At 40.1% G+C, this 134,359-nt stretch overlaps 10 protein-coding genes across 22 annotated transcripts in view; 3 read left to right on the top strand and 7 right to left on the bottom strand.

Annotated features, from left to right (window-relative positions):
• Positions 1–21,036: 21,036 nt before the first annotated feature.
• hat1 (histone acetyltransferase 1) lies at positions 21,037–34,595 on the bottom strand. The gene is made up of 11 exons (XM_029530737.1): positions 34,513–34,595; positions 32,484–32,555; positions 32,278–32,353; positions 31,010–31,130; positions 26,860–27,036; positions 26,582–26,703; positions 25,894–25,998; positions 25,400–25,506; positions 24,750–24,901; positions 23,894–24,010; positions 21,037–21,960 (listed from the first exon to the last, which is right to left on the bottom strand). The coding sequence occupies exons 1-11, from the start codon at positions 34,517–34,519 to the stop codon at positions 21,790–21,792; spliced, it is 1,227 nt and encodes a 408-aa protein (XP_029386597.1). The 5' UTR covers positions 34,520–34,595; the 3' UTR covers positions 21,037–21,789.
• Positions 34,596–36,741: 2,146 nt separating this feature from the next.
• On the top strand, positions 36,742–55,018 carry LOC115061446 (calcium-binding mitochondrial carrier protein Aralar1). 3 transcript variants are annotated; one of them, XM_029529761.1, is made up of 18 exons: positions 36,742–36,826; positions 37,318–37,371; positions 39,265–39,407; positions 40,750–40,865; positions 41,661–41,800; positions 43,342–43,488; positions 43,697–43,835; positions 44,674–44,767; positions 45,723–45,807; positions 47,020–47,101; positions 47,754–47,912; positions 48,869–48,921; positions 49,126–49,206; positions 51,331–51,471; positions 53,490–53,628; positions 53,960–54,118; positions 54,255–54,345; positions 54,437–55,018. In XM_029529761.1, the coding sequence occupies exons 1-18, from the start codon at positions 36,815–36,817 to the stop codon at positions 54,633–54,635; spliced, it is 2,034 nt and encodes a 677-aa protein (XP_029385621.1). In that variant the 5' UTR covers positions 36,742–36,814; the 3' UTR covers positions 54,636–55,018. The 3 variants fall into 3 exon arrangements, with proteins under 3 accessions (XP_029385621.1, XP_029385622.1, XP_029385620.1); XM_029529762.1 differs by having other exon boundaries at positions 45,723–45,810; XM_029529760.1 differs by lacking the exon at positions 36,742–36,826 and adding an exon at positions 36,962–37,102.
• Positions 54,919–72,937, bottom strand: dync1i2a (dynein, cytoplasmic 1, intermediate chain 2a). Of its 2 annotated transcripts, XM_029529763.1 has the most exons (17): positions 72,866–72,937; positions 71,750–71,867; positions 69,935–70,049; positions 68,454–68,541; positions 67,266–67,325; positions 66,741–66,856; positions 62,383–62,469; positions 62,005–62,167; positions 61,818–61,917; positions 60,893–61,018; positions 59,030–59,176; positions 58,834–58,947; positions 58,172–58,305; positions 56,994–57,138; positions 56,328–56,468; positions 56,069–56,194; positions 54,919–55,880 (listed from the first exon to the last, which is right to left on the bottom strand). In XM_029529763.1, the coding sequence occupies exons 2-17, from the start codon at positions 71,855–71,857 to the stop codon at positions 55,767–55,769; spliced, it is 1,884 nt and encodes a 627-aa protein (XP_029385623.1). In that variant the 5' UTR covers positions 71,858–71,867; positions 72,866–72,937; the 3' UTR covers positions 54,919–55,766. The 2 variants fall into 2 exon arrangements, with proteins under 2 accessions (XP_029385623.1, XP_029385624.1); XM_029529764.1 differs by lacking the exon at positions 67,266–67,325 and having other exon boundaries at positions 54,920–55,880.
• Positions 72,938–73,289: 352 nt separating this feature from the next.
• cybrd1 (cytochrome b reductase 1) lies at positions 73,290–75,734 on the bottom strand. The gene is made up of 4 exons (XM_029530593.1): positions 75,256–75,734; positions 74,382–74,590; positions 74,048–74,202; positions 73,290–73,932 (listed from the first exon to the last, which is right to left on the bottom strand). Exons 1-4 carry the CDS (start codon positions 75,446–75,448, stop codon positions 73,662–73,664), a joined length of 828 nt encoding a protein of 275 aa, XP_029386453.1. The 5' UTR covers positions 75,449–75,734; the 3' UTR covers positions 73,290–73,661.
• A 1,731-nt stretch (positions 75,735–77,465) lies between these two features.
• dcaf17 (ddb1 and cul4 associated factor 17) lies at positions 77,466–84,229 on the bottom strand. Of its 2 annotated transcripts, XM_029530304.1 has the most exons (15): positions 84,117–84,207; positions 83,699–83,955; positions 83,512–83,615; positions 82,712–82,802; positions 82,454–82,590; positions 82,263–82,341; positions 81,681–81,770; positions 81,486–81,593; positions 81,207–81,309; positions 80,975–81,117; positions 79,691–79,800; positions 79,457–79,544; positions 79,202–79,285; positions 77,980–78,135; positions 77,466–77,902 (listed from the first exon to the last, which is right to left on the bottom strand). In XM_029530304.1, the coding sequence occupies exons 2-15, from the start codon at positions 83,825–83,827 to the stop codon at positions 77,795–77,797; spliced, it is 1,530 nt and encodes a 509-aa protein (XP_029386164.1). In that variant the 5' UTR covers positions 83,828–83,955; positions 84,117–84,207; the 3' UTR covers positions 77,466–77,794. The 2 variants fall into 2 exon arrangements, with proteins under 2 accessions (XP_029386164.1, XP_029386163.1); XM_029530303.1 differs by having other exon boundaries at positions 83,699–84,229.
• On the top strand, positions 83,728–89,352 carry mettl8 (methyltransferase 8, methylcytidine). Of its 3 annotated transcripts, none has more exons than XM_029530306.1 (10): positions 83,728–83,926; positions 85,267–85,432; positions 85,739–85,830; positions 85,929–86,260; positions 86,410–86,421; positions 87,221–87,229; positions 88,102–88,241; positions 88,657–88,763; positions 88,860–88,925; positions 89,063–89,352. In XM_029530306.1, the coding sequence occupies exons 2-10, from the start codon at positions 85,281–85,283 to the stop codon at positions 89,209–89,211; spliced, it is 1,059 nt and encodes a 352-aa protein (XP_029386166.1). In that variant the 5' UTR covers positions 83,728–83,926; positions 85,267–85,280; the 3' UTR covers positions 89,212–89,352. The 3 variants fall into 3 exon arrangements, with proteins under 3 accessions (XP_029386166.1, XP_029386165.1, XP_029386167.1); XM_029530305.1 differs by having other exon boundaries at positions 83,730–83,926; positions 86,410–86,459; positions 87,169–87,229; XM_029530307.1 differs by having other exon boundaries at positions 83,731–83,926; positions 85,296–85,432; positions 86,410–86,459; positions 87,169–87,229.
• Positions 89,353–90,118: 766 nt separating this feature from the next.
• tlk1a (tousled-like kinase 1a) lies at positions 90,119–102,534 on the top strand. Its single transcript, XM_029530098.1, is given in 24 exon segments — positions 90,119–90,308; positions 90,310–90,348; positions 90,350–90,386; positions 93,442–93,563; positions 93,684–93,755; positions 94,976–95,014; positions 95,385–95,460; positions 95,565–95,608; positions 95,808–95,903; positions 95,994–96,080; positions 96,195–96,287; positions 96,514–96,624; positions 96,721–96,857; positions 97,314–97,502; positions 97,675–97,741; positions 98,228–98,325; positions 98,571–98,652; positions 98,755–98,846; positions 99,012–99,101; positions 99,196–99,365; positions 99,449–99,584; positions 99,826–99,937; positions 100,022–100,129; positions 100,242–102,534. Coding segments are annotated over 24 exon segments (2,325 nt in total). The 5' UTR covers positions 90,119–90,251; the 3' UTR covers positions 100,413–102,534.
• On the bottom strand, positions 100,255–106,836 carry LOC115061661 (Golgi reassembly-stacking protein 2). 3 transcript variants are annotated; one of them, XM_029530101.1, is made up of 11 exons: positions 106,810–106,836; positions 105,778–105,936; positions 105,110–105,190; positions 104,821–105,024; positions 104,641–104,727; positions 104,426–104,556; positions 103,440–103,572; positions 103,196–103,328; positions 102,881–102,964; positions 102,630–102,728; positions 100,255–102,230 (listed from the first exon to the last, which is right to left on the bottom strand). In XM_029530101.1, the coding sequence occupies exons 2-11, from the start codon at positions 105,838–105,840 to the stop codon at positions 102,010–102,012; spliced, it is 1,236 nt and encodes a 411-aa protein (XP_029385961.1). In that variant the 5' UTR covers positions 105,841–105,936; positions 106,810–106,836; the 3' UTR covers positions 100,255–102,009. The 3 variants fall into 3 exon arrangements, with proteins under 3 accessions (XP_029385961.1, XP_029385960.1, XP_029385959.1); XM_029530100.1 differs by lacking the exon at positions 106,810–106,836 and adding an exon at positions 106,681–106,722; XM_029530099.1 differs by lacking the exon at positions 106,810–106,836 and having other exon boundaries at positions 105,778–106,346.
• Positions 106,837–111,952: 5,116 nt separating this feature from the next.
• On the bottom strand, positions 111,953–124,520 carry LOC115061679 (glutamate decarboxylase 1). 4 transcript variants are annotated; one of them, XM_029530127.1, is made up of 17 exons: positions 124,506–124,520; positions 123,591–123,754; positions 121,992–122,054; positions 120,749–120,904; positions 120,134–120,376; positions 119,965–120,055; positions 117,603–117,715; positions 116,927–117,042; positions 116,739–116,818; positions 116,601–116,655; positions 116,037–116,153; positions 115,813–115,877; positions 114,682–114,760; positions 114,395–114,544; positions 114,202–114,309; positions 113,774–113,863; positions 111,953–113,681 (listed from the first exon to the last, which is right to left on the bottom strand). In XM_029530127.1, the coding sequence occupies exons 2-17, from the start codon at positions 123,664–123,666 to the stop codon at positions 113,508–113,510; spliced, it is 1,776 nt and encodes a 591-aa protein (XP_029385987.1). In that variant the 5' UTR covers positions 123,667–123,754; positions 124,506–124,520; the 3' UTR covers positions 111,953–113,507. The 4 variants fall into 4 exon arrangements, with proteins under 4 accessions (XP_029385987.1, XP_029385988.1, XP_029385990.1 ...); XM_029530128.1 differs by lacking the exons at positions 123,591–123,754; positions 124,506–124,520 and adding an exon at positions 122,218–122,354; XM_029530130.1 differs by lacking the exons at positions 119,965–120,055; positions 120,134–120,376; positions 120,749–120,904; ... (1 more) ...; positions 123,591–123,754; positions 124,506–124,520 and adding exons at positions 117,971–118,051; positions 119,203–119,266; positions 119,462–119,884.
• A 9,711-nt stretch (positions 124,521–134,231) lies between these two features.
• Positions 134,232–134,359, bottom strand: part of sp5a (Sp5 transcription factor a) — a 2,453-nt gene continuing 2,325 nt past the window's right edge. For both annotated transcript variants that reach the window (XM_029530590.1, XM_029530591.1), the window contains one exon: positions 134,232–134,359. This exon is cut by the window's right edge. The gene's annotated coding sequence lies outside the window, so the exon portion shown is untranslated.

Below are 134,359 nucleotides of genomic sequence, written 5' to 3'. Positions count from 1 at the left end.
CTTTTTGTTGAAGTGAACATGATTTAGGGCCGAAGAGTCTTCACACACACAAAAAATGAATAAAAAAGTGGCGCTGCATATATTATACTCATTTCATTGATATCTCTGGTAAAACTGTGATTTGTTTGCACCCTCGAGGATTAACTCTTTATTTGAGGGATTTTCTCCAGTGTCATAAGGATGAGACGGAGCGATAATGTCAGCACTTTAATCTCTAATTTGACTCCTCCGCCGGCCACAGCCGTCCTTCTCCCGGCAGGCAGCAGGCTCTAACCAGCCTCAGTAAAAATGAAGTCCTCCATGCATGGATGGAGCGCGGAGGCAGGACTCATTAGGAGCGAGTCGCTGTGCGGCTGGGGTGTTTTAACACCTGCTGCTCTTCACCTGAGGGTTAGTGTGTGTGGGGGGGTAAACGGGCCAAGATGTCACAGACTTCATTTCAGCCCTCCTCAGCTATCATGCCACCCCACATTTTAACAGCCACCAAATATTATCCCGACCACGGTGCATTGGTAAACTGTGTCCATGCTGTGTGCAGGCTCAGGCTCAGCTCCCTGTGCTCCTGCACTCTGCATGTGAGCAGGGATTAATTATCATTGGATGTGCAGGTGAAGGAGGTTTTTTTTTTTTTTTTTTTTCTAATTTCCCCTTTTTGTCAAGGCGATATTACTCGTCTTTAAAGAATACACTCATTTGTACCTTAATCGTCCTCTTCCTACAATCATTTATTTTTGAAATCAGCATTTTGGTCAATTTTCACATCTTTCATTTGTTGTTCATTTGTTTCATAGATAAAAGCCCTCAGCATCACACTGCATAAAGGCCAAAGTCAAATGTTTCTGATTTATAATTTATTCTCCCACGGCCGTTTTTCAAATATTAACAGAGTGGCTCATCCTTTCTGGACATCGTTTCTACATCACCTCACCTACCAATGCAAATATAATTTGGTGACTGTCAGCAGAAATGTCACACTATATGAAGGCTGCATTTCACATTTTAAAGGCAGTGGATCAAACAAGTAAAATTGCCTTTTGTTCTGCTTCCTGTCTGGTTTTGCTGTTTGCTGCCATCCTGTAATTTGCGGCATCAATGAACGCAAACTAGATGCACTACAATTAACTTGATTCAGTGTCTATTTTCATGTTCAGTGTGGCAACAAAATGTGAATTGATTTTGTTTACTGACTTATATGTAAACAAAAATGAATCATAATATCTCAGAAACAAGATTATTATAGCGGTTAATTGACTGAATTTTCACGAGGGCCAGGAGTGTTACGTTTTTTATTGGTTTTAAAAGATACCAAACAACCTAAACTAAATGTATCATCTACCAATAATTTAATGCATCAAAAAAATATTGGCCAATTTATTTTTATTTAAGAATCAGATTTTATAGCTTGATTTTATTACCTGCAAGCAAAGCAATCTGGTTTATGAAGTGAAATTATTGTAAGAAACAATTACTTTATTTATTTCTTAAGGGGATAATCACGATGGTTATTCTTTCAATAAAAATTTCTATGTTTGCAAATTATGGCAGCTTCAAATCAATTTTTAAGTTCTGTGTTGGGGCAAATCTTGTGATGAAATTATAACCACGGTTTATGAATATTGTACATTTTAGCAGATAAAGTTCTGGTTTTACCAGCCAATATATTTCAGTACTTTTTATGGCTATTTAATTATGATAAAATGAAATGTTGTTTATCAGTATGAGGAGGTGATGTATGCTTTGTTTTGCTTTTTTTTTTTTTCTTCTTCCAGACACTGATGACTCTACAAGGAAAGTGCATCACAACTGATCGAACACTCCAGGGACTCCAGCAACTAGACTTGTTCCTGAGAAGACTTTTATCGTTGTTTTTTTTTTGTTGTGTTTGTTTTGTTTTTGTTTAGTTTTTTCATGCAGAAGCAGGACTTATGAAAAAATTCTGTCCAAGTAACTCTGCCATTTCCAACTGCCAAAGTGTCTGCAGAAGAAAAGAAAGAATTTGTAATTAACATGTGTATAATAGTACTTAAAGCACTGCAGAGTTGAGAAGTCATATTCAAACTCCATTCCCCCTCCCTGTCTCCGGAGCAGCTCTCTCAGAGAGCTGGGGTCACAGTGTGGAAAAGCCCCCAGCAAACTGGTAGAAATGCTGTCCCTATTACAGCAGCAGCAGGGGTCAGGCCATGGCAGCAAGCATCCAACCTGCCCGAAATTGGCTGCAAAATGACCAATTACCTGAGTGAAGGCTGGGGAGAAAGGACTTGGAAAAATATGGCTTTTACTTAATTCAGCCTAACTGTAAAAGAAACTAGTGTCATATTGACACGCCAAACTTGCCACACGTTACAGAGTGAAATTGTCAACTTATGAGAAGATCAATTTTAAAGAAAATCCAAATTGAATGAACCACATTGCTGCATTACATAGATAGAATCGATAGGACCTGGGGAATTATTTTACCAACGCTAAAACAATGATTGATTAAACTTCTTCACACGTACGTCTAATTGAATTTATTTCCCTGCAAATGGAAAACATGCAAATTTGGAGAGCAGGGCTGCTTGACGTTCAGCTGCCACTGCGCCTTTGGTCTGAAACCCCTTTTTAGTTTTTGTTAAGAGTTAAGTCTCCAACAAAGACAGGAAGGAGGTCAGCACTCAGCCAACACCTGAATGCGCCTCTTTTTTGTGCTCCCCTTGATCCCCACAGTCTGTGCCTGTCATTAGTCTTAATGATGGAAAATTGTCATGTTGATACAAGTCTTGCTCTCCCCCTCTCTTCTTTGTATAAGTAGAAGGTGGAAGCTCCATTTGTAACAAAGTTCTTTGTGACTAAAAGCCGTGGACATTGCATTTGTGCCGTGGGAGAAAAAAGGCTGTAGATGCTCTTTCCATAGCTGGGATAATTATTCCTACTGTGACCTTAATGATTCGCTCTGTTCATCCTGCATCTCATCCACGCGCCGGGCCCTCAGCAGAGCCCTGTGTCAGGGAATATGAAAAAAACCCATATAATGAAACCATTTTGGCTGATGGAAAAAAAGGACTACTGAAGCTGCACTTGCTACAAAGACGGCTCAATTATATGAGTAATTGTGATAATTTTCCCTCCATTCACTGCTTTCTCTGAAAGGTAAAAAACACAGATGCTGAAAAGGAAATTACTTGGACAATATATAATCTGTGAAATGGTCACAACAGAAAAAAAGGTGACTGTAAGAAAGTGTAGGACTATAAATAGGTATGTTAATGCAGGGCACATAAATACACCCTCAGAAAGCTCAGCGACATAAACAAACAGCGCTACCCTGTGCAAGCTCATGTGAAAAGAAAGAAAACATGGAACAAATGACCACAGGGAAAAAAACATGATAAAAGTAGATATGCAGCTGCCAGAAAATTAAACCTCCTTCTCCTTCCTATTGACAAATTTCAGCTCCTGAAAATGCACCCCCATAGTTGGCTATCATTTGTTGTTCTCTGACAGGAAAAGGATAATTACCTCTCTCAGAGGCAGGAGGACTGACATGCCCTTTAGACTTTGCCATGAATGCAGAAGCTTGATAGAAAGCTTGAGGAATAATTTTGTTCTTCGCTTTCCCTTTATGTTCAAGAGCGTGTTTTGTTCCAAAGAACTTGGAGATGGCAGTATTGTAGAGTGCATTAAACCATGGGTCTTCATACTGTAAATATGACATCCCTGTGTCTATCAGTTTCTCCATTCGAGGGAAAAACTCTAAAATGCATTAAAATTTCAATTTCATCTCACTGGGAGACAGAAAAGATAGTGAGATATGCATTACTTTTTTCCTCTCACAGTGGGAGTTGGATTTAACATTTCTTCTTCCTTGCAGAAAAACTGAGCCTCTTCTCTGTTAGGCAGGGCCAAGGCCATAAATTCAAGTTTGGTGAAAACAAGAAACATGGAAATTTTAGAAAGTGTCCAACATTGGCACATCTGCATGCAAGTAAAAACCCAATTAACTTTTCACCGTGGCCTGTAAGGGAGCAATAGGCTGGATTTTCCTGTGATTTTGCCAAAAATATCAATAAAATTCAGTAGAGAAATTGAGAGATTTAGCATTTTCTGTCATGTTCTTTCATTACGTCCGCGACATCTTCACCTCAACAGTGCATTAATGCACAAACCTCCCACAGGCACAGCCGCTGGCCCCTCAGGTGCTTCAATCTGGAATAAATCTTTCCAGACAAGCCGAGCAACATTACAGCCTTGCAGCTCAAATACTTGTATCGCACTCAAATGATGAGTCTCTGTCACACACCATGTCATCAGTTTCACCCCAACCCTCCAATAACGTCCATCCCATTGAGCAGCTTGGTGTGTTACTGGGGCCAAGACAGCCGGAGACCCCCTGGTCCTACCAGATTGTGCCTCCTGTAACATGGAGGAGCAGCTTGGTCCCGCGACCAGCCTATACTCAGCTTTGCCTTTGTGTGGTGCACAAAAACACACACACACACACATACAGTGACAAGCAAGACCACAAACCACCAATCTCAGTTCAGTGCACCCCACTGCGCACTTCCTGACAGCCTCAGAAATGTTTTCAAGTTGTCAAGACCCCACAGTAATAGTCCAGGAGCAGAAAATACCACAAAACAATAATCATGTGATCACAAATTTACGTTATGTAAGGACTGTAAGAACAAAAACTGTTTGGGTTGCTTCATACCGGCTCTTTCATTTACTGTTTTTATTTTGTTTCACATTGAAATCTGGCACAATATTTAAGCTGTTTGCTTCCTCTGACACAGAAGCAAAAGGGCTTTTCAAATCTGCCTCTTTGACATTGCAGCTGTTTTGATAGTTGAGCGCAAATTCATTTTTCTAAATAGGTTAATTTGGCTTTACCTAGATGTGGGCGATAGAAAATTATTATATCGCATTTATTCTTGTGTGTGTCAAGCAACAACGTAGTCTGATGTAACTTTCAGTGGCGGTGATCACTTTGGAGCTTTTGGGTTGAAAGAAGCTGAAATGTTAAAGTAACAGGTGACGCATTATTACTATATTTGCCATAAATATGGCACCAACCACAGCTGCTTCAAACATGTTATCTGGTGGCACTGAAAAAGTTATCCCTCTACTAACCTCATGGTTCATAGTGACAAATAAGTATTTATTATTTTTGCCCTTTTAGTGACTAACAGTCAAACGAATAACAAATAAATAAAGTTTTAGTTTAAAATATTAGAGGGAAAATGAAATAAAAATAAAGCCTCCTTTGCAATTTTCCCAATTTTCAAGAAAATCAATTTAGCTAGTTTGAGAAATTCTGTCAACTTTGGCCTGATTACGACCTTTTCCACTCTTTGGTTAAAGCCAAAATGGATGGTTGTCCCAATGAAAATTAAAACTGAAGTTTTCTAAAGGACATCATAAAAAGATCTTAAAAAATATGACAGCATTACAACTCACCTTGCCAATTATAACTAAAATTGAAGACTATTTTGAGATGGTGCTTTTTTAATTTATACCTAATAATTTTCACATAGTACCCAAGTCTACCTCACTATAAGCAGTATTGGCATTTTCCAAAATGTTCACAAACAAATGACGAAAAAATTACATGGCCCTGTTCATCGGACGGTTTATTTCTGAACCAAAAGCTGTCGATGTGACTTTGTATGACAGTGTTAACAGTTTTTTTTTTTTGTTTTGTTTTTTTTTAAATGAACTTTGCTGTTGTTTTGGCCAGGATGCAGATTAAAGTGAAGGTTGAGTCACTAATAACAAAATTTCCACTTTTCCATGTTTCTCAAAACTGATATCCATCACAGCTATCCAATCCTCCCCCAGTCGAATTTGATGTGAGATTAAAAACTATTTATTTCATGTAAAAATGTAGTTTTGTTTTGTTTTTTTTTAACAGAATGAAATCTAATTCTGCAGTGGGCTCTTCCCTGTTCTTCAGAAATCTACCTTCTCAAGATGAAATATAATGCCATACCTTCCCTCACATTTTGGAAAGATTACTTTTTTCTCCTGATCATACATATGTGCTTCACAGAAGCAGGTATAATGTAGGAGCTTTACTGTTGCCTGTGGGAACACACGCTACACTGACCCTCAGATAGAGGTGGTCTGACTTTGTTCTTCATAGCTAGCAGTCTGAAATAAACCAGTCTGACCTACAGCTGTACCTCACAGATATTACTAGCCAGGGACGGAGAGCCTCATGTTCCAATTACATTGCTGCACCGCTGCCTGAAGCGCAGCCATCTATGGAGAAAGCTAAGACAAGGCTGTCACAGATTTTAATAAATGTAGGGAACGCTGCATAGGAAAAGTGTTGCTGTCTCAATAGAGTGACACAGACAGGCCAAGGCTGTCAATGGAGCCCCTAATGACAGAGTAAGATAATGACAGACCCCAGTTAGAATCAGCAGGAAGAGGAAGATCAATCTGCAGCCAGAGAGGGAGGGATGAAAGGAGGGGGACAAAACTGTGGGCTCTTTCTTTTCTATTTTCTCAGTTTTAGCTCATCTCATACATATATCTCTCTGCTGCAGCTGCCTCGCATTGTGGTGGGGCAGCTCTGCATTAAGCGCACAGTGGATCAATAGCCATTACAACTCCCTCACAGCCTGACACATTGCAGGGCCACAGTTGACATTTCACTCAGGGCCGCATTGATCCCCAGTGCACTATATTCCAGCCCAGTTAGTAGCCGGGCCTGGGGTCTGGCTGGAATTGAAAAGCAAGGGAGGGGGGTGTAAAATGGCAGAGGGGCGGCTAACCAGCTGCCTGTGCTACAAGTAAACAGCACACCCCTTGACGCATTCCTCATTTTCAATCTTCTGGTTTTCCTGCCACTACGGCAATCCAAGAGACTCTGGGATCAAAGGCCTGACCTATGTGAATTATTTATACATGCACCAGATCATTGTATACGGGTCTGTAAGAGGCAGAAATGGCCACTGTGAAATGACTGAAGATAGCATCTGCAGGATTTAGCAGGCCAGTGGAAAGGCAGGCTTGTATAACCAAAAAAAAAAAAAAAGCATAACCCCCCCCCCCCCCCCCCCCCCTAAAATAAGCATTTGGTGCAATTAAAAGTGGGAGTTTCCAAAAAACCTCACTCAAAATAAACACGGAAAAATAGTAGACAACACAGAATTAGCCACAATTTGAGTTAATTTCTTTTTAATTGCCCTGTTAGACCTGAGATCTCATCTCTGTGGTCAGTTCAGCTTTGCAGCGTGACCACTGAAACTGGTACAATGTGGCGAATTCATCCTCAAACAGTAGCTGCAACATGTGCATACAGAAAATACCAATAAATAGAAGTTCAAAAATACGGCAACTCTGTCGCCCCATTGGAGACGTAGAAACTAACAAAAATACTGCCAACATTTTCATACATTAGTGTTGGATAAAAATGCCTTCTTGTTTTTATAGGACACTTTTTATTTATTACAAATTTGGGTGTAAACTGTTTTGTTGTTTTTTTTCGTAAGCAGGCTAAATGTCTTCTTACCTTTTTAGAAGAAAACATTTTCTATTTTTGTGGAAATGTTCCAGGACTAATCTTGTTGTGCACAGTAAGCTGTGCGTTCGCTGTGTGAATTCTCGAAGCATTTTAGTTAAATGGAAAGGGGGTGGGGGGGGGGATCTTCTCATAACTCCTCTGCCAGCGATCAGTGCTGTTGGGTTTGATTTCTAAATTGCACTTCATATTTGTAAAAAAAAAAAAATAATAATAGGGGGATTCCCAGATAAAATGACTACAAGAGATTAAATACCTGCCAGGTGTCATGTGACCACATTGTTTCCTCCAAAAGACTGATGGAGGGGAAATTCTGTGGCCTGAAAAGGAGAAAAACATTAAGGTGGAATTTTCCTTTACAGCTACAAGCGAAATTGTTTAATTTTGAAATAGAGGATGCAGACTGTGCTCTGCTCACTGTTCTTGTGTGTATTTAATGCATATGTGAGTGGGCAGCTGGTGAGGAAAGTAATATTCAAACAATGACGTTATTACGCACCAGATTCTATGAAAAGCTTTCACATGCAGGATGTGTATGTGCATCACCCCCTAATGTGTCTGACATGATATAGATGAGAATGATGTGAAATTACAGGTATTCGTAAAGTGGATATGCCATAATGACAATTTGCACAGTTCCTTTGAACAAAGGAACACATCAGTTTACAGGTCTAATGTCATAATTGAATTCTTGCTCTGGGCAGAAATTTGATTTAATCAATTTAATCTATTGTTACCACTTGGTTCAACACGGAGGGAGGATGTGAGGATGCCTATGTACACAAAAGTTTACCCCCGCACCTTAAATATCTGTAGATCCTGTGGCACCACCTGCAGCTGCCTCTGAATCAGATCTTCCTTAATTTCTCTGTGGTGACCTGCTCGGATACAATGCCTGTCGTCACGTAGTCTGGGGTCATTATGTGCTGCAAAAAGGTGGAAAAAAAAGAAAGTGTACATGAAGATGAGAGCAGTTTTGTAGTCACAATGCTCCCATTTAACATCTTGGAACTGGGGGGAGAGGGGGGGGTTGTGGTGCAGCGTCCTGTCCTCACCCCTGTCCAATTGTGCGACCCAGGACGGCCCAGCGCAGAGAACTCTTCACATCAACGTTCATATTGAGCTGCTTTGGCAAAGACTCCCAAGTAAGACAAAACTTTAGTCCAAGACCTCCTGGCCTGTGTCCAAGTGGCTTATGGATATCTGCCAGGGCACGGGGGCCATCGAATACTTCTGCTGCAGATACTGTCTGCACTGCTCACTGTCCCAAATATAAACCATGATATTTACTATAAAGTGAATAAACTGTAGCTGTATGGACAATATGTGTAATTTATGCATTAAATGCAGATTTGATAAGCTCGTTTCAATGTAAATAACCATCCACTGTAAGCTACATTTCAATTCCTCTTTCTTATCATTATAATTTTCTTATTCTGCAAAACTTTGAGGCTTGTCCTGATTCGTATTCCCATCTCCTTCACAATCTACTTCTCGCCTGCTCCAAAGTCATTTGTTCAACTGGTCAATCACTATGTTTTTCTCGCTCACAGCCAAACAAAGTTAAATAGATGTTTTGGGTATTCCATCTTGTGACAACATTTGTGTAAATTATTTCAAATAACAATATTTTGGAATTTCCAAATGGAGAAATAGGAAATTGTTAAAAATGTTCGACTCACTTTCCAGGGTTAGTTTGTCTCGTAGAAGGTGAGTCAATCCATCAAACCCAGAGGATCGTCCAGCATGATTATTCCTGATGGCTTTGTGATGGAAACACACAATGCTTCGACATACAGTCGTTATTGAGATATTATAGGTGCATTTTATATATTATAAGAGTGCAAGAGTTTCACATTGTGAGACTTAAGAGAGTGGCCCTTCTGACAGAGAAGGCAGAAGTCTGTCTTTAGCTCGGAGGAAACACCTGCAGAGAGCAGCACGTGCTGGATGGCAGAAATCTCTGCTGTCCATTTTGCACTGATGAACTTTTTCAAAGTTCTGCTGAACATTTGTAGCTCTGGACATTGTTTTTTTTTTTGCAGTGAGTGGCAGTGGCTGATGAAGGGTCCTGCAGAGTGCAACAAGCTCAGGCCTGGGAGAAACTTTGCTGTGCAACAGCTCGGTTTCTCTGGGTCTGTGTGAATATGTTTTCTCCCTCCATTCAGCCTGGTTAAATTAGCCCCAGAGCCACAGTGTGGACAGCAGCTGGAGTGCAAGAGTCAGCTCTGGCAGTGGTGATAATCAGCAGGGAGGATGTGGAGAGAGAAACCCTCAGGGAGGAGGGGGTTGGCAGAGCTAGGGGAGGGGGTGGCTGTGATCTTACAGACCCAATCAGAATCCAAGTGGAGCCGAGGCCTCATGCAGTGTAACAGCACACCATCATGCTGCAGTACTCAACATCCTGGACACAGAGCAGGTCTCCTCCCTAACCGGCAGCTTAACCCTTTCAGAGTGTGTGTTCGTGGCTCCCCCGGCCCTCATTCGCTCATCACCACACTAATCAGCCTCAGAGACAGCAGCTGCAGGGAGCCCCACTCCTAACCTGGGCTGGAGAGGCTGTTATCCTCAGTGAGAGGAGCGCAAATACAGAGCTCAGTGTTCTCAACAGGGGCCGCCGAGCATCCACACGTCTGACACTGGCTCCTTCTTCTGTGGTGCCACATTCAGCTCAAACCGTCAAATAAACAACGCCAGCAGATAATGTGGTTCTTCCCCAGAGGCGGCGGTGGAGGAAGAACTCGGGTGTGTTCCTGTAAAGAAAAAGTTCAAATATTTCAATATGGAAATACTTTATTACAGTTAAAGGTTATGCACTAATGACCTTATGCTGGTAAAAAAATCTGAAGACAATCCTTGTACATAATGGATTCCTTTTGTCATTATTGTCATAAAATTACTGTAACTATATCAAATATCAAAAATTCAAACCCCAAAAACATATTGAAATGATAATGCTGCCTTCTACAAATGTAACAACATTTACTTTATTTAAGAGCAATAAAAATAGAAGAAAGTCACTGTAAAACTGCAGATACTGTGTGTGTAGAGCTTTGTTCTTTTCATTTCTTGTTTTCAAAGTAACTTAAATGCTGAACATTGAAACTAGATATCCCTATAAAGCAAAGACCCAGCAACAACGTAACTGGTAAAAAAAGTAGGACCAGAAAACGCCATTTTGGCGTCTGCTTCACTGTGAAAAAACAAGAAAAGGCAAAGATCTCCAATCATCATTTCCAGCAATCAAAGTTCGCCGGTTGGTGAGTAAGCCAGCTGATGTTAGCTACAGTTAAAACTAAACGCACTTTTCTCCTCTTTTATTTCCACACATTACAACTGTTTTCAACCCAATGTTGAAATTTTAAACCCCGTTGTAGAACTGGATTGCAATCATCACGACAGCCATTTTAGCTGGATAATAACTTCATTTCATTTGAATTTAATAATGGGTCAAAGTAAAGCAAATGTAATGTAATGTACAATAATAATGATTTACACATCTATAACTATGCGTGTTGTTGTTGATCATGTTTTTTGTCAACTGATTATATTTAAGTTTGCATCACTTACAGTAACCATTAGTAAGGTAAAGGTAGATTTATATTATGGATGTAAGTAGAACTTGGTAAAAAAAATGGAAAGCTGGAGAGGATTTAGGCAAAGACTGCATTTATGTTAATATCTGTCAGTGTATTAAAGAACTTGAGGGGTCACAGGTCCAGAGTAAATCACTCAGCGTTTACATGAAAACATAATTAACGTTGGGAGAACATGAAGAATAATGTGCTGTATTACCCTGGTGGACTCTTCAGAGCCGACTGTTGGAAAATGTCCTCACTAAATCAGACAGCAAGTCAGACCGGCTGAGCGGCTGCACGCGACCAGCAGTTCATCAGGGTGCTTTGGGACACACGAACGTGATGAGATGTGGAAGAACATCCGGACAGGTGAGGTCAGAATCAGGTCTGATTACACAGCTGCCGATCCTCCGCCTCAAAACTCCAGAGACAAACCAGTCCCCTAGTCCTGCTCCAGCACTTGATCCATTCATCCACTGTCTGACTGACAAAACAGACCCGGGCCTCAGATACTGAACAACACAGCATTCAGTCCGAGGCACAAAGTTTAGGCACAAAACTAATTAGAGGTTGACTTTCTGTGCTGCAGATTTTGGACGTTTCACTGTGTAAAGGCAACAAGCACGTCCCGAGCTCACACAAATGAATTACTCACAGTCAACATCTCCTCCCAATGTCTTGTCCAAGAAACGTTTCTGCCAAAGAATTGAGTGATACTGGAGGAGCTCAGGCGATCTCCTGGGCCCAGCTTGACATGACATGAAGCAACGATTTTTATGTTGTCTGTCAAATACATGGGGGGAAAAAAAAAAAATAAATAAAAAAAAAAAATCAATGCAACATGACAGCATTACATAAAGAGCCTTTGTGCCTTGATATTTCTTTTCTGTCTGTTTACTTTTGTCTGATGTCTGCAGAGACTTGTTCTCAAGGTCCAGGGGGAGCAGAGCTGGCGAGAACAATGTGGGAATCCAACAAGGAAACCACGCATGTTGTCTTTTCTCTACAGTTTCTGCACTGACTCTGAAAGAGACCGCATCTTTACAGCCCATTTCATAGAGCTACATCATCCATCACAGCAGGCAGGTTAGATTTCTGCCTCTGCACTAATCCCCAACCTGACCTCTGAATCCCACTGAGATCAAGACAATTGAAAATAAACATGTATGTATGTGAACCCGACAAAGCACAAAATTAATGTGCAGTATTAAGATTAAATCAATTTATTTTTGGCCAAATGTGAATACTTACAAAAATATATATTTTTTTTAATCGTACTCTCAGTTGATTGTTTTCAGAGCTGCCAGGATCATTTTGTGGCTTCATCATGCTCATTTTTGAAAATGAGCCGTGATACATTGTACAAATTGATAAATTGACATTAAGATACATTATTGCATCAAAGCCCATTCAATGTAACTAATGTAAGTGCATCCATCTGCATTACATTATTTCCTCGTTTAAGACTCAAGAGCCCACATTTACAGATTCATGTGAATATGTGACAAAAAACAAAAAAGGTAAAAGTTTAGTGCTGTTGCTCTCTCAGAGGTGAAAAAAGCTACAAGTGCTGCTGCCGGCCCAGGTGCAACCAGGCAGCCTGGACTAAGTGTGTCTGTGTGGGCCTAAAGCACTCCAGGCTTCACCCTGCAGAGCCTCAGCCACGGCTGAATGCGACAGCCTCCCACTCTCCTTCTCGTCTAGAAGAAGATCAGCCGCTTAGGGCTGCCCAGGCTGTGAGGTGAACAAGTGGGGCTTTCAGGAGCCCTCTGCCAGTCGAAGCAAGAGCTTCAGGCCTGCAGCCCTCAGGGGTTAACCTCTCAGACTGCCAAGCAAAATACTGCAAGAGGTTCGCAATTACACAGACAGTCAAAGGCCACACACAATTTCCAGAGCTATTTACAGAGTTAGAAGGCCCCCCCTCCAGAACTGCCAAGAATAGGCAGAATTAAGATGGTAGAGAGAGCTAAGGTGGGTTTTTAAATACCCTTTGGCCTCCTGTGACTAATAATCATTCACAAAGCAAGTGAAGTATGCAGCATGTGAGTTAAACAGGTTATACGGAGGATCGGGATGAATTCACAAATACATAAAATAAATAAATAAATAAAAAAACGACTGTTCACACATTCACAGGAGCACCTGTTACAGGAGCACCGATAGATTATTATCTATTATCTATTATCTTATCTTGCAAATCAGTGAGCTGCAGCATAACAAGCTAATCCCTTTTAGCAACACAAAATTAATTTTGTCTTGAATGCAAATTAAGGTCATGACTTTTGAACGCAGGACCAAATCCATGATGACGACCACGGACTGTGTACAGTCTATATTTTGCTCTGTGGATAATCTTTGTGGTGTTTTTTACGTGTTGAATATTATTTCAGGCCTCCCGTTACTGTGCCTGCTCTGTGTACATTAGGCAGTGTATCCAGTAACATGCCTGGATCCTGCTGTGCTGCAGTGTACGATAAGGCTGTATAAAAAACAGCTGTACCTCCTGGCGGGCCGGTGCAGCGGTGCTCTCAGGGGACTGTGGGGGCCCCAGCAGCCTCTAACCCACACAGCTGTTCTCCAGGTCCAGAGCCTCTCCAGAGCCCGGCACTTCCTCCTGCTTGTGGGACTGCCCGCCCGGGGGGCATAGAGCACTAATAATAACAAAATCTAACATGCAGGCCTGGGGTCAGACACAAACTGTGACCTTCCCATCACAGCACCAGAACCTGGACAGGAGCCAGGACACAGAGCCACATTGCAGCCTGGGAGAGCAAGGTGAAGAGGGGTGAGGTGGGGTAGAGGGAGCATGGGGGGGGGGGGTCTGTGGGTGGCTGCAGCTTAGTACGCCAACACTGCCTCCATTTTGGGAGTATTCAGAGTGGGAGTGGCGGTTCTTCTGACATGAGGAGATCATATTTGGAGGATTGCTGGTGGCATGGCAGCTTAGATTTGAAAAATGATAAAAGATGAATGTCTCGCTGAAATGGATAATGTGTCAGGTAAACTGCGCCCTGGGGAAAACAACAACAAGGCGAAAGCATTTGGCTTCTCAGCACCTGTGCTTTTCTGCCGCTCACCTGCATTAACAGAACTGAACTGTATGGAAGCATGTTAAATAACAGAGTCAGGAGGCAGAGCAGTACCTGTCCATCAGGGCTGTCACGATTCACAAAATCCTCATTCAGTTTTCCATTTTAAAGTCACATTTTGATTTTCAGCCTTTTTTGTTGGTCCGTTTAGCACAGACCTGGTTGGCCCTTCAGAGCAGGTTCAGGTACATTCATTAAAAGCTCTAATCGAATCTCCTGCTTCTGAATGAGGTCAAATAGAAACTCCTGTAGTGAATCATTCCTTTAGCTGAAGTTGAATTTAGTGGTAGTTTGGCTTTGAATGAGGATGAAAGCTGCAGTTTTCATGGTTAAGTCTATTTGTACCAGGGGAAATATGTATTTGGTCATATTGGTCAGTATGATGAATATGAACGTAGCTCACTGCATTATTTATGTATTTTTTTCTGACAATGTGAACGTAATGTTTGACATAATTCAGAGAGATTCAAGTTAGAGGTAATGTTTACTCACTTCAGTGTGTGTGTTTTTTTTTTTCCCACTGGTGGTGGGACACATTGGGGGCGTGGCTACATCATCGAGTCAACCTTTGATATTTGAAGATCGACAACCATTCCCTTCATGCATTTAGTAGTAGCTACAAGGAGACGGCAGGCTTTCCTGTCTTTGGCATGCTAGATAAATAAAATGTAAATTAGTGAACAAAGTCAAAGAGTCAAAAATTTGCACAAAAGAAAACACAAATTCATGTGCGTCTCTTATTATGAAAACTGAAACAACAAATTGTGTGCCTAGGAAAAACACAGAACTCCACCCCATTCAGGTCCTGCAGGTCGGCCAGCGGTGCACTTACGGTTTCTCACACACTGAGTACTAGGGGGAATACTTGGCCCTAATTAGCACCGAGCATCTGGCAAATGTCAGTGTGTGTCTGCATGCAGCATTCCTATTTACTTAGTAAGCCCGGGTTGAGCTGGAAAAAAATCCTGTGAGGGCTTTGCAGCGTTTCAGACGGGGGTCCGGGGAGTGTTTGGCTATCTGATTGTGAGTGACATAAGTGTAACGCTATAGCGCTCTTCTCACTATCCCCTGATGTTTGTGTACAGTTAAGGTTTGCTGGGCATTTTTCATTCTGTTGTACATCGCGGGCACACACAATCCTCACCAACATATCCATTACTGCTCGTGTAGAAAAATATATTTCATATGGATTTGTTTAAATCAGCTGAGAGGCCTTTTGCTACTGATTGTGAGTTTGTCATCAGTGGAATCGAGAACAAAATTGCTCTGCCTTTGAGGTCTTCATGCCACTGATGTCTACATCCATTACTTCAGTCATTCAGTATTAAAGGATCATGTTCCCTCTTTGTTTGCCCTCCAGTCAAATAATAGTTTAATCATTTCTTGTGATTCTGGTTTGGAGTTGACATGAGCTTAAAACTGCACATAATCTGACTGGAATTTGTTCCCACAAACTCCAGAGAGAAACGACTTGTCTTTACATGTTTAGCTTCTACAAAGCCACATTCCTCTTGCTGCCTTAAGTCGTGTCATGACCAAGCCACTGATCCTTTCTGTTTGTCAATACACACACTGATCACAACACTGTGCTAACTTTATGTGATCCAACATGTAAACAACTGAGTGAGATCCAGGCTCCTGTGCGAACAACAAACAGAAAAACAGTTAACTCCCTGTCAAAGTACAGTCCAGCAGCAGACAAGCTGAGTTCAGTTCAGTTGGCTTGATTGCAGCTCCGATCTCTAACCTGACAAGATTACACACAGTCTTCCTGTCTCCTCAGCCATGATACCATCTCGGTCTGACTTCTGGCCCCCTTCCCCACGCAGCTCCATCCCAGCCTCAGATAGCACCAATTACAGTCTAATGGGATGGTTTTAATAAGAAAACGACATCTAGGAAAGCACATGTTCATCCAACTCCGCACGGCATGGCTCATTTAAGAGATTAATACACAGGCAGGCCCTGTAGTACAAGAAACGTCAGTCTGGAGAAATAACAGCTTAGTCAAGGAGGTCATTCATGTGCAGATCAAAACGTAAAGCCTGCTGTCAGTGTTTTCTGTTGATTTCCTTTACAGAAATAACTTCACAATTAAATCCTCCGTGCAGTGCAGAATATTGACATATGAATGTTTCCCTTTCTTCCACCCAGCAATTACTCAGAACTCATTTTTATTTAAAGCACACACAGAAATTTAGTCCTGCACAGGGTTACAACAAACAGCCGAACTCCCCGGTAGATGTTTTGTCATATTTTTTCTGCACATGGAATAAGTGAAAATCAACTGCCACAGCAGGTTCCTGTCATTGATGATTATTTTCAGGATGATGACTCAAAAGGCTTAAGGTCATTTGCATTTGTTGAGCTTAATTAAAAGAAACTAAAAGAAAGAAAAAGGAGGGTTGGAAAAAGGGAAAAATTGTTCAATAAGCTACATAAACTTTATCAGGTTGCAGTGAAGGGAAGGTGTTTCTGCAAACGTGCATTCCTTCCTTCCTTCACTCGTGTGGCTGTTCATCTGTCAGTCATATAAACAGAATCCAATGCTTTACGTGCACTAACTGGTTTTCTTGCCATCTGAATAGAAATACGGCCCAATGCACGGCTGACTGGGAGTGCGCCATGATCTTGAATGATTTAGCTGACAGATTTAATCATAACCACGAGCTCTGGTCGAATGCGGGAAATCTATTACCATGAATCTTGCACAAAACAGAAAAAGAAAATGCAGTTATTCATTACATGCATATCGGCCACTTGTTCTAAATCAGATCAATGACTGGTGTCTTTGTGCGTTTACGGAAAGATATTAAAGATTTCCTGTTTGAAAATAATTCTCAGTTTAAAGTAAAAACTTTTTGAGTTTTTGCTGTTGTTTTTATTTTTGTTAATCACTACAGGTGATTGACCCAAACAAACAGCGTTTAAGTCTGCACTTCTTGGAAAATAAAGTCACGTTTAAGGAGAGAGGGGAACCAGCGTAGACCGGACTCCAGGGACTTAAACTGCTAAACTATCAGCACATACCACTTTCATCACGTCCCTCACTTGAGCAAATTACCATATCAGCAGCATGATCTGAAAGCAGTCCAAGAAACCACAATTTCTGCTTTCTGATGCACAATTAAAAGATGTCAAACTTGGTTTCTTTTACACTGTTTTGGCTCTGGCTGTCAGCGCATCAAACATTATCTTAAAGAGGACTCATTTAGTGGAGAAAAGGAACTGGCCTGCTTCGCTGATGGTGAAGAGGGGGCTCGGTAAAGCTCAGCCTAAGGCTATGTGGGTAACTAAGGTGCACAAAAGAAACGGGAACACGATAAGAAAAGTAGTGATGGTGGGAGGGTGTGGTGTGGACGGGAGGGGGGGGACTCATACTTTCCTGCCCCGCTCTCTCCTGGGAACCTGGGGGCTAAGATCCTGGAGCTCCTCCACACAGGTATCATATTTAGCAGATCCTTCAGCCCAACTGGGCTCCGGTCCAAAGCTCCCTGACTGTCTGCCTCGGCGCAGAGGGGTGGAGGCGCCATAAGGTAACAGTAGCAGAAATGCCAACAGGTGAAACCAAATATTCCAGCTTGATACTGTTGTTGTCATTTGACAGGGTAAAGGCATTAAGCCCTTCTGCCTGCCTAAATGTAAGTGCAATTATTTGCATGATTTAACATGTTAAGACATGAAGGGAAAAGTGAGCAAAAACCTTAATGGATGGCTCTCCATTTTTTCTCCTTCTGAAATATGAAAAGAAGGAAGAAAGGGGAGACTGAAACCCATGAGAGTTTCAGACATAAATCAACCTCCCACATCTCCACTCTGACACAATATAATGGACAGACTGTATCCCTCCGTACAAAAGCACAGTGACTGAGGCCCCACTGCTGGATCCACTGTAATAGCATGACTCTGGGAGAAAGTGCCCTGCCTTCTTAAGATTTCAATTCTTTAAACCTCAAAGTCTGATCAACTGCAGAAGGGGAACAAGCTGAAATGTTGAATATTGCACCTCTGAGTCTGGATGTGGTTTTGTTTTCTACATATACACCTGATACGCTAAATAGCTCAAAATCTATATATATGTCATTTTGTGACGTCTAAAATACCAAAGAGCCAATTTTACAAGAAGCGTACTTCAAGATCAAGGACCATGATGCACCAGTTTTGTCATCTGGGACGAATTTGAGTTTGACTGACAGTGACACATGGAAAACCTAAAACATATTTAAGAGTGAACTGCTGATAATTGCTTCCTAAAATAGTTATTCCCAAAAGGATAACATAATTTAGCTCTTGACAAACAGTCTCAAAAAGAAGAGCAGTTTTATTTGGTCTAACAAGTTGTGATGGACATCATATTAAAAATAATCCTACGTTTTCTTCTGCTAACTATTTACTCATTTATATTACCTGAATAATAGTTTTATCTTGATGGTAAGATTGATTTTCCTGTCTGTCTGTACAACTTCCAGCTGCCAATTGGCTTAGCTTAGTTTAGCACAAATCCAGGAAACAGGGGGAAAGAGTTAGCCTGACTGTCCGAAAGGAACAAATTATATGTATCAGCTCATCTGCAGCACACAAATTAACATGTGGTATCTTGTTTTTTTAAGCTGAACTGCCTTTCCTGCAAATGGTTTGCTCCGCGGCAAGAAGGTGAATAAGCATTTTCCCTTAAAATGTTCAAGTTTCCCTTCAAATAAAACAATCTCTCTGTACTTTGAGCATTTACAGGCAGGTGCAATGGGACGAGGACTCAGGACAGACTCTGTTGAACTGTTGGGGGAGGGTAATTAAACTTCTGTAAACTCAACTGTGTGGTCTGAAGGAGGAAAAGGGCTTTCACAACCTTCTGACAACCACACAGAGGCCTGCAGATCGTCCAAACAACCCACTGCACAGCGCCGTGTGCTCCTCATCCACCAGATATTTGATGGCTTGAGTAGCTGCGTGAAAACCCAGCGATTTCTCCATTAAACAGTAATGTAGCGATGGTAGAATTAATGAGGTGGCGTATAAACCCGTGAGCCTACCAAACAATAATGCCACTTCCCACTTGCACGTTAGTCGGCAGAGTCTGTGCAGCGCAACGCGAAATGTGCACTCACGGCGGAATAGGCAGAGAAAACTACAGTGAGATGAGGCCCCTTGTGGGCACGAGTGGATTCAATCAATCTGAATTAGAGATGTGAAGGGCTCCAAGGTTTTGTCTTGTTTCAAGTGGAGAGGGGAAAAATTGAAAATTGACCTGGTAGCCTTCATTTAGTGACAATGCGCAAAAGTATCATAAAGTATGATGGGTATTCATCACAGTGATCTGCACAAGCGGGGGCAATACAGTGGCACAAAGGTTTTCAATTGAAAACTGTAATACTCATTAGCGCAACACTCAACATAAGCGGCAATCAGAAGTTGCATTAGCTGTGAGAGCAGCCTGGACAATATTACATCCTTATAATGGCTCAAATACATACAGCACATCCGGGGAAACGCATTAATCAGGTCAGCAAGGGCATTTTAAAAACATTTCCAATTCCATATGAATATGACATATCAGTTATATACAGTACAGGTCCCATGTAGATCTGCTCAGTTTCTACAGTTTCTGATCAGTCAGTTTAAGAGCTATGATCTGGAAGGTAATCAAAATAAGTCTTGTCTTTGCACTTGTAAGCAAAATTCTCAGAATATGTTCAAGAAGGCATGTAAAATGTAGAACAACACATCATAAAGTATTAGTTATTGATATCATGTACTAAAAATTAATCACCAGAAATATCTAATAAATATCTGATAAAATAAATGTAATCTATATAAAGTATAGCTATAAATCAAGCAGCTAAAGTAAAAGTAATAAAAAAAAAAAAAAAAAAAGGGAATCTGTTACTTACCATGAGTCTGGTTTGCTTGAAGCAGGTGAACATGTGGCAGTCGATTTGCATTGTGGGTAACGTAGGAGACAGCTTTTTTGAAAAAGAACATGTTAAATAAAAAAAACAAAGATATGTGTCTTTCCTTTTTTGCAGCCTTAGAACTTTTAATTTGGAATTTGAAGAGCTCTCTATATAAGTCTGTTATAATCACCATTACTACAAATGCACAGAAGCTGAGGTGAGGATGTAAAGGCTGCAAAAAACAGGAATTTTCATTATCATTAATACATTTCTAATTAATTTCTTTTGCATGGTCAGACAGCGCAACACCAGAACAGAGAAAATTTTAGCCATTGTTACTCCTTGGTGCTGAAATAAATATATTTTCTGATCAACTGTTAAAAGCCTAAATGATGACAACAGTATCAGGAACTTTCCAACCAACCACGAGAAGAGGAAGAGCAAAATGTTGGTCCCCTGGTGCATTAATCCAGCTGCGGGTCCAATCCATTGATATGATAACTGATTTTATCAGTATGGCAACCAGATGACTTTCTGTTAATCAGTCCATTTAAATACGTCAGAGATAATTCAGCGTACAAACATGCTAACATAAGGTAGGAAATAAAATGGCAGGGTTGTCATTAGTTACCACAAACCTCACTCTGTTTTTTAGTTGAGAAAACACTTTTGTGATTGGTTGGTTTCCACTGGATGAGGTGATACAAATAAAGCAACAACATTCAAATCAATAGTGATGACAGACTTCAGGCAGTCTGCCTCACAGTTGGACTCGATTGTTTGGGGGATGATAGTGCAGGTTCTTTGACTTCAATTTGAAACACATTCAAGTTGAAGTATTAATATTAAAACCTCAACTATTTCAATTTCTAAATCTCACATGAGAAAGAATGGGGAACTGCAAGCTAATGTGAATGTTTAAATGTGCCAAAAAAAAAAAAAAACAAAAAACAAAAAACAAAAACCCTGCCCACATGTCTGTAAAATTTTTTATCAAAGTTTATAACTGACAACTGTGAAACTCTTGTGCTTGCAAATGTGTCATTTCTGTGTACAGTATTGTTGACTGTTATTTCACATTTGTTGTCTTTTTCTGCTTTGATTTCTTTTTCAGAGACTAAAAAATTATTATATCCAATCAATGTGTCCAAATGAAAAATGTATGAGCCCAATATCTAAAAATGATGGAAACCTAAATGTCAAAAAATACAAATTGCTCAGTTTTATTTTCTCTTCTACAGTATCATTCAATTTGAGCAATATACAAAACCAGTTTTTAATTTTCAGTATGAAGTGCTTCAAAACACATCGGTAGATGTTTCGACAAAAGACTTAAAAAACGTCTATGATGGAGAAGCTGGGTTTCTCTGCAGGGTTGTGGACCTCTATTCACCTGTGAAATGTTACATATCATTTCATCTCACAAAAAGTGATTAAACACATTGAACACAAACTGGAAGTCTCAAAGTCCAGCAAATTTTTCTCCTTCTCCACTGTATCAACATTAGCTGGGAAACAGACTTTTTGCGTTGCAACCTATCACTGCAACATCACTCGCTATACATTTGTAACACTCTTGAATTAAAACAGTGATATTGTGAAATCAGGAGATTCCTTTTGGCTGCACAGCTAAGGTCTGTGATGATGTGGGCTTTGCACAGAAGGGAAAGACCACCTGTATGTTGAGAGGGTGGCCTAAAGGCCAGCAGTATCTCACAGTCTGATCAGGCCTGTGTCGCAAGTCTCTCAATGATTCTCCTGTAGTCCTCCACAACAACCTGATAACTCTTCTCCAGCTCCTCATGCTGCGTCTGAGTGTCCATCTGACCCATGTGGGACACCAGCTCCTCTGGCCGCAGGCACTTCCTCATCTTTGTCAGCTCCCTCTGATTTTTCTGCAAAACATTAACAGTGAGGTTCAGTTTGGTGATTTCTTGACAGTACAAGAACCTGCTCATCAACATGAGCAGCTGAGAAATGTGAGCTTTTTCCACATTCACATTTTTTTTTATTAGAAAGATTGTGTTGTCATCACTACAGAAACACAAAATTTGAGGGGTATTGTATAAGCCAACAATCATCACTCTTAATCACATGAGGTCTAATCATTAAAACTCAAGAAAATTAATTGGATAAAATTTTTTCTACACTCAGTCTCATAGACCACCTCACAGTTTTAACATGTGCTTATTGGTTATTGTTTTTAAAACATGTAATATTTTACGTTAATTATATGGTTATGTTTGTCAATCAAAATTTCAAAAGCATTTACTAATACTTAGATAGGTAATGAGTCAATTAAACATTTTAGTGAGAACAAAGCTGAATGTGTTGCAAATATGAAATAAAATTATGGTAGTAATTGAAGTAAAGCTTTAATTTCTTTAGTGTTTTTTTAAAATAGCGTTTTGCCAATGCGTGAATCAATACGTTTTGGTCAAGTGTATGTATACACTTTTGATTAATTAATCCATCTTGAGTAAAAGAATCACTTATAAAAACAAATGATATTGCGCAGAAGGATGAGGATATAGACCAGTCAGTGTTCCTTGCACAGAAACAGACTAGATTATATATGTTATATCTTATGTTATTGATCTTTGAATGTATTTGTTGATAATGAATGGAAATATATTTTCATGTAAACTAAATATTTCTTTTGTTGTCATTTGTCATGGAAACAGGAATCTTAAAGGTTCTAGACACAGGCAGACAAATAGACATTCATTCATTCAGTGCGATGTGCTGCTTGCATGCATATGCATGCAGGCATGGTCGGTGGGGAATTGGGGGAAAGAGCTGAAATGTATAATCTCCCTCACATTCAGAGTGGAGACCTCTGCCATTCAACTAACTATGCACTAAATCTCCTCAGGGAAGGAAAAACAGTCTGCATCTGGCCACCAGATCTTTCCTTGCCACTCTCCTCAAGAATTCCCACTTACCTCTTCCCCACACAGGTCTTTTCTATGTCAGATTCTGCCTTTTCTGAGACATGTGGTTACACTGCTGACAGCAAAGTCTCTAGTCACTGGCATGCAAAGTGTCAGTGAGTAGTGAGAAAAATATAAAATGTCACAAGCAAATAGGATGTAAAGTCTTATTCTGGTGCACAAGGATCAAGCTAGTACTTCTAACAGTCAAGCTTGTTCCAACACCACAGAAGCTGATATCTGTTCATCAGGCTCAAGTCACTCTATATCTCTGAAACTCAAACAAAAGCTGCCCAGAAAAACATGAGATAATACCACAAAGTGATTTGATGAAATTGCACAGTTTTCCTGATAAAGTTCAGAATGTAATGGCAGTAGTAATACCACAGAACTCTCAATACTAGCCGCTTTTTGAAAAACTGCTCAACACTTTCATGAAAATTATTTCTCCCAAAGAAATGCAAATCCTAACTAATGACTTGTGTCTGAATAGAAAAAAGCTCCAGCAGCAGCAAAACCACAGATTCCTGGTGCGCCCTATTGTGGCTGTGACAATATGGCACTAATAATCTATCAGTTTTCATCGGACTAGAGATCAATTTTTCCGCCGTTTTACAAAGGTTTTATAATAAAAATGACATTATGGAGCTGTAAGCCAATCACATTCATTCTGTACTGGAGCTATTTTGCTTCCTAACTTGAACAGTTGTAATTTTATGCAAATAAAAAGGTCGATGACTGCACACAAGAAACTTGTTTGACAGCAACACAGACAGGTTGACATTCAGATTTATTTGAAAAGATCGTGAAACTCAGTCTGCATACAGACCCTCTATCCTCTCCACATTGACGTGCAACATATACCACACTGAAGCTGTGACAAATAAAATCTCACCCTGTATGGTCCAAACAGCCTCTTCTTCACCTCCAGACGGTACTCTCTAGCTTTTTCTTTATCACTCATGTCTGTGGCTCTCAGACGCAGAATTTCATACACTCTCCTTGCGTGTTTCTGTAAAAGAAGGTGGAAAAACCAAATAATTTTTTGTGCAATTCTACTCTTTGTATTATGTAATGTTTAAGCCTCAACAGAGCATAACTGGCTTCTCAGCACAGTGCTTACAAGAAGTCAAACTATTCTGGGCCTGTGGTAAACCAAACATCAATGAATCTATGCCAAGAAGAACACAGATTTATGAAAAAACAATATTCTGTCCATTTACGTCAGATATTCTGGACTAAATGAGCTAAAACAGAATCAAAGAGTATTTGGGGCAGAGCAATAAACAGCAGTTGCTAAACAACTCAGTTTTACCAAATGACAAGGTGTGAATTCATCTCAGCATATATATAAACCGGAAAAATTACGCAACATGATTACTGCAATAAATAAAAATACTGCATTATATACTACAGTGAGTCAAAGAGCTAATCACAACTGCTCCTACAAATCTACAGTCTCTCTGAAGCTTTAAAGGTTCTTGGTATTGCACCTTCAACTTAATCAACAATCACTGAGTAACTATTCAAATCATTAATGGCAAAATTTCCCAGTTCCAAATTTTTTAATTTGAGGATTAAAAAAAAATAATAAAATAAAATAGGTCGCCGTTTTTTAGTTTTTTAAATTATGGTTTTTGAAAATTTGGGCAGACTTGACTCGCAATTGCAATTTGAGCTCTGGAAATAATGACAAGTTTTTTTCCACCATTTTATGATTTATTTATAGACAGAACTATAACAAACAGCACCTTGTTGATTTTCAACTTGTCTTGTGCCTCTTTGATCATGTCAGCTGAGAAGCCGAGGGGCAGTTTGTCCACAGCAAAAGATGGCAGGCCTTGACAGAGTTTTACCAACACATAGTCCCTCAGTTTCACGTAGTTCTCAGAAGGATCTTCCGCTGGAAACATATCAGAATACAATTAAAATGACTCAACAGCTGGACTTTCTGAAAAGACACATATGATTCTTAAATGTTATTGTGCGCAGTTTGCATACTTGTGTGTTGGGTCGCAAAGAATTTTGTGCCTACCAAAAAATGTGCTTCAATTATTTAAAACATTTTCAAGAAGTTAGTTGAGAAGTTGTTTGACGACAATGAAAAGGAAGCAGGTATGCCTCTTTAGTATTCATCCTCTGTCTCTATGAAAAGCAACTATTTCGATCCAACTAGTTTCAATAGAGCCTCAGCACATTCTGGCATACATGCCAGGCCACCAAATTAACTCACCCCCTGGATCCACCAACTGCTGAGAAAAATAATTTAAACTGCTCGTAGGTGACACAAGGATTTTAGATTGAAAGTTTACCCACGCCTACTTCAACAAAGTAAATGGCAAGCCCCTCCACAAAAAAGCAAGCAAACAAACAAACAAAAAGCCCAAAAACTGACACTCACCTGTGATGTCTTGTACCTTGGGCAGGCTGCAATAAAATCTGTGCACTGCCTCCAGAAGCTGAGCTCCATGACCCTCTCCTTGGAACGGAGGCAGGATCAACATTTGGCTGTTTAGTTAAAGGGCAGAGGAGATGCAAACATAAACCAAATGAGGAAACAGGTTTGTTCAAGACCACTCAGATAACCAAATTTAAGAGAACCAAGAAGTAATCTGAGTGTTAGCAGAAAGCCTGATTTTCTGCCTGAAGGCAGAAAATAATAGAATGTTACACTGATCCATCAATGAATCAAATCAAATCACATCAAAAGCTTATCTATAAAGTTGTTTTCACATACAAATCACTCTGGTTTAGCAATGAAACAAAATCTGGTTGAATAGTTGGCTATATAAGCCAGTAATTTGGGCTCTTTGGGAAGAGGATAAAGAAATGTATAATTTTCCACTCCTTTTTCATACAAAAGAATAGGAAGGCACGTGCTGCCCCAGCAATTACCTTACACGTGGTCGGGTTTTGTCTGGGTACACGTAGTAATTATAAACTGTCATGTAACCAACAGTTGCGTAGAGAGTCTCCCCATCTTTATTGTACTTTTCAAATCTGCAGATAAAACACAAAGGCAAACAGGTCAATTACAGGCACACTCCCATCCAGTGACCATTTTAGCCTCTCTGTTCCCATGCCCACCCTTCACCCCCCAACGTCAGCATGTTAGAGCAGCCAGGCCCCGATTGGTACACCTGCTACAACCTGAATACATTATGCACTTAATTGGAGTACTACAACTAAGAGGAAGAGAAGGGGTTGGAGGAGGGACTGAGCTCCTCCAAATCACTTCAGTCCATTTTCCCCATTGTCAGTATTAATAGGTGCCAGGGTAAAGAAAACACTGGCAGAGGCTCTTTTTACTGTTAAGACATTGTTCAGTGTTTCAAAAGACAACAGTATTCAATTCAGCTCTTGCCCCTGAAAAATCTGAAAAGGGCTTTTGGTACAAAGGAAGCTCTTGCCTGATCAACAATTCTCCTATGGGGGAAATATAATCAAACTGGCCTGGTAATTGGTCACAAGCGCCGCAAAGGGGGGCTTTGTTTTTCAATGACACAATAAAGGCTTTGGCATAGGGGTGGGTGAAAAAGGAGTGGTGGGGGGGGTTTTGATGTCAATTAAGAAGGGCACTCACACAAGAAAGAAGTCCCAACGATCGTCGTCAGCATCGATGAAACTAGCAGTCTCTATGAACCACATGAGGAAGGTCTGCAGGCGCTCATGGTACTCTTGGAATCCCGGACAGGTAATATCAGCCTGGGGGACATGGAGCCAAAAGAGGTATTTGAGATTATTTAGTTAAATCTCACCCCTGCCATCTGATAACCAATGACTACAAAATGTTGATAGTTAATAATAAACTCTAAAATGCTTCCTGAATTGCTTGGGGTATGCAGTAAATGATTTTCATACCTTGTGAATCTGGTATGTGAGTTCTCCTGCCTCCTCGCTGTGGACTGTGTATGTATGAAGCAGGGTGCCGAAGGGCTTGAAATTGGCCTCCTTCTCCAGCAGTGAAATGAAGTCATCAGTATTGCATGTGAACCCAGCAGGCACAATTTCTCGGATCTTCCCTTCAACATCATCAGGCTGGATAAAAATATGAATGAATTTAGCAGAACAGCAAACAGACATGGATGATAAAAGAAAATATAGTCTATATTTGTGGGACACGTGTATAGAAATGTGACCAGTAATGTATTGTCAAGCAAATATTTTTTTTTTACTTGTTGAAAAAAAAATATTTATATATAAATAAATAAATAAATAATAATAATAATAATAATAGTAGTAAAAAATACTGTTGTAAAAAACAAACAAAAGACAAAAAAAACAATAATCCAACACTGCAATACTAGAAGCATACATGTTTTGTGTCAATGAAAAGAAAACCATTAGGCAATTAAAACTGTCAGCTGAGCAGAGACCACAGCAGCACCCTCTGTGGTGAAAAGACCACTTAAATCAGTACATTTACTACTTATGTTAAGTCATGAATATGTGATGAAGTTGCCACAATAAACGCATTTCTGCTTCTCACTGAGAAATAAAATCTTATGAATTGATCTCAACTTAACAAACCTTTGGGCATCCATAATAGAGGCCTCTCCTCTAATCCTGCCAAGTGAACCCAATCAAATGAATTTGCCCCTGCATTTTCAAAGAGCCTCAGAGACAAAGAGGCCCTACCCTTGGACTTTTTACTCAGTGCAACATGTGGTTAGTTCAGCTGTAATGTTTGCATTGTATCCATTTCCAGAAGGATTGACATGAGAACACTTTGCTAAGCAGCCCTTTCACACCATTTACATGTGTGATGGCCATTATGTCGGCACAGAGACCCTTGCTGCTCAGCATTGAAAACTGGGAAATGAAGAAGGTCTGAGCAAAATGCACTACAAAAGGCTAATACAACATACTGCTAATTCCCCGCTTTCAGACATCAGCTAATATCTAACTGGAAGTAATGCACCTGCAGCTGAATGCCTCTTAACCATTGTAATTGTTCAGCCACATTTCTGAGGAACAAGGAGCATACTTAAAAGGCCATGGACAAACAAGTCCCTTTATCCGAGGCACTCTCCAACATACTAGACACTAAATTGCACAGCCTTCCAGAATAGATGCCTTAGTTTGTCATGAATATAACTTAACAATCTACATTTAGAACATTTTCTTAATGTCTTTGATTTCTAACAATAAGCACAAAGGCAGGACAAACTATCTAATTTGTTGTGTTGTTATTTCATCTTTTTAATCCTTTTCTCCATAGATGCTACTACATTCAGTATTCACAGTAAACTTTATGTTTTATTATTTTATGAGTATTAATTTAAGCATTTGAAGAACATTTATGTTTACATATATTATATTATATTATACACAATCATTTTACTGCCCATGTACACAAAGAGTGTGACAGTAATGTGAGTGTTTTCCATTAAAAGTCCAGTAATACGTCTTTTTTGGCTGGTTTAAAGGGGAGAAGGTGATTTTTGATGAGAGTCTTGTACCAAAGTGGCAGCTGCATAAACTCCATCTCTACCTCCCCTCGTCTCCTGATCTCTTCTGTCACCAGCTGCACCGCACCCCGACTGTCCACATGCACTCAGAGACAAACACTCTTCAGATGTAGCCTGAACACTGCTCTTCCGCTCACTCTCTACCTCTACACCAGCTGCACTCAAACCCTTAACAAGGTGAACACTCAGGGGTCAACGCTGAACACTTAGCAGTGGCACACAGGGACAGGAAGCCAGCCATCACGTTTCAGTTTGAATATAAGCTTCAAACTATGTTCCCTAAAAGTCTAATGACTCTCTTTAGGTTTAAAAGCAGTGAATGTGTTGCCATGGTATCTTAAATTTTTTTGGAGATGCCAGAGATTAAAGCAATCCTCAACAGTGCTATGTGAAGGAACCATCGCTGTTTTACGGGATTCATACATTGAAAGCATCTGCAAAAACACCCTGAACTGTTGAGTTCAGAGGTCACATCACTGCTCCAACTTCCACCAGTTGAAGGCCACATTGTCCAGTATGGGACCCCCTGCTGTCTCCAGAGAGGACAGATGTCCTAGAGTTGAATCATCTGACCTCAATGGGGGCCTTGGCTAATTCTTGTACTCATTCTGCACGTTGGCCTCATTGACGACTTCAGAAAATATTCAAAGCAGCCAGTGGCCTTTTGTGAAGTTTCAGAGGAGGAGAGTATTTCACTTTACTGTCCGTTTTGTCCAAATACTTGCTGTTGATATGCTAATTTCTAGTTTGGCAATTACTGAGAGGAAGAAAGTTACATACACAATGAGCAGTCTCTCAGAGAAAGACTGAAGCCAACAATGGCGTCAATACCTGACTGATTCATTAACTAATTAATCGCTACATAAGCTTGATGTCTTTTTAAAACACTGAATCTAAATCTATTGAAAATCAGTTTACAGATATTCACCTGCAAAGATTTAGATAATCAATGGCCTGAGCAGCAGTTCCTTCTTGCAAATGTATATACAAGATACCCAACTGTGTCACATTACTCCTCCTGCTGAATCAATCACACAAACCTCAGAAAATCAATGTCTCATGTTGGACCTCACGTACAAAACTGCTTAAAGCCCTTGTCTTCCGACAGGGAGGAGTAGGATTAGTGTACTGACATGGGGGCCACGTTGAGATGAGATTTACTCTAACAAAACTGGAGATTTCACACACAAATAATGTCACCACCAAGAGAGGTTCTGAGTTACTTTAGTGAGTGAAGAGACAAGAAACCGCCACTAAACAAACACAAAAGAGGTTTATCTATTCCACTTAAAAACTAATTCATCACACAATTCTTATCTTAAAATTATGGCAGCAACCACTCAGTAAAGCTTCCTAATGTTTGTCTATCAAAGTCACAGTTTGATACACTAACCTTCTTCTCATCTATTCATCTATTGTGCTTTATTTTGATGTGTTGTTACAGATTTGAAACATGTTTGGCAAATAAAACAAAATCCTTGTAATTCTCACTTTAGCCATTGTTTGGTATCACTTCTTACAAAAGCACAACACCAGAAATTATATTTTCTCATCTACACTTATAGTACAACAACTGTCCCTGATTACCATTTTTTTGAGGATGAGTTACAGTGGAGGCAGGTAGGCTGTTTAGCAGTGATCTACAGGATGTCGATCTTCTGATTTTTAGCCTATTCTCAATTACATAATAGCAGTGGACTAAGTATTAGACACACCTCATTGCAATACAATGAGCACCAGCCAACAAACTGATCGATTCCAAGCAATACCACACTAAAGCAATTTCAACAAAACCTGAACATTAGAACCTTCACAGAGGTAGATTTTCTGCAGGGTTGTTGCACTATACTGTGTTAGTTTTAGGCGTTCATTTTTTCTGCATACGTGTAGTACTTGGTTTTTATGAAATGTTACATTTTGAGTATGGTTTTCAAAAAGCTCAATTTAGTCTGTCAGCCATGACATCCAGTTGCCCATAGACCTGATGATAGCCCCATCACCGATGCCTTCCTCGAACAAACAACATGCTCAAGAAAAACAACAGATATGCCATTTTTTCCCTGTTCCTTTAATGACCGACCTCACAGCACTCAAAAATTTGTCTTACATACCCCCACACTGTGGTTGTTCCTCATACTTTGAACAAACAAATGACTTTTTACATGTAGCAAACCTAGCCTTCCACTGTATTCTAGATGTCAACCACTGGAAGAATGAAAATATAAGATTCATCCACTATGCTGCTGCAGTTTGCTCAGGCAGTTCCTAAGTAAAATATGTTGATCTTTAGTTGGTGGTGTGCTCGCCTATTTTGGTTTTAAATAAAAATCGTTAGTTGCTCAGTTGTGACATCTCAGAGAGAGGCGACTGAATAGGACTTGATTTAAAGATTTAAATCACCTTTGAGGCTCATTTGGTTTCAGTTTAATGATCCTTGATCATTTAAAATACATAACTATAAGACTACTCCATAATATATTATAATTAACCATCACTGACAAAATACTATCAATATTAAGAAAGAGATATTAATGTCTTACCTCCACACAATCGAACGTCTCTGTAACTTTTGAGGAGTATTTCACTTTGAAGAGGGTGCTCAGGTTTCCAGCAGTGTAGAACAATTGTATTTGAAGACCCTTGTATCCAAAAGCAACCTCACTGCAAACAACATTCGTAAAGCTATTAGAAACTATTGTGGAGTTATTCTTCTTTTAAACATTCCTTTAAAACTAGGACAGTAATAGCAAAGGACAAACAATAAAATAGCTGGATTTTATAATGGTCAAAGATCTGGCCATTTCCCTGTGTTGTATTGTTTCTTTCACCCTCACATCACTGGCAGTTTATAGCAAAATAGACTTCATCATTATGCAATTGTATGACTGAGCTTTACTAACAATTTCTCTTGCTAAAAATAATTAATGACAGAATTGCTAAGTTGCCTTCAGGATGATTGCAGCTAGTGCAAAACAGGTGTTACTGCCAACAATTTAGAGTTGCTCAGGATCAATAGTAATGCTGCTCTTGTGTACAATATTCGGAGGCAAAAATAACATGCAAGACAGGCTAACATAGTTGGCTTAGAATATTTTTATCAGCCAATTGCTAATGGCACTCTGCTGATCTCAGTGCAACTCAACACCATTCTCTAACATCATGAAAATACCAAATGAATGAATACGTTTTGGGCAAATATTTGGACACTGCAAAACCACATAGTTTGTCACTCACACATGTGGGATTAGTTTGGTGGGCACTCTGGTTACGGTGATCAATTAACTGTCTAATAGACCAGTGGCACATTTTGGGGAATGTGTTTATAAAGCTTCCTCACACATTCACAAACTTGAGTTACTGAGGTTTACAACGATTTCTTCATTTATTAAGGTAACTTTAGATTTATTTGTGAGCATCACTAAACAGGATCAAACATCTCCTTGACCCTAATTTGAAACACTGGAAAGAGGAAAAGCAAAAATCAAACTAATGTTTGAAGTTAGCTAAAGATAGTGTATCTTTGCTATCACAGACACAATTTAGTATCATCTACCAATAACCCAAATTTAAATACCATCAAAACCCACCAACACAAAGTGGTCTCAGGTAAAGCATTCACCCACTTATTCACTCAGCTAAAAGGCCAAGAAATGTACTGGTTGCATCTGGATCCTAATAACTGTACTAGCATTGTTCAAGAAAATGCATACTTAAGATTTTTTTGCACACCGATTCGTTTAAGTCTTATTGTCTTATTAACACATAACCATAACCCTAAGAGGTAATGATGAAACCAGAAAATACTCACTCGTCTCCAAAAATTTGGTGGCTGTACTCTGGGTGGAATGTAGTGCCATCATCTTCAACATCCTCCGGAAAACGAACTGAGGAGAAAACATGATTAAATTAAAGCAAACAAGACACGGTTATTGGATATAAATATATAAAAAATGCCATATATACACATTTACAAAACATATAAAAAAGGAAAAAAAACAAACAAACAAAACATACCAAGCTTCAAGCAGATTGCTTCATTGGTGTCACACTTGTATTCAGCCAGTTTTTTCTCCATGGTATTCACTCCTGAAGAGACAGCAGCAACACTGGTTGTTTAGTTTGTTTAACCCTGATTTCTGTTCTCCATTTCATTTTAGGAATTGAGCTGCAATGACTAGCCAATAAATCATTCATTGACTAATCAGTCATTACACAATGTTTTCATAATCACATAGTGTTATTCAAACTAAAATTGCCGACATTTGCAGTTTCCATTTTCTCTACTGTAAAGACTTAAAAAATATATATATTTCAAACATTTTAAATACAAAAAATAGCTGCATAAAAGAATCCATAGGCTATGATCGATAATGAGAGCAATCACTGTGTTCAGCTCTACAGGAGAGTTTAACTGTCTATCCATGGTCACTTCAATTTCAGCAGTCAAACCATTTATGCCTAAAGTATAAGAAATTAACACAACAGTGAACTCCAACTTAATTTATCTAGCAACTGACATTGCTTTGAAAGAGAAAAATAAATTCATGAAAAACTCTTCATGAAAAAAACAGGAAGCCTGTTATTCTGTGGTTTAACTAAGAAAAACTTTCAACTAATGTTCAACTAATCTCTTGCAAAATGTTAATCTAATCTTATTTTGGGAAATACACATGAACTCTGCCACAATCCCATGATCAGAAATACCGAGACGCTAGCTATCATCAGGAATCAGGAATGGGAAGAAAGAGCAGTACATGGATCTGATGATGGCCTTCAGTGAATTAAATGACAAGAACTGCCTCCTTCTAAGCACATCAAAGAGATAGTCATTGACTTTGTAAGGGTACGCTTATAAAGATTTAGGTGTGCACCTGGGCAATGAACAGGACTATCCCTTAAATATGGATGGAATCAATGCTGACCCCCGCCCATGCAGCTCAAGTCCTCTGACGACTGCAGTGAAACCCTGCATAATGGTTTTTGACAGTGGAGGCAAATGTCTTTTCCACACTGCTATCTGCTGGGGAGTCAACATATCATACATGAACACAGAGAAAGCTGCCATAAATCGCAGGCTCACTTGGGACTGTTGTATAGAGATGCAGGACATCTGCGACAATACAAACCACCATCTCTGACATCTGGCAGTCCAGACAAACAGCTGCATCAGCGGCTATTGTCTCCTCTGAGTGTGCTCCAAGTTCAGGAGATCCTTTGTTCCCACTGGCATCACACTGAACAATGCCTCAGCCAAAGGAAGTGCCTCATAACATAAACTAAATACGGACTACATATTTAGTATTTAGAGCTACTGGACAATTTAATTGTACCATTGGATACAGGATCAATTCCTCTATGTTTGACTTATTGCATACGATATTTATCAATCTTTGCAGCTCTACTGTCATTTCAAAATATACAAAAGAAAACACAAGCAACTCAAGCTGAATTAGCACAGCACGACCTCGTTTATCAGAAGTTTTAGTTTCATGAAACCCATCTGTGCTCTCCACGGTGCAGCCCAGAGGTGGAGGTCTTTCTGACGAGGAGAACAGGAACTCTATTTAAAACCTCCTCATCCCGAGTACTTCCTCTGTGCTTTGGCCATGTTAGCTGCTCCGTGGGGACGAGCGGCTAACGGGGATATTAAAAGTCAGGATGCTTTTCTGCCAACCGTAAATATTTATCACAATGGACGAACAAGTGTGCTCAAACTGTCAAGCCACGTTTCCTACAGATTGGTTAACAGCAGGTGTGAGCGAGTTGACACTATGTTGTGTGGGAAACCGCGAAAGAAAAACAAAACAGGTACAAATGTTAACACGGTGTTAGACACACTCTGCCATGACAGCCTGATAACACACGACTGTCGTTAGCAGGCAGGCCCCCGCTGCTAGCTAGCTTAGCTCGCTATGTTTTGAACAGCGCATTAGGCGATTTAAAACAGCAGCGCACCTAAAACCGGAGTTAGCTCTCACTGTGGGTGAATCGGCACTGTAACACAGACAGGACATTTGGGGCATGAACGCATTTAGCCACTTACCCGCCATTTCTGCACTCTCTGTTGTGCCGAGCTCTGTTGTCCCAAAAGACCCGCGGAATGGAAACGACTTCCGGGTCCTTGTGTTTCCGTGGAAACAGGATGTAGTTTTTTTTTTTTTTTTTTAAGGTTCTCCAGGACTGTCAAAAACATTTTGTTTACAATATGTAAACTAATTTAAATGTGATTTTAGCAGAGAAATACGTCATACTTAATACACTACTGTCTCTAACTCTATACATTTTATGTTTAATATTAATTAGTGATAACGTGGTCCCTAAAAGAAAACATAAAACCATTGTGTTGTGTCATGGTGTTAGGCCAGGTCACTGGGCGATATTAGTTAAAATATCTGCGCATGTAAGTCATGTTTATGAACTATGTAAATAATTTTAACAGTGTTTGACTGTACTGCTACATGATTTCATTCATTTAACAGGTTTCTGGGCTCTAATGAGCAAAAACCCCCATTACAGACACGGGTAAGATCTAAAATGAAAATTTCCCATGCAGTGTTTCTGTACTAAGATGAGCACAGCTCTTGGTAATAGTCACTTTATGCTATGTCAAAGCAGTAATTTACTATGTTTTACAATTACCTATTTTTTTAGATATGGTGAAATTAAACAAATTTAAAGATACCTCATATTTGGATATATTAGTGAGTGAAAAGAGAGACATGTTGCTCAGAAACTGGTAAGGTTAGACGAGAGGAATATCTCAATAAAATTAAAAGAAATGGACTTGAACATCCCCTCTGAACATCCCCCTGAGCCTGGTGGTGCTGTACTGTGCTATCATCCCAGCCTCAGCTATTCTGTACTCCAGGTGCACCAATGAATGACCTAGCCAGTCAAGTTTAAGCCACTGTAATTTTACCTCTACTACACTGCCAGCACTAGATTATCCCTTTCCTGAAAAACACCATACCTTTTACAATCCTTAGGTAACAAATTGTGTCTGCATGGAGGCTGAACATGCTGCTTGATCTCTGAACTTGACAACAGTTGCTCAAACTTTTTTTTTTTTTCTGGCAATGCAGGGAATGTGAAGAGCCACTGGTAAAAGGAAAAAACACAATGTGAAAATTTTCTTGCTTTTTTTTTTTTTTTTTTTTTTAAATAAGACATTTCAGAGTCCGTGTCTGAATTGAACTTGAATGTTACATGCAGTGATGGAGCAGTGTAGGCATTAATCACATGGCTGGTGGTTTGATACTCAGCAGCTCTTTGAGAAAGACACTGAACATCTGTGAAAATCTGGACAAAAATGTCTGCCAGATGAATGTTTTATCTGTAATGAGAGACAGTCAACACAAAAATGACATGCTGTCACATCCATGTGAAGTCATTCACAAGTAGCATTTTGTAGTACTGTACACCTATACCATTTGAAGCAAATATAAGTAAAAAAAATACATTTACTCAGAAGGGCTCATATGAAAACTGTAATAAGAAGTATGGCTTATAGTTAGACCAATAATGATGCAGTCAATCTTCTCTCATCACTGTAGATTGAATGTAATGCCTTATGTTTTTGTTTGTAGTAAACGTTTTTGTTGTCCCAGATATCACTTTTGATTTTTATAAACTTTTCATGAATTTCTTTTTATCAATTTCTCATAAGTTCACATATTTATTCCATGAAATGACGCATTGGTATTTTGAAAAACAAATGATATTCGTCAATGATCATAATAATAATAATAATAGTTGCTGTCCTTGCTGTCTTACACATTAAATTGTTTTCTAAAGCTAATAGAGCTCTTCGTTTCTCACACACAGCACATCGTTTACATTTTGCTGTAGTTCACATTAAACATGATTTGTTGTTTTGCATGTTACTGCATGTGTGCACCAGTGCATTGCTGCAAATCACACTGCATGTGTTCCTCCATATGTTAGTGTGAACCCTGTGTGTGTGTGCATTGTGTGCACCAGTGTATTGCTGCAAATCACACTGCATGTGTTCCTCCATATGTTAGTGTGAACCCTGTGTGTGTGTGCATTGTGTGCACCAGTGTATTGCTGCAAATCACACTGCATGTGTTCCTCCATATGTTAGTGTGTGTGTGTGTGCACTGTGTGCAGGCTGCATCCCGGCAGATCTGTGCTCGGTGTCCTCGGCTGACCTGAGCCAAGCAGGAAATGCTGAGCAACTTTTCTCGTACCCCGGGACTGCTCCTCAGCAGACAGAAAAGGGCAATTCTTGTCTAAATATACGTCGGTGTCCGTCCTGTCATGCCCGCTGTCGCTCCGATGCCCAGCGCCTGCGCCGCTCCTCTCCAGCTGACGTCACACCCAGCATGGCGGTCAAGGTGACTCCGTCAATATTTCTTATCGCTTGTTAATTTTAAAGGCTGTAAAGGGGCTGAGATGGAGCTGCTGTCGGATACGGAGGGCAGCTCGTCCGGGCGGACGCGTGGGTTTTTACATGTTTACGTCTAAAATTTCGGCGGAGCCTGCCTTTATTTTAATCCTGCATCTCCTCTGCATCTCTGCCGGCCTTGCAGACGGCTGTGATTTCTTTGCCATTCAGAGACTTTTGGCTTGGTTTTCTGATGCTGTCTGAGAGGATCACTGCAGCAGCACCGGTATTTTCAGAGGCGTTTCACAGCCGTCTGGGATCGATCCTGCTGAGCCGCCTGCGTTAAAAAACCCAAATCAAAAATCAAAGCCAAACAGTGACAGCCTGGACTTAATGTTTATCGATAGACTGCTTAAACGTTTAGCCTGCTGAAGTGTCAACATAATCATGATGTCCTGACTGTGATCTTCTTCATAGCTAATTTCAACTTGTGTGTTATAGGTGCAAGCGACAAAAAGAGGCGACCCCCATGACTTGAAGGCTATTTTTCTGAAGGTAAGACTGAGAGAAAGCAAAAACATTTGGAATGCCAATACACCCATACAGACAGTGTACATTAAGAAGGCCACTAACATTCAGCAGTCAGGGGGTAGTTTCTGAGCGCTGTCCTATGGGATACATAGTTCAGGAAAGGTCACACAAATGCTTTGACTAATTTTGGATCAGCTTCAACAGAGACCCCCCCCCCCACACCACCACCATCCCCTTTGACCTCTGTGTGTGTGTGTGTGTGTGCGTTTGATCATCAGCTTTTCACTGAATATCTCATCAGGCTCTATCCATTGCCTTTTAAAGAGAACAAATCTGCGGAATGAGTGAACAAGTCTGTTTAGAAAGGTCTTGTTTTCAGTGTAAACCTGTACCTGAAAATAGGGGCTGTGAGCTACCATTTACCTTATGCCCCCCCCTTTGCACACACTCCCACACACACACACACACACGCACACACATATCTCTTGACTCCACTAAAAGAGGGCTGTGTAATTTGTGATGCATATTCAGGTGGAAGAGTTAATTACTGGAAGCTCGTTCTGACTGCCTGTATAATTTGATTAAGAACTACTTGAGGCCTACTGTGAGGGTGAATGGATACACAATGATGTGATGGTGAAATGTGGCAATAAATTGCTCGGAATTAATATTTTCACTTAAAACATTAATTCACCAGAGTGCATTGAGTTGTAGCCCTGAAAACACTTGGTGTGAAGGTCTCCTCCCACACTCCTTCTCTGTTTATCTCATGGTCTGTCTATCTGAGCTTGGCTTAGGTCCACAAGTGTGGCCTTTCTGTTGCCAGTTCATGTGGCGCTTGTGTTTCCAGAGCTATCTCTGTTCCAACTTGAAATCCAACCAAGCTCTAAAAATGACCTTATGTTTTAAAGCCTGACTGGGATCTCAGGTTTAGCACACGGCGAAAGCCATGCTTGTGTTGCATGTGGAATCACATAGCAACACTTCCAAGGGTATGGTCTTACACAATAGAGATTTTCCTGTACTATTTATACCACGGTACCGCGTTAGGACGTGTGGTCTGTAGTTGTCAGAGACTCCGAGGTGTGTGATTTCTGGGTTTTCGTTTTATTTCATTAGACAAGCCATGTGTGACTATATTGTATGATATAACCAACATACGGCATTTGAGAAACTTTTAACCACGTTGTTCACCCACATTTTTAGTAGTGGTGGCCTAAAGCTTAGATAAGTGGGCTTCTGATTGGAAAGTCCTATTTCAGACCTCAGCAGGTTGGATAAATTTGGGTGCAGAAATTGAAAGAGAGCCACTTAATCATTCCTGAGGTGTCCTTGAGTAATAGCTTGAACCACGAGATGCTCCACTGGAGTTCTTCAGCAACCAATAGGTTTCACTGAGCGGCTTTCAGGTAAGAATATGTGTGAGCGTGGACGATTTGTACTTCCCTGAACAATATGCATCATTGTATGTAATGTGGGTCAGATATATTGCTTTCTAAATGTGACTGTGCATCTCTTTTATCTGACAGTCAGATTCATATGGTTGTCTGCCCTGCTTGAAGTCAATGGATGGCAACAATTTGAGAGAGACTGCTGCTTTTTATCACTTTTTTAGCATGATGGGATGCAGCAGTATAGCACTGTCTACATTAAAAATACCACGTAGGGCCGAAAAGCTTAGGGCCATGTCCTAGTATTAAAAAGTGAACACAAATATATTATAGTCAAAAAGAACAGAGTAAGAGACATTGTACAGGGACTAATATTTGTTCAATTGCCACCTTTTCCTTGTTGTTTACTGCTCTCACTGTATTCTCTCACGTTATTTTCTTTCAATACAGCCAATGAATCTAAGTTCGCATGTGAATACATATTGAAACCGCATTGTTTACAGCTCCGTCTGTGTTTCCTTTGCAGTATGCCAGTGTGGTGGAAGATGGAGAGCATTACATGACCCCCAGGGACTTTGTACAGAACTACCTTGGTCTGCACACACAGCCTCAACATAATCCCAAAACTGTGGAGCTGATAGCTGGAGTGGCTGACACCACTAAAGATGGGTGAGTGCCTGCAGTGATGCTGGTGAGGTTTCCGTTAGAGTTATGTTGCAATATGTTAATTTTGCATTTTATTCTTGTTCATGTCTGTATTTCCCAGAGAAATGTTTCATACGTTGTAGCTTTTATCCCATTGTTGCTTTGTTTATTAAAAAATATTTCTGTGCTGTGTACACTTATTCAACTTGTCCTGAGAGCAATGCAAATTACAAGTGAAACTGTAGATTATAAACTGTCAGCACAATATCATAGCACATGAATGGCAGTTATGACACAAAGACAACACGCGTGTCAGTATTAACTGACAGACATGCACAACAATTCTTTATTAGCTGCTACATGAGGGTTACGGTGTGTTAAAAATGCTCGTGTATACTTATGTTAACTTGTTATTTGTTCTGTGCCTGTAACATTATTATGCCAATAAAGTAACTAGAACTGTCTAAAATTGGAAATTGTTGCTGGAATCATGAACTTCCATCCATTTAGTTCCAACAGCATTTAGGTTTGAATTACAACGAAGCAAACTATGCACTCCTGTTTCACAAGGTTCTTACTGTACCTTCAATTCAACAAAGGCAGCAAAAGCAATTAACCGTAAGGCCAATTTGATACCTCTGTATTATTGTTTTTCTTTTGCCTGTTTTATTTGCACATTGAAAATTCTGTAGATTCAGCGGGAGTAGTGCAAAATCATGTGTAGCAGGTGCCAATAGGTCCGTTAATGAATAACACTCACAGTGTGCAGTGAATAGCTGTCTTCACTGCACACTGCACATTTTTCATTTAAAAATCCACTGATAAGATAAGCTAAAATATATCTGAATTACCCGATCACAGGTGCAGATACACTCCCCTTATAATACAGCAGTTACACCTGTGAATGTGTCTTGCACACCTTTCTTTGTTGGTTTAAACGTGACCTTCAAAGTTGACTGTTAATTAATGACGTGATTATAAGATAATAAAATCATATAAAAATAAAATCATAATATATAAAAAGCTACTTTGGATGGATGAAACATCCTCTGAAAAAAATGGAAATGAAAAGTTCAAAAAATTCCATTACTGCAGCAAAAAGTCTATTTAATGACGAAGGTCATGGGATATGATCAAAAAGCTGCAGAACAGCTATTAACTGCTGTTTCCAATGGCAAGGGTGAACCTTGAACGGCAGCTAAAAAAATGATTTAGCGTTACCTCACTGCTCTGAAAATCATCTTGTATATTCTCATTCTTCATGTCAATTCAACTGGCAGGTCAGATTGTGATGTTATTGCTTTTATAATTTTGTAAAACAGAACATATATGTTGAGAAAGCCCTTTTTCTTTCTTGCCCAAACAGACTGATCTCATTCCAGGAGTTTCTGGCCTTTGAATCAGTACTATGTGCCCCGGATGCTCTGTTCATAGTTGCCTTTCAGTTCTTTGACAAGACTGGCACAGGGAATATCTCATTTGGTATGTACATGGTGCTTAATCTCAGCATGCTGGTATGGGCGTCAAATTCCATCTTAACTACGGGAGACTAGGCATGATGTTGCAGAGTGTAGTTGTAATATTGTTACACATCTGTCTGACTAAACGTGTTGACATCATGGATAATGCAAAGTATAAAGATGCTTCTTCTTTTCATTTCAATGAATGGAACAGTAATAGAAATGATGATAGGAATATAAAAAAAATGCCTGTAAGACAGAGTGTTCAAGGTGAGTGTGACATACTGTAACATGTACTATTATTACTAAAAGCATGTTGTCAATAAATGTAGCAGCCACATTTTTTTTTCTTGCCCTTTTGGAGCCTACAAACTATTGTATATGCCAGGAGCTTGTATTTTTAAAGCCTTATCCCAAGGCAAGGCAGCAAGTCAGCTGTGTGGAACATCACATTATAAACAGCTCCATCTGACAAGAAGAGAAATGAATCCAGCATGTCATAAATCAAGAGATGCAGAGTCATACAAAGGAGCTGCAACTATGCTTTCTTCTGTGCAATGGGCCTCCATAAAGGTGACTGAAATTGAGAGTAGTGCTTATAGAGAAAATTTCCTGGATGGACTCAAAACCGTCAGAATGTAAAAGGCAAAGGACTGTCAAACAGCCCATTCAGCTGCACAGTCCAAATGGACTCTTTCCTCTACTTTAATGAGGTTCTCGACAAATGGAATGAGGATGTGAGACGGACCTTGCAGTGTGCATCTTGCATGTTTTTCCCTCTGTCCCTTGATATTGCTCACTCATGCCTCTCTTCCAGAGAATGTACGTGACATCTTCAGCCAGACCACAGTTCATCACCACATTCCCTTCAACTGGGACTGTGAGTTCATCAGGCTACACTTCGGCCATGAAAGAAACAAGAATCTCAGCTATACCGAGTTCACCCAGTTTTTGCAGGTATACGTTTTGTGTCACAGAAAAAGCACCAGTCCTGCGTTTAGTAAATGAGCTTATTAGTTTTTTTTTCTCACCCAGAACAGATGGAAGGAGAAGATATAGCAGTCAGTCCCAAGTCTTTATGGTGAACGTGTTGCGGTTGGTTAGCGCAGTTTACCAAAGACTGACTCGTATACCTTTTATATTTAGGCACCTCTTCATGTAAACAAAACATGATACGCAACAAAACATACCACCAACACATAATAATTACAGAAAGTATGTAGTATCTAAATGTAAAATCATTCATACTGTGGGGACACTTTCATTATCCTACTTAGTGGCAATGAGGTGAAGTTGACTAAATGCTCTATATGATCAGCTCAAATGGTGGCGTTGTGGTTGGATGTAGCGTTCTGACTGCTGCATCTCCTGGGGTTGCTGAGGTGGTTTGCGGTAGCTCAGTGTCTCACTGAGACACTTAATGTTCTTGTTTTGCTTTATTGGTCGCTGCCTGTATATCAATAAGAGTTCTGCAGCAGCAGTACAGAGCAATACCCTGTTTGGAGTGGAGGGCTGTGGTCTTAGGCAGAAACTGGGTGGTCCAAGAATTAGACCTGTGGCTGTGGCTCCACTGCAGTGTGGGATCACTCAGAGCAGTTTGTGGTTCATCATACTTGACTCGGGCTTCCCACTGCTACACCAAAGACCCTTTTGTCTTTGGGATTTAATTTAACTCCACCATTGTTATTGCCTTGTTTTTCTGTCAGATCCAAGCACATTTCATTTCTTCTGACTGAGTTTTGATTAAACTACGAAGTAGCACACTTCGATATGGACTTGAGTTATAAACAGTCTTGGTTCTGCCACCTTGTGGTTGTTGCAGCATCTGGCTGGACTTGAAACTTCAGTCAAGGCATATAAAGCAGAATATTTTTAAGCTTGCTAAGTATGATGTGCTGTGAGACGACAGCATATCGTCAGAGGTTTTTAACAATATAATCAACAACCTTTTGAGAATTAATCTCCAGCAACAGTTTACTTATTAGTTTATCAGAACCAGGGTAAAGATGAAGTAACAGCTGAATATTACAGTCACATTGATCTGTGATCCGTTGGTTATATGCGATAAGCCCTAACAGCAGACACTGACCTGGGGTCAGCCTTCCTCTGCATCCTCTCCTGATTGTGTGCTTGTCATATTGAATCATCTTCCTGTGGACACACCTGCCGACTGTCTCACCAGCTGCTTGGTTCGGCTCGGGGCTCAGACTTCTCAGGACATGTTTTCAATTAGTCTCCTGAGAGGCAGTGGTGATTAGAAAAGCCAGTGTCTGACACTGTCACATCTGATGAGTTTCACTTCTCTCCAACGATGACATTATTCTCTCTTCCTGAGATTTGTTACACCTCTCACTTGTAATGCGATGCTCCTCGTCACAGGAGCAAACTTTTTTATTCTTTTGCCAGCTAACAGTTTGTGTGTGTGTGTGCGTGCGTGTGTTGTTGTTGTTGTTGTTTTTTTTTTTTTTTTTTTCCTTTCCTGTGTTGTGTAACTGCAGGAGCTGCAGTTGGAGCACGCACGCCAGGCTTTTGCACAAAAAGACAAGAACAAAAGTGGCACCATCACCGCCATGGATTTCAGTGATATCATGGCCACGATCAGGCACCACATGCTGACTCCATTTGTAGAGGAGAATCTTGTTTCAGTAAGTTGCAGAAAAAATCCTAGCTGTTAAATATTTAAAAGCACAAAAGATCAAGATTCAGCTGCTGTACTTGGGTAGCAGTCTTAATAATGTATTTTCCAAAGAACTGCTGTCCTTTGGGAAGATAAAAAAATACATCCAAATAATCTCATGCCCTACAGTTCAGGTCGAGTCACTAATTGATGAGATGTTATTGTCTTTTTTTTAGGCTGCAGGAGGCACAACCTCCCACATGGTGAGCTTCTCCTACTTCAATGCCTTCAACGCCCTTCTCAACAACATGGAGCTAGTTCGCAAGGTTTACAGCACCCTTGCCAGCACACAGAGAGACACACTTGTTACCAAAGGTACACCTGAGACACTGGAGAGGGTCCTTCTGACATCATAGAAATTGTCATGTGGGTATTTTAATGTGTAGCTGTGCGATCACATTTTAACTTTCTTGACAGAGTGGTGTGAGTGAACACACAGGGAACATTTACTCTAGCACTAAATTACAAAGGTAAATGAACATTTATAATCCAGTAATGAGCTCACCCTGTAACCTGTAACTGATAGCTGCACTGTCAGTCACATCTGCTCCTAATTGTATTTTCCATAGAGATTCAAGCTGTAGACTCTTTCTTTATTTTCTATCCATAGTGTTTTCTCCCTGTAAAGCTAAGACTGCGGACAAATAGTATTTGCAAATAATAAGTTTGTATTGTAAAACATGTCTGATGGAATTGTATGGAGCAATTATCCAAATGAGCTGTCAGTCACAGAAAATTATATCATTACGCTAATTCAGATGAGAGACAAAAGCTTCTAACCAAAGGTTGGACCGGACACGAAAGTCTTTGTGGGCGAAGTGAATAAGCGACTCTTTTCCTCCCTTCAATAACTTGTCAGTTTACTTTGAGAAAGGCCGCCTGATGGTAAGCGGGCTTCTCAACAGAACTGAATATAAACTGAATATGTGGCGCGCATGACGAATTACACAAGATGTACTGCAGGGCACGGAGGTAAAGCACATTACAGAACTGTACTGATTACAAAGACATAATATCAACAAGACAAGCAAGAAACTGTATTTGCAAATACTATCTAATACCAGTCGTACATTCCTACCTATGAAGCCAACCTCTGTCTTCAGTTTGACCTTACAGTGGCTGAAGTCCTGTTCTTCTCTTTGCTGTATTGTAGAGGAGTTTGTTCGTGCTGCCAATAAGTTTGGTCAAATCACTCCAATGGAGATTGACATCCTGTACCAGCTCTCTGGTCTTCACTCACACTCTGGGTAAGACTCAGACTTTCCCTGGTTTTACACTGTGGAGCCTGTCTGTGCTTCAGCAAACATATTTTACCTACAGGAACATTTGAAATTAATATCATGTAGAAAAAAGATGAACCGATTGCTGCTGCTGGCCTTCAACAACTTCTAGACTACACTGTATAAAGAATTTCAGGGACAAAGCTGCATTCAAATTTCACAAAATAGGCCAAATTAGATTTTTCCTTCTGTAATTACGTGTATTAAAAACAAGAAATCGTTTTTCCAGCCAATAATATTTTTTTGATCTATTAAAACAAAAATGTTTGTCAGTTTTTGTCATTTTGTCAAACTGTATTTGGGTTCCTGGCAGCTTGTGATTGTTCTGAAAAACAAATGACTTGTATGTGGGCTAAGGCCAGTTTAAAAACTTCTACACAAAGAAATGAATTTCTAAACAGTCGGGTTTACTTTTTCCATCGATTTAGTCACTTGTGTAGGTTCTGCTGCTGTTCCCCTAATTCAATAGTGTATTCAAAACATTTACACAAAACTGGGCTGTTGTTGTTGTTTTTTTTTTTTATTCCACCATGAATGGAAGAAGTATGTTACAGGTCTGTTTATGGGCTGTAAAGATACAGTTATTGCTCATTCGGTTTAACAACAGTTGCTCCAGTGGCTGATTTACAAGACAAACATAAAACATGAAGACAGACTTTATGAAGCGTCAGGCCAGTGGGGAATATTTGAGTCTCAAACACAGAGCAAGCTTTCATTTACTCATTGGGGCCATTGGCACTCATCCAGCTTTGTTTGTCTGTGGTTTATATACGCTTAAATTAAAGTTGCTGTAACTTCAAGTTATAAGCCAGTAAAAGGTCTGTGGAAAATCTTACATCATTGGATACCACTCACAGTAGATGCAGGGCTCTCCGCTTTTTCCTGGCCTAACTCCCTCCCTCCCTCCCCTGCTGTGTGTTAGGCGGCTGAACCTTACAGACATTGAGAGGATAGCCCCACTGGAGGAAGGAGCCATGCCTTACCACCTAGCAGAGGCCCAGAGACAGGTAGCCTGATTGACTCCTCTAATACACTTCACATCCTTGTGCCTTTTATCAAAGTCTTTTCCTCTTCTCCCTTTGCTTCCTTCTCAGAAAGGAGCAAAAAAAAAAAAAAAAAAAGAATGTTAAGCCACTGAATTAGCAGAGTGCCCATGTTTTTCTTCCCTTGTGAAGTACTGACTTAAACTCGCAGATAAAAGTACACCAATTATAGCTATAGAAGGGGAATGGATTGTTGCGTTGCACCTCCCCATGAAAGGCTCTCCCCATTTTATTCAGTATAGGAGCACATATGTATCAGCCACAATTACACATCTGAGAAGCTAATAAGAGGCTTTTATCAGTGTGAGTCTTGAGGAGTTTTAGGAGCCTTTAGCAAAGTCTGCTAATGGCAGAAGGAGAGTAGGAATCAAGGTGGATGTGGGAGCACAAAATAGTTCCTGCCTCTGCAGGATAACAGGGCTCTATCTCACGCTTTGGTCAGAGATTTTAGGCCACTCATGCTCCTGGGACTCATGCTCAGAGGTCTGGAATTTGATTCCTGTGAGGCTAGGGGCTGCAATTCTCAGGCCTGCCCTTGAGTGGAAGTAGGCTAATTGTTTAAACCCTTTGATCAAGACCTCAATCTTGTTAGCATGCAACCCATGGTGGAAGCATCTGGGAAGTGGAAAACAGTGATCTGCTCTGCTCCCTTCTCATCTGGTCTGGGAGAAGTTACTCACCACATCAACCTGAACGCACACATATTTTAACAGAATCTCACTCTGACTGCGCAGTATTCCTGTAGATACTTATCTGTAACCAAAAAAGGGTTGTGGGGCTAATCTGTTTCCCTGCACCAAAGTGACAAGAAAACATCAAAGATCGATTTAGAGATCAAGTGGATAAGAGAAAATTCATACTTTGTTGCAAAAATAAATGAAGACCTTTAACCTTTAACCTTGTGAGCATGTGTGGAAAACTCAGCTGCATGTTCACATGGTCATTTACTGTATCAGAGCTGGTCTGTCTGTGACATTTAATACTGAATGAACCAAACTATATATGACATGTCCACATTCCATCGGCTTCCTCCATGAACACACTATAGCATTTTTCTTTCCACAATGTATCTGGTTCACTATAGTTTAATAGCCGGCCGATTCTCGGTTAGTGTTCTGATCCCCCCCGTCTTTCTTCAGATTAATTTGACCACTGGTGTCTCTTTCTTCCATACAGCACGGACATGAAGCGTCTCGGCCCATCTGGCTCCAGGCTGCAGAGTCTGCCTACAGGTTTACTCTGGGCTCAATCGCTGGAGGTGAGTGACATGTCTGCCGCGGAGCCCCCAGCCAGCCGGAGGGGTAACTTTAGCCGGCCAGACTGGCGCTCCTAGGCCCCGGGGCCGGTCATTGTGCTTCTGCGGAAAGGGGCAGTGATATGAGGCTCCGGCATTGTGCTGCCGTGCCATCGGTGGCTCCAGGCTGTCGTTGGAGTCGGAGCTTTGGAATGACACAAATCTTCCGGAACCGCACTCTCTGGAATCTCTGCCTAATTACACTGGAAGGAACGGATACAAGGAAGCCCTGACATGACTGCCCCTCAGACGGGAACACCCTCTGACTCTGAGTGTGTGTGTGTGTGTGTGTGTGTGTGTGGGTGGGTGTGTGCTCTCGCCAAACACAAAAACTTATCAATTCCCATGTAAGAATAATCTGCCTTTCTTTGTGTGTGGCAGTAAACTTTGGTTTTGGGCTGATTTTACAAGGAATATGAGAAGATGACTTTGGGCTTTCGTTGACATTTCTCAGTTTTCTCTATTTTATTAACATAATTGATATAAAACATGACATAAAAATAACTGGAGAAGCTTGTGGCATCACATTTATATGTAATTTGTATGTTTTTTGTCAAGTTGAAACAATGATAGTTGTGACAAATAGTTAACTGACAAATTTGTGTGTGTTCTGTAGCCACTGGTGCCACAGCTGTGTACCCCATCGACCTGGTGAAGACGCGTATGCAGAACCAGCGCTCCACAGGCTCCTTCGTAGGGGAGCTGATGTATAAGAGCAGCTTCGACTGTGCAAAGAAAGTGCTGCGTTATGAGGGCTTCTTCGGCTTCTACAGAGGTAATCCTTCACAAATTTCTTCAATACAATAATAACTGTTAATTGGTGGGAAGGTCAACATGTGGGTGTCTCGCAAAACAAACCATCTGAGGGGAAGGCACCCAGATTTGTCAGTATGCTAATATCAACAGCATGGTGTGCTAATTGATGCTGGAAACCTTTGCCCTCCTTGTTCAGCAGTGAACAAAGCAACACCCAGGGGTTGTGTTTTCATTATCTCAATCCCAGGGAAAGCTCCCAGAGGAAAATGACCAGCAGAATTCATGTAGTAGCAGCGTCTGATCTGCTTCTGCCCGGGTGGTGATAGTGGTGCTGAGGGCTTGTGATATCCAACACCCCTACCCTCCGGCTGTTCATACGAAGGAAGTCAAGACTGCCATCTACTGCTACCTCAACTACTGCAGCTCTTTGTTGCTCAGATCTGCCCCCCACCCCCCCTCTTACACATGATAAGAGGGTGATTGACTTAGAGACAGACACGCTCGGCTGTTTTCTGGCTGCATACCAGCAGCAGTCACTCAGCAGCCCCTTCAGAAGTTTATCTGGCTTGATGAAGGACAGACGGTGAAACAGTATGGCGGTTATCGCCACTGTAGCACTCAGCCCCCCCGCCCCGCTCGATCTTGTCCGTGGCCACACAGCTCTCTCTGTTCCCCACCAACAGTGGGATCAAGCCTTAACAATGTTGATCCCATATGCAATGACAGTGTCATATTTTTTGGACTTTTGTTCTATTTCAATGGGACCTTTGTGTTTTGGTGCATCAGATGTATCTGCCACATCTGTAAATATTTATGGGTTTGTTTTACACACACTAGAACCCTGCAGCTTATATTGTTCTAGCTGTCAGTGGCTGAATTCATACAGATAAAAAATGTGCATTAATTTCAAGCCTAGACGTTGTCTCTGCCTCTCTGTCAGGTATACTAATGGTATCTATGAATAATATTTTGCAGGTCTCCTCCCGCAGCTCATTGGTGTTGCCCCAGAGAAAGCTATCAAACTCACGGCAAGTCATTCCACTATGTTGCCTAGAGTGTTGGAAAAGTTGCTCTGAGCGATTCACTGCGAATGAAAAACATGCATAGAGCACAGAAGAAACGCATCTTCGCAATCAAGATGTGACTGCAACCACAAGTTAACATTAATGCCCCTGCTATCAAGACAGAGATTGTGCCTCATCTGCCTTTTTGTTCCCCTTTTTTTTTTTCAGGTGAATGATTTTATCAGAGACAAGTTCACCACAGAAGATGATACCATCCCTCTACCTGCAGAGATTCTTGCTGGTGGATGTGTAAGCATTACTTTTGTGATCCGTGAAATTCTATCAATTGAAGATGAACTCAAAAGGAAGTGAAGGAACAGCGCATTTATATGTTTGAAAGCAATTAATGACAGGACGCAAATCGCATTATTTAGTTTCTTCTTTGTTGCCACATCATACAGTTTGTCATGACGTAGTTCACTAAAATATACCTGCAATGGGTTTTTACCACTTAGAGTAAGTGCGACATCCTTGACATTTTGGTGTCTAACCAACTTGCTCATTTACTTATTGCTTGGATTAGTATTGCAGTTAACTAGGCAATAGAAGAGAAATCCAAATTACATCAAAGGATTTTCGATAGTTTTGCCAACACACACCCATTTATCAAGTGGTTTGGATGTGAAATGTTATTAAACGTTAACATTATAAATGTTTCAGGAACCGCTAAACATTTTCTTAGCTGAAAAAAGCCACTGACTCTCTACAGTGATGAAAGAATTCAGATCCAATTCTACAGTATAAAAATAGAGCATGACATGAATCCATGCATAAGTGGGACTTTACTAATGTAGATGGTTGAGATACATTAATCTGTAATTAGAATCATATTTGATAAACATCATAATCTCTAAAGCAGTCTGTAAGTAAAGTTAATTTAGTGTTTTGGAAGAAGCCATTCGGAACTTTTGAATTGTTCATTCATAATTATGGGGAATTCATAAATTGGCTTTGAGTAATTGTGATAATTTATTTCAAATTTTGGTTTTATTTGAATTTCACCTGAGTCAGTTTATAAACATGTGGTTCTCATTTAAAATTCTCACGAGTAATCATGATTATTTATGAAGTGTGTCAGGGAGATTTATTTTTACTGTATTCTGAGTTCAACTCATCTACCGGCCTTGTGCATGCTTTGCCTGAAATCCAAAAAGTTAAATTTAGGTCCTGAATCCCTGCGTCTTTTTATATTTTGGCCCATAATTTTTTCTGATTGCAGTGGATTAAAGATAGATTTCTTCCACTCTGCCTTTCCACTGGCTGTGGTGAAAGAACCCAGGCCGGCCGCGGAGCAGAGCCCGCAGGTTGCTCACAGAGGAGCAGGGTCTGCGGGGTCATGACCCCTGTCAGGGTGTAATTGGAGGAAGAGGCCCTGGAGGGTCTTGGATGAAGCGGGGTCTAGCTCAGTATGATTGAGTCTGACAACGCGTTACATATCTGAGGCGTGGTCACAGTTCAGGTCTCCACACAGGACACCAAACATGTTTCCTTTACACACTTTTAACCAATGAGAATATTTCCTGTCGCTATCTTGATCATTCATTCATCCTTAGTATCAGATGTCTATTTTAAAATTTTCGTTTTTTTATGAAAGTTTATAGTCTGATCCATCTGATGGGAATGGCTTGTTGAATGATCGCTCCCATGAGAGGAGAGAGCCGTAGAAGATAAAAGGGGATGAGTGCATCCATCTCCAGAGCAGCGGATATTCCTCATCCACTTTGAAAATGACTAAATGTGCTAGAGCACTTTGTAGACCTTTGCTCGGATGTTTACAGATAAGACCCCTGCCCTGAATGTCACCAGCAGCCATCCTGGGGCCTGATTAGATTTGGGGAGGGTGATAAATGTGCCTGAGTCAGAGGGTTCGGTGCCTTTAGGGCATTGCCTGCCAGGACAGCGAGCCGTCCGGGTGATTCAGTGCTCTCCCCTGGGAATGGGGGTGAATTGGGGAAGTGTGCGGGGCGAGGCCAGGCTGGGCCGCTTACCCAGCCACAGGAGATGCCTCGGGGGAGGCAAAGGGGCAGAGGGCTGGTGCCAGGGTCAGAGCTTCCCAACCATGAGCCAGGGCTTCCCCTCACACTCCGCCTGCTCTGCCCTGACCCTGTTGTTCTTCTATCAATGCCTGCTTTTTCCTCCTCCTGTCAAGGCCATTCGCTGACAAAATCAGATGAAATGGAAAAAATGTGCCTTTTCATCCTAAGTTTATGGAAATAATTTGAAAATTCCTACTTTGGAGAAATGCTTATACATCATTACCATTTTCACCCCGAGTTCACCCCTCAGATTTGCATTGAGAAAATCCACTCAGAAGGCTAAATCTGTATATAGAAACCTCATCATCTGTATCGTTTTCCTGCTTTTATCCTGCAGGCTGGAGGTTCCCAGGTGATTTTCACCAATCCTCTGGAGATTGTTAAGATCCGTCTGCAGGTGGCTGGAGAGATCACCACAGGGCCCAGGGTCAGTGCCCTGAGTGTTGTGAGAGACCTGGGCTTCTTTGGCCTCTACAAGGTGGGTCAGCACCTCTGCAGCACCATGATGTCTGCAGCATCAGCCCGGGTCACACAAGGGCAGTGAAAGACGCTCCGATGTTACCGAGATACAAAATCAACAACATGCGGAGTTTATTTATTGTTCACTTTAACGTATATGTAACAAAGTTGGTGGAAGAAGATTTCATAACAAAATACAAACCCATTACAGTGAGGTGCAGACTTAAAAAAAAAAAAAAAACGTAAATTGGTGCACTCATAGCTAAGATGTGTAAACATCAACATTCCAGCAAAAACCTTGTTTGGGGGGAAAAAACGCGCTAACTGGTGTTTATGTCAACTGTGACATGTGTCATCAGTTGAAAGCTGAACACATGCACATTATAAAGAACAGAAGCACAAATCAGAAAGAAAAATGACGGGGGCTGTAGTAGGTATGTTACTATATAGGTTCGATTAATGCCAGGTACTCTTTCTCCTAACTCATGTCACTCTTTAAGTTCCCCTTTCAAAAAAAGCACCAGAAAATGAATCTCAAAAAAGAGAAAGAAACACACACAAAAAAAGATTTTTACAGGTGAAGTGAAAAAGATCAGAACAGAGTGAAGAAGAAATCAGAATATCATGATATAACATTGGCACATATACAAATTAAAGAAAAACTGTCAAAACATGATAATACACTCAGAACATTCTCTTGGTGAAAAAAAAAAAAATATATATATATAAATAAAAATAAAAAATTCTACTATTTGTGGCTTTTGGAAAATTCTACACTGCTACTCCACTCATCTATTGTCTGAAATAATTGTTTGGTCCATAAAACTGGGTAAAATGAGAAGTCAAAATTTTCTGAATCTTTAAAGAACTTCAAACTTGAGATGTCTGGCTTTGTCCAAACAGAAGTCCAAAACCCAGATATTCAGTTTATTTTCACATTACATAAAGAAATGCAAACAAAATGAAACCAGAGAATTTCAGAGAATTAGAAAAATTACTTGCTGTTTAATCTTTTAAACTTCTGTTCCGTGTAACAAAAAAAAAATGTTAGTATTAACAGTAAAAGGACTCTGTCCACAATGTGCCATCGAGGAACTACACACGTTATCAGCCTAACTTTACTTAAGTATTGAAAGTACTCATAATGCATTATAATTGCCAGTTTTGTTAATTGTTATTAATGCATTATTAACATTTTAGTGCTGTCACTAAACTTAATTTTATAAACAATCAAGTTTCATGCAATTTCTTAATTTACCTTATGTGAAATTGTCATATACAAAATAAGAAATCACTGCAGCTGAAGATGAAAGATATTTTAAAGGTAGTGACAGCGAAAACTAAAGTCAGATAAATTAAAATACTTGTAAAATCCCGTACTTGCGAAATGTTAAAGTTAATTTCAGCCACTTTGGAGTAACAGGATCGGAGTCTCTTTTTTTTCCAGCCAACAGCACAGAGAAGAATACTACTGAAGTTGAACAAACTCATGTATGTATACACAGACCTAATGGAGATCAGCATCGGAAATGTGAACATCAAACAGCGCTTTTGCTGACTGTTTGCAATTTTCCAAAACAGTGTTCAACATGCAAAAGTAACCGTGGCCAACAACCAACAGCAAATTAGTGAGGGATTATGCTTTGCTACTGCTCCTTTCCAGATCCTTGTGGGTTTACTTACATCTTGAGTCACATGTTCATACTCCATATTTTAATGAGTAGCAGACAGTGTGCGGCTTGTTAAAAAAATTGCTGACTTCCTCTTAGAGGCAGCCAGCACACGGGTTCATGGTGGTACATGGTAAGTGTGTGTGTGTGTGTGTGTGTGTGTGTGTGTGTGTGTGTGTGTGTGAGAGAGAGAGAGAGATAGAGATAGAAAGATGGATTTCTCTCAGGAGGCTGCAGCTCTGCCCGGGGCTCTTTGGCTTCACCGTCAACACCATAGGTCGAACATGACAGCTCCCAGGCTTCAACCACTGCCTCTGTCCTCCTGAAAGCGCTTTTTAAATGATCTTTTCTTTTTCTTCTTTTTCAGGGAGCCAAAGCTTGTTTCTTGCGTGACATCCCCTTCTCTGCCATCTACTTCCCTGTTTATGCCCACACCAAAGGGAAGCTGGCAGATGAGGAAGGAAGGCTTGGGGCGCTGCAGCTGCTCACTGCTGGAGCTATTGCAGGTAACAAACATCTGGGAGGCTCAGAGTCTGTGGACGTCAGAGCACAATAAAACGTTGTTTTTACTGAGCCATCTCCGGCATTATCTGCCCCAACGAATACATTCTGGTTTCCTCCGTTTTTTTCTCTCCATCAAGTGACGCTCACAATAGCCAGCCAGCCTATATATCTATCAATACACACACACACACACACACACCTTGTTCTTGTCATATTACACTGTAAAGCTCTACCTATTTCAAAGCCTGCATGATGGGGTGGGATGTCAGAATGTGACACAATCTGTGTATAGTGAAAGTGCTTCATTATTTCTGTTGTGCAACGTCTCCTAAGGTGTACCAGCAGCTTCACTGGTGACCCCTGCTGATGTCATCAAGACCAGGCTCCAGGTGGCAGCCCGAGCAGGACAGACGACATACAGCGGCGTCATCGACTGCTTCAGGAAGATCCTGAAGGAGGAAGGATTCAGGGCGTTTTGGAAAGGCGCAGGAGGTAAATGCACGCACACACACGCTCAGTCCTGTGAGTGGCTTCATGACTGGGAAATGAGGCCTGCTGCAGTGGCTGTAATTGTCTAGAAGAAAAATGTTAAATCCTACATTGTAATTTTCAAACCATCTTCCATTAGCTCGTGTCTTCAGATCCTCACCGCAGTTTGGTGTCACCCTGGTGACTTATGAACTCCTGCAAAGATGGCTGTATATCGACTTTGGAGGACAGTGAGTGCATTTACCTTCTGGTGATAAATAAGAATGAGCCCCTCATTTAAAGCACGTGGTGGGCCTAACTTTGATCTGACTCTCTCCTCAGCCGTCCTGCTGGCTCAGAGCCCACTCCCAAACCCAAGATCCAGGACCTTCCCTCTGTGACTGCAGACCACGTGGGTGGCTACCACCTGGCAGCTGCAACCTTTGCTGGCGTCGAGAGAAAGTTTGGTCTCCACCTGCCCAAGTTTAAGGCTTCTGGAGAGGTGACAATCAAACCAGCGGAGACCGAAAATAAAACATAAAACATCCGTTGTCATGACTTTGAACGCTACGAGCTGCTGTCATTATGTTACCTCCATAATGGTTTTATTGAGCCAGTGCATTTGAGCGGCTGTCTTACTTTGAATGCTGCATGAGTATGGCTTTAATGCTTTTCTGGTTTCTTTTGCATAGCTTGCACAGTTGTACATATTGTACTTCTCTACAGAGGGACATTATGGCTTTACGCAGATTGTTATTGGTGGCTTTTCTGGTGTGCAACAGCTTTGGTGTGCATGTGTCAGTTATAGACTTGAGGATGTACAGATGTTTTCAAAGGTGTTTATTTTGAAATCACAACCAGGGACTTGGGAAATAATTTCAATGTATTTATTGTATTTTATTGAAATAAATCATTCAAACTGTTTTCTACTGTGTGAGAACTATATTCTCACTTTTGACACAGAGCTTTGAGATTGTTCAGAGAACAAACCACCCCTGTACAGATCCAGCCAACATACATGATAGATCTGGAAATCATTAGGTAATTACAGCATAAAGGCTATTCCAACTATCTCAGGTCTACCCAGCAGCACAGATCAAGTGGACACTGGTGTACTGTAGAACAATATATAGGTAGAAAGACATTTAGATTTTTGGACAATTCAGTATCATACAAACAGGTGAATATTTATGTCATCAAACCTAAAGGAAGAGACATGACAACATCGGCTACAGCTGTGGGATTTCGACATTCCTGGATGATTAAAGATGTTATTGCTTCGGTTCACTTTGGTGGAGATGGATGAACAGCTATGAGTTAATATGTGGAGTGGACCACTTGAAGTATTTGGCTTGAGATGTTCAACTCAAAATTAAGGCTCGTGTTAACATGCGGTCAAATTAAAATAAAACTTTAAGGCATCTGGTTGAATAAAGGGTAACTTTTGTGTTTTGTGAACATGGTTTCATGTTAGTGTCTCAGGTTGATAGTCCTGTTGCTTGTGTTATTCTGAGGACAACTGGTAACAGTCCAGCTAACTGAGAGAAGGCAGAATTGTCCAAATAAGAAAATATAAGAAATCAAAATATGTCCGTTTCCCTCCAATCAGAACAGGGCTGATATTAGTGAGTGCGCCACTGGTCCCTTAATTGTTGTGTCCATGGCGACGAGATCAGGCAGCGAGGCGCTGAGCTGCCAGCTCTTCTGCGTCATCCCTGTTCTCGTTGATCTCTGTCAGCGTTCGGACAAAACGGGTCCACTCCTCATTACGTGGAACCGCAATTTGCTGTGAGGAACAACAGAGGCATGGTTCAAATTCTGTATGTCCCCACCCCTCTTAAAAGTACTTCATCAAGATGAACTGCTCATAGTTGTACAATTAGATACTAATTTTCTAGCATTACAAGTCAGAGTCTGAATCATGTCTGCAACACTGGTGACCGTACAGAACAATCAAAAACCATAAATTCTCACCTCGCCCACATCGTACACAAGAACTCGTCCATCGGAGTCTCCCACAGCGATTTCTCTGCCAGAATGGGCCCATCTAACCCTGTTGAGCGCTGGGTTACCCTCGACAGTGATACTGGCAGTGGGAACCTATAACAATAACGCAGTAATATAACAGAGGAATGTGAATATGCTCCGCCACCTCTAAAGTCTGTTGTCTCTAAATGAGAGTGTTTTCTTTTGGAAACACTCAAATGTGTATGCTTTTAGTAGACTGTGGTACCTCAGTGTCATTGTTGAGGTTCCACAGGTCCAGATGTCCAACTCCATCCACACAAGCAAACAGAGCGGGATGAATCGGGGACCACATGACATCATACACGTAATCCGAGTTGTCTTCAAATGAGTAAAGGGGCTTATTGTTCTGAGGAAATGGTGGCGGGGAGAGATTAAGAGACATTATTTCAACCACTGTATGTATACCAAATTCAGTTTTTGGTGTTAGCTGTCTATGGTATAGATTTTAACAAAACTGCTGTCACATCTTGTGTATGTATACGCCAATTACCTAAATTCATACAAAACTGTTGTCATGATGCGCTATTTCTTCATCCTCGACAAACCTACTTAGTTTTAGCCTCATTGCTCATGAAGCTCTGAGGTTGATCAGTTTGGTCTAAAAATTGTGTTTCAAAAATATTGGCACAAAGGCAATATGAAACAGTGTCGGGCTGGCTCTATTGGCTAATAAGGGTTAGCCTAGCCTTCCAAAATTAAAGACATTTTGTAGTGAACAGGATTCAGTGACTTTTATGGTTGTTGAACATAAAAAGTATTATTGTCCTCAATGTTTCCTACACACACAGGAGTTTTTTCAATAACACAAAAAACAAGTTGTTTTTTCTCAACCTTCATCCAAATCCCAGCATAGCTGAGATCTCACTCGTACCTTGGTGCTCCACAGCTTGACAGTCCAGTCGAAAGAGGAGGTAACAAAAAGGTGAGAGAAGTCCAGGGGCCCTGCAGCTGTGTGGCAGTGGATCCCTGTGATGGGCCCATGGTGGCCCTCAAACATCTCACTAATGCCCGCTTTGCTGTGGAGCACACATATACAGGGGGGAGTAAGTGCAAACAATAGCTTTCGTTTTTGAAACAAGCAGTTGCTGAGTAATGACCTTCAGTGGAAATTATTTCTGAATATACATTCATGAATAAACATTTAAAATTCAAATGATTAATAATTTGTACTCATAATTAGTTTTTTAATAATCTATGCATTATATACTAAACACGGAAAAAGCAACAGGCACAGATGGACCTCTGTTGGATGCATTCAAATGAATAATTTACTTATATCATATGATTACCAGCAGGGTGGCAAAAAAGTCTGCAACCTCTCAACCACATGTTGCAGAGCTGCTACCAACTGAGGCTCTGATAATTAACGAAGAGAGGTAAATACTCAGCATGAGTGATACTTATGCATTACTAACAGCGATGAGAGTATCATACCATTGTAAATGAGGTGGAAAATTATTCCCCCAATTACAGAGGTGAGTCTGCTGTGCAAAACCTAGCAGCTATCCCCTCTCTGTGGTCTCTGGGCATACTGCAGGACATTTCATGGGGAGCTAACACGCTACTCAGTGGCAGCTGATTTAAGCCACATTTCTCTGCTGAGGACTATCCGCTGTGAGAACAACTCCAGTCTCTTAAATGAGAACATTGTGGGATGAACTGCAGTTTTAATGCTCCCCGAGATGAACAACTGTAAACAAACTCGCTAAGGCCGAGACACATACTTGGAAGAAAGAAAGAAAGAAAGAAATAAAAAAAATAAAAAAAATAGGGACGGGGAAAAAATGATTTGTTTCCTCTGCATGTGTGCCCTGTTTATGTTGAATGACCTTTACAAACACAACTGACAAGTGGAAAAGAAAAACAGGACGACTGGGCAGGAGTGAAACCTCAAACAGCAGGAGATCAAGTGTTGGATTTGCGTTGCTCGGGGAAGTGAGTGGGCTATATTTATTTGACACATGGTCCTAGGTGGGCCTAACAAGCCGCCTTAGTTTCCTGGCGGTCTTCAGATGGGACACTGGGGACCGCAGTTGCTTATGAACACACCTTCCATGACGACACGACATGTAGACAGAACCGTCCTCGCTGCCCACCACAAAGTTGTTGACATCACCAAGAGGGAAAGACATAGAGGTGACAGCTACAGCCTTGGACTGCTTGAATACCAGCTCCATGCTGTCCTGTGGAGGGGAGGGAACGTGGAACAACATCCATAACAAGCTCAGTGTGCAGGCATTATGTTAACACACACTCTGCCAAGCACAACCTATAAAATCACTTGACAGTTTATTAATGCATAATCTAAATTCAACTCGCACTTTATAAAAAAAATTGACGTCTGACATCAAGGTCTTGGCAGCACCGATGAAATGACACAGCCAGCAAAGTTAATTTCCTTGCAAGTGAAAAATTTGTTGTAGAAGAAATAACTGTAAAGCTGGGTAAAATACCAAACTAGAATGCTTATATAAAGGAGTCCAGCCAAAATATTTGACATTTAAGATGAATGGGAAGGACAGGACGTGAAACTGAAGAGACAGAAAATACACAAAACCTAAGAATACACTCTTTAAAGTCTGATGAATAATTACCATAGACATGAAACTTTAAGGTGATAATTTTAAATCCCAAATTGTTTTTTGTTTTTGTTAAAAAATACTCCACGTACCAATCGTGGATAAAAACAGAGACATATATGTATATGTTACCTGTGGCTGAGAAAGCATGTCCAGGCTCCAGGAACATATCTTTCCATCTGTGGAGATGCTGATCAGGTTGTGGGCGTTTTGGGTGCCAACTACATTCACACAGTAAACCGGGTGCTGCAAAGAGAGGAACAGAGACATTTTGGTCTTCTGTGGCATTTAAATGAAACACAATTGTACTGTAAGCTGTTCTGTGTACCGTGTGTGCTGCTGCAGACAGAGGTGTCCTCTGCACCGGCGTCCTCTTGTTGCTCCTGTTGTCCCACAGAACAATCTGCCCTGAATATGTGCCCCCCACCACAACGTTAGGGTGGAACTTGGCAAAGGCAGCCGACATAACAGCAGACTGTCAGAGATAAAGAAATGTGGAGACAGGGACCAACAATATTGAGTTTATCTTGTAATGAAAAAACATGTTTGAAGTGACTTCATCTACAGTTATGAGCTCTGGTTGGTGACTGAAAGAACAAGATTATGGATACAAGAAATTGTTTTCTCTGCAGGATGGTTGGAGTCGGAGAGATAGGGTAAGGAGCTCTGACTTTCTGCGAGATCTCAGAGAAGAACCGCTGCTCCTATACATCAAGGACCAGCTGTGGTGGTTTGGCCATCACATTGAATCACATGGATAGATAGGTCATTAACATTATAATACACCATATATAAAGACACAACATCCAAATTTCTAAGGTGAATGGCAATAGTGAATTTTTAATCTCTTTCCAAGATATGGTGAAACGTAAATACCTAAAATAGTTATATTAAATTTACTTCAAATAGTTAATCGGTTTTTAAGCCATTTGATGATTACACATGAATAAAATCAGTGGTGTTATTATCCAATATCATAACACAAGGATACAGACCTCCAATGTGGCCAATGCAAACAACATATAACATATGTGGAGAAAAAAATTTGATTCATAGCAACTTAACTGGATGGGGGATCCAGTTCAGACATGGATAAGAATATAACATCTTTGGCAGATCTAATACCAAATCTTTTCTCCACTGAGGTAACTGACCACAAGGCAGATCTGTATTAAATCAGTGTCTGGCTAACTGGCTGAAAAATACTGCAAAGCTTTAGATCAGCAACATTTGAAATCTTCAGTATTTGCCAGTAATCAGGATATGGAAAACATCAACTTGAATCTGCTGTTCTCCTGCTTCATCTCAAAAGTTTAAAACCTGTTCTCTGCATATTCCCTCTTTCCCAAACCACAAGCAAATGAGCCTTTCATCACTGACACATGTTTCTTTACAGTGTGAGCAAGACAACACTCAAGGCTGGCCAGCAAAATTGTATTTATTTTTGCATTACGAGTCAATTCATAAATGTGATGATGGTGATGATGTGTTTTCCTACATGCCCTCACTGCTCTACCTACCACAAACTTTACTCAATGTTTTGTCCACTGGGACTTCATTTTAACAAACATACTGATGCCTTATCGAGGCTAGTTTCATGGAGACTTAGAAGCACGTAGAAAATTGCCTTCACACTTCTGTTCAGTTTTATTCATCTGAGCAGTACGCCTGCATCGACATCCGCTTTGGAGGCAACAACATGTGGTTCTACTCAACTTGTCTTGCTGAAGGAGCCTTGGGGCAGGCATTATAATAAGGCTGGGCAGAGTGGAGGAGCTCTGCTGCTCTCCCTGCTCATTCGCCTGAACACAGAGCCCTTGTTTAGATGCACATGATAACCAGCCCTGCCCCACACACTAAATCTTGTTGCAGTGCTCAGATTCCATTCAACTCCTGCACCACAGGTCTTCTCTGGCGCCTTGTGAACATGTGTTTGCGGATAGATGTGGTGAAGGTGGATGCCAGCACGGTGAACTCATAATGTGCATGAGGGCAGGAAGGGTTGAGAGGTGTGTGTGTGTGTCTGTGAGTGGATGTATGTGTGGGCGGGGAGGAGGAGGGGGGGGAGGAGTGAGTAAACAGGGTTTGGTTGGCGTTGCTCCACGCTTGTCATGAAAGAAGGCACCAGTGAGTATGAGGGTAGGAGCAGGAGGAAGAAGCAGATAGGCTTTATAAGCTTTGCTTTCAGTACCTGACAATGGAAGACGTACTCCGGCGTAGCCTTCTTGTACTTCATGTTCCACACTAATGCCACCCCATCTGGCTCGTGAGGAGCATCCTCGTTGTTGTTGTATGAGGCAACCAGGAGTTCAGGATACTGGTGACAGAACAGAGAGAGGAAAAAAAAAAAAAATCAGCCCAAATGAATGTCAGGGGGAGGCAGACATGCCCCCCAGGCTTGGCTCCATGTGGGAAAGCCTCATTTGCTGTTGAATGTCTTAAAGACTGAGTAACACTTTCCTCAAGATTTATAGCTTGTTTAAGTTGCCCACTCCCCCTAAATCATGTTTTTATTTCCTTTAATGATTTTAACCAAAAGTTAAAATCCTTGTCAGAAGAACACAACAATGTGTGATGTGCAGTGAATAAATGTTTTTCTAAGGCCATCCAGATGTAAATAAGACAATTCAGATATTAAGAAATCATTAACCTCTGCTATTGGTATTACTTGATGTGAGAGTTCCAGTCTGCAAATCCATAATTTCAAATCACAAGTGTGTGGGTATTGCTCTGAGAATGTGAATACTGTGAACAAAGAGTTGCCGTTCAATCACTGTCAGAACTCATTGCAGAATCAGGCATGAAATGACCTTGGACACCAGAGGAAACAAATCATTATGGCCTCCGATTTAGTGACAATCTGCGTGGGACATAACTTACTTTTTCCTGAGGGACTTGTGGCTGAAAGTAAATGCTGTCAAACTCAAGCTATGTTATCATAAAGCATTATGGCTGCACAAGACTTAGTTGTTTTAACAGCCATTTAACAATACTTGTCTACATATTACCTAAATTTTTGCACAAAAACACAATAAAAATCACCCTTATGATTGACTTTTTTCCCCCAAAGTGGTATCCTGTGTTCAATTATGAAAACGCAATTAAAAGAAAATTACCTGAGGGGACCAGTCGAGGCAGGTGACAACACGATGTTTGGACCAACGCTCATCCATGAACTGCCTGTTGAGGGAGAGCTTTGCTCCAGCCTGGATTTCACTGAGGAAAAACAAAGCATTGCAAATCAATAAAAACACTTTTTCAAAAACCAATTACAAGTTTTTTAGCTAGCTGTCCAATTATTACCCCTCCTTCTCCTCCAGGTCACGGCCACTGTAGTCAAAGAAGAGGTCCACATGCTCTGATAGAGCACGCTCAATAATGCGAGTGCTGTGGTCGAAGAAATTCACAAACTCCTCTGAGTGCAGGATCTGGAGTTTTTCTTCCTCTGTTAGCTCATGGGGGGGTGCTACATGGAGAAAAAAAAAAAAAAGCAAACAATGATTTCTGCTACTCACGGCCATTATGTTATGTGATGTGCTGCCTTACAGGAACAGTATACTCTTCATGCTCTAACCGCTACTATATCTGAAACGGGAAAATTCCTAAGAGAACATAAGTGGTACAATTTTAGCCACGTTCAGCCACTGGGTGAATTATACATGGTCAGTGGTAGTGAAGTACCTTCCTCGTCCTCTTTCTGGTCCGGTTTCTCAGTTGGAGTCTCTGCTACTGGTTGAGGAGGAGCAATTTCTTCCTCTTCTTCCTCTTCTGTTGATCAAAAAGGAAACTCTGTTAACACTGGGAAATAAGCCAATTTATCATGTGGAATCGAGATTTCTGAATCAACACAATGTATAAATTGTTTTTTAAGATTTCAGCTTTGCCAAAAGCTCAGACATAAGCAAAAATTGAAACCAAATTCAGAGTAAAACTCTGTTAAGCTAGACGATCGAGCCGCCATACAGACATTTCATATACTTTCTGGTCACTACAGATTCTATCCCTATTATTTTCTTCTTTCAATAAAAGTGTCACCCGGTGATTATGGGCATGGCAATAGACTGATTTTGTATCTCTGCCTTGCATTTGTTTGGTTTTTCAGCACAATGTCGCCTTTCAAAAAGAACCTGCTGCTCTAAAGCAGGGAAGTTTGTCATTTGTGTTAGAGGGACACAGCGCAGCGGGTGTCTTGTTGTCATAGGGACCCCTGTCCTTCCCAACTGTTAATGAGACTCTAGTCATTCAATAGCAAGTTGAGTTGTCAGTGTAGCTGTTTTCTGTGTGTCCCTGTAGCAGGTTGCCCCCTTCTAGGCCATGGGGCAGCGGGGCAGAGGGTACGGAGCAGCTGCCCCAGCCTGTCCTATTGGTCTGTGCAGATGACGGCATAGTGCAAAAGCAGATGGTGATGCTGGGATTGTCTTGTGCTCTTCAGAGGTGGCATTAGGATGGCACAGAGGTTTTCCGCCTGATTGCCCCGAGACAAGCTTCTCCCTGAACGGCAAGCCTATGCAATTACCATCCTAGCAGGAGGTCCTGCAACTCCTATTCAACCTCAGAGAATGTACAACAAAATACAGGCCAGACCAGCTGGCAAACTGCACACCGGTTCTACCTCAAAGGAGACGAACATGCTTTTTCAAAACACATCTCTCAGAGATAGTATATAGCTTATGCTTTCAATGTTTAAAAAAAAAAAAAAAAAACAGAAGCAAAAGAAGGACAAAACAGATTCATGAGGAGAGGGGAAATACTCGTCTAGTTCCTGCAGACATTTATCTTGATATGAACCTTGTAGTTAATCTAAAATGACAGCACCACATGCCAGAATTTCCTTCCTACTGAGATAATCTAAATGATAATGTCATCTGTCACTTTGTCCATAAAGTGATTTATCCCCTTTCTCAGATGGAGGTTTGGGGAAGAAGGTTATTGGGTGCACTGATGAGTTTACAGAACTGGGTTGATGACACAAGCCATTTCAATATACGGCCATACTCTGCAACCAACAGGAGAAGTTTAAAATCTTTCCTTTCAAGGGCCTCAATCAGGCTTAAAGGAAAACAGTAATCACTGTCTTTCAGCTAGTCCCGGCCGTGCTCGTCAGCCCTTTCCGTGGTGAGGCAGCCAGAGCAATCAACCTGCCAGGCATTAGGAGCGGATAGACAATCTGAAAATAAAGGGTATAATGCACCTGCCAGCCAAAATGGCCATTTGGAGAAAAGCTAGTGATCCTGGTGACCCCGCTGGGGATGTGTAGGGGGGCAGTAGCGCCTAGTGAGGGTGTGTGATGGGGGAAAAAGAGAAGGCGGGGGGGGTTGCATTTTACAGAATTCGCCCGAATCACCGATGTCCCACACACTGACACCTCCTCTCAAAGCAGGCCCAATTATGGCTTTTGTACCACTTAAGAAATAAAAGCTTTTCTGGGGGGAGTCGGACAGGATGGGGAGGGGAGAGTAATCACAGGTCTTAGTCAATGGACAATATATTAATGCAAACACAGCATACAGCCAATGATGTACAACTGGAAAACTAAATGACCTTTGGTCTGCACTGCAGGTGTCTTCCACTTTCTATATACGCCGAGAGACCAAAAGTCTGACTTTGGCATGTGCAACAGGGGTCTGAAACCACACGAAAACACAACACCCTTATTTACTCTATCATTTTTTTGTTTCTTAAAATATTGTATGGTTTTTCTTGTGCTGTAATTAACAAATTTCAAACTGCTGCAAGGCAAGTAAAAATAGAGACATAGGCAGTCAGATTTTGTCCATCTGATTACAATGTTTAGTCTGTCAGACAAGAGTCATACTCATCATATTGTGGAATGAAAGTGGGGGCAAAAACCTCCCAAAAATGCAAACTATTCAACCATACACTGAGGTGAAATAACACAGAAATATTTAAAATTTTCTGTTCAAAATGACCAACTGCAGTGTGACAGCTGGAAACAATAGACATTTCACAGTACTAATCATCAAGTGCATAAAAGCTGACCACAATTATGAGCGACACTTGAAACAAGAAGACCATTAAGGGCTTTTGTGATTAAAAGTTTTAACCTGCTTCTAAATTTGGAGTGATTAAGACAATCACATTTAATTAATATTAGATTTATTAGACAGCTCAACATACTTGTTTCTAACAAACCTTTTTAAATGACGTAGCAGACCAACCACTCATATAGATGCACACATGCATGCGCACACACCCACCCTACAGTGCTCCCCTCAACCTCCAACAATGTCTTACTCCATAATTACAGCCTCTTGTTGAGGAGTGCATACTGATGTGACATATTACCTTATAATGCATTTAGGGACACTGACATTGACATAAATCGTAAATTTTCAAAAGTTACTAACTTTTTTACCTTGGATAAATTAAGACACAAATATATAAATGGATGTCACTTTTATGATGTCATGGCCATCTAAAGGGATATTTCAGGGGGCAGAAACTGTCCTGTATGTCTTTGGTTGTTGTATCAGACACTACAGTCCCATTACCAACAATCAAATAATATAAAAATGAAAATTCATCGTCCTCCTCTGTTCAGGAGGTCTTTCTTTGCATTGAAAGGGCAGGTGATGTTATTAAGTACCAAATCTTATACTCCTTTCTCTGAGATGTCTCGCAGACACTGTGGGAACCCACGGTTTGCAGCAGCCAGGGCACGGCTGCTGTTCCCTCTAATGCCACCGCCTGCTGACCTTGAGAGTGCTGCGCCGTTGCCGCCTTTTGACAACATGATAAATCGCTCAATCACAGAAAGGCCCGACGCCACCCCACACATCAAAAATGCGCAGAGGGGAGCAAGCTGGGAAGGGGATGCCGTCTCATCGAGTGCCAGAAGTGATGGTGTGAAAATGCACAATGTCACTGAGTGTGTTTTGTTATGTGCCTGTTCGGTGAAGGGAGAAGACAGGGAAGCGAGGGAGTTGATGAAATGATTACATAGTGGCAGAGAGGGGAAGGGGGCCTCGTGTTGAACAGCTGGCAGAAACCATCGTTGTTTAACACAGTTTTACAATGCCCAGTAGAGAGTCCAGAGTAAAGACCGACAAGGAGCACAGGGATGCTCTTCATCCTTCACTAGTTCTGCTCATGGTTTTTCCACAAAATCACACAATTTCATTTTACTTGCACTGCATGCCAACTCAGAATTATCCACACATCACCTGACCACCCAACAATCAGTACACTGCTTAAAATCCTAAACAAGCTTTCAAAGATGCTTACAAAGGTGTATTAGATCACCCAGTAGCTGTAATTTAAGGTATTGTCTGTTCTGTTGTGATTAGTTCTGATATCTCTACGCAAAAAATAAAATAAAATAAAGGGGGGTGGAGGGGGTTAATCTGGGATTTCAATTGAGTATATTAATGCATTATTCAGAATGAGTCATTACATAAATCTACCCGAAACAAGCAGCACACGCTCAAATAATACATATTTTATTGAACATGTGTTCAACATGTGGATGTTGGTAGTAGCCCAATATTGCCCTTGTCCAGCCACATGAAAGCCTCAGTGCAGCAATTACATTCATATCGACACGCTTCATATGCAGTAAGCAATTGTATGCATGGTTCTTCATATCTTCCCCTCCAATCGCATTTCGGCTTCCTGTTACTGGTTTTCTCATTTTGCTCATTAATTATACCAAACTGGAGTTGCTCATAGAGCTGCATATGAGGCTCAGGGGAGCACAGTTTTCTGAATTTAATCCCTGCTCTGACTTCCTATGTTTCCTGGGCCTCATTTTTTTTTACTTTCATCTAAGTGCATACTTCAATCAAATGTCTTCCACTTGTTGTAGATTTCCGGTACCCACTCGCATACTCATACAGCCCAAAACACCCCCATCAGGAAATGGTGCACCTTTCATTCAGCAAAATAAAACATTCGTTACAACAAAAGGGCTAGACACCTCGTGTCTTATGTCCACTTGTTTAAGTGTATAGTTGTGCACATGCACAGACAATAGCTTGTGTTTTTCAAAGTTGATCTGTAGAACAACATGGTAGAGTCACCTTCTTTTTGCTCGGTCATGGCAGGTGTCTGGGTCTCTTTTGTGTAGGACACAGTTTCACGTGGAGGAAAGTCAACTTGTGTGACTTTAGCCATTCCCAGTTTTGGAGTTCCTCGCCTAAAAGTACAGAACAACTCAAACTTTGCCAAATGTTATAACAAAACAGTAATATAAATTTAACAAGAAAGAAAGAAAGAAAAAAAAAAAAAAACCCAAACAGACAAAGCAATGCTGCTACTGCAGCTGCTCTTATCTGTTTTAGAAAAAATTCTCATCTCCTTGCAAGTGGACTCTTGTGCTGATCAAAGTAAATAAATAAGTGTTTTGTGGGATGGCAAAGACTTCAGATTGGTTTAACAACCAGAGAGAATTCACTAAAATATTTTTTTCTCACTATGTTTGCATGCACAACCTTTTTTTCCTGGACTGCATTAACAGAATAATGACTTTGAAAAACAAAGTAATCATGCCATAGATTGAGAGAAGGGAAAATGACCAGGAAAGGAGAGAAGAGAGTGTCCAGTACCCCAGCTCAGAATCAGAGTGAAGTTGAAGAGTGGACGGGTCAGAGTCCCAGTGCAGAGTCCTGGTTAGTGTCACAGCAACAAGGCAGCATTAGTGAGAGAAACAGGCAAGCACAAATGAGGAGAGGAAATAAAGTTAGCTTCATGACACACAACATGCTGATCATCTCTGTGGTCACAAATCACTTAAACTTGCATGTTATTAAAGCACTTAAAATTGGATTTTTCACCAGGTCAAACCAAGCCTGAATCTGTCTATACAACACAGCAAAAGATGAAAGAATGTATCTGTTTAAAATGATGGACACGCGGGTCCTCTGAGTGGGATGACACACGGTGTAATGTGCAGCCTGCAGGGCTGTTACAGCCTGAACTGTGTCACTGACAAGGCTCTGAGTGTTGTGTAGACAGAGAGGGAAGGAGAGAGAGAGAACCCTCAGGGAGAAAACATGACCTCCATGTGTGTAGGAAATGGCCATGCTGGCGAGGGAAATGAGTCAACACGTAGGGGGAACAGCTCCCTGGGCCTGATAGGACACTGGGGGAGCTTGGATTTCAGCCCAGGGAAGGGGCTCTAATTAGGGGTTAAGAAGTCCCCCAGGCATCACAGCAGCCTGCTGTTTTATTGCTAATTTAGGATTGTCTTAATTCATTGGCACACAAATTAAATAAACATGCCCTCAGTTGGCATAAACTCAGATTCATTCAATGTAATGGTATAAAACTTTGTAAAAGGTTTCATCATAGTTGCTCTTAATATATTCCGGCTTTACATATATTCATTACCTTTTTCCAGAGGTTATGGTGATGCAAATCTTACAAAGCAAAAACAGATCTAAAACTCATGAAGTATTTTTTAAATACTTCTTAAATAAGCTGCTGCACAATAATATTTGCATTTTAAGTAGTGGCAATAGCAAAAACACTGAAATGTTATATTGATGGCATAAGCATAAACGAGATCAAAAAGAGGACAAAAAAACGCTGTTGAGGTAATTTATGATAAGTGGGATAAATTGCATTTAATCATTTTGCCACTGAGATATGGCCTTCAGGTCTTACATAAAAAAAAAAACAAAACAAAAAAGAACATGGGTGCTTCTCAGGGTCTTAAAAGTGGGGCAACTTCCTTCAATTCAAACATTTGCTGAGAAGTGTGTGAATGTGTATTAATGTTTTTGTGTGTATACCTGGGCCCCACTGCTCCATCAGAGTCCTGGCTCCCTGCCTCACTTGGTGTGCCTGCCGACTTGGCAGTTGGAGACATGGGAGGAGGGACTACATAGAGAGACAGACAATAACAATCAGTTACAATGTAAAGCTAACGTAAGGCTGCTGAGCTATTCAATACAAATGCATTCAAGCTGCAATGGCAGCTTCAGTATGACTTTACACGTGTAACTGCGTGTAAACCTTTGAAATTGGTCGCAAGTTAAATTTTATATAAGTATCGACCTCTAAGTGACAAACATCAGCTTTAGCAAGACTGACATCGGAGAAGAAGTATTGATGACATAGTTGTACTGACTTCGATTTTACTCAAGAATAACTGCATTAATATTAAGAACAACAGATTAGATACACGCACTAAAGTATGACTTTTTTTGTGACATCGGCTTCATATTCATTTGAATGTTTGCTGTTACGTGGAAAGATTTTTGCATGGATCTCTTCTGCCACCTGCTGTTGGAAACAAGACACAGCTCCGGAATCTGAGTCTGCAGAGTCTCCCTAAGACACCAAGGCCATTCATTCAATGTGAGGATATTTGCACCCACCAACCGTATAAAAATTAGTCATTTGCTGTATTTTAAATCCACTCACAGGTGGTAGGAAAGTGACAGGCCAAACAGTGATATTTAAGTCATTATAACTAATATTTGATTCCACGTACACTGCAAGCAATGACTGTAATATCACAGCCATCTTCACAGCTTAACTGCTTAACTGAGCTTTTTGTCCAGTCCAGTATTCAATATGATAACATGATCAGCTGGATGGAAGTCTTGTGGCGGAGTTGGCCAGTAACTATAATAAACATGATAATCTGTATATTTTAGGTCATTTTCCTGCTGCTTTGTTTTGCATTAGGAGCCATCTTCCTCAGAGCAAAATCTATGCTGTTCACCCAATGTGTGTGTAAGGTCACTGAACACTGAAAACACAGAAAAAATATGGACATATATATGCATAAAATAGAAAATGTCTGTGAGTCATAGGCCGCACAGTGAATAGTGGTTAGCGCTGTTGCCCCATGTCAATAATGTTGCAGGTTCAATTCCTGGGCCTGGGGCCTTTCTGTGCAGAGTCCGCATGTTCTCCCTGTGCATGCTTGAATTTCCTCCTACCACAGTTTATGTTAATTGGGGACCCTAAATTGCCTGCAGGTCTGAGTGTGAGTGGTTGTTTGTCTCTGTGTGTTGTTCCCTGCGATGGACTGGCCACCTGTCCAGGGTGTATCCCGCCCTCACCCAATCTGAGCTGGAATTGACTCCAGCACTGCCCGCAACTCGGAAATGGATAAATTGTAGAAGAGGAATGAATGAATGAACGTGAGACATACTGAAAATTATCCATTACAACTTATATTTGCTAACGAACAGTTTAAGTTTAAGAGGGCATATGAGACAGGATAAAAGAAAACGGCAGTGTTATGTAATAGAAAACATACCAACGGGAACTTCTGGGGTTATGCCCATACTCTGTAACAGAGCCTCAGCTTCACGCCTTTTTTTCTCCAGGTCAGAGTCATCCTGGTGGAGTGCAGCATCTTTCAGTTGGTCGGCCTAGAACGATAATGCATCACCCATTCATGCAATCTTTAAACAGCCACATTACTTTGCTACGATGTCAGAAAACACAGAACTTCAGATGGACTAAACAGACCTCTGTACATACTTTTAGTTACCATCTCAATGTAATGAGTAAGAGAGAAAATATCCAACCATCAAAGACTATTTTAAGGTATTTTGCTCAAATGATGTCCAAAAAAGCCGTCCACATTAGTCAACAGTGATGAAAAACCAAACTAAAAAAAGTACTGAATAGTCTGTAACAAACAGAGCTTGCTAAAAATGATTTGATGATGTCATTTTTCTGATTACTTGCTCTCAGAGACGACAAAACATCTTAAAATTTTCTTCAAACTATTTTACATTCCCTGCAGTGCTGGAATGTAATGTTACCTAGCATCAGAGAAAAGAACCTGCAGAGTGAAAAAGTTGTTCATTCATGAACAGAAAATATTCACCAGGTCCAATCATTCTTTTAGACTAGTTGGACATCCACGCCTACTGAGAATTCATTCCACTTCATAGGCAGTTTCTCTGACTGGGAACTAATGAATATATAAAGTTTGATATAATGTTATCAGTCTTCCTGCTTGGCACAAATCAATAAATCTCTAACTTAAGTTTTCTGAGATCTATTTAGCTTTTCCTTCTTCCATAATTGCCTCACTCAAAATACAGGTATAACAGTTTTCATAAATACATGTGGTAGGATGCCAATCAACATTTGTGAAAACCATTTGATGAAAGATTCACAAAATTGTGTTTACCCTACACTGTGAAAGTTTACGTGTGCTAATGAAATGACATAAAGTCAAGTGTTTGCTCATAACTGTAACTTAGATTGCCATATTTGAGTAGAAATTTATACATGAACGGAGGTAAATTCACAGTTTTGTCTTTTCTCTTTTTATCACTGGATCCAGAAACACAATGTATGGAAATAGAACCTAATTTCGGAAAGAGAAAGTAAAGGTGTACTCTGTACTCCATTATTTTTCCATGGCCCCATAAGTTTGTCTTGTAATATTTTAAGATCAAATCATTGGCTGGAAAGGTTTTTAAGCTTTTAATATTACTGTCATTTTACTGCTGGTATATCTATACAAAGTCCTTAAAGCTTTAGGAGACAAAAGAAATACCAGCGGGGCTTAATTTCTTATCCATTGTGTGCTACCTACTAGTGGGGATAGCACAGAAAAAAAAACTGTCAGACATGTAATAATTGACTTCGATGTACAACACAGGACAGTACGTGCACACTTCCTATTCTTGGGTTTGCTTTCAAATTTAAACTTAGAAATTTAATATCACCTCATTAGCAAATACAAAATGTATTACTATTTTAAAAAATGAATGCTTATTGTAGGATGAATATACCAACTTCTTGTGAAATCTTTCTTAAAGCTTTCGGTAGATGCAGTGTACTTCTGACAACATAACCGTCATTTTTAGTCTTTTAAGCTCTAGGCTGCCTTTGACACACATGCCAGTAGTGGCTATCACTGATGTTTTTCCCACATCTGGACTATAAAACTCACAAGAATTAAGTGTACAGAGAGAATTTGCATTTGAATTGAATAATAGTTTTGGCTCACACTGAGCCATTAATGGTTTTGAATGCATTTGTTCTCCATATTCCTTTTTGCCTTCAATATCAGTGAATATTCAAAACATTTACAAAGGCTTACACATACCTCTTTCTTCTTGCGCTCCTCCTCCTTCCTTTTCTTTTCCTCTCTGATTTGTGCCAAGCGTTGCTTCTTCCTTTCAAGCTCTGCTTTCAGCTCACTTTTGTCAGACATAATGCCACAGCTGTGAACAAACAGTATATTTCTGTTTATCTTCGTGTTTCACAAAGAACATATTGAAAAAAGATTACATCTTGTTTTGTTTTGTTTTTTTTTTTTGCTGAAACCTCAGTGGGTTATAAGTCCTAAGTGTGTTTAACAAAAGCAGATCGTCAAGTGCTCTCCCTCTGTTATATGATGCATGAATAAAGGCAGAGCTTTGAAATTAGCCTTAAAAAAAAACAGCAATCTCCAAACGATGCTCAACTTGAGTGCCACCTTGCACTGTAGCAGAGACAGACAGAGCCCAAACAACTTCTCCTTGCAGATGGACGGTTCAAGTAACCATCCAGCAGTGCGCTCTCTCTAATGTGCAGCTTAGTGAGTTAAATGTTTCCTTCTCCGGAGTCACACACTTCTGAGCTACAGACAGCTGAAGTCAGTGCCTTGCTGACCAGTCATTGTCAGGTCGCCGGCACAGAGCCCCACCCTGCAGCAGGAAGGGACCGTTCACACCGGGTTAGCTTATCTAGGCCTTTCTGTCTGTCCTCTTTCAGGAAGTCACTCCTCTGTGATCCATCGCAGCCTGTGTGATGTGAGCTCCGACGCCGAGTGTTTGAGATGGCCGTGTTTTTATTTCGTCAATGACGTTCCAGCTTCACAGATACACACGCTAGCATCTCATCGGCCCTGGTCCCTGCTAACGTTAGCCTTCCTTATGAACACCACTCTTTATAGCACTTCACGTATTTGGTGATTCGTAATACTGCTCTAAATTTAGCGTAGTGTCGTTTTAGACAACGTTTCGGAACACAAAAACGTGTTTTTCCTCATTCACTCTGTTATTTATAGCATTAAATGTAGCATTAGCCTTATTTGTTAGCTGCTAGGTTTCGGCTGCACTGTTTCCGCTCCGACTGAATCAGTGTGCACTATAAATGGCCATAAATATAAATATAATAAACCAAACTCATACTAATGCAAGCCACTATAGTTATCATGACTTTAATGCAGATAACCAACCTTTAAGCAGGTTTTCGACCTGACACCAAACACACACAGCCAAAACAACTCCCCTGTCCAACTACAGAAGCCGCTATGTGTCAAAAATGAGGATGTCGCTTTTACGTGGCTTTGCTGCTGCCATCTGAGGTCAAGCATGAAGATTGAAGTTCTATTGAAGTTTTGAAAAACTATCTATTGAAAAACTTCAATAGAGCGATTAAACATTGCCAACACAATTTACTTGCATATAGTGCAGAAAGTTAGAGGTTCGCGTCGTGGATGAATGATATGATATCGAGTTTGAAAATCATTTATATAAGTCACAGGAATTCGGTTTATTTGGTTCATGTTGAAATTTGATTGCATGAATATTTCTCCTCTTTAACAGCCAGTAGTTAGGTTATTGGTGCGTCTATAAAAAGATCAAGCACTATAAGATAGATAGTTAGAAACTGCCATGTTTATTGTAGAGGTTCTGAGCATATAATAAAAACCAAGATGTCAAAGTACAAAGGACTTTTATTTCTACTGTATATATCAACAAAGATTATTCCCACGTGGCCTACTCTGCTTATTAAGTGGCACATTATATTTGCATGCACCAATCAAAATAAATCAAGCAATTATTTGCAAAACAGCAAACAAACAAAAAAAAAGTGCAAGAAAAAGTTATGTATGGAAAGAACAGTAATTAATAAGAACAGTGGTTAATATTAAGAGTTTCGCTGACCAGTGTAGACTGCGTGAACATACATTCAGCACTGGAGACAACACTATCTCCATAGCTCACAGAGTTATTCTGTGAGCAGTCATTCTAATCATCAAATTTGGTAGTCCTCTTCCTGACATCCGCACAGGCCTCAGCATCAGCTCCATCAGACAACTGAGATGAAGCTGAATCAACCTTGATGTTGTCCTCTCCTCCCCCGTTGGAATGTAGAGTATGCAAAATCTGGTCTTTGGGGCGTTTCCAAGAAGCTCGAGTGGCAATCCAGAGAATAAGAGCTCCAAAAAGCACCAGGAGTACTCCCAGAGCATTTACCAAAATTGCCTCTGGGGGTGAGTCCTTATACTTTGGGTTGTCCCTGTTTCATGAAGTATAAAAAAGAAAATTACACACATTGTTACACAAGAGGTAAACGTTGCACACAAGTCTTGTAGAGCATTCTAAGTTTTGATTGCCTTTTTAAAAATACTTACAGGGCAAATATGAGTTTCTCAGTGATGCCCATGAGTGCGACAGCTATAACACTGGTGAAGAGTAAGAGGCCACTGTAGACATGGAGTGGCATAAATGCTGCTCTCCAAGATACAGGTGTAGCTGGTATCAAGTATATGCCAACTCCAAGAACAAGCTGCTCATTGAAAGAGAGATAAAATGCACTTGTCGGGACTTCAGTGATAAAGGCTCTTATTCACAGTGACTTGGCATTTTATAGAAGACCAGCAGAGAGAGGTATTTGAATTCTGGTACACTAAAAAGAAATTTTCCATTTCATGTTTCCTCTTTATGTACTGAAAATGATGTATTTACCTGTAGACAGTACAGGATCACCGCTGTCAGACCAAGCCAGCTGTGCAGACTGTACATGTTGGGAATGTTAGCAGCATTGTGGAAGTCGAAAACTGCCACCATAGATATGACAGCAAAAATGAAAGCCACTAAGTTCAAGGCTGCATGGATGAACTTCATCATTTTCTTGCTGCATTGCCAAGTCCAGGGGAGCCTGTAGACAATGATGGCTGCAAGAAAGAAACATTTAGTATAACACTAATGTTCATTGTGAAAAATATAGTAAATGGTAAACACACAGACAAAACACCCCGCGTCTTTCTGTTAACTGTGTATAGATCAAAAAACTGTGTGAGTGCATTCAGTTAATTAAAACCTGATCAAAAATGCTAATTTTTCAGGGCTTCTCCAAACTATACAGGCCTAATCAGTCACAAATCTCACAATCTCAATCTCAATCTTAATCTCACAAAGCCTCATAGTCTTTTAGTCGACTATATGTTTGTCTGTAAAATCAAACAAGTGCTAACTACAGTCAAATGATGACATCACAGTAAAACTACCCTACTCACTTCTGTTTCTTCTTTCTGTTTTTTAAATTAAGCAAAAAGGAGGTATTTACTCAAAAAAAGTTTTGAAAATACTGAACTTGCGTCGTAATGCTCAACTTTGGGACCCTGGATGAACTTTAACACGTTTAATGGGCAGTTTAAATTGAGGGTCAGTTGGAGACGCTTTCATAACCGCTGATCCACACAAACTCTCCCGAAAACAGTCTTGTGTAACTTGGCTTCCGGCGCGTATTTCCTTCAACTGTAAACATCTCTGAACTTAACTTTTCTCCCCAAATCGGTATGACCCACCGTATTTTTCTGAAAATAAGGTGTCCCCTCACCTATTCCTTGCAGGAAAATAAACCCGGTGACGATTAAGACCGGATGCCAGTTGAATTCCGCAGCTCCTCCATCCCAGGCCAGACCTTTTCTGAAGTAAAGAACCCATCTAAGTACGAGTATGATGCAGATGAAGCCGATGGCTCCCGCAGCGGACAGAGCCACCGAGAACAGCCACAAGCCCTCCATCGCCATCGGTGTCAGCGGCAGGACTGAGAGACTCCCCGGCCACAGCCAATCCCACACACGGACGCTTCACAGGGAGCGCAGCTGAGGACGGACCGCCTTCGAGTGAGCCGGAGGGAAGACGTTTGGTAAGATCACTGTTTACACAGCGCCGAGGGATCGCGTGGGTGTCATTTAAATACGAATTTTATATTTTAGGACTCCACAGAAGTTTCTTTCTTGTTTGAAGTGTCTCTGTTTTATTCTGGCATTCAGATGACTGTTTTTTTCCCCCCTTTCATTTTTCCGCCTACAAGTGAGTGAGGACTGGCTAAACAACCAGCAGCTCTCTGAAAATGCGTCACAAACGTCCTTATTCAAAAAGCATTCAGGTTCAGTGATGTACTAGCCGTATGTACAACTGGAGGCATTTTATATCAAAATAACATTTAGAAAAAAACGTTTCAGGAGGCTCAGGTGTGTGCAAACAGGCTTGAAGGCCCCGAAAACTTGCTTTTAAATTAAAACGATGTCTGTGCCATTTTAAAACAGTCTTGACCACAGTAGTAGGAAATTCAGGTCTTAATCTAGTTCAGTAAAATGAACCATTCGTTCATTGGAACCATAGTGGCGCTGTAGCTGCCATTTGAGTAAAAGCGCTCCCAAAATGTCTTATTCTGTGATGGCTGTTCATTTCAGCCTACCTGCGGAAAGGTGAACTGAACATCCATCCCATAGCTACACAGCTAACGTTAAGGTCAGATAGGTCTCCTCACCAGTAATAACAGCATTGGTCATGTTACTGCTGTAACCACTTGAACTATGAACGAAAGACCCGAACACCCGTAGTTAAGAGTCGTGAACGAATCAGTCATTTCTACACTGAGAATATGCGGCAGAAATACCCGTTCGTGAACGAATTTGAGTCTGCGGGGCGCATGCGCGGAGCAGGGAAAAAGGAGCTGAGGTGACTTGTTACTCCCGGGTCATTCAAAGGATTACTCCAAAATGAACCAATCGTTCACACATCACTAATGGCCGCCGGTGTCGCTATCTCCGACTCCGATCGCTTAGAGTCGGCTTTTCAGCGGGTGTGTCGCTGAAAACGTGAGCCGCCTCCTGTCTCCGACAGTCACCCGGCCGCTCGTCAGCTGCTGTGGGGGAGGAAACTCTCTCGGCCGCCGTAGGAGCGGTTGTTGGGGGCGGCAGCTACAGTAGCATAAGCTGGGCTAGCTAAGGTCCAGAGCCATGACTCTAACTCACTAACTCTCACCTCCATTTCTGCCACCATCCTTCACCTGTGACAAGAAGTACCATGATAAAAGGAGGCAGAGGAGGAAGAAGAGAGAGCTACAGGACATTTCTAATCGTTTAGTTAGATCAGAACAGCTACAGTACAGTCTGAACAGTTCAGGGAAAGAGAAAAGAGGCTGAATTCTTAGCCAAGTATAAATTTTATAACAGTTTACTGTCTATTAATTAGCACAATGTAACTCACAGCACAACCACCACAGGCCTCCGGAGTTTCAGACTGTGTTTATTGTGTCCGTGTAATATCTGTTTTGTGACTGACTCCTGGTCCTGTTGGATAGGAAGCAAAAAGCAGAAATTCAAACTCCAGTTTTCTGCCTTTCCTCATTCCCTAAAGTAGAGCTGTGTGGATATTAACCAGCTGCTTTAGCACAATATCTCATAAGCCACACATATCAGCATATATTTCAATGTAGTTCCCCATTGCTGAACCTATTTTGTGTTTGCAAACCTAAAAAAATGAGCTGTGTGTCTGTCATGTTGGAAAATAAAGCACATTGGAGTGTAAAGGTGAGGCAGCATGTCTCTGTATGTCTTACTGTGTGAATGATGCATGTAAGTTAATTTCCCTCAGGATAAGTAGTATATCATATTTATAATATCAAAATACCTGTATATGGACCGGGATTTAAATGAAAAATACAGGTGGAGGTTGCTGATCTACAAGTTTTCTGCCATGTGCTTTGAGCAGCACGGTGGCGTAGTGGTTAGCAATAAGAAGGTCGCAGGTTCGATTTCCGGCGTGAGCAGTTAGGATGAGATGAGTGATGGACAAGAAAAAGCGGCCCCCAGGGGCTAGACCGGACTAGACCAGAGATGGGAACCTCCACAGCTAGTAAACATACGTTTTTATTTTAAAGAAGCAGTGTAAAAATGTCCATACATTCTAAACAATAACATTTAAATAATCAACTTGATTATCAAGTGTAATTTACACAAAAGAAAGAATGACACATTGATCAGGAGATGGAAAAAACAGCATTACATATTCTACTAAACAGTGAAAACATGGGTTTTAAACATATATTCACAAAAAAACATTAAAAGCTTTACAGTAGGTACCTTTTATTTTCTGGTGGCCTTGAGTTTATAAACATGGCAGCAGAAGTTGACATTCTTTTGTTCAATATGAACAATTGTATCTTTGTCAAAGAACAGCTCATGTCGATAAGTCTAAGAAAAAAATGACAAGAGCACACATGAATTCCCATACACATGCTCCAGTAATATATTCGTGTCAAGATACTGACCTCATCCCATGGTTCAACCAGATCAATTGTCCGATGTAACTGCCCACTCTGGTTGTCATGCAGTCGGATGTGAGCTTTTCCTTCTCCCTCGTCACCATTAGTTACTACAACTGCCAAAAGGTCAAGCTCATCTTCATATTCCACCGTACGGAAAGTCTGTAGAATCAAATTTCTGTCACATTAACAGTGTTGAATAAGTATAAGCAGCTGTCTAAATCAGTTATACAGGTAAGCCCTGAAACCTGCTACTGATGTGTACTTTCTTTAATGACCTTCAGGAGTTGAACTTGTCATTGTGCTGACCATGAGTGATTGTACACAATTGTACACAATTGTACTTAGCTTGTGATCAGTGCGTCGTTGGACATGGTTACAACTGTAACAGATGACACTCAACCCGAATCAACACTGATATAGCCTGAAGCAAGGTGATGGCATAATTAATTATCGTGAAGGCAGAAAGGAGCCATCCTGAATGTTCTCTGCACTCAATGAAATGTCATCCTCCCAAGGGTGAAGCCCTGTCAGCAGTTTGAGGACATTTTAAATCATATTTGACACCCAACAGTCTTTTTGAGATTATGTGCCCTCTGTTTGATCATTTACTCAAAAGTTAATGTGGTTCCCTATCATAGGTGGCAGTCACCCTTTGTCCAGTAGCTGTTAAATTCCTAGGAAGGACGTTCCTGATAACTCATTCTTGTGTGTAAAAGTGCAGGGAATGGCCAGGAAGATGAGGTAAGGTATTGAAGGCCTCTGCCCTAAGCCCAATGGTTCCCACCGAAGACACATCTTCATCAATTTGTTTTTTGAAAATATACCTCAAACAAAAGTAAAAGTCTATTTGTTTGGGACTATTTTCAGAAACAGATTCGCTGATATAGAATAATGATACAATGAAATGGGAGCAGTGCATGTGGTAGAATGCAACTTGTTGCAATGTAATGTAGTGACCTACATTAGGTTTAGAATATACTGGCAATGACTGTTATAGTGGTGTTGTTTTTAATCAGATTTATTGTCAGACTGATCGTTGAACAACACATGAGACTAGATTTTCATTCTGGGCCTCCAAACAGAGTGCATACCATTTTCACGTAAAGCCTGTTTAACAACATTAACTAAGACCCTGAGGGATGATAAAGATTTTAACAAGAAGTTCAGAAAATATTTTCTTTGCTGAGATTCTGCATCAGTGATTCAAGTGCAATCATTCTGTCACCTCTTGATCTGGGTCATCATCCAGCTGATGAAATCTTCTCTTCACTGAGCGGCCAGATGAGGTAACAGTAACTTGTGAAGCTGGCTGCAGTGATTGGAAAGCAGAAATGTACAAATTTCTGAGATTGTGTGTATAGTCTACGTTGAGCCTATCTACTTTGTTATAGGTGATCTGTGTAACCATCCTGTATATACAGAAGACGGACTGATGATGAAGGTAAAATAAACTGGTACAGAACACAGGTATTATACTCACATTGTTGTTTCTGTGGTTCTTCATAGTGAAATCCTCCACTACTTTTGAGGGCATACCACTATTCAGTTCATCAAGGATTTTAAGGACACTTGGAGGAAAAAATATTTTCTTTGTGAGATCTGCAGCATAATAATAAACTAGAAGGAATAAAATGGTCAAAACAACATAAACTTGATGAGCACAAAACTCTTTTTAAAGGATTTTAGTGGATTGAAAGTTGATTTTTATACTCACTTTATCGTGGCAGGGCCAACATGGATGATTCTTCCTGAGTCGTCTGGGTGGAAGAAAATCCCATCGCTCTCCAAAGAGCAGCAGTTCATGTTTTGTACTCCATTTATTGCCTTTTGTCATAAAATTAGAAAATAACAATTACAAAGTAATAAGAAATCTGCAAAGAGCAGCACAAGGAAATAACCAATTCTGGGAAGTTCAATTTTGAAATTAATGAAAAGTTTATGTGATGTGTGCATTACATAGTCAGCAAAGCATTAACAGATTGCAAAGGCATCAAAAAAAAAAAAAGAAAAGCTACATTGGACTCATTAAAGTGAGACTGCTGGCAAAACCCGTAGTCTCACTTTAAAACCTATTATTTGAGTACGATTTCAGAACTGTTGACTTAGAGGGACGTTATGTAAAATGCTGGTAGTTGCATTTTAGGATGAATAATGTTCCTACTGATGATGTATGTTTTATTCTTAACTAGTATTTCAGGCACATTACTATGATCAGTGCAAACAAAACATGGCAGCTCAAGTGGGATTTAATGTCTCTCAACAAATTAATCATTTGGTCCCTGAAAATAGTATCTGGTAAGAAATAACTAAGTAATGTTCTGAAAAACAAACCATTAAAAGAAAAGCACAGAACAATGTAATATAAAAAAGCACAAAGAGACTTTTGCATGCAGGACATATATAGAAAAAAGTACTTGGACTATTGTGCAGGGTTTTAACAGTAACAGGTTTGGTTCCATCCTGTTCTCTTTGGCAGCTGAATACTGAGACTGTCAAATACATCTGTGGCCCTTCTTATCCTTTCAAGAGGCTCTGACCAATTTGTGGCCGTTAACTCCATCACACAAGAAGACAGTAGGGATGGGGCACTTATGATTTTGATGGTATGATTATAGTGAGACAGATAATCCGAGTTTCAAAATTATCAGGATTATTATGGATTATGATGGTACTGTTACCAACTGTCATTCATACCTGAAGTTTTTATTTGTTCTTAAGAATCTATTTAAAATGTGCGGGCACGCACACACACCACTCATAAACCACACAGTGTTATTGTGTAGTTAAACTGTTGTGTACCAAATTTTGAATGCATCTCTGGATGGTGATCACATATTTACGGTATTACTCAGCCAATACAGTGGAATAATTTTGAATAGTTTTAAAATTCTGATTAATAGTACCTTCCCTACAAGATGGAAGAAACCCACTACAGCCAAGCACTCCCTATTTTTTTCTGGAAATGTGACATATTGTGAAGAAGATTATTTTCATTTACCATAGTTTTGTCCTTGAGTGAACAGATGTGGTGAGTGCCCTTATGATCTCTATGTGGTGGTGTATAGATGTAGTGCCATGGATAGCCTCCAATTTGGACACCATTACTTGAACAGGACACCTCAAAAAGTACAGGAGGACAATCTGTATAATATGAAGAAAATCTTACTGATTATTTCTTTTCATTGTGGTTAAGTGAGACACAAAAACAGTGTTTAAATGCAAAAGCAGACCTGTGATTTTAATATTTACTGGGATACCAAATGGAGCTTCTCCCACAGTTTTGCCTCCAAGGAGAGAACTCTGCTGTCCAAGCACTAACCTCTCTGTCATGTACTAAGACATTAAAAAGAAAATATGCATCAGATAAACAGATGTAAGCAACTACATTGATCCAAAATAATAGAAAATTATTCAATGTGCCATTATCCACTGGTGCAATTTCCTTTAAGAAAAAATATTGCATAAAATTTTCAGCAGTGCAGATGCTCTTTCAGGACAAAAACGCATACCCTATCCAGAATGTGCTCAAAGCTGTACAGCTTCACAGATTTGTTGCTGTAAGACACAGCAAGGACACCCTGAGACAGAACAACATCAGTGACACCTTTTCCAAAAACCTGAAAGCATAGAATTTGCCTGTAAGTAATAACATTTTACTTTTGTACATTCAAAAGATTTTATAAATGAAAAATCAATGTACATACCTTTCTGCTGATCTCCACAGTGCCCACAACTTGCAAAGGGAAAACATGAAAAATGGCCAGGTGCATCACTATATCCTGAGTGATACCTGCCTGTGAAATAAAAAGGGAAAAGGTAAAGGTAATAGCTGTGCAATTGCCAGAAAATTTGAAATACATCCATTATAGCATTGCATCAGTCATTTAATTGATTTATTAAACAAGTTTGCCAAACTGTCCTTGGGTCCAGCTTCTTAAGTGAAAGTTTGATAAATTTGTCTAATTTTCAAAAGGTTGTAAAGTTAATGTCAGAATTTTTTTTGAAGAATAAAATGAATCTATTTAAAGACTAGTCACCAGACTAAGTGAAATTATTAGTATAAGCCCTTTACTAGTTAAGGGCTTATCTAAGATTGAAAATCTTTACTCTCCCCAAGGGGCAATTTGTTCAGCTAATTCTTTAACTGTTTCATGAATGGATTTCATGTTTATATTCCTTGGTTTATATAACGTAACTATCAAAATTCATGAACTTATCAAATTCCATGTACAGAAATATCTATCTCCTAATTAAGGAATGATGTGAAAAAAATACACAAATTTTACCTGCCGTGCCAAAGGTGTTTCTTGGTTTTGAACAGATTTAACATAAAGAATCTCTTGAGAAACCTCCCAGCCCAGATACCTTCAAAAGCAGCGACAGAGAATGAGAAAAAGGCTTTCAAATGAGCTAAAATGTAAAAGTACATGTATTAACCTCTACTCAAAGAGCAGATAAGTCAGACACTCAAGACCACCTGAACTTATGATTGGAAGAGAGGTAAATACGTTGGAGCACTTCTCCTGTTTCAGCTGAAAGGCGATATAGCCAGTTATTGGCTGTCAAGGCCACAAGACTGGATTTATGATCACAAGGGAGGGCCAGTGTTTTATCCTGTCAAAAAGACATTGAACAATAGTTTGAGATGGGGGGTTAAAATCTGTTCATGTTCAGTGCTAAGAGGTCTGCTAATGCAAGTTGAGGAAAAGGCAGTTTCTTTGCATTTAGTACTTACAAGTGGGCTCTGACACAGCAAGGCATCTTCAAATTTTTCCACTTTAGTTCTTTTAGGCAATTTGTACAATGTGTGAGGCTCTGAATGAACACTGAAAGCAGATGAGGATTTATTTAATCATTTATTTGTCAATACGCATGGTAAATATACATTAACATTATTCACAATAAACAACAATTTAAAGAAATCCTCAATTGATTCATGTGGTAAAACAGGTAGCTGAAATGATGCGATCTGATTGGTTAATAGTGGTTTTTGATGAGCATATCCAACTACTATTGTGTTCTGATGAAACATTGAAAGAAAAACAAATCAGCTAGTTATCGGTTACTAAACAACATTAGAAACTTTAGCTGAAAAAGAAAAACAGTGAAACAACAGGTATATTTACGTAAAAAAGAAATGATTAAATAAAAAGATATAGTTGTTTGTCTTTTGCATAGCAACTGTCCTGCAGAAAGTGGAGGCAGCCAAGTGGACCTACTTTTTTGTATTTATTAATGAAATAGAAATTAAAGTCACATAATTGCCTGCCTGTTACTTTAGCTTTTGCCATTTTTCGCCAACAACCAATCGCTCACTTTCCATGATATGCGCTTTTTATAATCACAATAAATAAATCTGTGATATGTTATAATATGCTATATGATGAACCACTATTATAATTTTCTTGAAAATTTTCTCTCCCACAATAGTCTTTATCAGTTCTCAACATTTTAATTAATCTAGATGAAATCTGAAATCTGATGCTGTTAACGTGTAGTTGTCGTGTATGTATGTTTGCTGACATTAATACTCACCAACTGTAGCAGTTCAGATAATTTTCAAAGTAGAGTTTACCATTTTCATACGTGATGGCAGATTTTGAGGTTTTGCTCCACACCTTCATGAATTTCCTGTTTTCCTAAAATACAAAAAAAAAAGTCAATAATTTTAGCATATTATTACCTGAAGGTTTGTAAACAAATTAAAGTGTTTTCCTCCGACCTGCAGGAGGATGCTCCTCAGGACCTTCAGGTTCAGTCTGAGAAGAGTCCCAGCATCCGCGACACCCCGACTCCTCCGGACCAGCAGCTCGGCGGAGTTCAGCTTCGTGGTCCTCCGGCAAGGAGCCATCAGCAACAGCAGGTGGCCTTTCTGAGTACGGACGGGCGGCCAGGGAGCATGTCCACCGACTGCAGCTGAAGTCGACCCCAACACCTCAGCCACAGCCAGGTGGGAGCCTTTTGGTCTCCAGTCTCTCCCTGTGGAAACTGTTTAATTAGCTCCACGCTTCCAGCGCTAGCTTTAGCCTTGACACCTCGTTAGCTTCCTCCAGTTGGACGGGCCTAGCCCGCTTTATATTACCGAGTTAGACCGCGGAGATGTTCGGGGGGAAAAATAAACAATGGGAGATTAAACCCACCTATGGCTCTCTGGAAAGTAATATTTGTATTTTGTCAGATGTTGGGTAGGTTAGCAGCTATTTCCGTTTCAGATTTGTAGTTCTCGTCTTCTTCTACGGAGAAAACTGGCGCACGGCAGCAGGTGTAGCGCCCCCTGTGCGTTCATCCGGAAACATCTTTCTTATTATTACACAATATTATGTGGTTTTAAATACACATTTACCCCAAAGCGAAGCTCTGGGGATTTTGAAATAAGGATCTGTGGATTTGAATAAAGTTTGGATTAACAACAGCAGTTACAATAACTGTGTCCTGTTTAATGCTTTGAGAGGGTGAGAGATTTCTAATCTTATCTTGTTGGTGGATTTAAAAGTCCATGAACACCTGGTACACATTTTATAGGCTTACACTACATGAAAAAAAAGTGACCTAAAAGCAAACTAAATTATTGTTGCATTCTGACTAAATCATAAAAAAGGAAAACCATCCCGTAGTCTGGCTTGAAGATAGTTACGCACCAGTTTTGTACATGCACTTCGCCAAATTAATGAAAGGAGAAAGATCAAATTCACATAACATTAATAGTCTGGGTTACAGGGAACTCTGTCTCAGCCTTCTATTAATCTTGCCAAAACAAAAATCTTGTTGTTGAAGTCTCTTATCTCTATAATCTTTGGACAACCAAAACAAATTAGGACTCGACACGTTCATTCACTAAAATAGCAATTCCTTAGGTCACGGTTTATGAGGAAATTAAATACTGAATGAAAGTTGTTCTCTGCAAAACCAAGTTAAAACCCTCATAATTTCTTCTCTGGGGTAAGTTCTACTCAGCACACAGGGACTTTTGTCTTCTAATAACATTATATTTAGTTCAAGTTCTGTGTAGCAGTCTTATTTGAGTTTCATTAAATGGGGACTTTTTTCTTTTCTATATAAAGTCAATAATTGTTGATTAGAATTTATTCATTTTAAACAGCATTGTTACCAAGAGGAAAATACGAGCAAAAAATAAATAAATAAAGATATTGATAAACCCACCAGCAGTAAAACATCAATAGCACAATAAAACAGTTATTGTTAGCATTAAAACTCTTATAGATCTTCTTGGTCATACGTGCACTTTGAAAGCATTGTAAAAGGTATTCAACTTTTGCTGCACTTTTCCAGACTAAATGCACTAAATGCATATACTTCAGAGCCTCTCTGTAGCCAATGTGGCTAAAGTTTTCAGCAGATTGTCCACAAGACTAAAGACATTCGGAGGAAGACCTTCAGCTCCACTGGGCTCACGGATTCTGACCAATCATGATGACATCTTTAAGCACAACATGTGGTTAGTGATTCATTATTATTGGTGGTGTAGGGGCTAACTGAGACACTTTGAATTGTCACTTATCTGTGTTTTACGTGTAAAGGGATTGCAGATAGTCAGCATTGGCTTTGCCTACTTATCATAACATTAGTCTGTAATTCAGGCTCCCAGAGTGCAGCCTTTAAGTTAAATTAAAAATAAAAAACCCAATGTGGATTTATATCTTGTAGTTAACATTTTTTTTATTAAAACATTTTTCTAGTTTAGTTACTAAACTTTTGAGTCATAATAGATGGCCAGATGTATCAGCAGTTGCTTTACATTTAGGGATCATGTACAGTGGACAGAAGAAGACAAAGAGAAAGCACGGCAGAAGGCAAAAGACAATTCATGTGCACAAATTCCTTTAAATGAACAAGGTGAGAATGTAATTGTGCTCAATATTCAAAAATATGGACTTCATTGGTTTTTATGACAACACAATGGTATAAATGTTCCCAAATTTCCCTCCAAACAGGCAAATTTTACACAGAAGCTCACCAGTACTGGGACAAATTTTATGAGATGCATGGGGATAAGTTCTTCAAAGATCGCAAGTGGCTGTTTTTGGAATTCCCAGAACTCCTTCCCTTGAATACAAAAATCCGAGACAAATCAGAAATCCTGCTACCGCTTGAATCCAGCATAGACTTAGAGACCAGGAACCATCAACACAGTTGTACAACTCCCTGCCACAGACATGCCATCGACTGTCAGAGGGCCTGTCAAGGAGCAGCACTAGAAATAAATGAAGATGAAACACAGACTTCTACTTTCCCCGGACAACCTGCATCTCACAGGATCTTGGAGGTTTTCAAAAATAATAATTTCCATTCTTTGTACATAAACTTATATAGGGACTGCACAATTACACAATTGTGTACATTAGAAGAGTTTCTATGTTGCTATACTAAGTGTTAATTAATTGTTTTACTTTATACCATGTTCTGTTTTCACAGGTTGGATGTGGGGTTGGTAACAGTGTTTTTCCCATCATTAATTCCATAAAGTAAGCACATATTTTGAGATATTTTCATATACCTATACTGTATTTATCATATGTCACTCTACAGCACATGCAGTACTTACATGCACATACATTGGCGAAAGAATTGACTTTGCCCAATGCTTATCAATGCAATCCCGTCTTTGTGTGGTTAAGAAAGACATATTTTTTTTAAGAGTGAAAGGTTCACTGCAGATCCACAGCCAAATTCTCTCATTTTCTTTACTTGTCTCTGAATTTGAAAGATAAGCTACATTATAAGCTGGAAATGCTTAAAAAATAGACAAGCTTTTAATAGACATGTCATCACAAAATACTTTAATATTTATTTTCCACAAATGCTCTTTTGGCTTGTTTTAGAATGTGCCACATAAAAATGTCAAGTGGAAGTCTGTATGATACCATTGTTCTTCTTTAGACAAGGATTCCTGGAGACCTTGAGGGGACAACTGGCAAGATGCCAACTCTAAAATTGGTTTCTGGGTCAAGGCTACATTAGAATAATGATGAGAGTTTACTTTAAAATTGCCTTTAACTCCGTTCACTTCCTGCAATAGACTCACTGTTCGTTATTCCCAGGAATATATACACTGGATTTGTTTTTTGCTCTTAGTGGAGCGTAAAGCACATTTGGGAGCCACAAAAAATTGCTTGCATGCTTATTACCTGTATATGTAAAAGATTTAAGGGGTGTTGCTGTTTTATTTCACAGAGAAACTGATGCATTTTTATACTGTTGTGACTTCTCCCCACGTGCTATTCAGATGATCAGGGTAAGTATGTCTAATATCAATACATTTTAATCCAGTACCCATTATTACATTTTGTATACTGTCCAAAAAGACAAAGCTATATGAAAATTCAGTCTAGCAGTGCTGTTAGACCCTTCTTCCCCCATAAATGCACACACACGGAAGAACTGCAGTAATATTCAAACTCTGCACAAAGGCTGCAATTGAATAAGCGCAGAAACGAGTGACATTGAATTGAATGGGAATTATTTATTTGTTTTGATCTGGACAAAAATCTTATTGACACTTATCTTAATCTGCCTTAACATTTTTGTATCCTGAAATAAGGGGATGTATTTGTTTTCATTCGGTCAAGCTGAATGCCTAAAGCTGCCAGTAGAAATACCTCATCAGAGTGACAGCATGAAGCTGGAATGTCAGAGTCTCACAAATGTGACAGATTTTGCATAAGAAATCATAAAAATATACATAAAAAAATAAAAGTAAAAATAAAAAACACATAGCTAAAAAGGAAAGAAAAAGCCAATGTGTGGGAAAGTAATGTCAGTATTAGAGATCATATAGCTTAATCTAAAATATCAAACAACGTTTTTCTTATATAGACACAAATGTGTTGATTCCCTAACTCAATCATCATCCCCTGTAATATTTAATGAGAAAAATATTTATCACATCTATTTTCCCTGAGATTGTGTTATTAAATACCTGTTATGATACAGCATTTTGATTATTTATAAAGCAAAAGGCCGTGGGAGAAGAACTTGTTAAATCTATCCTGTAGAATATTATGGAGAAGTGATCTAACAGTCTGTATCTGGGCCACAATTTGAAAACACACACTGTTGATAACACAGTTTTTTTTTTACATATCTTGCTTTATGTTCCTCTTGTAGGACCATCCAGATTACGATGACTCTGTGTGTTATGCTTTTGTCCACGATATTTGTGAGGAGATGGCCTCCTTTCCTTTTCCTTCTCAGAGCCTGGATGTTATTCTAGCTGTCTTTGTACTATCCTCCATTCATCCGGAGCGGTAGGTGAAGGTTACAACATAAAGACATGGGAACCTGATGTCATTTATCACCTGTCATTTATTCCACGCCCCCAACCCATAAAACCTTCCCAGTCCACCTTCACCTTCCCCAAGCTTCGTCTGAGTCGACGAAATCCTGACATTAACTAAATGTGCATATATTGTATTGATGAACAAAATATATGAACTGTTCAGTCCTTTGGTTAACATTAAAAGTATACAAGAATTTAAAGGGAGCAGCAGCATACATCTTAATATTTAGGCCTTATTGTTATCAAATGCATGTGTGACACCCTGGTTTTATACACGTAACATATTTCAGCTAGTAATGCTTTGCTTGTTTAGCTGTATGTTAAATATTTTGAGATCACATTATACGACATTAGTGTTCAATTTATTGATATTTCATCACCAGAATACAAGGAGTTGTGAAGAGACTATCTACGTATTTGAAGCATGGAGGGATATTCCTCTTCCGTGATTATGGGCGATATGACTTTGCACAACTCAGGTTTAAGAAAGGTGAGCTTCCTAATATGAATACACTTGAATATAACAATTCGTGCAACAATTCATCACATAATTGATTGTATTTTCAATTTTCCTTTTTCCAATCAGGACGATGCCTATCTGAAAATTTCTACACACGGGGAGATGGAACTTGTGTTTATTTTTTCACAAAAGGTATTACAGAGATCACTTTTGGGCATTTTTTTGAACCTGGCGGCAGTAATGAGACAGCTGACCTATAACCTGAATATTTTTTTAAATCCTTCTCATACCTCTGGTGTCTGACAGTGTTCTCACATATTTCTTTACAGAAGAAGTTCATGCTTTATTTTCTAATGCTGGACTGGAAGAAATTCAGAATCTGGAGGACAGGCGACTTCAAGTGAACAGAGGAAAGAAAGTTGCAATGCACCGGGTTTGGATGCAGAGCAAGTACAGGAAATTAGATTTACCTACTTGATCTTAACACCCAGCCATTCAGACCCATAAGCATTACTTATACATTGCTGCTTATACATGTCTGTCTCTGTGTTTTTTAATACTAAAGTAGCATTTGTACAACAACAAATTTATATAAAATAAACTTAGAAAACATGCCAATCAGAGCCCTAGTCTTATTTGGTTTTATATGCTGTAGTTCACTGTATCCAAAGCCAGGATTATTGTAACTACAAGGAAGCAAAGACAAAATACTGCTCACTATCAACTTGAGTATTGAAAAACTGTTCACCAATTGTTATGAGTTGATTAAAATATTAGTATATATGTAGAGTCGAAATTATTACTGTTGTAACATAATTTATTTTTAGCATGCCAAACTAATCTTGCGTCAGATTTTTTTCGTTCTGTGTAAAAAAAAAAAAAAATGTTTGACGGAGATTCCAAATAATTTCTCAGTTAAATCTAAATTATTACCATGTTTATACTTAACATGCTTAACTAAAATAGTTTGGTTTGACAGCTCTCCCACAGTATGTTAAAATACATCAAAACTAAACTTTACGCATTTTTTTGTTTTGTTGAAAATAGATTTTATAAGTTTTTGATATGATAATCAATAAATGATTTCATTTATTTGAGCTTTGCACATGATGACGATCGGTCTTCAACTTGTACTCGACACTCTGCACAGTTCATGTCTGCCGAGTCTCGTTATTTATTTATAAATTTTGTGTTTGTTATTTATTTATTTATTTTTCCTCGTGCTGTCACTAAGGTTAAGGAAAACATGCATCGCCCTCGCGATAAGAATTTTGCGCACGGTGCATGACGTTTCATAGACGGCCACTTGAAGACGGAGAGGTGGCCCCGGAGCCAGGACGCACGGTTGAGGTGTGCAGAGGTTTGTGTCCTAAAACAGATAATAATTACAACGTTTTCATTCGCTGGCGGTCGCTGTGCCCACGTTAAAAAAAAAAATTTCAAAACAAAACAAAACAAAACATCTGTGGTCCGCCAGTCGGTGTGAAAGATTAACCGTGTGCGCTGCCGTACCTTTACATGAAAAGTAGCTTGATGAGTGTCCAAAGTAGTGGAAGTTTGGAGGGGACGCCATCTTTGGTCCCAGCTCTCCACGTCCCCAACACGGACTGTGTTTTCAGCAACATACCGCGGCAGTGGCGAAGGCCCGGGAAGGTATTGTGAAACGTTTTAAAACGCTAAAGTCTTTTCTTTTCGCTCGTTTGGGTCGTTTTGTGCACAACGAGAGAGAATTTGTATGAAACGGCCGAGTACATGTCGGTGGCGAAACCTGCTCGCTAGCTAACGTTACAGGAACGAGTCGGCTCCAAAGTCCATTGAGCCTGTTTGGCTAGCTGGTAGCTCTGAAGACACAGGAGCGTCTTTCTCTGCTCAGGCCAGTGCAGTAACCTGGGGACAAACACGTCCACAGTGGACATCAAGCTTTACCAGAGCAGAAAGGGGCACAACTGTAGTCGGGGCATCTTTCCTTAGGCATACAGCCGTTAGACGAGCAAACACCGGTCAAGTTACCGAAAAAAAATAAAAAACGTTAAAATTGATCAGTGGATGCAAACAGAGAAATCAGGAAATGTATGCTGCTGGTTAACGTCATATCACGGGATTAGGATCCAGCGTTGACGAGGTGTGCATCGCACCACCAGCGTTATTTTCTGTGCTGACTTGTGTTCTCCTGCCTGTAATGTTCACAGTGTCTGTGCATGTGTGGCTGATCCCCTGCACCGTGCAGAGGGGGCTGATAGATCGGCTTCAAACATGTCAGATGTGCCCCCCATTAAGTGGAGCTGCTTTCTTTAACATAGCCCAGCGTTGGCTGCTCGGAAGCCTCGTTTGACCCTTTCAGGATCACCAACTTCAACATATAAGTGTTGATGTTAACATGTTAACAAGATGCCCCACCAGCAAAAATAATTAAATAAATAAAATTAAGGGGTTGTGCAACGTGCTAGCAAACAAATATACACTCGTGCATTTGGTTGGGTATGGTGACCTTATGCATTCAGCTCTCATGGTAATGGAGCCGACATGCAACCACCCTTCCAATGATGGTGAACTTTTACTTTGTTCTGGATGTTTAAGTAATGCTACATTTCCTTGTATTTTCAGTGTGACATGCAAGGATTGAGAAATCAGTTATGCTCCCATCACTTTGACACTTGCACATACTGAAAATTGTGTGGCTATTCTGGGCTGCTTTTTAAGCTCAAACGAGCCTTAAATGATTATAGGAGGATGTAATCCAACCTATCTTGTGCCAGACATTTTTAAGACTTTCCAAGTGTCTGCCTTTAACAGGTGGTCACTCTGCTGAGTAGCATGGAGTTAAAATGACATCCACAGCAAGAGTTGTAAGGGTTCAACTGCTTGTCCCTGCAGGGGCTTGAATATAGATAATAGTTAATGCAAAAACCCTTCATGTTTAAAACAAAGGGAACTTGTTGAGAGATACTACACAGCTGATAAACATTCATGATGTGAAAATGGTGTCAACATTCACAGTGAAAGGTGTCATATGGTTCTGAGCTTATCTCAGCATGGCACAATTGTTCCTACAAGCAGTAGCAGCAGGGAAGCCACAATTTTTCATCAAGGTTATGGTTTTTATTTGTACATTGCTATCATTGTAACAGGATTGGTTGGATTGCTACAACACTTACATCACTCAAGTGAATGTGGCAGGCTTGTGTTATTTTTAATGTTGTTTGTATGAAAACACACTTGACACACTAGTCACTTATGCGCTATATGAGTTGTACTTGTTGGTATTGCAGGGTAAAATATTTAGTATGGCTGTATTTACTGCAAAAATGTATTTCTAGTTAATAAGGTGGTTTTTGATTTGCTCCAAAAGTGGTGCTCATGCCATTTTCAGCAAGCATAATTGCATTCATACTGTAAGATGAATGACTCAGTAGTTGATTTCTTAAGCAAAACAATCCAGTTAAAAACTGCATGCATATAATTGTTTTTGGTGCTTTATCTGCATCTAGTGACAATTTTATGTATATGAAGATTGAATATCAGTAAGACAAATGCTGAATTTGGAGTACGTTATATTTGCGTGTGTGTTGCTAGACTTACCACTTTATTGCATTCCAACACTAGACTCCTTATGTAAATACTTGATCAATAAATATGCCTCTATAAAACAACATGAACAAACAAACTTAACTTTAATAAACATTTCTTAGGCTGCTTTTTCTGCTATTTGTGTTGTCATCATAAAAGATTGGCTGGTGTCGTAGCAGTTTCATTGCTGGAATCATGCAGAAGTTGGCACTTTTACACTCTTGCGTTGGTATAACAAAGGCATATTTGTTAAGTAAGGCAGTTTTTGTCTAAGGGGTTATGATGAAAGGAGTGAAAATTGCTTTGTGAAATGTGAAACTTACTATGCGTGTTAATTTTTTTGCATATATCTAACAGGAAGTTGATGTTTCACACAGTTATTGATTTTCTCACAGCCTCTGTATTATTTTGGTTAATTTCATACAGAAGCACATTTTGGGCAACTTTAATTTAATTTTTCACGTCAGTGAATTGATATCTGTTTAGTGTATATTTGTGGGTAACTTATACATTTAAGCTCTATTATTTTGATCTACTTATTTTCTCACACAGTTTTCTCCTTCCCTGAAATGTATTTTAAACTTTTCTAACCACTCTATGCCCCATAGTCCTTTATACATACAAAATGGTTGTTTTTTTTTTTTTTTCGGGCAGGCCCCACCTAGTCTGCAGTAACAGTGAAGCCCCGGGAGCTCACAAAATAGTCCCACTGGTACATAGTATTCATCATTGCCTAGCAGTTGAAACCTTGGTCCCTGACTCCCATGATAACAGAGGCTGGGAAATGTCTGTCACTTCTTTTAAGACTACTTATCCTCTGGATTTTGCGTTATTGTTAGTGTTAGTTGTAGCATTTAGTTCCAGTAGCCAGTCTAGTAACAGGAGGAAACAAAAAATCCTTCTTATTGCCTCAGTGATATAAAAATGTGGACAGAAACTTGTTTTGTAATTACCACTAGGGGATGGGCTTAAACCTGGCCTTGGTGAATATTTTGGTCTAGAGTATGCTATTATCCTGTCAAGGTTTGAGATTGTAAGTAAGATTTCTCTGTTCTCATGTTCATTGCCATCTGCTCTTGAGTGGATGCTCATAAACTTCAATTAATCTAATCTTTGAATAACTTGTTTCTAATCCTCCCAGGCACCATGGAGGAGCTGAACAGCTTGGACCCCCGGAGACAGGAGCTGCTGGAGGCACGCTTTATGGGCGGGGTCAGCGGCAGCACAGGGGGCAGCACAGGGAGCACAAGTGGGGGAACCAAAGTTAGTGAATATTTAGCAATGCTGATTTTTTTCAGTATTAGAGTGGAATATGAGTACAAATTTTGAATGTGGAGACTTGGTCCTATCTAAATGTAATGTTTATTTAAAAATTTCTTCCAGGGATTGACCAATAATGAATGTTCAAATCACAGCTTTGGAAGCCTTGGATCTTCAAGTGACAAGGAGTCAGAGGTACATGTTCAAATCCACATCCAAACATGCTTCCTAACGTAATTCCTACTTTATCTAATTTATTAGGTTTTACAAGTAAAAAGTGTTAAAAGTGTTACAGCAGACACTTAGACCTGCATACTTGAAATCCATCACATTCATGAAGTATCTCTGCTTTTGTAAAAAAATATGACTAAACTCTTCTGCGCTTTCTGAAAACACAATTCATATTAAAATAAACAAAGAAATCTATGACTGTTTTGCCCATTAGCTATAAATGAACTCTTAATGATATGTATGGTGATCTGAACACTCATTTGTCCTGTTTGGTTTGATGGCTCATGCAAACCACTTCTTCTCAAGGTGTTAATCTTAAAGCCACAGTCTTAAAAATAGCCTCACTGTTACTGAACTCTTCGCTGTTAGACCGAATAACATTGTTCGTTCATTTAACTAATGTATGAACACCATCATCCACACCCTAACTCTAACCCAAATCTATCTATCAGATAGATTTCCTTAATCAGCTCCTTTTCCATTTGGCTGTGTGAGCTTGGGTCCTCCATCTGTGAAGTTAACTTGAAGCAGACCTAAATCTCACTGTCAGATAGTTTGTAGGCCTGCGTTCAGTCTGAGGGTTTCTCACTCATTTTGGTGAGATTGCAGCATTGGTGCAGTATTAGATGGCAACCACCTTTGTCCTGTTATTTAATAAGCCTTCAGACTATATTCCCATGTTCATATTTTATGGCCCTCTATACGGTGTAGCAGCACACCCACTCCACTGCAGGTCCCTGCCATCTTTTGTAGCAGTGTTATTGTCTGTGTAAATGATCTTTAAGGCTACAGTAAGGCATTTTTGCAATGTATTTTTAAATTCATGATTTCGATTAGTGAATTTAATCCAAAATGGGGCAAAGCATAAACTACTCAGACTGGCTGTTTTTTGGTTAGCACTTTGATGCAGTTTTATTAATGATGCAAACATTTGAGTTGGCTAGATTTAGTTATGAAAACTATGAAATCGTATTGAGAAATGTAGATTATGAATACGGTCTGGATTGTGGATTTAAGCATACCTTTGATTATTTTATGCTCTTCCTGATCAAATATGATCTGTTAGGATTCTTCAGGAGCCACCATTGTTACACAACTAGCAATAAACTACTAATGCTGTGCTGGCAAGCACCACCTGGACTCTGTCGGTTTTGCCTAAAACTCTTTATGTTCTCACTCAATAGGGTTCAGATGTGAAAAGAGGTGGTTCTCCTGCTTATTCAGTAAGTGTATGATCAAATATGAAAATGTGGTTAGTAACATGGCTCTGTGCTGCATTTCATGGGGTTTTGTTCTTGGTCAAGTTATCATTTGGACGCAAAAAAAAAAAAAAAAAGTTCAAGTAGCTCTTAACGTAAACATTTCCTCAAGCATAAAATTCTTTTGTAATTGTTATTGGAGATTAAATACAGCAAACATTTGCTATGAAAATTATTGCATTTGTTATCTTAATAATTTACAATATCACTGTCCCAAAACCAACTGTAGCTCTTTCTGTATAAGCAAAGCCCATGCCACAGGTGGGCTTTGCTTATACAGAAAAGGCAGTAGTATTTATTTTGTCAACATATTTAATAAAATTTCTCTTAACAGACTCCAGAGAAGAAACAGTCAGAAACAACCAGAGGCAGAAAAAGAAAACCTGAGATTCAGTCAGAGAGCAGCCAAGGTTGGTGTCTTTAAACAGGCTGTGTTGGCTCTTGCCTATTGCTGTATTCTTCCTCTGTGAAATATTTTAATGACTCTCAAGAATTTGTTCTTTTCCCTTCATAGGAAAATCAATTGTGCGAGGACCCAAAATAAGTGATTATTTTGATGTAAGTTTTCTGTTTGGTGTCGGATATATCACAATGATATGAAGTATTGCATGAACAATGTGCATCATGTTACCCTTTGTCCAACATCTGTGGAATGATTTATTTCCTGTTTCTCAAATAACGCCAGTATAACACGTGTGTGTTTTCTGTTACCCATTTTTATGCAGTGGTGTCACTTTTCCTTTCTTTACCTTTTTAGTTCCAGGGAGGAAATGGGTCCAGTCCTGTGAGAGGTCTCCCGCCAGTGATTCGCTCGCCCCAGAACTCACATTCCTATCCAACTCAGGGCATTGCTGTAAATACGAAACTTGTCATCAAAATCTCCTCAGCTGTTCCTATTTAGCATTGTAAGGTCAGACAAGAAATGCTGTCTTTTCTATTGCAGGTTAGACAAAATAGCTCATCTCCTACTAGTCTGTCTTTTGGGGACCATGTCGCACATCCAAAGCAACTAGCAGTCAAATTTGTTCAGGTGGGGAAATGACTGATAGTCCAGTCACCAAAGTATTTCAGTATTCACTCTTAAATGTGTTTTAGATTGCTGCACAAGTTTTCACATAACTTTATTTGTTGTTCTTCACTCTAGACTGACCTTACAGTTTTGAAATTGGCTGCCCTTGAAAGCACTAAGAATCTAGACCTTGAGAAGAAGGAGGGCAGAATAGATGATTTACTAAGGGTAAGAAGAAATTTGCTGTGTTTGCTACCTTGCAGAAAGGCCTTTCTCATATGTGATGTGAATATAATGCTTGCTGTGATAGTAGAGTAGTGTTTAGCAATAAAAACAGCCTTGACTTGTTTTCTGTCAACATTATAATCAGAATTTTAAAGATCTCAAATATTTGGCAGATTTGGAACATAACATATTTTGGCTGACTGCTGATCTGTTTATTTCTTTTTCACAGGCAAACTGTGATCTCAGGAGACAGATAGATGAACAACAAAAATTACTTGAAAAGTACAAGGAACGCTTGAATAAATGCATCAGCATGAGCAAGAAGTTACTTATAGAAAAGGTAATTGCATGGTTTTTCCCCAACCCTTTGATGAGCACTCAACATTTGCAAGTCTCCAAACCTAACTGCAAACTTATTCTGTGAATTTCTCTCCAGAGTAACCAAGAGAAGCAGGCCTGTAGAGAAAAGAGCATGCAGGATAGACTACGATTAGGCCATTTTACTACAGTGAGACATGGAGCCTCGTTCACAGAACAATGGACAGACGGCTATGCCTTCCAAAACCTTGTGAAGTAAGAAGCTTTCATTGATATTTTGTCTTCATTAGTGTGGTTATTATTGTTGGTTTTGGTGGTACATTGTATTTTATAATTCTATTGCCTAGACCAGTCTGATTCTTTCTATCAGCAAATGTTTCTTTTACTCCTTCATTGTACATACATGACATCTATATGTGATCACCTCTTAAACTAAAAGCAGTGTCAGGAGTAATTAGCACACTTGTCATTTCTGTGAGAAATATTTTCTCCACGTGATTGCAAAGTTGGGGACATAGTTTTTTTTTAAAAAAGTGACTTATTGGCTATTGTAGTTGGGTTAAGTGTTGGTCAGCTGAAGTGTGCTTTCATATTTTCCTATTGTCCTTTAATTTTCCTATTAGTATGATCTTAAATGAAGGGTTTTGATAAAATTGTGTGGTTATGCATTTTTAGTTAACACTATAAATGACACACTTTTTCTATCAACAGACAGCAAGAGTGGATAAACCAACAGAGAGAAGACATTGAGAGGCAGCGAAAACTTCTAGCTAAGAGGAAACCGCCATCTTCCAGTAACTCTCAAGCACCAACCACAAACTCAGAGCCAAAGCAACGCAAAACCAAGGCAGTGAATGGAGCAGAAAGTGATCCCTTTCTAAAACCCAGCCTACCTCAGCTGTAAGTCCTGGTATTGTGTTAATCACGGATATCATGGATATCACAGCAGCCATTTCCTAAGTAGTGGCATTGTGAGAAATGTGGTGTGGTTGTTGGCTACATTCTTTTGCAGTAGCCCTTGTGAGATAACTTGAACATGACTGTATTCCCATATTTCTCTCATCCTGAAAAGGCTGACACTAGCAGAGTACCATGAACAGGAAGAGATCTTCAAATTGCGACTTGGGCATCTCAAGAAGGTTTGTCAACTCCTGAACCTGGCAAATATTTTATCAATAGCCTTATATTCTCCAGGCCTAAGATCCTAATGTATGAATAGAGTTTTTGAGTTACCCAAATTTATCAAGAACTCAGCATATAATAAGGATAGAGGCCACTTTAAACACAGAAAACATAATTGAAATCAATCATTACATGTAGCAAATCTTTGTCTTCAGCTTAAGAATAATTGAACATATTCAACCTGATTTTCCTGTTTCCCCGAACTGAACCACTTACACTTTTGTTTGAATCATGCAAGGGAGCCTGTAGTTCGTCGATGTACACATTGTTTTCCTGATGAATAAGCACCACAGACAGCCCTGACAGACTCTGTACCAAGTCAACCGTTAATATTTAATACAGGACTAGTCAGCTGTGTGCAAGTGGGTTTTGATGAGCTCCTCTCCTTGTAGTCAGTACTCTGAAGTTCCTTCTGTGTGTTTGTGTTCTTGAATCATTTATAGGAAGAAGCTGAGATCCAGGCGGAGCTGGAACGTCTGGAGAGAGTGCGCAACCTTCACATTCGGGAGCTGAAGAGAATAAATAACGAAGACAGTTCACAGTGCGTCTGAATCAATTTCTTTGACAGTTGATGCAGTGACACAGGAACATGTTGTGTGGGTGTATATACAAGACCAGTATCCACAGTGGTGATATTAAGTAGCAGTGTGCCTTGTGACCTGTTGTTTTGGGTTTTTTTTTTAAACTGCATTGGTCATCCTGCAGTAAAGGTGATGTTGAAAATTTTGCCACAGACACTTTCGTCTACATTTTCTCTTTTGCTCTTTTTTTATCCCCCTTTTAAAGATTTAAAGATCACCCAACATTGAATGAACGCTATCTGCTCCTGCACCTTCTAGGGCGAGGGGGCTTCAGTGAAGTTTACAAGGTAAATCAGTCTTCTTGATATCATAAGTTTCAAAATTCAACCGAGTCTTAGCAGTTGTTGCTTTCCAAGTTGAAGCTAACTTTTTGTGCATTTGCTGTTCAGGCATTTGACTTGATTGAGCAACGATATGCTGCTGTGAAAATACACCAACTTAACAAGAACTGGAGAGAAGAGAAAAAGGAAAACTATCACAAGTATGTTGCTCAATGTGAAAATTTTTTGCCTGCATTTAGGTTATGAATAGTGTTCCACATTTTGTGATGTCTTTATTATTCCTCAGTGTTGGTGTAAAGTATACCACCTGCACCTACTTGCCTGTTTGGTTGCTAGTAGAGACATAATTACCATCCTCTCTGCAGGCATGCATGTCGAGAGTACAGAATACACAAGGAGCTGGACCACCCCAGGATCGTGAAACTTTATGACTATTTCTCACTGGACACAGACACGTTAGTTATTAGATACATTCTCTTTCATGCAGCTTATTTCAGTCCTGTTGTAATTGGGCTGTAATTCCCAGTATCTCTGTTTTCCATTCAACAGTTTTTGCACCGTTATGGAGTACTGCAAAGGCAACGACTTGGATTTCTACTTGAAGCAGCATAAGCTAATGTCTGAGAAGGAGGCACGGTCCATCGTCATGCAGATTGTGAATGCGCTAAAATACTTAAATGAAATCAAACCCCCAATCATCCATTACGACTTAAAGCCAGGTACACCTACATCTCTGGACAATTTATGACACTCACTGCACCATCAATAATAAAACACTCACTCATTATCCTTTCATTTCCAGGAAATATCTTGTTGGTGGATGGAACCGCCTGTGGGGAGATAAAAATCACTGACTTTGGTTTATCAAAAATTATGGATGACGACAACTATGGTGTGGATGGGATGGACCTGACATCACAGGGTGCAGGGACTTATTGGTGAGAGATGACCCATATACATAAAGCACATACAAGAGCATAGACAGTGGCTGAGGATGTATTCCCATAGTAAAAGCAGCAGCAACACTAAAATAGGATGGCTCCTGACTAACATCATCTAACTAACATCAGCATTTCGTGGTGCAGTTTCTAGATATTAACGTGCAATAATATAAACAAAATTTGCAACATCTCTAAAATAAACGTAGTTGGCCAAAAGTTGTTGTTGTATTTCTTGCAGGTATCTGCCTCCTGAATGCTTCGTAGTTGGTAAAGAACCTCCAAAAATCTCCAACAAGGTGGATGTGTGGTCTGTGGGCATTATCTTTTTCCAGTGTCTCTATGGAAGGAAGGTATGGAGGGAAATGCAGATGATTCCCTTCCAATAAAATTACTCATCAGTTATTGATGATTAAACACTGTTCCCTCTGTTCCAGCCTTTTGGCCACAATCAGTCACAGCAAGACATCTTGCAGGAGAACACCATACTCAAAGCTACCGATGTCCAGTTCCCTGTCAAGCCTGTTGCTAGTAATGAAGCAAAGGTAGGTGCACACAAGACCACTCAAATATTTTCTGCATTATAAAGGAAAAAAATAAACAGGAAAGTACATTGACTGAGGTAAAAAAAAATGGATACTATTTCTACCTTCATAGGCCTTCATAAGGCGCTGCCTGGCATACAGGAAGGAGGACCGGATTGACGTTCACCAGCTGGGGAGCGACCCCTACCTGCTCCCTCACATGCGGAGGTCAAGCTCCTCTGGAAATCTGCAGATGAGCGCTGCTGGCTCAGGACCAGCCTCCTCCAGTATCATCTCATACTGACAGTCTTGAACGAGGTGAGAGGCAAACTGACCAAGTTGCTCTACGCCTGCAGCGCTCCTCTAAGGCTCAAGCTGATGGCACAAGCAGCAGCCAAAAAGAGAAGGAGCAGGATTCATGTGGAGAGACCTCACCTGGTATCCTCTGACCTGTGCTGGGCTTCTTCTTGTTCACCTAGGCTTGATCAGTGGAGGGACCGTGCAAGGATTTTTTTTTTTAAAGGACATGGGCAATAGGATCTTTGGAAGGTCCGACAAAAGCACTGAAACTGAAGACGTATCTTGAAGAAAATCGGACTGTTGATGTTGCAGGTTGATGAAGCCTTAAAGGGCCGAAGGGAGACTTGGCAGCCCACCGTTTAGATAAAATAATATGGTCCTGCCAGGGTGCAAATGATTCAGCTGCTAGAAATTAATAAACTGTGAGGAGAAGACAGTCATTGTTAAGTAGAATTTCAAAGATTTCACTCTTGATTTGGCTAAATGTTTTGTTTTTCACCAATGTTAGGCTTTAATTTGAGTTACTTAGCCAAGAGAATGTAATATGTAGCATACAAGTGACATCTAGTGACGTAGGTTGGGGCAGCATTCTTAAGTTTAATGCACAAAGTAACCAAATGTAGAAAAATTACAATGTATAAAATCCTATGCAGGAATATTAATTAACAGATAAATCGGAAACTGTAAATGCTGTACAGGTGAATTTTCAAATTTTGAGCTGCAGCAGTAACTTGTACAAGTTTAAAATTTCCCCAATGTAAAACTGGTTTCCTGGAGTGGTTTCATTTTGCTGCTTTGTTGCTCTTACTTTTACAAGGGCTGTGTGTTCCAATTCGGGTACAAATTGTACAGTTGTGCTAAGAGTAAATAATAAATGCCAGGAAAATTTTTTTTGTCCCAGTGAATGGTATTGTGACAAATATGGACCAAAACTTTATGTAGTCCACACCTAAAATTTGACAATGTCAATTTTTCTTAGATGATACTGACCCTCTGTGGTTTTTAGGGGTACTACATTGTTAAAGAACATTTCCAGGTACAGCCACAGTTAAATTAGATGAGTGTAGAAATACACAAAGGCTGAATTATTAGTGAAACTACATCAGCTTTAATTGAGTTGTTAACATCTCACTTAAATTCTTTTTTGTACAAAACCCAAACCTGCTTATCTAACGGATAAGCAGGTAGCAGCAGTATACTAATGGTGGTTAAATATCTTGAGCACTTAAAGATGCAACACTGACTTTTGCATTTTAAAAAAATATTCCACACATATTTTACACTTGTAACAAGATTGAAAAAGTCCAGATAGTTTTTGTTAAAATACCTGCTAACTATCCTTTTATAATGCTTTTGCTGAAAGGGTTGGACGATTTTATTTCTCCAACTGTCTATCAACAACCTTCCCTGAAGGTCACTCAGGTTTTCCTGCTTGCTGGTAAACCAGCAGTGTAATTTCAGTGACCTCAAGATAGTGAAGCACTCATACAACAATTCTAACACTGTAGGAGCAAATTGTCAAATGAATGGTGGGGCTAATTGACTGGCTATATGGAGTAAAAACGTAAGAGCAAGCTGACAGTTTTAAATGGTAGTCTCTGCTAAGATGAGTCGACAGACATAGTGATATTTATTGATACAGAGGTGGGCACTGATGAAGGAATTGGGCTTTTGGTCAGTGGACTTTTCATTTGGATAGCGGAGGAGGGAGAAACGGTATTCTGTGTAACAGCAGGGGCCGATTTAGCAGCGATGGGAAGAATAAGGTCAGATGGAGAGTGTGTAACACGCCCAGGGAGGTTCAGAGGAGTGAGTGGAATACCTGTGGAGCATAACACCAGCAAAATCTGTCACCTACACCAAAATGGCTGATGTAAATTGGCAACATTTTTTCATTTGTTTGTATGGTGGCTAACCCAGCACATTTTAACTACAAAGTGTGAATGGCTATCTAACTGGTACAGGATTATTTTTCTATTCTTTCAAAAAACAAGAGCAAAAACAGCGGCTGTATAAATGTCGAGACAAAAATATCAACCATTACCAGTGGTGAAGAGATCGCTCTCTAATACCCTTGCCATGCTCATGAAATAAATTGAATTCAAAGCATTCATCAGACTCATACTAGGCTTTTTTGTTTATATACATGTTCGCGGGTCTTGTGGACAAGAAAAACTAAATAAAATCAGGTCAATAAAACACACCAAAGAACAAACAATACCTGCAAGTTGTAATCCAGCTCCTGGTGCGGGGACTTGGCCTATGTCTGGCATGGGGATGTTGAGGTGTGGTGAAAGATCTCCAGTTAAAGTCATCACACCTGTGCAATAAATAACACACGCATACTGACTGACTTCAGACAATGTTAAATTAGCAGATTTATGCCTGAAAATGCAATTTTGGTTCCAATAAGGTGGGTGACTGGGGCATCAAGCCTGTGAAGCAATAAGCCCCAAAATAGCATCTACTGACCTGGGATTGTTGGAGCAGAAGTGACGGAGAGCAGAGCCCTTTGTGAGGAGGGGACATGGCTGGGAAGGGGAGCCGTAGGGGCTCCTGGGAGGGGGGAGGGGCAGAGAAAAGAACACAAACTCAACAAATTGTAAATGTCACAAGCACTACGAATGGAGGCATTCATGACACGTGGCTCCTTATATATACTATCTTTTTTCCAGTATGCAGATATTTGTGTCTAAATGGAAAATTTCATTTTTGACTGAAGGCACATTGGGGTCAAGCTCACATAAATTCAAACAGCGTGATCAACAGTCAGAAACCACAGCATACCTGTCTGTACACTGCTGAGGACATTAGTTGGGTTAGAGTTGACCGACAAACTGGTGAAAGACTGCTCCAGTCCAGTCGATGCAGAGGATGACACAGCCATGGGAACGGTGGGAATGACTGCCGAGAGATGGACCTGGTAACAGAACATCCTTTCATCTCAGTAAATGTTCACAAGATGTGGATCCCAGACCACGCTGAAATCACTTCTGCCTTCTCATTCAGATATATTATTATGCTGAGCTACCTCTGCGTATCCGTCTTTAGGTGAGGGCCCGAGTTCATTAGGAGCCTGTGCAGGGAAACTGATTTTCCTGCCCTCTATGAAGGGCAGTGTGGGTATCCTGTGCAGGTAGCCATAACCAATCCCACACCCTAGACTGAACAGAGAGAAGTGCCGTGAGGAGAAAATGTCATTTCACTGATACTAGGATCATAAAGAAAGTAACATATTCACTCAGTGAGAAAGTTGGAGCTTACAAAATGTTTGCTTTGTCTCTCGGGATTCATAGTTCAATTACTGGATTTCCCCAGAAAGCAAGTGAACCACAAGATGAGACAGACCTCCCCCAATACGAGAACTTCGACAAGTTACATGGCTGACCAGCGGTGGGAACACCATCAGCCACTCATCAGCCACCTGACTGTGGAAGTCTAACCATTAAAGAAACTGCAGGAAATAATCTTGTGTTACAGCTGTGAGAATCTGCCCGCTTACAGCACTACACTCCTCGAGTCCAGCTGTCACCAAAGAGAGCAAACATGAACTCAATTCAGTCATTACCAGAAACTGGATAAATAACTTTTTTAGGGCCAAATAGAATTTACGATTACTCTCAAAATTCTTTACTTTCATTCTTAAATTGCCAACGTGACTACAAATAATTAAAGAAATAAAAACATAACTTTTTTTTTCTTTTTTACTGAAACTAGGAGGAACAAATCTGAATATAAAAGGTTATACTTTCAGAAACTGGTGTCACTGGTATCCCAGGTGGTGAAATTTGTTCTGACCAACATTTAAAATTAACATATATTTATTCATTTTTAAAAAGTTACAGCTAAAAGTTGACGTCCACATTTTGACCTTTAAACTTGGTTTTGTGCCACGCAGCCAAATGAGTGTCTAACTAAAAAGGGTTTCCTAAATCTATCGCTGTCAACAGAAGTCCTGGCTTAATTTGACAAGAGAGGAAAAGTTCGAATGGATGATTTCCTTGACGACTATCATACCTGCCCTCTCCACCCCAGTCACAGTTTGGAGTGATGACCACCTCGCGGCAGTTGTCTGTGTCCGTGTTGTACACGTACAGCCTCAGCTCCTTCCCCTCGTGAGTTTCAATGAGGGAGAACAGATCCTCACTCTGCTCAAGGAGCAGACACACAACACTCTTACCACTTTGCCACTTTGACATCAACATTGTAATATGTGTTTGCAAAGCAGCTACCTCATTTATAACAGTGTCAGCTCCTATAATATAGTCAGCGTGGGCCTGCAAACCAGCCCAGGCTGCGGGGGAATTTGGCTCAACCTCCTGGACTCAAAACATTTAGAAAGATTAAATGCCACATCATGTACACTTATATTATGACATTTTAGTGTCAAGTCAATTCTTTTCCATTCTCACCAAGACATGCCAAACATTTTCATTGGTTCCTTCAAAGCTGCAGAAGCGAATGCTGACACCCAGAAGCCCGTGGCCGCCCCACATGTTGCTGGGTGTGACAGTTGTCTCCCTCAATGACATTGTCTTGCTGCTGTATAGCAGCATCTTTGTGGGTCTCTCCACATTCATCTTCAGCAGCTCTTTTAAGGTGTCATTGTCTCTGTTCTGTAAAGGATCAATACAGTCAAATCATCTGTCACCACACTGAATGAGACAGGACGTTTTATTATCCCCATAACAGTAAACTTACTAATCTGGTGTCACAAACGGAAATGATGAAATCAAAGAATGGCTCCAGTCCTGCACGGTGACCGGGGGAATTCTCCTGCACCTGTAAAATATGGTGTCATAGAGAAACATGGTCAACATAAAGACACATGAATGTCAGATAAATTATTCTGAAGGTTTGCTCTCTCAAACTTTCTTTTTCTAATATATATAGGAATAAATCATAATGGTTTGCATAGATCACCGTCCCTGTTTAAAAACCAATTCACCTTTTTGCTGTATACTTGGCCAAAGGAGAACTCTGACATGAAACCAATCATATGAAAAACAACAAAACAAAGACCTCCTGGTCATAATTAGTAATAAGTAAGGTCGGATTTTGTCATCTTAAATCAGCAAAGTACGGAAATGGAAAATATAGGTTAAAGAGGTATGTTGGGAGGCATTAAGGAGCACCCAGTGAAGCTTCACACCCAAACAGCAGCCACACCGGTTATTCAGGGAAAGGCGGCTTATGATAAAGTGCTAATGCTGTGGACGACCACTGCGCATGCGTGCACGACAACGATCAAACCGTCAAGTCAGTGTTATTTAATAATATTCAAAAGCTGAAGACGAGTGCAGACATCAGTGTCAGGGCCGGAGGGGGGGGCAGCACCGGCTGGACCGGGACATGAAGGCCTGTCTCACTCTGAGGACGTGGTAGCCTTCGGTTCCTCCGCCGGGGATCTGGACGGTCTGAGACGCCCCCATCACGGCTTCCTGCCCACCGTCCGAGCGGACTCTGCTCCGGATCGGGTCCGTGCCAGGCGGCTCCCGGCTCCGACGTTCCGCCGCAAGCCTGTGGAGCTGGTTTGACCAAAAAAAATAATAAAAAATAAAAAAAATAAACCCCACCTTCATCCAGGTTTACCTAAACTGCAGAGGAAACCTGCAGGCAGTGCAACGGAATTACAGCCAGAAAACAATCCTCCCAAACAAACAGTCACTGCGGCTTTGCAGTCAGACTTTAAATTCGTGGAGTCCGTCTGATTTCTCCGGCAGCATGGAGATCATCTTCATGGAAAACTGGACAACCCAACATTTTCTTTTCTCCTTCATTACCATGTGTCAGCTGTTTTAGGAAGTACATCACCTGTTGGAGAATCTCTCCTCAGAGTCAGTCATTCAGCAAATAGCTTTCATTCAAAAATTCATGCTGAAAACATGCCAGGTTGTCTAAAGACTGGAAACATGCTTTTAAATGCAGATTCAAAGTTAAATATAAAACCTTCACGTCTCTCCTTCTTTAATATAATAAAGAGTTTAAACTTTTTTTTTATCGCGTTTGTACAAGGTTTATGCAAATAAATATATGGGCCTCGTGATTTAACATGTAACTCTACTTTTTTTTTTTTTTTTTTTAAGTAGTCATCACCCCCTCCAGGAAATACACGGGCCCACGGTTCCTCCAGTTACTTTTATTTCGCTTTATTTCGCCTCGTCAACACCACAAAACACCATCTACCTTTTCAAAATAAACTGTAAAATATAGTATTAACATATTTTCATCACACACATTCACTCGATACAATATCACAAACATAAACATACTTCACACGCTGCACATGATCCAGAGGGAATAACTTAACTTAAAAAAAACTCTGAGATACAGAAACTCCCTAAAACAGTAATTGTTCTAAAAAAAAATAATCTGAAATGAACAGTAAAACGTCTGTCTACCTTCACAGGTGGAGGTCCTCACACACCTGCAGCCCATCCACCTTCCTGAATGGGTGTCGCGGGCAAATTCGTCCCCTCACAACACGGAACGAACGCTGCAGTTTGACTGAACACCACACGGAGTAGTAAACACAAACCCACTTCTTTTGAGTTTCAGTACAATTTGTTTCCAGTTCATCGTTTTGTTTTGTTTTGTTTTTTTTCTTCTTTGGAGTGACATTTTGAATGTAGCGCATTGTTACACTGTGATACTGAGCAAAATCTGAACATTTCCTTTGAATGGCTCATACCTTTTTCAAGGGCACCCCAGTGCAGAGTTACAGCCCAAATGGGAAGCGTGTGCATGAATTTGGTTTCATCTTATTTTCATTGTCTGGGACTGTATATGGGCTAAAAGCTGTCTGCACATTAGGAAGATAAACATTGACTGTCTTAGACAGCAACCAAATTATGACCCCATCAATAAACGTGAACTTCACTTTAGAATGTGATTATTTCTTATTCAGCTATCACCTACTTTTGCTTTGATTATGTAATAATGTCGGAGCAGAAATGGGAGCCGGGGAAGATTCAGAGAATAAAATGGCCTCTCTGATCAAACAGTGATAATAAGGATGGACATATATATACAGGACACCGAGCTCAGGGAGTAGATTAATGTACATGTAATTGGATATCTCTGTAATGCAGCGCCTCTTATCAAATAATTTGAAATAAACTTGCGCAGCATTGCGATTCTCCTCATCAATCATCAGTTATCCTGTCAGTCTCTGTGTCCACTGGCATCGGGCTCACCTTTTCTTCACCATTTCTTCTCTCTGAAGGCGACACTGATACCTAAAATCTAAAATGCACACTCATTCAAGGTGGAGGAGATCAGACACAGCTGTGAAATAGGTGGCATAGTGTGAGAAGAAGATGCCGTTCTTGACATTGTAGTGTTCGTTTGATATAATCACCAAAAAATTCTTAAATACTACTCTGTTTCCTGTTAAATGTGTGAGAAATGTAGAAAAATGTCTTAATCCACTTCTGGCTGGCTTCAAATTTGTATTTGTTCTCAACACATGCTTTAATAAAAGACAGATTTTAAAAAATTGCATAAATTAATATAACTGCATGATCAATTCACAAGAGTCTCTAAAACATGCCAGAGCCATGAAATCCACCTCTGGGGACATTGATAAGATACATCCTAATGTGTTGTCTTCAGAGAGCAACACTGGGATGCCCAACCTGTTGTAAGAAGCTCAGTCTCCTTCTTCCTCTAAAGACAGTATCCCAAAACATCATTCAGGATATTAATAACCAGTGTACAAGATGTTGTGAAGGTTCTCTGAAGTGACAGATTCTCTTAAAATATACAACATTCATGTCTTTTGATCAACGGTGTATTTTGTTAATTATCTAAGGGGCTTGTCATGTTTTTATTCTTTTAATTCTGCTCTGCTCAGGTTTCCTTCGGTGTAGCTCAGAAAAACAGATAGTAGTGTCAATGGAGCTATAATTGTTTTTATGTAAAGCATATTGAATCGCCTCTGGGCATGAAATGTGGCATATAAATAAAGCTGCCTTGCCTTATCTTGCGTATACATACACCACAGACGTTATTTGTTGATTTAATAGTTCAGTTGATTGACATAAAAAATTGCTTGTCAGCCATTCTGTTTTTCTGTTCATCATTAATGTCAATTCTTTGGAAACAGGTTAGAGATGTTTGATGGTTCCAGCCTCTCCGAGCTAAGCAACTGATTTTCCTCGTTATATTTTTGGGTGTTGGACTGCTGCTGTTGCAGAAAGCTTTTTGGTCAGATAATTAAAAATGTTCATGATTTTATGCTTTTTTGGCAATAAAAATACAATTTCAATTACTTAGAAAATAGTCAGCAGAATTCTAGCAACAGTCTTCAGTTGCAGTCTGTTCTTCATCGTTCCATAATAACAGATCTTTATGTCCACTATTGACTACATGGGAGAAATACACTTTACGTGGTGGCACTTGCTCTTTCAAGGAGTAGATAAATAAATTGTGTATTTCAGCAGAGGCTTGCTGACGCCTTAAAACTCTGCGATCACTGTTCTGGATAACTCTCTCAGATTTATACTTCTTCAGCCTTCCAGGGAATTTACAGCTAAAGCTCCGAAGGGCTGCACTCTCCTCGTGTCCAGACATTTATACCATGTACATATACCAAGATTTCTGGGGAGGGGGGTGAATGACATTAACAAAGTGGCCAGGAATTAAATAAATAAATAAATAAACAATTGTCCATAATATGTAGGTTTATGCACATTTCTACAGAGTAAGCATCGATACAGCCACAAAGATGATAAGCTGTTGTTGTCAGGGTTAGTTGCTTAATGTAGGTCATTTTTTGAAGGATGAAAGGGATGCCTGATAAATACCTGCTCTGTGCTGACATTAGGTATTTGGTTGCTCTGGGAGGCAGACAGAGACAGCTAAGTGAATTAAAAAAGCCTGTTTTGAGATGACAGAGCAGCAGAGTCAAACGCTGGCACAAGCAGTTAGCACATCATTATTGTTGTTGTTTATCGTTTTAATTTCAGCAGCATCACACACATGCCCCCTGTCATGCCCTGACCTTTAGGTCCTAATCTGGACAGAAGACAACGGCATAGTGTTGGTTACCTTACAGAAAACAGCCATGTCTTTTTGAGCACTTTACAGCGGAGACACTACAATCCAGTCGTGTGATGGATGCCGTTTCATGCATGTAACAATCGACACACAGATATTTGTTTAGCTGCAGTGTAATTGCTCCTGGGCTCATGCTTATTGCTTCAGAAAATGTTAAACAGAGACATTTACCAGTAACCTTTCAACTTAAACAAGCACCACTTTAGGTTTACACTCCCCAGTCATAGAGAGAGGCACATTACAGTGTGTGGGCTATTAATCTTCTGCTTAAAATTTACTTTCTGCCAAGATTAATCAAGCTGTGGACATGCAGTCAATAGGAGGAGGCTATTTAGATAAGTGTAACCCATTATAATTACTTAAGAAGTCAGAGGCTTTAATGCTTAACAATTGATTCTGTTATCAGTTTGTTGTTTTTTTTTATGTCAAGCATGCTTACTCTTTGGTTTAAATTGAAGAGCAAAATTAACAAACACACGCCTTTTTAATCACATATCTAAATAACATATTTGCAAACATACAGGCAGAAATGTTGCAAATGTTGAACTGGCCTTATTGAGGAAAGACGCGGTAAAAGGTTTGGAAAGAAAAATGTCCTCAGGTCAGATTGCAGCCATAGCTGCAGATGTGCATGAATGGTGTAGAAGAGGGGGAAGGGCTGGCGAGCAGCCCGCAGTCAATATCATCATCATCATCATTTCATTAGACTTGCCTTACACAATGGGAATGTCAGTATCTATCAGGAAGCTAATGTGGCAGCGATTCCCAGAGGCGGGAGATATATTTGGCACCACTGACAAGATTAATAAGAGAGAGGAGTAACGCAACTAAGAATGGATAGATGACTGAGTAGCCTATTGTGTGTGAGAGGAAACTTTGCCTCAGCCTCCAAATATTCACAAACAAAAATATAAGGTTGATGGAAATGAATTCAGAGCAAGGTGGAAAGGCAGCACATTGTGTCTTTGTTCCATTGGCAGCATTATAATGAGAGCTGCATCCTGTGTGTGTGTGTGTGTGTGTGTGTGTGTGTGTGTGTGAGAGAGAGAGAGAGAGAGAAATGGAGGGTGAACAGACTAGTGCAGAGACAGACATTAAGTGTTTCACAGTCTGGTGTACAGGACCAACCCACTCACCCTCCAGAGACAGAAGCTGCTGCTAAAACACAACTGCTCCAGCTTTTCACCATTTTATTGGCCTGATCGAAGTTTAATTATGCTGATAAGTTAAACCAATGGCGATACCGATACCGTATAATGCAATAAAACAGATTATAATTTATATTATCAGGATAAAGGATAATAGAATAAAGAGATTAAACGTTATTTTGAGCAGACTGATAAATATTCTAATTGTTCTTTATATGGTCATTTTTTCATGTCCAGTGTTAATAGACTGTGACAAACTACAGGCTTGCCTTCATTTGCATTTTAATCCACGGTAAGACTCTCCAACACCTGCTTCCAAATTAGCCATGTCATTTCATTTAAGCACGTTTAACCTTCAGTCACACCAACAAACAAAACCAAGAACAGCAAAAAGACTAAAGGATTCCCTCTTTAGGTGTGAACAGAAGCCAGAGGTTGTCATCCCTCTTATCCCATTATGAGTGGTTATTCTTTTAATTCTCTCTTTCCTATAACTTTGCAAAGCAGCCAGTGACACTGAGTCTATAATGATTGCTGCACTCAACCATGAAACAAAGAAACTGCATCTGCCTGGTGGAGGATGGGAGGCGAGCCGCTGAAAGAGCCAGTCCCTCTATGGCTGTGTCGAAATAAAAGGCAGCCAGGCAGAGCCTTGAAATAGCCTCCTCGGGAAAAAAATGTTAAGAGAGCACAGTCTAATGCGTTTCATGATAAATACCTAAAAAGTGTGAGTTATGGGAGGAGTAAAGGAATTGGCAGGGGATTCTTGTGAAATCTCAGCTGTGTGATAATCGGCCAATAAAAAGTCCCTCCATGGTGATTAATCTGACCAATGGTTGCTGACAACCAGGCGGACTGAAAAGAGGTACAGAAACAGTAAGCTTTAAAACAAAAACAACAACAAAAAAAAAACCAAAAATGAATGGAAAACATATTACCCTTTACTGCATACTTCTATATGGATGCCATTACATGACTTCTCCATTTGTTGACTTTAATTGGTATACGTGCATGTATACATGGTTGGATATAGCACAATAACCTGATGTCTGCTGCAGAGAATTGTGCTTCACTTCTATTTATGTTCTCATAAAAAGCTTCCAGCTGTAAAAAAAAAAAAATATATATATGTAAAGAAAATTGACTTCCATTGTTACTGATCTGTCTGTGAGAATAAAGGTCATGTTGAAGGACAGCAAAGGTTCAGCGTGGTCTCCAAAATGCTCTCACATTGTGTTGTTCACCACACGTATTTGTTAGATTTATTTGAGGTTTAAAGGTTTTTGTTTTTTTGTTTTTTTTTACAAACTGCTACAATTATGGCCACAGATGTTTGTACAGCTTATGTTTTTATTAATGCTGCGATTACAACAGTAATATTCTGCAAATGGTAGAGTGAAGTTAAAGTGCCTATACAGACTTTGACAGGAGGGGGGGGGGCATTCCCCACAAATCCAAAGACATACAATTGTTCAGTTCATATTGTTTTTGCATTTCATTGTTCAAGCAAAATTTTGCAGAATAATAAATAATTCTCTTTTCTCGCATTGTTTTTCCTCAACATAAAGGTTTGCCTAGAGTGAGCATGTAAACACAAAAAAGGATTGCATATCATAGTTTTCTCTAATGAACACATTATAATACAGACAATCATGTGGCCCTAAATAAGCTGCCCAATCAGCATTGTGCTTTTTATCCAGCAGCAGCCACACTAGCAGTCCAGCTTCCCACATCTAGTCAAGAGGCTGGACACTCTTCAGTGAGTTAATCACGATGACTTTGCACAATATACGACAAAGACTGCACTATAGTTAAGAGTGATAAATTGTGTATTGTTATTATAAACATTTGGATTTATCCATAAGGGAGAATAAGGGCCTTGTTCATATTCGTTAATGTAACTTAACCCTTCTTTGGTTCACAAATACACAAAAAGACATTGTGGTTCTTATACACGGATATAATACAGCAGAGTTTCCAAATATGAAGGAAGATACATTACAAATGGAACAGAATAGCAGATAACCTATTCACAATTATAATCTTTTGATATAAATAAAGTGATTATCCTATTACATATTACACTGTACGGTCGATGTACATACAGGGTTTTCTCACTGTAAAACCAGGACACGTTGGGCACAAAGGCAATGTAACAATACTATACATAATCTACACGAAAATATCTAAAAACACAGCACTCAAGTACAGCAACTGTTACAATGATTGTGTTATATGTTTCCACTGATGTAATATCAAAGGAAGGTAACAGCTAGGTTACAATGTGGCGGTGCATCAGGCTTCATAATTACATGGACAACATGGAGCACCAACAGTCAGAACATCATATATATTTGTATTTTTGGATTGATATTGATACTATTCATGCCAATTGTGTAAGGTTCCCTACTTTGTGCTGTTACTTGTGAAAAAAGATCACATTCTGTTTTGAGTACTGACATTCATATAGTACGACAGTAAAATGAGATTTTTATAGCTGCTGTATGACAGAATCATCCAAGTGCTCAGGTGTTTTCATATTTACATGAATAGGAAACTGGTTTTAACATCATTTTGATTCTTTTTGGACTAAACGTGGTTTAGCAAGAACATCAGTGTGCTTATGTGATTCACTTTAATTTGTGTCCTTTTTACTCAGGTCATCTGTTGTGCAAATGTTTTCATATGTGTCATTGCTAGTAAAGACGGAAGAGACAGCAAATAGACGGTGGGGATATTATTATTTGTTCTTCATTCTTATAGATAACCTGTAAGCAAAAATCTCAAGGTCTGTTCAAGACATGAAGCCAAGCTCTAGTCTCTCTGGATCATGTAAGACAAATCTTTGGGACCTGGGGTTGTGTGGGTGGTGGGGCTTAAAGGTGCTGCTATTACAAATCATGCCCCAGTCGCTCGATTTCCTCAATCAGGAAGTCGATATCTGACCTGGTTGCAGCGGGGTTGGAGATGACCATGCGGAAGAAGTTGACCTTGTCTCCTTGTGGCTGGTAACCCACCATCGTAGTCCCAGACTCCATCATCAGGGCCTTGATCTTGGGGGCTACCTGTTGTACAAAACATTGTGTTACAATAAACCAGTCTGAATTGTCGGGGGAACTGGAAACAAAGCTTCAAAAGCAGATCAGTGCATCATTACCTTGTGCAACCTGTCCCGCCTCTCCTCGCCATCAGGCAAGCCTCGCAGGCTTGGTGGAATGTACCAGAAGCAGACGTTTGTGTGCTGCGGCTGATAAGACCAAATGAGAACAGCGTTCGTAATGAAGGCCAATAGAAAGGGCCTCCTGTAATTCAAGCTTTTCTTGTCACCATGTCAGTACCTCAAAATGACCCAATCAATTCTAAAACCAAGGCAAGATATTAAATGTACTGTTGTTGCCATTCTTTGCTTTAATGTTACACAGGCGTGTAACAATATGGGGAGTTCAGATGAGTATAATAAAGGCAGTTTTACTTTGTTGGTCTGGCAGATCATCTCCAGAAAATTCAGATCGATATTCATCTGGTAAGTCAGGACAGGAAATGGTTGTGCGTTCATTTGAAAGATATTTGCAATGACGATCTCACCTCTTCATTCACCACCATCTCGAAGCCTTCTCTGTTTTTTATTTTATTGTAGAGATGTGCCGACAGATCCAGGCACTTGTCAATATGTTGTTCAAATCCTATTGTTCCCTTTTATAGAGAAAAAAAAAAAGCACGTTTCAGTTATGGCAGCATTATTTTTTATTTTGACATTTGGCTCGAGATAAATACACACCTTTGCCTTCCACATGAGCCAGAACTTAAAGATGTCAACATGTCGGCCACACTGAATGGCCTTGTCGCCAGTGTCGTATGTAACATCGTACTGTTTATCTGGCTGGAAGAGATATCCAGCACACATGGAATTGCAGCCTTGTAATAATCCCTGTAACGGAACCAGTTGTGATGAGCGATAAACAGGAAAGCAAAGCTGAAAATTGTTTGTGCGTGAACAGATTTGTGATTATTTGTGCACTCATGCAGTGGCACGGTGTGCAGCAGGGAAGTGAAAGACATCCTCACCCTCTCCCTGACCAGAATGGCAGAACACTGCAGAGGCACTCCCATCATCTTATGAGGGTTCCAGGTGACTGAGTTTGCCCTGCACACACATCGAAACAGTAAATACATCTTTGTGAGTGTGTAAAGCTTGGGCACATAAGTGGTAAGTGAGATTGGCATTTTCAATTTTGTTCCAATATCCATGGATGAGTCTTCTGATAGGCTTGATCTGAAATATCTGCGGTCGTTTGAGGTGACTACGAACGGCTCCATAAAACGAGATTTCACACTTTCTTGGCCCTGATTTTAAAGGTGCATATCAGCAAGTCCCTGTTTTATAAGAAGATGAGAGGCTTGGGATGCCCCGGTGGCTGTGGGGTCGGGGTGGTGGCCCACCATTAGGCCAAACAAGGCAAACAGTGCCTGACAGGTTAAAAAGGATGAATTAATATGCTACAGAACAGCATAAAGGCCCATACGGATCTGATGTCTGCACATTTGGCTACATCCTGTATTAGCAGGTTTCCTCTCTGGAAGCTCAGTATTAGACTAACTAGCTGTCTACCAGCTGTTGGACTTCCTGTGGGCGGGGCTTGTCAAGCAGAGAGGGAAGGACAATATGTTGGTTTTGCACATGTGCATTGTTGATAGTCCTGATATCTTTGTTACAGTTTCTTCTGGGACTAGTTATTATCGTAAATACTGCAGGCACTAATATATTTTGATAAGCAAAACATCCGTTGGTGGTTGTTTGTGGTGCTTGGGAAGTGGAATTAAAAAAATATGCCAAAAAAAAAGTGACTGGCCTTGTTTGAGATTGGGAGAACAATTTTACAGCTGCACGTCTGTCTACGTGGAAAATGTTTTTTGTTGGCAATACCACAAGTCATGACAAAGACAAATTGGCAGCAGAGCAAGGACTCCAGCTCTCAAGGTCAAGAAGCCAAACCAATGGATTCTGTATTTGTCATAATGCTCCAATACCACCTGTTATTATAGTTTTTCTGACTTTAAAACGCTGTTCCTGAACCACAAAAGGCATAATACATCCATTTCCACAGGCCAAGTAGTTTTGTCTGTGACAAGTGAACTGAATCTGATGTGTAAAAATCACTGAAATGAGTTCAAAGAATTTATTTATTCATTTTTTACCTCTCCACGCCATTCAGCTTGTGTCTGTGTTTTCTGGACATCAGCAAACCTCCTCCCCAAGCACCCTGCACAGGGAAACAACATATCGATCACAGAGTGGATTTATTCACCGATTACAATGCTAATTACATTTCTATATTAATAATTGCAGTGTTTAAATAAGGGCTTAATGGAGGATATCACCAGGTATTGTTTTTCGGAGGGAGATTATGATACTCGCTTACATCCACATGAAGCCACATATTGTACTTCTCGCAGATGTCAGCAATTTCATTGATGGGATCAAAGGCGCCGTAGACGGTGGTACCAGCAGTAGCGTTCACAAACATGGGAACATATCCCTGCAAACCGAAAGCATTGGAGAAAAAAAAAAGAAAAAGGAGACATTGGCTAAAATTGTGCACTGAATTCACCTTGTTATGCTCTTTCTCTCCCAGTGACGGCTGACATCAAAGAGAAGGGCTGAAAAACATCTCTCAAATAATGCACTCTTCCTGTGTGTGCCTATTGTTGGGGCATAATTGCTTTCCAATTTTTTTCCAGGCTACACACCACTTTGGCTTTGAAGCATCGCTTCCAGGAGAGGTACTTAAGACCAGAGCTGCATCACACGTGAGCACACACAAACATTAACCTGACTGAAATAACTTTGCTTTTATGGCAAACACAAACGTTTCATTCTCTCCAGTCAAGTAAACGCCAGTGTTTTTTATTGCATGGAGTAACTGACAGGAGCAAATAAAAAGATTATCGGGGACAATGTCTGAGCCTTTGTTGTTGACACTCACCTTTTGCTTGGCCTCTATTACTTTGGCTTCCAAATCAGCGGGAATGACTCTGCCTCTGGAAAAGAAGAAAGCATGTAATAATCGAGACATTTGATCTTTTTCCAGGTTGTGCACATGCAGGTTAAGTATGAAGCAAACCTCTCGTCTGTATTCAGAAGGATGAGGTTTTCTGTTCCAATGCCCAGAGCTGCACTGGTTTTCTTGATGGAATAGTGACTCTGCAACGACAGACGATGCTCAATAATGCCGAAATTACATGTACATTTTCATTTATGACAGTGATGTTAGCTGTTAAACTCATTGTAATATTGGTTTAGAGGACTAACGTGTTCTGAAGTGAAGAGGACCATCCTGGGTGCAGCTGCCATGCCTTTGGTTTTGACTTCTGGGAAGAACTTGTACCTGGCAATCATGACACTGTACAGGTTGGAGATGGCCCCTCCTGCACAAACAGTAGAAAGTAACTGAGTACAGTTACTCAAGTACTTTCATAAAGCACAACTGTGAGGTTCATTCTAGATGATGGCTGCCTGTTCCACTTGCAAAATTGTGTTTTTTACTCCCTACATTGATTTAAAAGCGGAGTTTGCATGTTCTCATTGCGCTGGTGTGGGTTCACACTGAGGACTGCAACACCGCCCCAAAGAAATGCCCAAAGAGTAATCTGTGACACTGCTTTGCCAGTAGGTATGAATCTGAGCTTAAACAATGGCATGTCTTTACATGTTGGCCATTTGATGTACATACAACATCCAGACCAACGTTGCCCTTTCCCACTGTCAGCTTCAGTTGTCTATGTCATATGCTGAAAGCCATCCTACATGATGCGGCCATTATTATATTCTGATATGAACAACTAAAAACTTAATGCATCATCATGTCACTTAAAGAATACTCTTCTTCCAGTACCTCATATGAGATCTTATAGCTGTAAAAAAAAAATGCAAATTCAGATTATTTGTCTAAAAGGGGCTCAGCGATAAATTCCTATTTGAGTCTCACCTGGAGAAAATATTCCATCACCCTCTCCATCAGGCCAACCAATGATTTCCCTCATCTTTTTCAGTGTCAGCTGCTCCATGAGTACAAAGACAGGGGCGATCTCATATGTAAACCTGGTAGAAAGAAAGAAAATAAGAAGCGTTCCAATAGAGTAAAGGCCAGGTCAGTCCCTCTCTCATTGCCAATTGAGCGTGCGACACAATCTTTACCTCACATTCATGTTTAGATATTTATGTTAATTGAACAATAGTACATCAGTAATACAGTTTTCACACTGCAAATTAAAGTCACTTAAATATTGCAGGAGATGGCTTCAATATGAAATACAATGACATTTAACAGCAGGCATTTGTATAGCTGAATTTTACCGAGCATGCTGCTATCTCTTTATGAATGGAGCAGCCTTCTGTAAACAGCCACACTTCAGTGACGATATAAAATTGTTGTTGCTGCAGGGAAATGACACAGAAAATGCCACACTGTCTTATGCTTATACGCATCACTTTAGGGGCATGGTATTTTTTTAGAAAGTTGTGAGACATGTGATCTAAACACAGAGAAAATGTTCAAAATAATGTACAATTAATTTGCTTACTGCCCATTGTAATGATTGTAGAAAGAGTGAGAACAGGTGGAACTTAGAAAGCAAAGTTTTGTTTTGTTTTTTTACAGGTGCCTCCTTAGATGGCGGTTTTCATGCTTCTTCCTCTGGAGGTAGAGTATATCATTTTTCCTGTATCATCAAAGTACAATAAAATCCCCTCTACCACAGAGAGAGGTCGATTTGGAATTAGAGCACAGACGGGTCTATCCATCTTCACTCGACTGACATGCATCTAATTGCATAAGTATCTGTCTATTCATGCAGAGAAAGGAAATGAATCATTGGAACATTAAAGAATGCTGCATTGTGCCTCACAGCATCTTCAGCATAAACACACACGGTGCTTTAGGAAAAAAACAAACAAGTCAGATGCCAGTTTGCCGATGTTGCACATTAATTTCCTCACATTCATTCATGCAAACAATGCTCACTCCTTCTGATTATGTAAGACCAGGATGCGCCTGTCAGTCTATTAGTGTCAGTCAATATCTGCCAGGGGTAATTACTGTTGATGGGGCAATTAATAAAGGTAAACTACCAGTATGTAAGCAACCTCAACCTTGCAGTTCAAATCGTACACTATAATGTCTCCAACATCAAACTAGCTGCCTCCTTTGAGATGGAAACCTGTTGAAGCACAGATAGCTGAGCCAGGAAGAAGGAAGGAACAGAAAAGATAGGGCAGAGGAATGTTTATGAGCTACTATTATTCCCAAGTCTGTCTTCATGCAGGTTTTACCAATTACATTAACGTTCAGAGACATATTTCATAATGCTTTATAGACCAGGTGTAAGCTACTTTGATGGTACTTTGCATTTTCCCGCTGCTGTCCATCCTTATTTTTGAAAAACGCTGTTATAAATTTTTGTGATATGTTGTTAATAAATCCAACTAGACTCAGATCTTCTGCACAACTTTTTTTTAGAACACATTTTTTCTTATTAATGGATTATAATTTATCCATTTAACAATAAAAAAAAAAAAAAATTATTCACCTCTGAAATGATTGCAGTGAACAGACACATCACTCACCAGGTAGTACTGGTTTGTGAGCTTGACCTTTAAAACAAAACATTTTATCAAATGCAACAGTCTCTTTGGCTCAGCCATCATTTAGACTCATTAAAGGGGAGATTATTACAAAAACTTCTGATTAATTTTCTGCAAATTGCACTTCAAAAAGTCGAAAAGTCAGCATTGTTTCAGACAGATATGATGTGGCCTATGAGGTCGGTGCCCATTGTGATTTTTTACCTAAACTGTTTATGGGTGGTCTGAACAGGAGAGTCTCTTTGCCCCTCGTGGGATTGTTGTGTCACAGGAAGTGGCATTACATGAAACAAAGAAACCATGTAAGCTGTGGATGTGAATCAATATGCAATTTGGTTTGCCTGCAGGCGTGAATTACGTGACCACAGCCTGTGCACAGGGCAACATGGACAATACTGTGGGGGGGGGGGTAGCTGCACAAATGTCTCCTTTATGTGTCTTTTATTTTCTTGTTTGATTGGCAGTTCGGTAGAACATCCAGCCAAAGACAATAATTGCTGTGCGTCCCCTCTAATTGAAAGCTTCTATGTGGCTGTTGAAAAACAATGAGCACAAATAAGCTTTTAAAAGGTCAAATGAAATCACCCACATCGCCTCCAGTTTGGATCTCATGCTAACTGGTTTCATGTCCGTCCTCCACCTCCCTGTTTATGAAGGGCACAGATTATTTGAAGAAGCATCTCATCAGGGTGTTTTGCAGCACTCACATGTTTGTGTTGGCTGTAGAGGTAAGCCACTCTCCCGCCAACCCGACGATGTCTAATCCGGTGGACAGCTGGTTAAAGAACCTGGGGTGACCTGCCAATCATAGAGCAGCATTTGGGTTTCCAGCAGCTTCAGACACACGGAGACATGAATGTACAGCAGGTGTCTTACCTGTTCTCACTCCATATTTCAGGGTGTCCCTGCAGTCCACCAGGATCTGCTCCAGAGACTCGGGTTGGTCAGAGAGCTCCAGGTTAAAGCCCTCCATCCCCTCCAGCAGCTGGTGGGGGTGGTGGAAGTCCAGCACCTTTGTGGATCTGTCAAAGGTCTTCCGGATGTAGTTGGTCAGAATTTCCACAACTTCTAACAAGAACTGCATGGTTTGCTCTTCTCCATTTTTGGCAGGCAACAGATCTACAAAATAAATGACATCAATTTAAATGTATGTTCATTTTTATATCCCCTGGTTAATCTAAACAATCCAAGGATCCATTTCCTGCTGGTAATTTTTTAAAGGTCTTTCTCACAAGTGAGAGCTGCGTTTCTCTTCAGGCTGAAAAAGAGGAGCTTGTTATTTTGCACAACAATGTTTAGGCCTTCAGGAATGAACACGCATGAACTAACGGGAGTTTGAAAAAAAAAAAAAAGTTTCATTAGAACATGTAAATAATTATTGCCGTTACTTTGTGTTTGGTTATAGAAAATCTCCTGCTCTCTAGGATTTCACTCCATATTTTAAGTGAGGCACATAAATGTAAACGGTCATTCATCTCCTCTCAGACTCACCTCTGGCAAACAGATTGGAGAAATCCGTCTCCGTGCGCCGGAAACGCGCGTCTCCGCCGCTGTTGTCGCAGGACAGCATGCTCTTGGCTGTGCGCTCTTTGAAGGAGCTCACAATCCTGCTCCTCTCCTCCAGACTGTTGTTCTTCTGCAAAAACCCTAAACGGTGACAAGAAGCAGAGGAGCACTGAGGATGGTTACACATCCCGTAAATGTTGGAGGCTGCGCCTCTTTTTCACTGTACAGGGCCAACTAACACTTCTTCTCTCGCGTTTCGGACTTTTATCTCCTCCCTGTCTGTCTCCAGAGGTCCACACTGTGTGTGTGCGTGTGCGTGCGTGCGTGCGTGTGTGTGTGTGAGAGAGGTAGATAAGTGTCCCATCCTGCTCTGGGGGCCCTATTAATGGGTGGAGATCTCCCTGGGAGGTTATTCGCTGTGACATCAGCACCAAACTCCAGCCAAGCAAAAACAAATGGCTGTCTTGTAGCGGCTGTAAATTCTTATTAAAGCTGCTGCAACAGTGCGCACTTCACTGGGCAGGAAACATACAACACAACACAGACAGCTCAGACACACACATAACACTGCAGCCCACGGGCACGTGTGAGTGGGCCTAATAGATGCATATTGATCAATAAAACCTGCAGCGATTTTCGGAAGCAAACGCTTTTGTTTTCCCCAAAGCGATACATTTATATACATCATATATTCATCGCGGAGTTTCGCCATTTTATCACAATCTAATAATTCCACAGCCTTAATGAAAGCAGCAGAACGTGTCGGTCAAAGTTGGAAAAAAACAGAGTGGTGCTCATTGATGTATAACATTCACAGTTATGGAGGATGTCACTCCGTCCTTGCTTTGTATTGTATGAGATTGGAAAATCCATCGAGTTTAATTCTCTTTTCAATTTCATCAGTTCCAGCTCAAAGGTAACGTTTTTGGATATCTTGGTTAAATTAACTCAGCTCAGACGTGAGGGGTGTGTGTGTGTGTGTGTGTGTGGGGGGGGGGGGGGGTGAATTAACCAGCCAAATAATGTCCATAATATGTAAACGGTCAATTACTTTCTGGGTGATATTTCGAAATCCCATTCATCCCGAAATCCCCCTTGTTTTCCACTGAGCCGCGGGTAAAGAGATACAGGCCATGTAGCCTGCAGTCACGCTTCTCTCACTGAAGACCGAGATTATATCTCTAACAGCTCACAATCTATCAGAAAATGGAGGAAAATGTGAACTTACCACATATCTTCATTCCTAATTTTCGAGTACATCCATGAGCAACTCCACACCAAGCATCATAGCCTGAAAATTAAGAAAAGAAAAATAAAATAAAAAAAATCATGGCCTTGCAGGTAGCATAAAAAATCCAATCAGTGCATATTTCTTTCTTTCTTTTGAAGAGAATCGTGAATTAAATGCTGAAAATAATTGGAAAGAATGAGGTCGAATGGACAGAAATAGTCACCGCGAGTGTCTGGGGATTATTTGAACATTTAGACCCGCTCCCCGGGCCCCTGGATCTGGATCAGTCTATTTCCTGTCTGTGTAGGCCTAACCATTCATGACCCCGGTGAGGGCTTAAAATTAATTAGCTTTGTGGGATCTGCGCCAGCCTAAAGATCTAAGTGAGTGAAAAGATGCGAGTTAAAACGGCAGCATTAGTAGACATGAGCCGCCTGCCCGGTGACAGATAGAGAATTACTGCGTTATCAAGGGCTCCCAGCCAGAGAGGAGGGGGCACCTTGGATGGGAGGCATAGACCAAATCCTCAAGAGCAGTAATTTAGAGGAGGAGGAGGGCTGGGGAGGAGGATGAGTTGGGGGGGTGAGTCCCATTCCCACATCCCAATTTAACCCTTGCTGTGGATCATTAGATAAATCATTGTCCTGCTCAGCTGAGTGGACGCACTTTAACTTACTCCCAACAATGATTTCCTTTCTTTTTCAGGCCGGAAGAACATAAAATAGAGAGAAAAAAGAAAAGAAAAGCAAATCTATATTTGCAGAGCTGCAGCTTGAAGAATACTACAGGCAACCTGCATGGGCCCCACATATTTACCTCCTGCTTTTCATCACACACATTCATTTACTATGAAAAAAAAAACAAAACTGTCAAAATAAAGCCAGTACACCACCGATATAAATTTCCAACTGATAATCACATTTCTCATATCAGGAGCACAATGATTTCAGATTTCAGTGAGGCAGCCAGCTGACAGTCAAAGGACTCTGGTCTCTGCAGTGCCCCTTCTTGAAAGGCTACAATGCTTAAGTGTACCATTAGGGGCAATTTAATGTATGGGTGAATTAACAGGCACTTGAGGGGCAATTAAATGTTTTTTCCATGTCGGCACTTTATCCTACCGGAGTACATTTAGCCAAGCCAATGGGGAAAAACAAGGAATAAGAATGCATTAGCACATAATAATAATAATAATAATAATAATAGCAAGAATAATAAAAAAAAACAACATAATTATTATTATGATAAAATCCTAATAATGTAACTTTAGGCAGGTTAATAAACATTCTCAGCCTCTCTGGCAGGATGCTGATGCCGGCTTTCTGGGCCAGTTGCCGTCAGTATAATGTCAGTAGCACATCAGTGTGACAGCAGCAGCCGCCCGGAGGTCCGTTCAGGGATGAACTGCTGCGGTGATTTGTGGCGACGGAAGCAGAAGAATTTCTCTCTGTCTCTCTCTCCCTCTCTCTCTCTCTCTCTCTCTCTCCCCCCCCCCCCTCTCTCTCTGTATCTCTCCCCTCGATGGAAATGATTGATGACATGACCCACAAAGTAAATAGCACACGTGAAATAGCATTTTATCTGTGATGGACCTACTTGAGCCTGGTGGTCGTAAATTTGCCGAGTTGGGATCCGGTCCGCCGCCGGAGGAGGAGGGTGCAGACGCCGCCATCGCTCCAGAGACCCTGAGCCAAAGTCCTCACCTCACAAAGCCTGCTCACTTTTTTTATCCTTTATCCGGCAACAAATCTTTTCAGCACCTAAGACGAGAAGTCAGACCCTCTGATGAAGAGAAAAGAATCCAAAGGAATTTGTAATATATATATAGATATATATATATCTATATATATATTTCTATTTATTTTTTTTTACAATGTATCCTGGAAGAGATCAACTTGTCGACTCAGAGCTGTAGACAAGGACACAATCTGTCTCACAAGTTCTGACAGTTGGCCTCCACAGGAACACACAACACACACACAAAACAAAATAAAATAATAATAATAACAATAGTGGGTGACAAATTGAGCGATAAAAGAAAAATCCAGCAGTGCTCCAAATGTCACAGTGAATATTCACCATCACATCTTCATCCTGCTCTGGATGGATGGTGTTTAGCAGCAGCCATAGAAAACAGACAACAACAGGCTCTGATCCTCACTGAGGACCACGTCAAATATATATATATTTTAAAATGTCTAAACAAATAAAAATACAAGATGAGATTAATTTGGCCTCAGCGGTCTCTTTGGTTTCACAAACTTGCCAGACAAATATCAGCGAAAGGTGAATTTGACTGTGATGCAGGTTAAAGTCACAAAGAGGACGAACATCATGACATGAGAATAAACTGGAAAATCACTTTGTGTTCACAGACAAACTAATTGTGTGTCTAACCTTTTTTTATTTCGCAGGCAGCAAACCGTTCAAAACACCTGTTAGCGCTCCTTCAAAGCCAATAAACGGAGTTGATTCAGTTTTGACTTGTTAGAAATGAATAAATCCACTCACCGTGCTGGTGTGTATCCAGGTGAGCAGGTGCAGTCCAAAGCGGAATAAAAAGAAAACAAAGTGAATTTAGCACCAAAATAAAGTCCCGGAGAGGCTGCTGCGCTCTTTTGGTACACTCCAAGCTGAAGATGGAGAAAAGACAAAAAAAAAAACAAAACAAAAAAAACAGACCCGAGCTCCAGTTCTCCCTCAGATCCAAATCAAGGTGACCTTGCTTTTGTTGAGGTGGGTTTGAATTGCTGACATTTAGAGGAAGCCGTGTCTGTTTATTGTCATTGCACATCAATGAGTCACGGCAGAAAGCAGCCTACCTCCACCGATGCTGCATATTAGTGGAGTCGTCTGCAGGCAATCTGCAGGTTTGACAGTGAATGGCGCCGCTTTCGGCCCCTCAACTGTGACTTTTTGGAAGTGCTGGTTGTCTCCCGGATCTATATAGCTCCTGTTTGAATCCCGGTCACGGACATGGACTTGAAGTTTGATAATATGAGCAACAAATGATACGTGAGGAGGGATTGGGATGGAGGAAAGGGAGGGGGTGGTGTTGGTGGAGGGTGGGGGGGGGGGGGGGGGGACCGCTGATTTTGTTCTTGTGGAAAAAAACAAGAGGACAACAGTCCAGAAAGCGGCGCAATCACTCCTGTAATTTATTTTATGTCTTTATTTCTCCCCAGTCCAATCACGTGCATGATTTTTGCTATCCTGCCATTATACATACAAATCTATAACAAACCCCCACGTTTGAGCTTGACACTGTGTTGTTATAATCTTCAGAGTATTCATCACTAAAATAAGATTTTTTTCCCGCTTTATCTGCGGACAGATTGATGTTGCATACTGAAAATGTAGCTTGCGATATCAAGACACAGTGAGAGGGCGAAAAAAAAAAAAAAAACACTGAAAAAAATCCCCAAAACAAATCCACAAGGTGGCAGTGAGAAACCAAGAATGATTCCTGTAGGGGCAAAGCACAAATGGGCCATTCCAGAAATACTTCATGAATACCTAATTATAAACCGACCCATTAATCGGGAACATGTCACCATCATATATGGTCACGTGGACATTCGTGGACGCTCACAAGAGACAGCCAATCACAAACTGAGACGGCCCGCTATGTGATTTGTGACATTGTGGTCGGGGAACAGGCTGAATCTGATCACATGTTAATAACAAAGACAAAACGAAGCGCTAAGTGAGACACAAAGCTGCTGTTGGAGGCTGCAGAGGTTTTCAGCACCGGACAGCTCCGTGTGTGTCCGTCCGGTCCGGACCGGAGTCCACTGCTGACCCACAACCTCTGAGGAACAATTACAATGGGACTCAATATTTAGTGCCCTGTGTAAGCATGATGGTACATCCTTGATAAAAGGTTATTTTGACACTCAGCCTGTTATGACCCCTTATTTATGCGCCCATATGCACACTGCAGGAGAGAGCAGTTCCTCCTGCCTATATGGACCTTTAAGAGATCCGTATTCAATGTAAGTGATGAGACAACATCTACAGTGCCATGTCTTCTCCATCCCATCCAGCCAGAGATAAAATGAAGAAGGTTTGAGACAGTTTGTGTTAAAAACAGCTGGTCTGGAAGGAATGATTCTAATGACAGTAACATATTGTGTATCAATACATATAACATACTTTTAGGAATAAGAGTTTTTCAATTAAGACAGTCTTTGAAATTTTACTTGAAAATATGTAATTAAGGAAATAATTCAAAAATACCAGAAAGAAAATCAAAACTTTGCTCATTTGGTAATCCAACCTTTTTGTTAGATTAACACTAATCCAATTAAATGTTAAATGTTAAATGTATGCACAAAAAATAAATTTTCTCGTTTTTGTCAGGTGTAAAAAAAAAATAGAACAGCAAAGCTGCATGAAACTGTCCACAAGATGGGGTATGATCCAAACCTAGAGTGGGATTGATAGTAGGGGGATGTCTGTGAGACAGGCTATTACAATATTTGGGAAAGTGATTACTTCCTAACTATTTCAAAGTGAGGAAAAAACTCAAATTTGAACATGTCTAATTGTCTGAATTTCCAGTGACTGAGAACAAGCCCGCGAAACAAATGAGAAATCTCCTCAAGGGAACAAACATCGCCTGGTCCTATTTTTATTCCTGTGTGAGTCCGTAGCTGTCAGTGAACTGCAAGACCTGCGCACAAATCTGGCTTTAAACACGATGAATCAGCCTTGAGTAGAAAGCACTTCATGTAGCAATTTTCAAAAACAAAATAAATACATTATATCCAGGTGGCACGGATTCCTTGCAATCACTAAAATTGAAGACATATTTCAACATCAGCTATTAAAAAAACTCAGCCTCTGGCAAACAGGCACCTGCTGAGAGAAGACGAACGCTGGTGACGTTTGACTCTCAACCCAGAGCTCAGTGCTGAGGATTAACACTAAAATGCTGCACTGTGTGAAAACCCTTGTTTGATCTTGTTAAAGCAGGCAAAGCTGTGATACCATCAGCAGCAATCTTCTGGGACCATTTCAGTGCCATAACCAGAATTGCAGAGTAGCTGGGAACACGAGTGGAAAACAATGAGCCCCTTCATCCTCTTTTACCAAAAACTAAAAAATAAAGCATTTCTTACAATTATATCTCAAATTTGATTAACTACTTAAATGGTGATGTTTAACAACAAGACAGTCTAAATTCTGAGTACTCAGCACAGAATGAATGAGGAATTAGATGTCGATGAATAATTTAGTAGTTTTTCTACACCAGAGTAAGGCCTATATAATAAATGATGATAAATTCATTGACAGAAGATTGTGACTTTGTGACAATATATTTATGGAAATTAATTGGAAGCTTATGTGGTAGATATCTGTTTAACAATTATTAGTATTATTATTATTTTTACACGATTGTCCTTTTTATTGTGAGTTATGGCTAAAAACAAAATGTGAAATTGAAGAGTTCTCAAGATATTGCACTGACAAGGCCAAAAACACACCCAATCAGACACCAAAGAGAAACAAACTATTCAGATAAAGGACCACAATAAGAATGTAGCTTCAGATCAAACACACAAAACATGGTTTCAAAACAATAACACAATTAGCGTAGAACTGCAGAACAACCATCACCCACCAATCACAGGAGAGGTCTAAACCGATCAACCAATCAGAATAGGGCCACAAGCCACCTCTAACCCTGTGGCTTCAAAACAATTAACCACAAGACACAATCAGAACAACGCAACAGACCACTCAGAATTTGTGTTCACAAGGCCACAACTGTTAAATCACCATGAACTCGATCACCAAAAACGAATATGTTTGTGCCATATCTGAAGATCCTAACCGCGACCCTGAGGCACTCCTGAGTTATTACAATTGTCTCGATTTTGTATTTATTGAGGCCACCATGATCTTGACCTTTGACCTTAGGGGAAGCTGGGGCTCAGTAAGTAGAATGGGTAACAACTAATTAAAGGGTTGGTGGTTCAATCTCTGGCTCTTCCAGTCTGAATGCTGAAATGCCCTCAGGCCTTGCCTTAGAGTGTATGTGTGTCTGTAGATGGTTGAATTGTTATAAAAGTACATGAATTGTAGAAATGAATGCATGAATGTACATGTGAATGAGAAAATGGGGCTTCCAGCACTATGTTTGGTCAAGCCGGGCCAGATAGTATAAAGAAAAGTTTACATGTGGTTTACAGGTTCTTAATACAGAGAGAACTTTGAATATAACGCCATCAGGATGTACGGAGAGCAAAATAAACACGATCAGGGCAGCATGTAGTGCAGTTAAAGCTGTCTCCTCACACAAGAAGGTTCTGGGTTCACATCAACATGGGGCTTCCTAATTCGTGTTAGCGTGTCTCCTGTTGCATTAAAGAGAAGTAGAAATTCTAAATTGTCCGTAGAAATGTGAACGTCTCTGTGTCAATGATACTATTTAAAATGATTTGTTTAACTTCTACTGACGTTTTCGTTCATACATGAGCATTTTTTATTTTTACCCTGTAAGTAAAGATTACGTTTTAGTTTTGTACATTTACTAAAGTCAGATTTTGATTACGGACAGTATTTGTACAGCAGGAACGAGTCATGAAGTGATGGCAGATGAACAGTTATGTCTGCCAGCAGCAGCCAGTTAGCTTAGCATAACCTGACCAACACTTAAGTTAGTTTTTCACGCAAAAGCGAAGCTAAGATGTTGCTGTTAGATGTAGTAGCTTTGCAATGTTATATTTCATTCTTTTTAACACATTGTCGAAATTATACAGACATACAAGTATATAGCCGAGGAAAAGACACATGAATAAATTCAGTTTTTATCATGAGAGAGTGTTCCTAGTTAATATGAGGTTCACCAAAATATAACTTCTAGATTAGGTTTGAGCTCTAAGAGGGTCATGGACAGTTTAAATAAGGTTGAATCGTGAATGCTTTGGGGATGAAAACACATCCACAGGGAGTAGATGGTTCAAGTACTCGCACTGCGTTGTATGGCTGGGTGTACACTCTGGAGCTATGTAAATGCTTATCTGCATCTAAACATATTTATGTATTCAATAAAGAGATGGAAATCAGTTATGAAGAAAAATCTCATTTTAATTACACTTTAATCACTGTGTACTGATGTATTAAACATGGAGCCCAGCGTGAGACTGACTCCGTCTGACCCCTTACACATAAATCTCCATTCAAGAATTGCCATGTTAATCAGAACTGGCATGAAATTTCATCTTTATCACAACACTTTTATATGTCTAGAAATAACAAGTCAAACTTGGAATCCAATTTAACAATTTTTCATGGTTTAAGCACGCAATACCCCATTTTCCCCTTAAAAGCCAATTAAAATATGCAAAAGTACAATCCTTTAATTTTCTCATAAAAATGTAAATTACTCAAAATGGCTGGTTACAATCAAAGGAATTATTTAACCATGAAAAATATATGGAATCATGAAATTATGATGAAATGACATCTCTTTTCTAACACATGTAGACTACGTTAAATAAACCATAGGACAACAGTGATTTTATTCATTCGAATTTTTTCTGCTGCTGTGCTTTGCAAAATCAGATGAGAGTAATAACTGCAGGCATCTTGATTACGCAAACAAAGAGTAAAGGAAGTTCTATTGTCCTAACCACTGGATGGAGTTGTAACGGGTCTCCTGTGAGACAACTCCTGATCACCTCTCACGGCAGCATGCATCTAAAGCTCCTCTGAGAAAAGCTGCTTGCAGCGTGCAGAAAGGAGCTACCTGTTTATTCACACCCAGAAAGTCCAGGAAGGAGGGTTAGCTCTGCTGAGTCACACCGCTTTGTTCACTTCTGTTCAAAGATTTGTGGTCTTGGCTTTGGGGCTTGCTCACTTTTATTAGCCAAAGAATCCCACTGTTAATCAAAAACCCTTCAGTATGCGCAGCGGTAAATGAAGGGGTGCTGTTTAGGGTCAAACGTAGCCCCATCACTGTTGGTCAATGGGACATGAAGTCCTACATTTCCTACAGAGGGGCTAAGAGCACGTGAGCAGCCAACGGTGCTCACTGCCACCAGTGAGGGGAGCTCCGCTGCTGAAGGCAGCTGATCTGCTCAGGAACAAAGATGGACCAGCATAGTCAAAACAGTCTGAGGCCTCAAATCTAACTTCAGTCCTCAATGAGCTTCAGATATGCAATGAAAACTAAAATATCACATGAGCTCCAGTAAAGCCTGACTCTTTTTTTTCTTTACTTACCATCTACAGTGCCACTCCATTTCACATGGTCAGCAATTTCTTTGCTCGACTTCCCATTCATTCTTTTTATCACTCAAAAATTCAGTGACACTGATGTTTTTGTTTTTGTTTTTTTCACATCCAGCCTCTCTGTTCTCTGCCTGCTAATATGACTCCAGATGTTTGTGCTGACTCACTTAGATTTGACTTAAATGTCCTGAAAACATATTTCCTCCATCAGCGTTTTAATGTGAACCAGCAGATCCTAAATGAATCGAGTTAAATCAGTTTTGGTTATTTAACATGAAAGATTTTCTTTACCTTTTGGTTTACTTCATTCTTCTCTCACATTTCAAGGCAGAAGTTGGGAATGAGAGGCGATGCTGTGTATTCCCATTCACAAATTAGGATTTAGCCAAAACCTTGGTCAAAATCTCTTGGTGATAGTTTGGTTGCTGTCAGATGAATCTGATCAAACCTTATTCTGGGTGTATGAAGGCTAACTAAGAACACCTCATGTTGTTTTTGCCCAAATCTGGACTTTGATTGTTGCTGATTTTCAATGAATATTTAACGCTATAGAGAAACAAATCAGAACTACAGATTTTTTTTTCAGGGGTTTTAAAGGCACACAAGCATTGCAGACCAAGATGTTGCTCCCTCAGTCCATCTTTAACCGACAGATTCAATACTCATTTATCAAACGTCCAGACAAAACTCTTTTCACTTGCTCCACTGAATGAAACCGTGGCTGCAAAATTTAAGGCAGCACAAGTATCTTCCGTGAAGTACAGCAGAGTTGTTGACATCAGGCATTTAATTCATGCCACTGCCTGCCAGTCATTTTATTTTGACAGCCTCTGTGGAGCCAAAGCTCCAGTGAATAGGTTCATGTTTGATGAAAAAGTCTGTCCCTCTGCTGACTGAACCTGATCCTCAAAGCACACACGATCACTGTGAACTCTTTCATTTTCTAATTTGAAGGTCTAAACATGGGGATTTATATTCTTTCTGTTCTAAATCAGACTGATAATAAACTTGTTAAATCTTTTTCAAGCCCCCATTGTCACCTTTCATATCATCGGTTGATATTTGTTATTTCACAGAGAGCGAGCTTTGTTTTAATCTGTTTAGAAAATTCTTTAACGGTATAAATTGTAGCATACAGTTGTAACCAAATACATGTTCTTTTAAAGTATTATTCTTTAATGGTATAAATTGTAGCATACAGTTGTAACCAAATACATGTTCTTTTAAAGTATTTAAACGTTAAGGCCCAGTTTCTGCACTGCAGAATCCTGTGGCCATCATCAAGAGTTGAAATGACACAACTATTAGCAAATAACTCAAGAAAATTCAAATGGTGCTATTGATTGTTATAAATATTATATATAAATAATTCATACATATATACAACATAAATATTTGGATTCGTTTTCTATTATATTGTTAATTATTCATGCATTTGTTTTCTAAACTAATTCTTGACAAATAAGGTAATGTACATTTAAAGATGTCTTTATATGTACATGCTCCTAAAAGATTGTGTGTTTGGTGTCATATTAACTGTTCATGTACAGCTGAAAGGGGTGAGATAAAAAATAGCATAGTTAGGAATAATAATTTATTCTGCTATCATGCACTTCCTAATAACAATAAGAATGCATTTCTTTTAATCGCAGCAGAGATTAAATAATTTGGGGTTACATGCGGACCGGTTAGGCAAAAGAAAAATGTTCTCAAACTGTTTATTCATTTTTGCTAAATAAATTAAAGCCGGAATATATAATATCCTTTTCTATGAACAGTTAAGTACTATGGCCTCCTGCAGTGATAAAGAACAGGGACTCTGTCTTGGACAATGAAACCAAATCAGAGCCTCACAATGCCTCAGGGAGAAGCCAGTTTGGGTGCATTCAACATACCCGTCTACAGGCATCGTTTTTATAATAGGATCATGAAATTTGGATAAAGACTTTATAGTTCAAATGGTCAAATCTCCTCTTATACTGTACATCTTTTCCTTTCATATCTCCTCTTTTGTGATGATTGTATGTTAATATTTCTGCAGATTGTTCGTTCTTTTGGATTGGGTAAAACTGGAAGCTAGTCTCTCAATCTCACTTGCACATCTCTAACTGTTCACACAAAGCGGCAACACTTTGTGTCCGCTGTATCTCCTGAATTCAATCTAAGTTCTTTGAAGTGCTTGAATTATTTAAAAGGGTTGCTTGAAGATTATTGATGATCATTATGGGCTGTTGATGGAAACAAACTTTGAACGGCACCACAAACAAAATAACTTGTCATTGTAATCGTATTAATTTAGTTAAGGGACAATAGAGATAAACATTGTCACATATTTAAGGTTTGAACTCCCTTTTGTAAAAATACAGCATGTTCCAATGTTGTAGTTTGAGTTGAACGGGCGACTTCAACTCTTATTTACAAGAGTTTTTGGTCATTTTTTGTGGTCAAGCTAATCTCCATACGACAAATGAACCAAACACCAAATTCATGACTGTGTTGGTTGGTAAATGGCTTTGCATATGTCGACTTTGTCGATCTTTCCTGGACAAAGCACAAAAATGTAAAAGAATTTCAAACATGGACCTTGAAGTATAATGAGGGGTATTTTGGGGGGGATATTTGTATTTGTCGTGCAAAAGGGGGAGCTGTTGAGGCAGAAACTGACAGTTTGAAACTCCAGTGAATGATTGTTGTTGTTCAAACTGACATTTGAACAACAACATAAAAAAAACAGGACACCAGGCTGATAGAGGGCAGCAGGCAGAGGCTACTGTCTGCTTCACTCATATTCAAATCTGTCAGACGATGAAGACTTCGTCGCCTCAGAAGTGACTAATTCAAGGAAAATATAAGCAGAGAAAGTCAACATGAAAAACTCAACAATTAGCAGCACATTGAAACATACAACGTACCCAGCAGAAGTGCCCTCGAGCAAGGCAGTCCATAGTAAAGGAGTGGTGGAGCAGTGTTTGTTCATGACATCTAGGCACATGTCATAACTTTACTATCTGCCCTGGAAATGAGATCACATATTTCCACTCTGCGAGGCAGAAAACTTTGATCAAAACAGCTTCATGTGGACTCAGTCATCAACTGTCCATTAAGACCCCGACAGACTCAGAAAGAAATCCAACTTCAAAACCCACTGAACTGTGTTTAACATGAACCTGCTGACACTCCAGCTAAAAAGCAAAGTGTTTCTCTGTTAATGGGTCTCATCTCAGCCTACGGTGTCACTACGTAGTCAGAAGTAAATGGAAAACGCAAACGCAAATAGACCACATCTATTAGAGTGCATTAACAAATCTGAGCATCCCTACAGTTTAGAGTAATGGCGGAAGAACATGGGAATAAGTGCAGTATTCTCCGAACAACACAATGTACCATTTCATCTTTTCCTATGAGGAGATGAACCATTTTCTCTTTCTCTCCTCTGTACTGTGTTGTAGTGTCCTCCATAGTGAAAAGGCAACGTGATGAGTTTCGAGCTATGTTTCAGAGTATGAGCACATAAGGAGTGGTTAGGATCGTGCTTCCCGGGGAGACAGTTAATAGAATGGAATCTCTTCTAATCATTACGTGAGTTTTTACTCAGTTTGTGGATACATTTTCAGGGCGTGGACACAGACATTTTACCACTTAAACCCATTTTGTGAAATTTTCTGTGGCAAACACATGTCACACAAATATTCCCTTTAAGATTCGCAAATGTCGCACAGAAGAACGTCACCTCAGCTGCCCCATCGCCTCTTAAATGTTGTCTGGGTTTTGTTGAATGTCATGTGAAATACAACAGGTGGGAGGTTAAAGAATAAACTGCAATTTTAAAAATATAGACATCTTTGATCATTTTCAGCATGAGAAACAATATTATATCTTGAGTGAATTTGTCTTTTTTTTTAACCTTAGCTGACAGCTGGATATATTATTATTATTATTTTTATTTTTTTTTTTTTAAGTAAGGCAGAACATCAGGTAATCACATCAGTTGTTTTTAAATTTTACTCCACAAAATAGTTTGAAATATATAACTACATTTTACAGTTAAAAAACTTTGACAACAGTTTACAAAGCACAGACACATATTATTCCAGGTAACATCTAACTCAGCTTCTGTACAAACA

This window comes from Echeneis naucrates, chromosome 21 (assembly GCF_900963305.1).
Source record: "Echeneis naucrates chromosome 21, fEcheNa1.1, whole genome shotgun sequence".
Lineage (NCBI taxonomy): Eukaryota > Metazoa > Chordata > Actinopteri > Carangiformes > Echeneidae > Echeneis > Echeneis naucrates.
This window is presented reverse-complemented; position numbering and strand designations above follow the sequence as displayed.

Bases quoted from the DNA above. Each gene is read 5' to 3' on its own strand.
- LOC115061446 (XM_029529760.1), top strand. From the start codon at position 37,070: ATGCTGTCTGAGAGGATCACTGCAGCAGCACCG. The intron at 40,866-41,660 runs GTATGTACATGG...CCTCTCTTCCAG, and splicing joins CACAGGGAATATCTCATTTG to AGAATGTACGTGACATCTTC. The intron at 43,836-44,673 runs GTACACCTGAGA...GCTGTATTGTAG, and splicing joins AGACACACTTGTTACCAAAG to AGGAGTTTGTTCGTGCTGCC.
- hat1 (XM_029530737.1), bottom strand. The intron at 31,131-32,277 runs GTGAGTATTTTC...TGTTGTTTGCAG, and splicing joins CACCAAATTTTTGGAGACGA to TGAGGTTGCTTTTGGATACA. The intron at 24,902-25,399 runs GTGAGTGTCAGT...ATATGTTTCCAG, and splicing joins CAAGGTACAAGACATCACAG to CGGAAGATCCTTCTGAGAAC.
- dync1i2a (XM_029529763.1), bottom strand. From the start codon at position 71,857: ATGTCTGACAAAAGTGAGCTGAAAGCAGAGCTTGAAAGGAAGAAGCAA. The intron at 61,918-62,004 runs GTAATAATTGGA...GTTTTTCCTCAG, and splicing joins GACCTGGAGGAGAAGGAGGG to TGAAATCCAGGCTGGAGCAA. The intron at 58,306-58,833 runs GTAACATATACA...TCCCCTCCACAG, and splicing joins ACATGCTTTCTCAGCCACAG to GACAGCATGGAGCTGGTATT.
- LOC115061661 (XM_029530099.1), bottom strand. From the start codon at position 105,990: ATGAAGGTGGGGTTTATTTTTTTTATTTTTTATTATTTTTTTTGGTCA. The intron at 102,965-103,195 runs GTATGCTGTGGT...CCCCCCTCCCAG, and splicing joins CCTCAGCAGTGTACAGACAG to GAGCCCCTACGGCTCCCCTT. The intron at 102,729-102,880 runs GTCAGTAGATGC...TTTATTGCACAG, and splicing joins TTCTGCTCCAACAATCCCAG to GTGTGATGACTTTAACTGGA.
- LOC115061679 (XM_029530127.1), bottom strand. From the start codon at position 123,666: ATGGCGGCGTCTGCACCCTCCTCCTCCGGCGGCGGACCGGATCCCAAC. The intron at 120,905-121,991 runs GTAAGTTCACAT...GTCACCGTTTAG, and splicing joins ATTAGGAATGAAGATATGTG to GGTTTTTGCAGAAGAACAAC. The intron at 116,819-116,926 runs GTTAGTCCTCTA...CTGTCGTTGCAG, and splicing joins TCCTCTTCACTTCAGAACAC to AGTCACTATTCCATCAAGAA.
- dcaf17 (XM_029530303.1), bottom strand. From the start codon at position 83,827: ATGGCTCCTTGCCGGAGGACCACGAAGCTGAACTCCGCCGAGCTGCTG. The intron at 79,286-79,456 runs GTGAGTATAATA...CAATCACTGCAG, and splicing joins AGAACCACAGAAACAACAAT to CCAGCTTCACAAGTTACTGT. The intron at 78,136-79,201 runs GTGACAGAATGA...TTGATTCTACAG, and splicing joins ATGATGACCCAGATCAAGAG to ACTTTCCGTACGGTGGAATA.
- cybrd1 (XM_029530593.1), bottom strand. From the start codon at position 75,448: ATGGCGATGGAGGGCTTGTGGCTGTTCTCGGTGGCTCTGTCCGCTGCG. The intron at 74,591-75,255 runs GTGAGGGGACAC...TCTTTCTTGCAG, and splicing joins TATTTTCCTGCAAGGAATAG to CCATCATTGTCTACAGGCTC. The intron at 73,933-74,047 runs GTAAGTATTTTT...TTCATGAAACAG, and splicing joins GAGAAACTCATATTTGCCCT to GGACAACCCAAAGTATAAGG.
- mettl8 (XM_029530305.1), top strand. From the start codon at position 85,281: ATGCATATACTTCAGAGCCTCTCTGTAGCCAATGTGGCTAAAGTTTTC. The intron at 88,242-88,656 runs GTAGGTGAAGGT...TTTCATCACCAG, and splicing joins TCCTCCATTCATCCGGAGCG to AATACAAGGAGTTGTGAAGA. The intron at 88,764-88,859 runs GTGAGCTTCCTA...TTTTCCAATCAG, and splicing joins ACAACTCAGGTTTAAGAAAG to GACGATGCCTATCTGAAAAT.